General features: G+C 45.6%; 7 protein-coding genes across 14 annotated transcripts; 3 read left to right on the top strand and 4 right to left on the bottom strand.

The window, feature by feature from the left end:
- Window positions 1-38,743: 38,743 nt before the first annotated feature.
- On the top strand, window positions 38,744-46,189 carry nkpd1 (NTPase, KAP family P-loop domain containing 1). The gene is made up of 4 exons (XM_056278843.1): window positions 38,744-38,906; window positions 43,732-44,060; window positions 44,221-45,693; window positions 45,902-46,189. Exons 1-4 carry the CDS (start codon window positions 38,744-38,746, stop codon window positions 46,187-46,189), a joined length of 2,253 nt encoding a protein of 750 aa, XP_056134818.1.
- Window positions 46,190-48,633: 2,444 nt separating this feature from the next.
- On the bottom strand, window positions 48,634-58,637 carry lims1 (LIM and senescent cell antigen-like domains 1). Of its 6 annotated transcripts, XM_056278333.1 has the most exons (11): window positions 58,361-58,637; window positions 57,099-57,258; window positions 56,814-56,880; window positions 55,855-55,975; window positions 55,519-55,668; window positions 55,207-55,357; window positions 52,153-52,245; window positions 51,884-51,932; window positions 51,657-51,732; window positions 51,274-51,408; window positions 48,634-50,761 (listed from the first exon to the last, which is right to left on the bottom strand). In XM_056278333.1, the coding sequence occupies exons 1-11, from the start codon at window positions 58,387-58,389 to the stop codon at window positions 50,647-50,649; spliced, it is 1,146 nt and encodes a 381-aa protein (XP_056134308.1). In that variant the 5' UTR covers window positions 58,390-58,637; the 3' UTR covers window positions 48,634-50,646. The 6 variants fall into 6 exon arrangements, with proteins under 6 accessions (XP_056134308.1, XP_056134304.1, XP_056134305.1 ...); XM_056278329.1 differs by lacking the exon at window positions 51,274-51,408; XM_056278330.1 differs by lacking the exon at window positions 51,274-51,408 and having other exon boundaries at window positions 57,099-57,255.
- Window positions 58,638-61,586: 2,949 nt separating this feature from the next.
- LOC130111243 (F-box/LRR-repeat protein 3-like) lies at window positions 61,587-74,413 on the bottom strand. The gene is made up of 6 exons (XM_056278353.1): window positions 74,095-74,413; window positions 71,580-71,787; window positions 69,531-69,695; window positions 68,352-68,474; window positions 67,573-67,744; window positions 61,587-65,690 (listed from the first exon to the last, which is right to left on the bottom strand). The coding sequence occupies exons 2-6, from the start codon at window positions 71,784-71,786 to the stop codon at window positions 65,050-65,052; spliced, it is 1,308 nt and encodes a 435-aa protein (XP_056134328.1). The 5' UTR covers window position 71,787; window positions 74,095-74,413; the 3' UTR covers window positions 61,587-65,049.
- Window positions 74,414-75,203: 790 nt separating this feature from the next.
- tgfbrap1 (transforming growth factor, beta receptor associated protein 1) lies at window positions 75,204-89,202 on the bottom strand. Of its 3 annotated transcripts, none has more exons than XM_056278397.1 (13): window positions 89,077-89,202; window positions 87,546-88,261; window positions 86,017-86,211; window positions 83,025-83,179; window positions 82,664-82,746; window positions 81,725-81,905; window positions 81,390-81,550; window positions 81,156-81,213; window positions 80,917-81,060; window positions 80,536-80,682; window positions 79,895-80,054; window positions 79,300-79,754; window positions 75,204-79,005 (listed from the first exon to the last, which is right to left on the bottom strand). In XM_056278397.1, the coding sequence occupies exons 2-13, from the start codon at window positions 88,240-88,242 to the stop codon at window positions 78,817-78,819; spliced, it is 2,625 nt and encodes an 874-aa protein (XP_056134372.1). In that variant the 5' UTR covers window positions 88,243-88,261; window positions 89,077-89,202; the 3' UTR covers window positions 75,204-78,816. The 3 variants fall into 3 exon arrangements, with proteins under 3 accessions (XP_056134372.1, XP_056134375.1, XP_056134373.1); XM_056278400.1 differs by lacking the exon at window positions 89,077-89,202 and adding an exon at window positions 88,531-88,906; XM_056278398.1 differs by lacking the exon at window positions 89,077-89,202 and having other exon boundaries at window positions 87,546-88,906.
- Window positions 89,203-93,100: 3,898 nt separating this feature from the next.
- Window positions 93,101-105,923, top strand: cul4a (cullin 4A). Its single transcript, XM_056279238.1, has 20 exons — window positions 93,101-94,176; window positions 95,422-95,537; window positions 96,002-96,106; window positions 98,063-98,131; window positions 98,237-98,310; window positions 98,415-98,577; window positions 98,674-98,763; window positions 98,930-99,012; window positions 99,234-99,301; window positions 100,597-100,715; window positions 100,864-101,056; window positions 101,205-101,309; window positions 101,443-101,553; window positions 102,108-102,193; window positions 102,404-102,511; window positions 103,824-103,937; window positions 104,079-104,184; window positions 104,318-104,490; window positions 104,722-104,874; window positions 104,982-105,923. The coding sequence occupies exons 1-20, from the start codon at window positions 94,035-94,037 to the stop codon at window positions 105,075-105,077; spliced, it is 2,274 nt and encodes a 757-aa protein (XP_056135213.1). The 5' UTR covers window positions 93,101-94,034; the 3' UTR covers window positions 105,078-105,923.
- A 7,961-nt stretch (window positions 105,924-113,884) lies between these two features.
- lamp1a (lysosomal associated membrane protein 1a) lies at window positions 113,885-123,894 on the top strand. The gene is made up of 9 exons (XM_056278688.1): window positions 113,885-114,224; window positions 116,774-116,880; window positions 116,994-117,213; window positions 119,507-119,668; window positions 119,804-120,003; window positions 120,486-120,611; window positions 121,938-122,004; window positions 122,103-122,270; window positions 122,430-123,894. The coding sequence occupies exons 1-9, from the start codon at window positions 114,173-114,175 to the stop codon at window positions 122,567-122,569; spliced, it is 1,242 nt and encodes a 413-aa protein (XP_056134663.1). The 5' UTR covers window positions 113,885-114,172; the 3' UTR covers window positions 122,570-123,894.
- Window positions 123,895-124,400: 506 nt separating this feature from the next.
- grtp1a (growth hormone regulated TBC protein 1a) lies at window positions 124,401-139,145 on the bottom strand. The gene is made up of 8 exons (XM_056278849.1): window positions 138,588-139,145; window positions 135,702-135,853; window positions 135,446-135,604; window positions 133,386-133,510; window positions 129,928-130,024; window positions 127,608-127,780; window positions 127,170-127,355; window positions 124,401-125,775 (listed from the first exon to the last, which is right to left on the bottom strand). The coding sequence occupies exons 1-8, from the start codon at window positions 138,701-138,703 to the stop codon at window positions 125,683-125,685; spliced, it is 1,101 nt and encodes a 366-aa protein (XP_056134824.1). The 5' UTR covers window positions 138,704-139,145; the 3' UTR covers window positions 124,401-125,682.
- Between the last annotated feature and the right edge of the window lie 3,851 nt (window positions 139,146-142,996).

Below are 142,996 nucleotides of genomic sequence, written 5' to 3'. Positions count from 1 at the left end.
CTGGACTCTCATCCTCTGATAAATCGATGTCAGAATCCTCCTCAGTGATTCTGTTAAGAATCCTCTTTGCCTCCGTCATAGAGTTGTCTACCGAAAAAAACGAGAAACAAACGTAAATACAAAGTCCTGATGTCCACTACAGAGGACATTCATAAATTAGCTTTTATCAAATTAACATAAATAAGCTCAGCTCTGAAAACTCATTCAGATATTCCTGAGATGTTTACTTATCCGAAACAATCGAAATATAACATAAAAAAATGTTAGAGGCCATTTTGTTAGAGGCCATTTTGAAGATAGTCACAGGCGCGTTCACAAGGTTACACCCCCCACATGTGACGTCATTTTAAAGGCACAGTTGTCTTCTATATATGGGATAGGAGGACTTAATACTAGGTATCGACCGATTATCGGTCTGGGCTGGCTGATTATAGGCTTAAATATCTGTCATTTTTCATATTGTCGTTATCGGCATATTTCTATCGGCCAGCCGATTTAAAAAAAATGTCCGCTGCGCAACATGCGCGCTTCCGACGCAGCTTTCACTCTGCTGAAGCATAGCACGACACTCACTCCAACGACACAAACACAGCAGAGACGCGTCAAAGAGTCAGACCACTTTTCCAAGGTAAGAGGAGCACGCCAGATGCCACCAAACCCACTCGGTTGGTAAGAAAAGTATGCCATAAGGTTAGCAACAAAACTTACTCCGTGACATTAATTTCTCCGTCTCTCTCTCCCCCTCTCACACACACACACCAAAGAGCATAACGTCGGTCCGACATGAACTCGACTCGACAACAGGTTGTCACAATTCAAACAGAGAACACACTTTCCACTGCCGTACTTAACCTTCAGATGTAACTAGGCTAAGAGAAAAAAGCTAGTGAGTGATATTTTAGTTACATACAGGGTGTTATTGTCAGTGTTGTGCATGAATGCGCTATAAGAGCGGCAGTCATTGAACGTGGTATCATGTACAACATATTGTAAACTACTAATAAGACACGTTAGCCCCTAGCTAACGGGTCTAACCCTTTAGCCGAGCAGTTCGTGATGTCGCCTTGTGGTGCAGTACACCCCGTATCGAATCCCGCACCGGGCAAGAAAATAACCGGCTACAATATTTTCTTGTCATATACAACATTGTTAATCCCAGACGACGAGGTTGGGTGGTAACGCGTTGCTATAAGAGCGGTGGTCATTAAACGTGGTATTATGTACAACATATTGTGACGTCATATGTGACAGTACTTTAGATTTAATCTGAGATCGACTTGTTTTTGGGTGAATGGTTCATTGCTTGATTGGTAATGCCTAGGATTGCCACAGGGGGGAACATGCGCTGATTTTTCCTCACCGAAAGAAAGCAACGTGTCAGTCTCTTTGTCTTCATTAATTATCCAAGCTATGCCACCTTTATAAGGTAATTATCCAAGCTATGCCACCATTCTTGTGAATGTATCAAGTAAGCAATGGTTATACTTTAAAAGTTCGGTGATATGCATAAAATATGTCTTCTACTTTAGAAATTACTGTTCAGTAAGACATGTTGCATCACTGCATCGTTAACACATGAATCGTTAGCCGAATTCCATGTGTTTTTGTTTAGCATGTCTTACTACATCGTTTAACACACGCATCGTTAGCCGAATTCCATGTGTTTTTATGCTAGCTACTGGAGAGCTCGTGCTCGCCACGCAGTGTGGGGTAACATAGAGCGGTAGCGTGCTGCTGGTTTAATTGTTTTCTTTTATGAATGTGGAGTCTAATAGTTTAAAGTTGTTTTTTGTCTTCGATTTAGTTTTATGTAATTTCATTATTTCTTTAAATTTGCTCTAAAGAATTCCACTCAGATTGTTACATTATGTTGTTTAGATTGTTGTCAGATAGTGCCTTTAATATCACGCACTTCATTGTTATTTTTTCAAATATGTTCTATTAAACATATGTTCATTTAAAGGCAGCCTTGTGTTGGAGTTTGTGTTGCTGTAAATTTTGGCACAAAATCTTTTCCATTTTCTGCAACTGAATATCGGACCCAAATATCGGTTATCGGCCGTCATAATGCACCGATAATCGATATCAGTATCGGCCCTGAAAAAACATATCGGTCGACCCCTACTTAATACAGTGGCATGTATAATATGAGCGGTATGAGCAAAAACGCTATGTCCACTACAGGGGACAAAAATGAATTGCTGGGTCTCAGAAGATATATCACAGAGTAAGTGGCCCAATCACATGTTCAGATTCATGCAGCCCCAGTGCCATTATTCACGTGCTGTCTGTCATCAGGGGTGCACTGGCCATCAGAAAGTTAAGGAATTTTCTCGTTGGGCCGGTCTTGTGAGGACCGATCTTTCTTTCCCAACCCCAGCATTATATGCAGACAGTCCCCGAATTACGAACGAATTCCGTTTTTGAGTCTTTTAACAAGTCAAATTTGTATGTAAGTCGGAACAGCTACGTACAGTTCACACCTCGCGTCAATTAGTCAAATGTTTTTCTCAGTATATAGTATATATTTTAACTAAAACATCATTAATATAGTAATGCAGTAATAATAATATGTAACTACAGTGCAGTATTTATAATTGAGAGAGTAGGTATTAAAAAAAATCAAAGAAACATTAATAACATTTCAAACCCCCCACCTGCCACTGGCCCAGGAGCTGGTCGCGACCGGCGGAGGCCGGGCGTTTAATGCCAGAAACGAAAGTCTGCTCGGGGTTCACCTCACCGGGTAAGTTTTCACGTCTCTCTAAACGCTTTATTATTTCCACTTTTGTTTCAGTCATGGCCGTTTCCCATTTCTTCGATGCATCACCATGACCTGCCTCAGATTTACGCTTTGAGGCCATGATTACGAGGGTAAACACACGAACATTTTAAGTGAGAACACAACGTTTAACGCGGGCCGACTTAAAATGGCGACGACGGCGTGGCACTGTTCTCCCGCGGGCTGACGAACCGCCTAAAACGCGCAGTGTTTTGAGCGTCGCACAAAGTAGTCCGTCCGCTCGTTAGTACGAACCATTGTGAGTAACTCGAGTTTTTTTTTTTTTTTAATAATAGGCTTTACGGAGGTCGGTTCGTAAGTACAGGCGTTCATAAGTCAGGCATTCGTAACCCGGGGACTCCTGTATTCAATAGGTCATCATAGCTGCAGCGACACGGCTGGTGCAATCCATAAAAGCAGGTAGAAGTTGCGATCACAACTGGAAGTATCTAGCACTCGTTAAAATTATCTAGCACTCGTTAAAATGATCTAGCACTCGCTGAAACATGAATAAAAAGAGAAAACACGGCCGGTGGGGCAGAGAAGGTGTGCAGAAAGAAAGGAAGAAAGAAAAAGAAAAAGGCTTTGCTGGCGTGTGCTTAAGATAATGGATTTATTTAAGCAGTCAGCAGGTGATGAAGAGGCAGAAACATTAAAGTGGAGTGAGCAGGAAGCCGGTGTTTTGTCATGCTTACATGCTGTGCTGTGAACCAGCTAAATGAGCTAACTAAAGAACATTTTTTGTTAACCTTGGAGTTTCCATGCTAGAGTTCCGCTGCAGGTTTGACCATTTCCAAGGTTGAACTAGTCAGACTCAATGCACAGGCGTTTAGAGAAGTTTACACTAAATTTCTCTGAAGTTTTTAAAAAATGGTCATCGATTTCGACTGTAAATGCGTAAAATAAACATGTCAATTTGATAGTCATATTTTAGACTACTCGTCAATTCTTTTTTGCATTATAGCCTCTAGTCTAGAGTATATAATATTTGATAGCCAGCCCAGCAATAGAAATGATTTGTTCGACACTTGCTCTGCAATCTAAACAAACAGGTGAACATGGGTCTGAACAAGAAAGGGAAAGGATGGAGGAGGAGGGAGCAGGAACCAGCACAGATCCAATTACAGGTGCACTATTGAATGTCATTGTGTGGCTGTGACGTAAATGGCAACACAATACATCATTCATATGATCAGCTTGGACAACTTCATTCAAGTTATTTATTGTTGCATTACAAGAAATAGAATGAATGGCATGTATGTTGCATAATACACCACATATGTATTTGCCTATGTCAAAGTTGGACTGTTCATTATGAATTTAATGAATACAACAATATTTGAGGCTCATGTGAGACAGTCCAAATGATGTCTGGTTTTGTGCATTTTTAACAAATAGGTGACCCTGGGTCAGGGAAAGTTTTGGGGAAGTCTTTGCAGGGACCTCTATGAAGACAAGTGTATGTGATGACCACCCAGCACCACTGAACAATAGAGTTTAAAAGTAATTCATTAATTCAACTTTGAATTGTTGCTTTCTGTACACACTAACATGGGGAGGAAAACTAGTTTGATCATTTTACATATTAGCCTAACACAAACAATGCAATTAACAAATAGTGCTTTTTGGTTTTTTTTCAGTTAATGATTCCTTGATCGACAAACATGATGTGTCAGTTCTAATTTGGTCTGTCAAATTGGGGCTGCTTGACAGTCATTTCCTGGACTGCTTTTTGTCGCCAGTCTGCCCCAGGATGTCACGGCAGTGGACAGCTCATGTGTAAAAGCATTCGACAAGTCTTTACTACTACTACTATTACTACTACGTTCGGCTACTCCTGTTAGGGGTCGCCACAGTGGATTATCTGTTTCCATCTCTTCCTGTCCTCTGCATTTTCCTCTGTCATGCCAGCCATCTGCATGTCCTCCCTCACCACATCCATAAACCTCCTCTTTGGTCTTCCTCTTTTTCTCTTCCCTGGCAGCTCCCTATTCAGCATCCTTCTGCCAGTGTACCCAGCATCTCTCCTCCACACATGTCCAAACCATCTCAATCTTGCTTCTCTTGCCTTCTCTACAAACCGTCCAACCTGAGCTGCCCCTCTAATATACTCGTGCCCGGGTAGATGAAGCACGTTAGGCTTGTCAGGCAGTTCATCTAGGAGAAGGAAAATCTGATTTAAAACCTCCGCTGCCTTGCGGGTATACTCGTCTACGGGAAAGGCTTCGGGAAGAAACCCTGAGGAAAAATCTGCATCCGTCTCTATTGCCAGTCATCTCGCTGAGTCTTGCTACTGGTAGTAGGTGGTCTCAGAAGAGAGAGTGGGGTTGATGATGCGCAACTCTTCCTCACTTTAATCATTGCTCGAGTCATCAGTCATCCATCACATGATGACTAGATGGTCCTCATCACTGCGACGGACAAATAACAACAACTCGTTCCTAATCCTGTCCTTCTTCATCATTCCCAACAAAAATCTTAGCATCTTCAACTTTGCCACCTCCAGCCCTGCCTCTCATCTTTTCGTCAGTGCTACCATCCCCAAACCATACAACATAGCAGGTCTCACTACCATCTTGTAAACCTTCCCTTTAACTCTTGCTGATACCCTTCTGTTGCAAATCACTCCTTACACTCCTCTCCACGCACTGCACCCTGCTTGCACTCTCTTCTTTACCTCTCTTCGACACTCCCCATTACTTTGAACAGTTGACCCCAAGTATTTAAACCCATACGCCTTCATCACATCTAGTCCTTGCATTCTCCCATTCCACTGCCCTCCCTCTCGTTCAGTCATACATATGTATTCCGTCTTGCTACTATTGACTTTCATTCCTCTTCTCTCCAATGCATACATCCACCTCTCCAGGCTCTCCTCAGTCTGCATCCTACTCGCTCTACAGATCACAATGTCATTTGTGAACATCATAGTCCACAGAGACTCCTGCCCAATCTCATCCGTCAACCTGTCCATCACCACTGCAAACAAGAAATGGCTTGGAGCCGATCCTTCATGTAATCCCACCTCCACCTTGAACCCATGTGTTATTCGACCCGCACACCTCACCACTGTCACACTGCCTTCATACATATCCTGCACCACTCTTACATACACTATATGGAAAAAAAGTATTGGGACACACCTCTTAATCCTTGAATTCAGGTGTTTCATTCAGACCCATTGCCACAGGTGTATAAAATCAAGCAGCTAGCCACGCAGTCTGCATTTACAAACATTTGTGAAAGAATGGGTCGTTCTGAACAGCTCAATGAATTCAAGTGTGGTACTGTCGTACGATGCCACCTTTGAATTAAGTCAGTTCGTGAAATTTCTTCCCTGCTAGGTATTCCACGGTCAACTGTAAGTGACATTATTGAAAAGTGGAAGCATTTAGGAACAACAGCAACTGAGCCATGAAGTTGCAGACCATGTAAAGTCACACAGCCGGGTCAACAAGTGCTGAGACACATAGTGCGTAAAAGTCGCCAATGCTCTCTTAACTCAATAACTGCAGGGTTCCAAACTTCCTCTGGCATTAACATCAGCACAAAAACTGTGCGCCGGGAGCTTCATGGAATGGGTTTCCATGGCCGAGCAGCTGCATGCAAGCCTTACGTCACCAAGCACAATGCCAAGCGTCAGATGGAGTGGTGTAAAGCACGCTGCCACTGGACTCTGGAGCAGTGGAAACGTGTTCTGTGGAGTGACGAATCACTCTTCTCTGTCTGGTAGTCTGATAGACGAGTCTGGGTTTGGCGGATGCCAGGAGAACGTTACCTGCCTGACTGCATTGTGCCAACTGTAAAGTTTGGTGGAGGAGGGATAATGGTATGGGGTTGTTTTTCAGGGGTTGGGCTGGCCCCTTAGTTCGAGTGAAGATAAATATTAATGCTTCAGCATACCAAGACATTTTGGACAATTCTATGCTTCCAACTTTGTGGTAACGGTTTGGGGGGGGGGCTTTTCTGTTCCTGCATGACTGTGCCCCAGTGCACAAAGCAAGATCCATCAAGACATGGTTAGGTTAGTTTGGTGTGGAAGAATTTGACTGGCCAGCACAGAGCCCTGACCTCAAGCCCATCGAACACCTTTGGGATGAACTAGATCGGAGATTGCAAGCCGGGTCTTCTCGTGCCTGACCTCACAAATGCGCTTCTGGATGAATGGGCAAAAAATCCCACAGACACATTCCAAAATCTTGTGGAAATCCTTCCCAGAAGAGTGGAAGCTATTATAGCTGCAAAGAGGGGCCAACTCCATATTAATGCCTATGGATTTAGAATGGGACGTCATAAAATCTCCTGTACATGTAATGGCCAAGTGTCCCAATACTTTTGCCCATGTAGTGTACTTCTCTGCCACTCCCGACTTCCTCATACTACACCTCCTCTCTCAGCACCCTGTCATATGCTTTCTCTAAATCAACAAAGACACAATTTAACACCTTCTGACCTTCTCTATACTTCTCCATCAAAAATCTCAAAGCAAACATCACATCTGTGGTGCTCTTTGTGGCATGAAACCATACTGCTGCTCGCTAATCATCACCTCTCCTCTAACCTAACTTCCACAACTCTTTCTCATATCTTCATACTGTGGCTGATCAACTTTATACCTCTGTAGTTGCTACAGCTCTGCACATAACCCTTATTCTTGAAAATCGGCACTACTTTGCTTCTTCTCCACTGCTCAGGCATCCTCTCACTTTCCAAGATTGTGTTAAACAACCTAGTGGAAAAACTCCACTGCCATCTCTCCTAAACATCTCCATGCCTCCACAGGTATGTCATCAGGATCAACCACCTTTCCACTCTTCATATCTGCCCTCACTTCCTCCCTGCCAATCCACCGCACTTCCTGAATCACTATTCCCACATCATCCAACCTTATGGCTCTCATTTTCTTCATTCATCAGCCCCTTTACATACTCCTTCCACTTTCTCAACACACTCTCCTTACTTGTCAGCACATTTCTATCTCTGTCCTTCATCACCCTAACCTGCTGCACATCCTTCCCAGCTCGGTCCATCTGTCTCGCCAATTGGTGCAAGTCCTTTTCACCTACCTTAGTTTCCAACCTCTCGTACAGCTCACCATACACCTTTTCCTTTACCTTTGCCACCTCTCTCTTCGCCTTACACCGCATCTCCTGGTACTCCTGTCTACTTTCATCATGTCTCTGACTATCCCACCTCTTTGCCAACCTGTTCCTCTGTATCCTTTCCTGTACTTCCTCATTCCACCACCAAATCTCATTGTCTTCCTACCTCTGTCCTGGTGAAACCAAGATCCTTCCTACTGTCTCCCTCACCATTTCAATAATAATAATAATAATCTTTATTTTGGACACACAGCCGGTCCATAGCATAAAAGCAGCAATAAAATAAAAAAACAAAACAAAACCATTTAGACCTACATGACACCCCTACACTCCATGAGCACGCACGCACGCGCACACACACACACACACACACACACACACACAACATATGAGGCATCCACGTACGCACTGTACAACACAGTCAGTTCATAAACAGATACAGGCTGTCTCGCCAGTGCTTTTGAAGTCTGGATGTGAATCGATAGCAGCTTTTCATAGGGCTGGTTAGAGCCTCTATGATGCTGTTCTCGAGCACATCCAGGCAACACATAAAATTATACATTAGCTGTCTTAAAAGTACGTCACATGTAGGCACATCTGAAGACACCAACAACTGACTGGCACTATGCCATCAGGGGACATGAAGCAACAACCCCATAGCGTCATTGTAAGTTACTCTGAGCCTCTGCATACTTCTCTTCCTGTAAGAAGACCAGAGATGAGCTGTATACAGAGATGTTACATAAGCTCTAAATAATGAACACTTGACATCAACAGAGCACATAGAGAACTTCCGAAGCAACATATTAACCTGGGCATAGATTTTACAGCATTGCCAGTATATATCTCTGTCTTCCATCAGATCATCAGAGAGGACATGTCCAAGATATTTTATTTCCTTGCATGTATCGAGAGGACTATCTGATAACTGAAACACAGGAAAATGTGATATCCTGTCCTCTCTTGTTCTGACAATCATGACATTATTTTTTTTTTGCCGTTATATTTAATGTCATGTTCTTCGCCATATGGCGAGCACACCTTCAGTAGCTGCTGAAGTCCAGCACTATATGGGCTAACTAAAACTAAATCATCTGCATACATGAGATGATTGACGACAGAGCCACCCACAAGACAGCCCATGTTACACCCAATCAGCTGTCTCGACAGGTCATCCATATACACGCTGAACAAAAAAAGTAGACAAAATTCCACCTTGGTGAACCCCTTTGCCTACATGGAATGGGGAAGACACATCATTGTCCCATTTAATCTGAAACATCTGATGAACATACCAGAAGACAATAATTCTGACTATATAATTTGGAACACCTCTAGCCAGCAATTTCATAAATAATTTCTCATGGTTAACTCTGTCAAGTGCTTTGGAAGCATCAATAAAACATAGAAATACAGTAGAATTTTGGCTTCTATATTTGGCCACTATCTCCTTTAGAGCATAAATGCATAAATCAGTGCCGTGTTTTCTTTTAAATCCAAACTGATTGTCAGTCGTGAGAACATACATTTCCAACCTAGTTAGGAGAATTCTTTCCAGCACCTTTGACAGAACACTGGCAAGGGAAATAGGTCTATAATTTTCCATGCTATTTAGTTTGCCAGCCTTGTCTTTAAGGACAGAGACTAACAGTACAGACATCATAGAATCAGGAAGAACCCCGTGAACCATAAGACCAGTGAAACACATGGCAAGCATTGGGCAGAGCCTAAGACTGGCATACTTTAGGTGTTCTGCAGTACTGCAGTCCATACCACAAGTCTTGTTATTATGTAGCTTCATAATGGCGTCGGAGACATCAGCTGACCTGACTACCATGTTAATAGAGAGATCAGCATTACCCACTACAACTGCATTACTTTTAACACAGTTAAATAAATTACAATAATGCTCTCGCCATACTTCAGCTATTTTGTCTGAGCCACAAACACCCTCAATATTAGACGGTAGGGGGGGTTTTGTGGTTACTCATGATTTTGACCTCTTTCCAGAAGTCATTATGATTGTTACTTTGCAACTTCCTGGCAAGCGAGTCAGCTCTCATTGTGTTCTCATTTTGCTTAATAAAACGAAGAGCATATTTAAATCTTGTATTTGTACGTTTTTTATGCTCAAACAATGCCCCCTGTCTAGGCCTTCCTGACTCAGGCCAGAGCGCAAAGGCTCCTCTAGCCGCAGCATGTTGTTCAGCCACAAACTCATTCCACCCAGGTTTGATATTATACACCTTATTCCTGTGTTTACAGAAGGGCTCACTGGAGGCATTAAGAGCCGTCACAGTATTATCGTACATGGCGCAGAGGTCAGCATCATGATGTAGGTCTTCGCAATTCATATTTAAGCACATTAAAGCATCCCTAGGGAGTGCAATATTATTAAACAACCTGTCAGTTAGGGTAGAATATCTATCAATATCCTCCTCAGTCAGATTTGTCCAATCCAGCTTCCCTGTATTAGCAGCATTACCAGTAACAGCCAGCAGGGCTACATTCTCAACATTTAGTAACATAGCAACAGGTATGTGATCAGAGGTGGCCAACCCATAGCATATCTCTATATTATCCAGAGGCATGGGCATCCGCTGTACACATACAATGGGTCAAGCCAAGAAGTAGTATGCCACGCTTCACTTACATAAGTAAAACGCTTATCAGGCGAGAATACTTTGCTAGATAGAATTAAATTGCTATCATTACAAAACTGCAGCAGATGTTTTGCAAATATAGAATTGTTATCTGACAAGTCAGCATTAAAATCTGCAATTACATAAACACAAGTTGAGTCACTGTCCTCAATAAAAGAATGAGCAAAGGCAAGCCTGTTCAGAAATTCATCCTCGGTCTCATAGGATTCATAAAGTGTATATATATTTAAAATGATAAACTTTTTATCATTATAATTAAACTCGAGCCCAATGGCCCAATCAACATTTAAACGTACCACCTTAACCAGTGGATCGTATTTGCAGTTCCAGAGAATAGCCACACCACCAGGCGTCCTACCTCGTACTATTTTCGTGCTGAGATCAGCAGTGGATTCACCAGCACCATGGAAATCCTCGTGTATAGTGTTCAGTCTGTCCAAGTCCTGTTTGGCAAGCCAGGTTTCTTGTATGCACAGAATGTCACACTCGTCCAGCAGTGTGTCAACCACCAACCGTCTTGATTTATCCGCAGCACTTTGTCCTACACGAAGGCCACGTGCATTGTATGATACAACCCGCATTTTGAGAATTTAGGTGCCGGGTGCGGCTGCTGCCCCGTAACCACAGCCTTGCGTGGCTCGTAGTATCGCCTCACAACAGAGCCTTGCGGCCAGATTTCCAGGTTGTACATCTCCGCGACTTCATTGCATTCAGCACACACTTTAAATGAGCTGAATCTGTTGCGTGCAGTGTCAATGCGTTCATAAATCACATCACGGCCCAGCTTTTCTTTAAGATAGGTAGACAGCATCACTGCATCAAGGTCTGGTGCGAATTTGGTACCAAAACACTTACCAGCTTCATATGCACCACCTTAATATTGCCATGCCAACAATAGGCTTAGGCATGATCCTCTATTCAGGTTTGTCAGGATGCCATTTTGACAAGCCGGGCTGGCCCTCGGTATTACTCCTCATACGTCGGTGCAAGCCCCACTCTGCAACCTGACTCCATTTCAGCGAGTCTTCCACCACCACTGTAGGCCCTCCAGGCAGGCTCACTTCACTCCCCATGCCAGCGCCGACTCCACTGCCCGGGGTCAACTCCGCGCAAGGAGCAGGACCCGGGTCAACACTGGAATCAACAGCAGCAGAGGAACCAGAGTCGCCCGCGGCCGTAGCCACCGTCTCGCCATTATCCACAGCCGATGCTCGCCATGCACTCCCGCCGGTGTCTCCATCGTCCCTCGGCAACCCCAGGCCATGCCCTCCGCCACGGCTCGGCCCCAAGTGATGCTCCAGCACGGCAACTCTGCCATCAATGGTCACAGTAACCGCACGCAGATCTTCTCCAATATCAGCCTGAAGTTTCATTGCGTGCCGAAATACACAAACCTCACTGTGGAGACGCTCAATCTTGGGGAGCAGGTTGGAGGCATCCAGGTTGTTAAATGACACCGGCGGCAGCTCATCCAGATAGTGGGAGACGAAGCGGGGCACTTTCTCTCCACACTTGTTTAGAACTTTAAGGCAACTTTTAATGTTATTAGCATTTCTTGTGGGCCTTTGTGTGCCACAAACCTTTGTTTGGTGTCAGGGCAGAGTTCAAATAGCACCTTTTTGGAAGACTCAATCCACTCCGAGTCGAAGGTGTTTGAGGCCAAAAGTACTAGCTCGTCCTGACTCGTTGTCCTAATTTTGACAGCTAGGAAGTTGAGAAACTCATCTTCAACTATAATTTCGCCAGTGACCGTCTCATAAATTGTTGGTTTTATCCGAGACCGGCTAAAGCCAAGAGCTGCTGAATCGCGTCGCCCACTTTCCGTCATCTTGTGTTGACAAAGGTAATTTTCCTGGTGGCTCAGCTGTCCGGCAAGTCTTCACTACCACTCAGTGCCTGTCTTAGCTCCTCCCTGAACTCAACACACGTGTTCCTTCTTCAACTTCCACTATTTGATCCTTGGCTCTGCCTTCACTCCCTTCCTCTTCTTGGTCTCTAGAGTCATCCTAAAGACCACCGTTTGATGCTGCCTAGCTATGTTCTCCCCTATCACCACCTTGCAGTCTCCAATCCCTTTCAGATCGCTCCTCCTGCATAAGATATAGTCCACCTGTGTGCACTCTCCTCCACTCTTTCCCCCCCTCTCCTTTTCCCCCCCAATTGTATCTGGCCAATTACCCCACTCTTCCAAGCCTTCCCGCTGGCTGCTCCACCCCCTCTGCTGAGCCGGGGAGGGCTGCAGACTATCACGTGCCTCCTCCGATACATGTGGAGTCACCAGCCGCTTCTTTTCACCCGACAGTGAGGAGTTTCGCCAGGGGGACGTAGCGTGTGGGAGGATCACGATATACCCCCAGTTCCCCCTCCCCCCCAAACAGGCGCCCCGACCGACCAGAGGAGGCGCTAGTGCAGCAACGAACTGGAGTTGGTCCCCGGGTGCTGCACGACAGCTGCCCACTGCTCCTAGCTACACAGCGTAGATGGGTTAAATGCAGAGAAAGTATTTCCCCACAGGGATTAATAAAGTAGTAAAAAATGATTCTGATGATTCTGAACTTACTGCCGGGCAGCAATTCAAAATTGGTGGCCAAGTGAACTGGCCTCATCAAGGGCCTTTGTTATTGTTTCCTGACTAATTCGGCATCAAATTCGTGTACTTGAACACTCAGAAATGCACCGCTTGGGAGCAAAACCTATCCTACAGGCATTCTATTCCAGGTTGCTTTAAGAAATGCCATCACAAGACATTTTGTAGCCGTATAAGACATTAGGTATAAGTGGCCCGATGGCTTAACAAGGAAGCCGGAACAGCCCTCTTGAATCCCCTCACCCGCCACGAAACTTTATGCGAGACCGTTTCCCTATGACTCCGTAACTAACATTAAACCCTGTCAAGGATAGCTGCCAACGGATGTTTCTGGGGCTGTGATGTAATTAACAGCGTGCCCTCCCTGCTGTGAGTAAGTGGGAGAATAACAGATGAGAGATGTTGGTTCACTCCTATGTAAACTGTGAGGGTTTGACAGGAGACTAATTAACACTGAACTGAAGTCTCCCTTGGTTGCTATGCTGCAAGGAACATGATTGACAGAGTAGCGTGCAATAGCGGGGTTAGAAGGGCTTTGGAGCTGGTGGTGAATGATGGGGCTGGGAGAGGTAGTGGTGGGTGGAGGGGCATGTGCACAGATCACACTCCGGATCACATTGTGTTCTCCATACAAATAAGCTCATACACCGACACGGTCACTCTCCGGTTCAGTTCAGTACTTCGGCAAATACGCAGCCATGCAATATTTGTGCTCCGGCACACACCAGCACATTTGCAAAGAGTACGGCATTCCTGCATATACACTCCGACAGACACACACGCTAGTGCAGGCACACACACCAACATGCAAACGTACATGAGCACACCAACATGTGCAGACAAACATACACACACATTAACACATGCGCATACACACACACACACACACAGAAACAAACATCAACACAGAGTAATAATAACAAATAATACATTTTATTTGTCCAGCGCTTTTCAAGGTACACAACGATGCTTTACATAATATAAAAGAAACATGAAGGCAACACACCGGAAACATGTAACACACAACATTAATCATAAGCAATTCTGCAAAGGTGAATTTCGATTCGGGATTTGAACGCGGACACACGGGTCCTGTCTCTGATGTGTTTGGGGAGAGGGTTCTAGAGGGAGGGGGCAGCCATGGAGGAGGCTCTGTTGCCCCGGGTCCTATGCTTGGGCCCTGTGTGGTAGAGACAGGAGGTCGGCGTCAGAGGAGCAAAGGCTGCAGGAAGGAGTACGGTAGTGGAGCAGGTCATTTACACATGCAGGTAGTAGCATGTGTAAATGCAAAAAAAATCACACTCACATGCATGCATACTTGCACACAGATCCACACACATGGACATGCGCACACACACACACACACACACACACACACACACACACACACACACACTACACTTTGAGAATCATGGGTTAGAGGAACTGTGTGTGTGTTCCCAGCAAGAGAGCAGCTGGGCAGGGTCATTATCATCTGTGCACTGTGGCTCATGCTGACATTGTCTGAACATGGTCAGCCATGATGGGGCAGCATGCTGCGACCAACTCCAGGTGAGATAGAGAGAGCGATAGTGAACAAGGGATTAGCAGAAAAGGGAGAGAGATAAAGAAAGCGGTAGAAACAGCCAAATATGGGAACGGGAGAGAGGAAAGCTGGGGGAAAAAAGCTGAGTAATAAAGCCAAGGTGTTGCTAAGGAGATGAAGACGGCGAGGATAGAAGCTGAAGAGTAACGGCAGAAGAACGAAACAGAAGGAATTATAAGGTATTGTGGCGAGAGGCAAAAACTGAGACCGAGGGAGAGGGAGAGAAAGAAAGACCGAGATAAAGAATAGGGGAAAAGGCAGCAGTGGCGTTTGCTCCTGGAGGCCAAGGGAAGCCAGGCTTCAGCTGTTTTTTTTCCAGACTTTAGTTTTCATTTTAATAAAACGCTTCATTTAACGGTTTCTGTAATTCTGTGCGGCCATCTCCTCGCCATCTCTCATCATGCATCTCACAACGAGTGTCTGTTCTACTCTCATCCAATGTCTGCGGGTGAAACGCTGTATTGCACTTGTCAAGCCCGCAGGGAGGCCAGGCCGGAGTTGGCTTCCTTTCATGAAAAAAAAAAATGGAAGGATTGACCAATCAGATGAGGCTACCGTCAAGCCACTGCCATACTGCGATTAGTCAAACCGGACTGGCCCTATGCCAGGGGAAACCATGGGAAGCCGGCGGCCACCCTTTGGCCTCACGCCAATCAAAGCATAGCATGTTATATCACCATCACTGAAATTAAAAAATGGAAGATTTAACAGTTAATTTTTTGTCTGTATTGATACCACCGTTAGCAAGTAGTGGCATGGAGGGCGGAGCGGTGGAGTTTTTAGTTAAAAACAACTCCACCAAACTACCACGGCAGCAGCAACTTCAGAGTAAGACTGAGGGCAGGCCAACGCCAAAGCTAGAGTTGTGTACGGAGAGGGGGGAAAAAGGAGGAATTTGGACTTTCATTGAAAAAAAAATGTCTGCAGGGAGTAGCTAGCTGGTAGCGCTAAACTTTTGCTGACGACATAGTTATTGACCACAGGAGAACGGCCTTCCTCTTCAAACGGGGTGGGTGAAACGCACACCCTCGCCTCTCTCTGTGGCTTTACTGTTGATGGACCTGCCCACGTAGCGATGTGTGCAGTGTTTGTTGTGGTTATACTGATTAGATGTATTGTGCCTCGCTTGTCTGGATTTTAACTGCATGTGTTAGTCAGTACCATGAAGTAGTTGTTTTATTGCGGTTGTTTACACACAGAAAATAAGCGCCACAGACGGCACCTATAGGGCCAGGTTACCTGTTTAGATGAGACGGTGATTGTTTATAGCCTCTGCAGGTCTGGTATTGAGTTGTTAGTCTTTTGAGTCCTGTTGTATAATGAACATTTGGCCTAGTTTTAAATGATCAGTATGGAAAGTATATATGTATATCAAGGACATACAGCGCGGTTTGTAAGTCGTGTGTCTGACACTTTATGATGTGAACGCATAACGAATCATTTGTGAATGAACGCTTCTTGTAGTCATTATCGACTCTGTACTGTGCACCTGAGTAACCGGGCAATATTGTGTAGCCTACATTTTGTACAGCAAGAGGGAACATACATAATTAGCGTGTGCAAGTCCTGCATCTGTATGATTACGATACAATTTTGTGTAAAGTGATACCGGGCGTGCTAATAGCTCACCGGGCTACATTACATTGGCTGTTAAAGGGGTGACGTAAAGCCCCCCCCCCAAAAAAAGGACATAGATTAGAGGTCTTGTCTCACTTGGCTTCCTCGAAAAAATTCCCCACACCACGCCGCTGAAAGGTAGGCTCTATTCTTTTCGAGAGAAAAAAAACAAAGCCTTTCACCAAGATGGACTGAATAGTAAGCAGTCTTGTCATCATCTTCTTTTTTTTCTTCCCAGAGAAAATGGTTTGATGTGTACAGAGTAATACGGCTAACAGTTAGGGGTGTCCGCACCATCAAAGAGAATTTATACCCCACACTGCCCCATTAGTGTGTGTATAATGTAGTTACTGAGTGCACATGTTCTTGTGTATGCAGGCAGCACATCACATGACGGCATTGTACTGTACCGTATAAGCTATTACCAGACGGCACATGTTCCCTCTTTGTCCACCCTACCAACCCAGAAGAAGCCGTCACTCCGTTATTTCATCTCTGAGCATAACAATGGAAGTAATGAAAATAACCCCCTTCCTATGATCCATGACAGAATAGGCCAGGCAAGAGAGACTAGCTGTTTCCTGTGGGACTCCACCCTTTGCTGTGGCGTACATGCATCAGTAAACACTTTCGTCTCTAAGGTGGAAGGAAGGAGGAGGTTTTGAAATGCAGGAATACGGTCTACTCTTGATTGTAGGGAATTGCGGCTTAAGAACATTCAAGTACGGCTATCGGGTATTTGTTGTATACCTTAAAGAGATGAACTGATCCAAAATGTGTGTGATCTTTTAAACTCGGACTACGCCCATCTTCTCTGCCCCTTACCACACTCGACTATCCCCGACACACGTTTTGCATCATCTGCAGCCCTGACATGGAAATATTTTCTTTTAGGGATGTTTTATTTTGAGTAAAATCTTGCAAATGCAGAAATTTAAAGAGAGAATCACGATTTTGAACTTTGTCTCTACACGTACGTTGAAGGAATAACGCTCCATCGGGAGCCATAATACTGAACAGCCTTGTGTATTTCTCCGAAGCGCTGCTGAAGTTGCGTGGAAAAGTGTCCGCCAGCAATGTTACTGTCAATCTGTGAATGTTGACAACTGCAATTTTGCTTGAAAAAAAAAACAAAAACTACACATTTAGTCCCTGGTTTGCAGCTACCTTCACTTGGGTACATCAAAACAGACCACATTGTATAAGAAAACGTGAACAACAATACTACATACAGCTGTTGTTGGTCGTGACAGGGAGAGAACGCCACAGACTGTTGCTAACATTTGCTAATGTTTGAAAAGCATCAGTTTCACAGAAGAAGAATCTTCTACAGCTGAAAAAAAAGAAAAAACTGAGGGAAAATCATTTGGTGTCAGGATCTTCTCTTTTCCACCAAACTACATACATATGATACTTACTATCATATGTAATATCATATCATATATGTGATATTTATATCCCATGTACTTCTTACATATGATATGATTACATATGGTAACGTGCACGGATAAATAGACTCGCTAGCCCTAGGCTAACGTGTCGGACCCTTTAGTTGACTGGTTAACGTAGTCGCCCGCGGTGCGGGAGACCCGAGTTCGTGTCCCGGCTGCGGCGGTTCCCGGACTGCCCCCCGAATTCGCTACATTGGTGTCAGAAGTGGGATGGTGAGACCGTGAGGCCATCGGAAGCACGTGCACCCAGCGACGTGAGGGAGCTGGTATGCTGAAGTGCGGGGACGCGCTTCCCGAATGAGGGGGGGTAGTGTAACGTGCACGGATAAATAGACACGCTAACGGGTCGGACCCTTTAGTCGACTGGTTAATGTAGTCGCCCGTGGTGCGGGAGACCTGGGTTCGCAGCTGCGGCGGTTCCTGGGCTGCCCCCCGAATTCGCTACAATATGGTAGCTACTTACATGTCACTATCATAGTCACCCTGGGTGCGATGAAATCAGCATAGTGTTTCCATCGTGTTAAAGGGTGTTTCATCACTCTCGACCATTGCTTGCAAAGGTCAATCTCGGAATTTCACCTCTGGGGAGAACAGGCAGTATCTCATGGCTTCCGGTGTTGCTGCTGGCTACTCGCTTCATTTCCTATGAAGACTTGCTCTTCCATGCACCCGTCATTGTTTACAGCTGGATTAGCAACTTGAGATGCGAGAATCGAGGTGGAGTTGAGCGAAGACGTCTACCACCAGATTATTTTCACTAGTCGACGTGAGTCGAACGATTCTCCACACAGTACACAAACAGTGATACTTTTTGTAGGTGTTTTTGGCCAATGCGTTCTGCCTCTTTCGCTCCCCACACAAACTGTTACCAACATGCAACCAAAGCATGTTCCTGTAGAAATCGCCACCTACACAAACGTGATTGGTCCATACTACTCAGACTGAAATGGAAATGGAAACCAAGCTTGGGAAGCTCGGGTCCTCTACCAGAGGCCTGGGAGTTTGACGGTTCTGCGCATCTTAGCAGTTCCTAGGACCACACTCTTCTGGACAGAGACCTCAGATGTTGTTCCTGGAATCTGCTGAAGCCACTCTCCCAGATTGGGAGTCACATCCCCTAGTGGGCCCATTACCACTGGGGCCACTGCGGATTTCACCTTCCACATCCGGTCTAGTTCTTCCCTCAGTCCTTGGTATTTCTCTAGCTCCCCGTGATCTTTCTTCCTGTTATTGCCGTCGCTTGGGATTGCTACATTGATCACTACTGCTGTCTTCTGTTCCTTGTCCACCACCACTATATGTCTGGTTGGTTAGCAGACATTGCAGGTCAGTCTGGAACTTGAAGTTCCAGAGTGACCTGCTTGTCAGTCTGGAACTTGAAGTCCCACAGGATCTTGGCTTTGCCATTCTAAACCACCTTTGGCGGTGTCTCCCATTTGGACTTGGGGACTTCTAGTCTGTATTCAGTACAGATGTTCCTGTACACTATCCCGGCCACGAGATTATGCAACAGTGAAAACCAGTTAAAGTTTAGCGTTGTATTCTTTATCTTTCTTGCACCGCAGCATCCAGACATATTGCATGACGATGACATGAAAGCAAGCTGTTTAATCTTTCCTCTTCAAACATAAAATGCAGCAAAAGGGGAAAAAATCCCAATTTCATCATCCTGATAAGACATAGCACACAAAGTTGCCAAGTTGCATGGTAAATACAGTCCTGTGCGTGTAGCCCATATGCACATGCAAGGCCAGTCGTTAGTCTGAAAATACAAGATGAGAATTGTAGGAACATCAACAAAGGAACAAACAAATAGGAAATTTCTCTGTCAGCATGAGCTGCATTACAAATATTGTTTCAACAGACCATGAAAAACCATCAACGATTAACTAATGCACATAAACAGTGTCAGTTTTCCTTTAGAGATATTTTGTTGGGAGAATTTAAGGATGATAGTCTATGGATCTTTACAAGATCTTACTTTGAGTTCTTTGTTGATTCATTTGGACAGACTAATACAAGGCAGTGACTAAATTAACTAATTATTATAATACATCTTGTTATTTCACTCTTACAACAAAGCACACCTGTCTGAGCAATTCTATGAACTTATGTGACAGGTGATACTATGTAAAGTTATAATTATCATGATTTGTGGAGCTGCCAGCTGGCTTGATACTTGCAACAACAAAAAAAAAGATATCGACAGCTAGAGAAGCCAGAGGGCTGATGTCAAATAAACTTAATAAGGTTTACGCAACATTGGGACAAATACACCATTGTGCTGTAAAAACAATCTGTATATGGTAGTTTCTTGCAGCCCTGTAATAGTGACCATGAAGAAACCTATGCCATTTTTAAAAGAAGAAAAAAAGCTTCAATAGCTGTAAGTGTGTTGTGTACCTGTCATGTAATGTGTATGACTGTTTAATGGTGAGTAGATGCTAAACAAACGCATGCATGCGCCACAAAAACTAATCTGGATGAAAACATGGAAACAGGGTAAAAACAGTCCTATATATATAAGTAATTCATAATTGAATAATCAAATATGCCTGTTCCTTCTCCCACAGCTACAACCCCGAACATGTTCACACAAATACAACACATACAAATAATTCACATGCCAACAAAGCATTAGCATAGTTACAGCACACAAGTGTTCCTGGAAAAGAAAAATGGCTGGGCGTACTATGAAGCTGCAATCCTGAAGATCTGCATGCCAACAAGTGTCCCTTTTCTTACTTTCTGTTGCTGGCATATTGAAGACAATAGCTGATACACAAATATCCAAATGATGAACACTGTTTAATGGTTGCTCACGGGTACTTGGCACATGGACTTTCCCAAGTTGTACAGCAAATAGCATCTTACATCTTCATTGTAAATGTGAAGGAGGAAAAAAAAGCAGATAGTGAGCAAGTTTGAGGAAAAGGAGAGGCGAGTTGCTGTGCCTAAAAAGCAGATGTGACTCCAGACAGACCTCACTAGCATCTCTGCGGTGCTCGCGCTAACAGTCCCACCTTTCAGTAACCACCCATTAGCACGCCACGCTCTAAGAACTTACGATTTAAGAAAAGGTTTGGTCTGCAATAATGTCGAAACTTGCTCCAAATAACAGGAATTATACATGTCCCCGCCATCTTTGACTGATTCTACGTGTACATTGTGGGAAAGACGAGGCCTGCAATCACTTAAAGACTCGTATGTCGACAACGTTTTTGCCTCCTTTAATCGGATATCCTAAAAACACCATCTTCCTCCATCACATTTTTTCCAGTATGTACAAATCTGGGTGATTTTATACGCAAGAAAGCACCCAGATTTCCACAGCTGCCACAGGAATCCATTCCAGATGAGGTTCTAGAAATAAAACCCCAGAGTGAACGAGGTATATATATATAAAATATATGACAAATGCTCAGCCATTAACTACCCTTCCCTTGATATAACTAATTCTACTGTGGGAAAAATGACTTGGAAGTTGAATCGTCAGAGGATGATTGGAAGTCTATTCTAGAAAGGCTCCATACGGGGCGTCCGGGTAGCGTAGCGGTCTATTCCCTCCTCCCTCTCGTAGCCCCCCCCCCTTCCCATCCACCTCTGTATGTTTGTGGTAAGATTATCTGTTGTCTTGTCTCACCGCCGTTTATTGTAAAGCGACGTTGAGTGTTAGAAACGCACTATATAAGTTTAATTTATTATTATTATTATTATTATTCCGTTGCCTACCAACATGGGGATTGCCGGTTCGAATCCCTGTGTTACCTCCAGCTTGGTCGGGCGTCCCTACAGACACAATTGGCCATGTCTGCGGGTGGGAAGCCGAAGCAGAGACGGGGACGGCTCGGAAGAGCGGGGTAATTGGCCGGATACAATTGGGGGGGAAGGGGGGGGATCCAAAAAAAAGAAAGGGTCCATACTTCCTCTGTTTGCTGTCGACACGGGCCCATACAGTTTAAAGCAGCGTTTCTCAACCCAGTCCTCAAGGACCCCCTATCCTGCATATTTTCTTTGCAACCCTGAATAGGTACCCGTTTGTAGTTATTCAACCAATCAGCAATGAATTTTGTCAGATGTTGCACACCTTGCATAATTAAGTGCTGCGAGATGATTGGTCGAGTAAGTACAAGCAGGGCTACCTATGCAGGGTTACAATGAAAATCTGCAGGATAGGGGGTCCTTGAGGACTGGGTTGAGAAACACTGGTTTAAAGTACATCACCTTCACTTTTCAAATGAGAAGCTTTGTAAGACTTACCCTGATTTAGATCCTGACTAACAGATGTAAGTCTCACATCGGCTCTCTTACCCACACTTTCTGGACTTGTCCAAGATTACCCCCTTTATTTGACTTCTTATTTTTGAGACATTTACAGAGGTATCTGGAATACCGTTCGAACCCTCCTCTCTAGCAGCAGAGTTTGGTGGTGTCCAGAAGGACTCGTCTTTATCCAGGCTTACTCGGTAGCTTTAGCATCTCTGCTAGCTAGACGCCTGATTCGGTTGAGCTGGAAGCAAGAATCGCCACCATCACGTATTCAGTGTGTTGGAGATCTTCTGCAGTTTCTCCACCTAGAAAAAATCAAGTATACTCTAAGAGGCTCAACTGACAGCTTCTGTAGCTTATATGGCAGCCATTTTTACCTTATGTAGGCAGACTAAAACTGAGCCCCCCCCCCCCCCAGCATAAGGGTCTGGAGTCGGCCAGTCTCCTATTGGACTGTACAGGCTGCATTAAGCCTGGACTTCTCGTAAGGATGGATGTTTAATCTATTTGTTTGTTTATTTTTCCCCACTATCTGTACTGTCTGTACTTCACTTTCTTTTATTTTATTTTTCCCCCTTTTTTCTCCCTAATTGTCAGTTGTACCCCTCCGATTACCCCACTCTTCTAAGCCGTCCCGGTCGCTGCTCCACCCCCTCTGCCGATCCGGGGAGGGCTGCAGACTACCACATGCCTCCTCTGACTCATGTGGAGTCACCAGCTGCTTCTTTTCACCTGACAGTGAGGAGTTTCGCCGGCGGGACGTAGCACGTGGGAGGATCACGCTATTCCCCCCCAGTTCCCCCTCCCCCCTGAACTGGCACCCCGACCGACCAGAGGAGGCGCTAGTGCAGAAACCAGGACACATGCCCACATCCGGCCTCCCACCCACAGACACGGCCAGTTGTGTCTGTAGGGACGCCCGACCAAGCCGGGGGTAACACGGGGATTCGAACCAGCGATCCCCGTGTTGGTAGACCGCTAGCTACCCGGATGCCCCACTTCCTTTATCTTGTCTGTTTTTACTATCACCACTAAGATTATTAGGCTTTGTAATACCCTTTTTTTTGGTCTGCTGTCTGAAATAACACTTGATGCAATATCTTTGTGCACAATTTTGTATTATATTCTAACACCTATAAATAAAGTTTAAAGAGAAAAACTGCAGATGCGGCAGACCAAGCTTGCAAACGTCCCTGACAAACAAACACTACAGCGACAATAGCTATCACATGTTTTGTGTTTTTTGTTTTGTTGTTGTTTTTTGTGTGTCTTTTGTGTGTGGTGCTGACACACTTGAGGCTTTGGTTTCATTTAAATGGGACTCTGGAATATGGATGGCCCCACACACCAATGACCAGTGTCGCCACAGGTGAGACGCCACAGCGAAAGAAAAACAATCTGGAGGTACACATCTTTAAATCATCGTCTCGTGCAATGTCAGATAACAAATCGGGACACATCTTCTCCCATCGTCTTGTCACACCCCGCTACACCCACCATCTACAAGAAGACAGTAACACACACACACACACACACACACACACCTGCACCACCTACCCTGCTGCTTTAGAGTAGGGCTGTGGGATTCAGGAGCAAATCAGAACCTAATGAGGGGGATTAAATGGGTATATTATCACCCATGTGCTGTGCTATAATATCTCCTTCAGCATCTCTGACTCTCAGACCTTCTTACTTTCCCATGCTGTTAGAATAGTCACCTTTAAAAAAAAATTTTAAAAAAAAGACTTGTTGCGGCACTTTCTCTTCCTGCCACATCTGCAGAGACTTCCTGTCTGGACGACACCCCTTCTGCAAATGGTGTTTACCTCATATTGCACGGTAACACGTCCTTCCTTTTAAACCTGCACACACTTCCTACTCCGTTAGGGAGACGCAAGAAAGGCGGTGCAGAAAAGCGAGCGGAGCTGGAGACGAGAGAGTGGGAGAGGAAGGCCTCGCATGGCGGGGTATATCTCTGGGATGATCAGCCACGCCGAGCCAATTCTAAAATCCAACGGATTCGCGTGCAAGTAAACCGTCACCAACCCCCCCCCCCGCGCGCGCGCGCTTGGAGATGCATCTGGCTGCAGGCTAACGTTATCTAGCTCAGTGTTTCTCAACCGGGGGTCCGCGGACCCCTAGTGGTCCGTGGTGTAATTGCAAGGGGTCCGTGAAAATAAAATATCTTTAAAAAAAAGATCCTATGACATTTATAGAAATAGGATTATTTTACTCAAATGTGACGGAGACCTTTATCTACCTAAACTATAAAGGGTAACGGGACTTTTTTCTCTAATTACATCTGTTTCACAAGTGTAATTTATTGTATTTTAATAAGAGATCTCGCTCCCGTTTGCATTGTTAAAAGTTACTGCATAAAAATTCTGTTGTTACATATATCTGAAAGTTACTGAATACATATTCTGTTTTGTTACACATATCTGAAAGTTACTGAATACATATTCTGTTTTGTTACATATATCTGAAAGTTACTGAATACATATTCTGTTTTGTTACATATATCTGAAAGTTACTGAATACATATTCTGTTTTGTTACATATATCTGGAAGTTACTGCATAAGAATTCTGTTTTGTTAACTATATCTAAGTTACAACTGAAAGCTCTTATTTTTGCCCCAAAGAGTGAATAAATGCTATAATGCAATTTAAAATGCAGTTTCTACTGTTTCTATCAAATTGCAACCCTCCTCCCCCAAGATCAGGTGGAGGGGTCCTCGGGGTAGATCAAAAATACGCAGGGGGTCCAGGACCCCAAAAAGGTTGAGAACCACTGATCTAGCTAACGTAACGCAATTGTTAGCTTCGTTGTGCCTCTTGCGCACGCTCCTGTCAACTGCGGAGGTCACGTGATGGTCCTGGCAACTGCGGAGGTCCGCCATTTTGTCTGCGGCCAGCTACTCTTGTACGCTTGTGCGTGAATACGGGGGCACCGGTAATGTGAAGGGTAACCAGCAGCGCTTTGCGGACGCTAGTAGGCCGGTGACGGATCGGCTCCGGTCGGCGGGTAATCTGTCCGGATTACAATTTCAGAGTAATCCGCTCGATACGGCACGTGGCTAATGCGGCATTAGGCCAACAAGTGCTCATTTTAAAGAGTGCAGCAGCGGCCCTCCACTATGTATTGATCCTGTCTCTGCAATTTAGCGCCGCCTCTCTTCCCTCCAGCTCCCCTCCCTGGGGGATTTGTAGTACAGCCTTATCATATACCGCGCGGGCACACACACACACACACACAGACACACACACACACAAATAATGAGACCAAAACTCAAATACACAACACTCACAAACACGTGTTTGTGTTGTAGGTGTGTGTGTGAGTGTGTAGTGGTGGGGTCACACTCAAATACATGACTAATAGGCTGTTGACAAAGATAAATGACTTTTTAAGTAACAGAAAATTGCTCTGTATTCAATTCGCTGAACGTGTAGCTCCCCTTTCTTGTCTACCCATCTCTACCCTTCCACTCATCCCCCCCTCTCTCTCCCTCATCCCCCCTCTCTCTCTCCCTCATCCCTTCTCTCTCCCTCTCCCTCTCCCTCTCTCTCTCCAACTTCCTCATAATTTAGTCCATCCTCTCTCTCACTTACCCGGCTTGCATCGCGGTGCCGTCCCTCTTCTCTCCGTTCCCTCGTCCTGGCTCTACGTCTCCAACCCCGGTCCGGCCCGACCCGGCCCGGCCCGGCCCCCGCCGGCTCCTCCGGAGCAACAAGTAGCAGGAGTTGAGCTTCTTCTGCCTGCGTGACGACGAGCAAAGGAGGAGACGGGGAAAAGATTTGGGAGTTCACAATGTGGGATTTATGCAAATGAATCCATCCGGTGACAATGGATTAGGGCAAGACTCTCTCGCGGCTGACAGAATGGGTTTGGAAGGAGCCGCGAGCGACACTTGAAGTGACTCGCGCCTCTCACATCAGAGCCCCCATCACACCGGCTCGCCGCTGAACCCCCACCTCGTCTTGTGGTTTCGAAAAGCCGCGTAGGCACAGGTGGCACGGTAAACATCCATCCATCCAGCAGGGCCCACATACTCACACACACACACACACACACACACACACACACACACACACACACACACACACACACACACACACACACACACACACTCTCTCTCTCTCTCATACCTAGGGACAATTCAGTATGGCCAAGTCACCCAACCTACATGTCTTTGGACTGTGGGAGGAAACCGGAGCACCCAGAGGAAACCCACGCAGACCCGGGGGCCGGGGAGAATATGCAAACTCCACACAGAGGACGACCCCCAAGGTTGGACTACCCCGGGGCTCGAACCCAGAACCTTCTGGCTGTGAGGCGACCGCGCTAACCACTGCGCCACCGTGCCGACGGGGAAATAATATAATACAAGTATAATTGTGCACCCTCTAGGGGGGTTATAACACTGCAATAACTTTTTTTTTTGAGTTTTGCTTCTAAATTTATCTCTCCCAGTTAATATACTGCAGGCAACAGCTGGTCCTCCATATTTCAGCGTTATTAACTGAGGTCTTAATCGCACATGGACACTGTTGTTCCTCCACAAATCCAAATTATTAAAGAGGACCAGTAACGTATTTCCCGGATTATATTTTTTTTCCCCACTCGTCTGGCTGGTCCTGCGATTTATAGTCCGAAGCAATTTAAACAAAGTTTGTGGGACGAATACGCTGCACTTCAACTACGACCACTAGATGGCACTGTTTAATCTTCTGACTCAAATGAAAATACTGTACCGTCGTGACGTACGGTTGGACCCACAACCTGCGGGTCGGGCGGGTTTGGGTAAACTTACTGAACTATCACGGGTACGGACAGGCAGGTCAAAGAGGGACAAAGCAGTAGGTTATAACAGGAACACTGCATGCACTAGGCTGTGCATTACTAGTCCACTTTCTCTTCCCCTTTCTCTGTCACCCGCTCTCTCGTGCTCTCTCGCGCGCTCTCTCTCTCTCACACAAACACACGCACGCACCAAGCTTTACCATCAATTTGAGGTCGTGGGTTTGGTCAGTGCATGCGTTTTAGAGTGTGCAGGCTGCACCTGTGAGTTTTTTCCTCCAGTGGTATCCATAGCTTTTGTTTACGCCACCAAAACCTTTTTCTTTCCTTTCGTCTGGTCAGCAAGAAGAGGCTTGTGTGTCTGAGAGAGAGAGGAGAGAGAGAGTTCGTGTCTTTAATGAAGGGTTTCTTGTCTTGCTGCATTTCAGCAATAAAGAAGAGCATTTGGAGGAGCTGGTGTATTTATCCGGTAGTCCGGACCCAGACACCACTAGGCTGAGATACGGCAGGTTATGTCTCGCGAGCAGGGTCTTACACTGGGCAAACAGTCCAAAAATTAAACGGTGCAGCGCTGCTCACCTGGACTAAATTCGGAGGTTCACGGGTCGGGTCAGGGTTCGGGGAGTTATTTAACGCATATTTTATCGGGTCAGGCAGCTCTCGCAACAGGTCGCGCGGGTGAGGAGTATTTAAAAACCCTGACCCGCGCGACCGCTGCTGTACCCCTGTCACGCCGGGAGCAGGGATGGAGGACCCAGGCGCGCGGCTCAGAGACGGACGGGGTTAGAGCAAGGCTTTAATTAAACAACCAACTCACAGGCAGCGGGCAAGGCTCGCACAACAGGACGTGGCGCATCCGGCGACCAAGAGCTCCCGTGGGTGTGAGGGTCTCTGGGAGACGACTCGACAAGCAGCCCGGGTAACCAGGGGGGACAGATACATAGGGGAGCCAATCAGGGGAGAATGGGCGCAGGGGCGCAAGACAGGGCAAGAACAGCACAGCCAATCGGAGCAAGGGGGCGGAGACAGTGCAAGAACAGCACAGCCAATCGGAGCAAGGGGGCGGAGATTGGGCGCAGGTGCGCCGGAACAGTACAGCCAATCGGAGCAAGGGGGCGGAGATTGGGCGCAGGTGCGCAGGAACAGCACAGCCAATTCGAGAAAGGGGGCGGAGATTGGGCGCAGGCGCGCAGGAACAGCACAGCCAATCGGAGCAAGGGGGCGGAGATTGGGCGCAGGTGCGCAGGAACAGCACAGCCAATCCGAGAAAGGGGGCGGAGATTGGGCGCAGGTGCGCAGGAACAGCACAGCCAATCGGAGCAAGGGGCGGAGATTGGGCGCAGGTGCGCAGGAACAGCACAGCCAATTCGAGAAAGGGGGCGGAGATTGGGCGCAGGTGCGCAGGAACAGCACAGCCAATCGGAGAAAGGGGAACAGGTGAGTGAAACCGGGCAATCAAGAGCAATCAGGGTCACTCAGGCAATGGGGTGTATGTGAAGCGAAACACCAATCAGGGGATGGAGGCCAAGCGAGCCCCGATGACCCAGACACAACCATGACTACCGCCATATAGCAGCAACACTGAGCGGCTGGGTGCGACTTTTACTCCGGGAAGTACGGTACGAAAAAAGTCCAGTGCATAACAAGAAAACATTTTCTTCCCCTTTTTCTCCCAGTTGTATCCGGCCAATTACCCCTCACTTCCGAGCCGTGCTGGTCGCTGCTCCACCCCCTCTGCCGAACCGGGGAGGGCTGCAGACTACCACATGTCTCCTCCCATACATGTGGAGTCGCCAGCCACTTGTCGTCACCTGACAGTGAGGAGTTTCACCAGGGGGACGTAGCGCGTGGGAGGATCACGCTATCCCCCCCCCCCAGTTCCCCCTCCGAACAGGCGCCCCGACCGACCAGAGGAGGCGCTAGTGCAGCGACCAGGACACACCCACACCCGGCTTCCCACCCGCAGACACGGCCAAATTGTGTCTGTAGGCACGCCCGACCCAAGCCGGAGGTAACGCGGGGATTCGAACCGGCGATCCCCGTGTTGGTAGGCAGCGGAATAGACCGCCACGCCACGTTTACACTTCGGTCTCCGATCACCCGCGAGCTGCTGTGGGCCGCGTGACCGCCGCTCGCCCTCTGCGCGTGTCAGGCGCCTTGACTCCGATGCAGCCGACTTAATTTTGATAAAATGCAAAATATTGGAAGATTTGCGGCGCTGCCAGGTACCAAGCTGCTGCAGTACACAACATAGCAGCGGCGTGCGTCATAAAACTAAATAGCATAAAACTAAAACATCCACATAAATAAAACCATAAACAGACACGTAAAACGGGCGGGGACACGCCCCTGTCTTCAGCCTCCCTCCTCCGTGGATACCCTTGAACAGAAAATCAATCTCTTTCCCTTTGAATTAAACCCATTCTTTCTCTTTTTTCACTTAATGTCTCCTCCCTTACTCTCGCTTTGTGTGCAGCACACACACACACACGTGTATTTATTATCCATACAGATGAAGTGTCATGCATGTGGTAGATGTGCTGAACACTATCTAATGTATGCAGCAGTGTGTAGGAGGGGTGTGCGTGTGCGTGTGTTTTTTTGCAGACCGGTTTTGTTTTGTTTGCACGCCTGTGAAATGCTGGCTGATACATGTAATGGCCATGTTGTGTTGGGGTTTTTTTTGTGTTTTTCTGGAGATATCATGGGATGATTGTTGGCTGCCCACTATACAAGCGGGTATTAAAAAAAGCCGCTTTTTTTCCCCGCCACGTGACACCGGGTTTTGTTGTCACGAGGAAGTCCATTTCCTGGACACGAGTTGCCAAGCGCTCGTGAAATAAAACCGAACAGGATCCGTTTCCGCCATGATCCGGTGAAGCGGCTCCTAGTTGTGGGTGCACGGGGAGGCCGTTGGGCGGTGTGTTGACTGGAAAATAGATAGCGATGTGCGCGCGTGTGCGTATGTGTGTGTGTGCGCGCGCGCGCGCGTGGTGTGTGACAGAGAGAGAGCGAGAGTGAGACTGAGCGAGAGAGAGACAAGACGGGGAGAATGAAGGAGCGATAAAGAGAAAGATTCGAGCGTGAGTGCAGGGGGGTTGGTGTTGGGGGGAGGAGAGAGAGAGAGAGAGAGAGAGAGAGAGAGAGAGAGAGAGCGAGAGAGAGAGAGAGAGAGAGAGAGAGAGAGAGAGAGAGAGAGAGAGAGAGAGAGAGAGAGCGGGAAGGACAGAGAGAAGGAGGGGGTCGAGAAGAGGGAGAATGAGGAGGGCAGGGGAAAGTCGACAGTTACACTTTGCATGGCATGTGGCTGTTTCGCCTGCTCGCCACTGCTCGGTGAAGGAGGTGTGATGGGGGGGAGGGGGGAGGGGGGGCAGGTTTCACAGCATCCTCGTAGCAGCCTCCGGGGCTCCCAAGGTGCTGCTCCAGGAGCTCTGCGAGAGCTGTCATCCTGTTTACCTCAACAATCCAGCTCCTGTCAACCCCAACAACCCCCGAGCCGGCTCATATTGACAATAAAACAGGAGGCAGAAGAAGATTGTTTCTATCAATGTGTGCGCGCATGCGTGCAAGTGTGTGTGTGCGTGCGCGTGCGCGCGCGTTCTTGTACTTCTATCTTTGCGAGGACCAATTTGAGTCTTTAACCATCAGAGTGAGGACATTTGTGCAAAGTGAAGACACTCTGGCCAGTCCTTACTGGGGTTAAGGTTAGAATTAGGATTAGGCTCGGGCGTCCGGGTGGCGTAGCCTTCTATTCCGTTGCCTACCAACCCGGGGATCGCCGGTTCGAATCCCCGTGTTACCTCCGGCTTGGTCGGGCGTCCCTACAGAAGGGCCGTGTCTGTGGGTGGGAAGCCGGATGTGGGTATGTGTCGCTGCACTGGCGCCTCCTCTGGTCGGTCGGTCGGTCGGTCGGGACGCCTGTTCGTGGGGGGTGGGGGTGAGGAACTTGGGGGGGGGGACTGGGAGGAATAGCGTGGTCCTCCCACACGCTACATCCCCCTGGCGAAACTCGTCACTGTCAGGTGAAAAGAAGAGGAAGCGTGTGGTAGTCTGCAGCCCTCCCCTGGATCAGCGGGGGGGGGGGGGAGCAGCTCGGAAAAGAGGGTAACTGGCCAAGTACAATTGGGGAGAAAGAGGGGATTAAAGCACAAATAAATAAATAAATAAATAAGGATTAGGTTAAGGTTGGTCACATGGTTCAGTTGTGACGGTTACGGTTTGGGTGGAAGGCTTCGGGAATGAACGCAGTCAACGATGGTCCTCACAAGTACAGAGAAACCGGTGTGCGAGTGTGCGCGCACGTACGCGTGTCGGGAGAGTAATGCAAAGGTGAACAACAACAAAAAAGCACAGAAGCGTCCAGAAATAACACGTGACACCGGGGCGAACATAAACCCGGCGAACCTGCATGAGTGCGCGGGGGCCGGCTGCAGGAGGCGGCTGCAGGCGGCGGTTGCAGGCGGCGGTTGCAGGAGGCGGCCGCAATACACTGCGCGCTGTTTCAATGATAAAGCGAGAGCTGCATGGCAACAGAAAGATGAGAACAGAAGCCCTGGCCATGGGGTGGGGGGGATGGGGGGGGTATTGATCTTCATTGTCACAGCCATGACTTCTGGACAGTGGCGGCTGCTAGTCACGCTGCGGAGAGGAGGGGCAGCTGTATGCCTTGTCATGCATCATAAATGTGGCTCCGCAGAGGAATGTAACTGGCGCGCGGAGGAGAATATGAAAACGGGCGTTCGCCATAAAGAGGAACATGCAGCCTTTTCATTGGAGCAGGACTTATCATATATGGCAGGCCCCATAAGCACACGCACACCATGTTTCCCATATATATACGTTTTCTTCTCTCTCTCTCTGTCTGGGATCTGAGGGGCGCTTGTGCAGAATGAGAACGGGGAATTAAATAGAGGCAGATAAGCGTAGACACTATTTACATTGAAATGACTGTCCTGCCTGTGAAACAACGAGACGAAGAGCAGGAGATGAAACAGACGAAGAAGGGGGGGGGGCAAGATTGAGACACCAGGATTCAGGATGAATGCATATAGTAGGTAGGCAGGAGACGCCGGCAAGGGGGGGGGGAGAAAAAAATCATTATGTATAAGATGCTTGTGCTGATAGATACAAGATCAGTAGGCATAGCATTTCACTCATCCGTGCCCCCGGAAGAGCTTTTCCTCGGCAATCTCATTTCTGCTGTTTTTCTACTCTTCTCCAACAGTGGTGTCAGGCAAAGAGAAGGTCTTGAGCACGTGGCGAGGATTTCATCTTTCTCCCCATAATGGCGTTGTTAAAGCGGACAGCGCCTATATATCCTTTTTTGGGGTGGGGTGGGGGGTCACAGCATCCACTAAGCCTCCATTTGGTGGGGCCCCATCATCCCCTCGGTAACTATAAAAGACAGTCAAAGATCCGGAGACCCTCCGACCCCTGGGTTGGAGATCCCTTGTCATCATTGTCTTCTGCAGGGGGGGGGGCGGCAGCTGTTTAGACGGCGAGCCCGGACGAAGCCGTTTACACTGTATCCGCCCGCCCGCCTCCCTTACCTCTCCCTCTGACCCGCATCTATCGGACATGTGACTGATCAATACCACGGGCCGGCTCGTCTGGCTAATTAAGCAAGGCAGCCTCGGCCAGGGCCCGGCTGGTGTCAAGCTCCGTGTCAATACAAAAACTCGCCTGCCCTTAGGAACAACGGGTAAGGGCTGAGACCGAATAGACATGTAATTGGGGGGGGGGTGTATATATAGGTCTATACGTGTGTGTAACTGAATGCAGATGTGCGTACACATGATTCCTTTTGTGTATTTCCGGGATAAACATGGTTCTGGTTCTGGTATTTCCCTGACTCCATCCCTGCATACGTGTGTCTGTGGCAGTGTTTGTTTGCAGTTTGTCGGCCTTCAACACAAATCCGTTAGGACGTCACTCCGGGATTCAATCCCGTCCTATTTTGTATATCTGCCCCCCAACTTCCCCCCAAAATGTTCTTTAGCAGAGTCCTCCAGCCACTAAAGCTGTCCACCTATTCTCTCTCTCTACTCCAGCTCCCCTAAATCCCTCCGCACACCTCCGTGGATGGCTCTTCTCTTCTACGCTGAACGCGAGAAGAAAGCAAGGGGAAGGGAGGGGGAGCAACGGTCACAGGCCTTAGTTCCAACGCGGTACTTTAGCTCCCCCTGTTGTTCAATTATATTATTGCACGGTGTCGAGCGCTGTCGCAACGACGCGGTCACACTTAATTGTCATTGGCGCTACCCAAAAAAAACAAATATATATAGATATCTATAGATATATAGATATATATATCTATATATCTATAGATATATACACATACACACATATACATACACACATATATATACATATATAATATAGATTATATTATATATATATGCATAATATAGATTAAATTTAGTGATGAATGCAAATTGGTTTATGTATGTGTGTGTGTGTGTGTGTGTATATATATATATGTGTGTGTGTGTGTGTGTGTGTGTGTGTGTGTGTGTGTGTGTGTGTGTGTGTGTGTGTGTGTGTGTGTGTGCATGTACAACCTTTCCCTGACACCGAAGGATTGTGTCACAACTAACATCAACTTAATATCAGCTCAATTTCCCCTTGCCTTTAGCAATTTTCACAGCCAGAGCCAATCCTGGAATATGATTAATCAAATCTGCATTTGATACCCATCTTCAATTAATCGTGAAGGTGAATTCATTAACCTTAATTGTGAGCTTCATGTGGCAAAAGGGCAAGGTGTGGTAAAGGGTTCATAGACAGAGGGAGCCAATCCAATTCATTCTCTATTGATTTTCAAAAGACCTCTGGCCAAAGCAGTAAGCGAGGATAAATATCCCCTCTATCTCTCTATCTCTCTCTCTCTCTGACTCTCCCTCTCTCTCTCTCGCTCTCTCTCTCTCTGACTCTCCCTCTCCCTCTCTCTCTCTCTCTCGCTCGCTCTCTCTCCCCCCTCTTTATGTGAGTCTCTCCCCACGACAATCAAGTTAATTAAAGTCGTTGAACAATTACGTACTTCAAGTAAAGAGAGAATTAGTCGCCCTCAGGCTGAGCACTTATGTGATCTTAATCAGACATATTCACTAATAAACTTTCATTTCCATATCTACCCCCGAAATAAACTGCCATTCCGCTGTTTGTTGGCGTATAAGTGGTTGTTAACTTCTGCACAAAAAAATGTACCACACATTCAGAGGAACTTGTCTGTGTGCGCGCGCGTGCGCGTGCATGTGAGAGAGAGAGAGAGAGAGCGAGAGAGAGAGAACGCTTACGTTTGTGTAGCACGTGCACAGTTCAGAATTGCGTCATCAAAATGTGGCTTTCAACGACATCCTCTTGTTTGAGGTATAAAACCATATCCTCAAACGAGACGTGTTACATTTTACATCAACACAGAGTCCCAAACCCGAACAGAACCACGTGTCTTTGCATCAGAATCCCGACCTACTCCTGCACCCGGAGCGTGTGTAGCAGGTGGGGGATATCAACGAGGGAAACAGCGACATCACGTGGCGGTGTTGTGGTAATGCACAAAATAAGTACACAGGTAGTTGGGGGTTGTTTTTTTTTTGGTGGCCACGGTGGTAAAGTCCTTAAAAATGGCCGTCATCTAGGGTGACAGGATCAGCCAGCCCTCAAAACCGCTTTTCATGCCCCAGCATGAAGAGCAGCACCACAGGCCTTTCTCTCCATCAGCAGCTGTCCAAGTGGCTGCTGGAAGTGTCCTCGGGCAAGACGCTGAACGAGAGTGTCAGCTCAATGAATGAAAATGTAAATGTGCTCCAAAAGTGCCAAATCGCTTGTTTTGCCTCAACACACTGCCGCTGCTTTTTTCTTTATTTATTTTATTTTATACAGTGGTGCCACAAAGGTTGGAGGCTTAAATCAATGAGGTTAAGCGGTGCAGTATAGTTGTCGCCATTTGTACTCCTCGGAGGGCTTAAGGAAGGAATTTCCTTGTGCAAGGCAAATGGGAAAGGAATCTCATAGATCATTTTCTCATCTAGCTTGCACAGTTCTGATTCGTCTCTGCCTTCGGTTTTAGGATGGAAGTTTGCTCACGACTCGCAGAACCGTTATCTTTGACCTGGAATATTGACGTCATTTAATTCGTGGGAACTACCATTCGGCCATTGTGGCTCAGATTTTGTTTTCCGTTCAAATCTGCAGTGCAAGTCGCCTGCACAATGCGCCCTGGAAGAGGCTGACGTATCGAGTTAGTTCGGCGCTTGGTCGTGTAGGTAATGCACGCATGGTTTTCATCCCTTCGGACAACTTAAAACACGAGGCCTCTACACGGTTTTCCAAAGCCTGGCCAGTGTTTACATCTTCTGTTCTGGATTCCTCCGTGAGAACAAATGGGTTTTGGGACGGGAGCTGCTACTACGTTAGCTACTATGCATGACAGAACAGGCCGGAACAGGCCAATTATCCTCCACCTGAGGGAATCCAAACCAGGAATACTGGCTTCTTCATAAATCATGCAGACTAAAGACTGCAAGTTTTTTTTCTACTCTATTTGACAGCTGAATGAAAGCCGTTGAATCTAAGTTTAGTGTTTTGTGCGATGTAGTGTTTAGCATTTACTGACTTGCAGTCCCTCGCCGGAAGTTGGATAGCTATGCTGCCTTTGCTTTTTTGCAAGAATTGTTGAATATCATAACGCCTCCAGCAAATATCCAGTTGTCAGTGGGGGTGGGGGTAGCAAAAAGAGGTGCCTCGATTCAGGGGGATGGTCGCGGATTGGAAACTGGATATGGGGGCGGCAGTTGTGACGTCACTTCCTGGAAAAAGTCCAGCCTACTGATAAGCTCTGACAACCAACTGCCTTTTATGTTCTGTTATCAGTACTGCAGAATTTTACAGCACCCCTGTCCGGGGAGTATAAAGGTCACCACACCTCCACTGTTGTAGTAAAACCTGCTATGCCCACTCTAATTTCAGTTCATTTTCTTTAGTCGAGGCAAGGTTTTACCTCGCTTGCATCAGATCAGAAATCAAGAGTAACACGTCAAGCCTTCTCTGGTAAGTATGATATATTATGCATATCTAACAAGGAATTTTACAAGCGGTCAGAATACGGTTCAAGAAATTTTATGGTTCTAATTTCACGTCCGTTGCAACAGCTTTTCAGATAGCGTTCACCTGCTCGGGGCTGCACTACCACTAAGATATGCCTGCAAAGCCTTGTATACATACTTGATCAAAAATAATAGCATGCTTTCTCAGTATCACTGTGACTTCCTGTTTGTCTTTTAACCCTTCCATCAGTCAGGGAAGTTCCCACAGAGGCCGCTGAATCAAGGGGACAGAGGTCACCAACAGAAAACCAGATGAGCTACACAGCATTACGATGAGAGTTTGCAGCATAGGAAAGACAAATAGGGCTTAAATTCTGTGAGGTACAAGCGCACGTGTGAAGTCTGGACATGACCTTAAAAAAACGATCACATGGGGTGGGATGGCGTGGCGGCCTATTCCGTTGCCTACCACCAAGGGGATCGCTGGTTCGAATCCCCGTGTTACCTCCGGCTTGGTCGGACGTCCTTAGAGACACAATTGGGCCGTGTCTGCGGGTGGGAAGCCGGGTGTGGGTATGTGTCCCGGTCGCTGCACTAGCGCCTCCTCTGGTCGGCCAGGGCGCCTATTCGGGGGGGGGGACTGGGGGGAATAGCGTGATCTTCCCACGCGCTACGTCCCCCTGGCGAAACTCCTCACTGTCAGGTGAAAACAAGCGGCTGGCGACTCCACATGTATCGGAGGAGGCATGTGGTAGTCTGCAGCCCTCCCCGGATCGGCAGAGGGGGTGAGGCAGTGACCGGGACAGCTCCGAAAATAGGGTAAATGGCCAAGACCCCCCCCCCAAAAAAAAAGATCACATACGATAGGTCGCGAGGGAGTTTTGGACACGGGAAAAAACAACCACTCTGGAATATGAGCCTTGTGTTTTTGCAGGGTGTGCATCCTCCAGTGGGAAGCCTCCTCAGGGTCCCTCCATGAGGGACGTCAGCAGAGCGTAGAGAATGAATGGCATGTACAGCGATGCATTGCAGGCGCGTTGTGCTTGCCTGAACTTGTGCTAACGTCTTGAAGGAGGCGACGACCTTTGACCAGCATCTCCCTCGTTTTCTCCACATGAGGTTCCGTCCGCGTCATTCCTGGATTGTCCTTCGCAGGAGCGTCTCCTCCCTGTCCCTGGCGGCTGTGAGGCGGTCAACATGACTACAAAACACGGTGAGAGTTCTCTGGACGAGGAAACGACAAACAGGGCCGCGTTTTGTATTCCGCACGGCCACTCAAACCGGCATCGATTTCATCTTGCTGTTTCCGCTGTGTTTAAAACGGGATCGCAGCCTCTCTTTCGTCCTGCTTGAATGAGCCCCTGCTGCAGAAAGGCACGGCGAGGCTGCTGCAGCCATGCAGTCGGTTCAGCTCCACTCAGCCGACTTAAGAAAAACAAATAACACTGACTTTGACGACCTGGCTGGCGAAAGCTAGTTCCGTTTGTCTCTCAGAGGTCACTTGGTGCCTGAATGCGCAACAATCTTCTGAATAGATTATAAAGTAGTGTAACGTGCATGGATAAGAAGACACGCTGGTCGCTGGCTGGCGGGTCTGACCCTTTAGTCGAGCGGTTAGCGATGTCTCCTGCGGTGCGGGCGATACGGGTTCGCGTCCCGGCCGCGGCAGTTCCTGTGGTTGCGTTGTCCCCCGAATTCGCTGCATTGGTGTCAGAAGTGGGATGGAGCGACCGTAAGGCCATCGGAAGCGTAGGCGCCCTGAGGCGCGAAGGAGCTGATATGCTTAAGCGCGGGGACGCGCTTCCCGAAGGAGGGGGGTAGTGTAACGTACATGGATTAGTAGACACGCTGGCCGCTGGCTCGCGGGTCTGACCCTTTAGTCGGGCGGTTAGCGATGTCTCCTGCGGTGCGGGCGATACAGGTTCGCTTCCCGGCCGCGGCAGTTCCTGTTGTTTCCCGAATTCGCTACAGTATGTTGGTGACGTTCGCGCAATTGTCGTTATGCCTGCTCAGTAGTCCAGGTAAGAAAACCAAAGAAAGTCGAGCCAGTTCGTCGTGTCCAGATGAACTGACTCAATTTTCTTTGATTCGTGAAAGCGGTTTCGTGTAATTTTGTCAATCTAGGAAGTAATTCCATTGTTGCATGTGTTGGGGAGTAACGGAATACATGTAACGGCGTTACGTATTTAGAATACAAAATATGAGTAACTGTATTCAAATAGTTACATTTTGATTTATGGTATTCAGAATACAGTTACATTCTTGAAATTAATGGATTACTTAAAAAAAATTCTTTGGTGCCATTCTTATTTTAAGAGGATTGCGACACAAAGTGCAGTGAAAGTGACACCTAAATGTTAGTTCAACAGTAAATTCAGTGAAACAGTATGCTATATTTTCATCTTTGTCTAAGGTTTTTCATTCTAACAGCTACGGAAATAAAGAAAAGGACGTGGAAAAGTTCTCTTCTTTTTGTTTACCAGATAAAAAAAAATCATAGATCTTTTGTGTGTACATACTCTTCTAGCCTTTGTTAATATATATTTAAGGTGACTCAAATCATTCAGCCAGCTGCTACAATAGAAGAAACACAATAGTCTACTCAAGTAAGTAGTATTATGCGAATGCTACATATACTGTTACACAAAATGTAAGAAAATATTAAAGTAATCCAAAGTAGAATACGTTACTCACGTTGAGTAATCTAACGGAATACGTTACAAATTACATTTCATGACATGTAATCTGTAGCGGAATACATTTAAAAAGTAACCCTCCCAACACTGGTTGTGAGTCACCTTGGATAAAACACTGGCTGAATGCTTCATCTGAGAAAATGCAATGACGGAGAGGATAATCCGCTCCACGTCTTGTCTACTGCCTTCAGATGACGTCCACGCTTACGCCCTCGCCAAGACCCTCGTGAAAGTCGCCTCGCCTGTGACGGTGGGACTCTACTCCGCGTGTGAGAATCGAATCAATATGATCCTCAAGCAAATGGAGGGTATGTACAGAACCTGACTGCTCCTGTTTCCCTCTTAGTCTACAGTACGACCCTTTCATTCAGCCAGCCTTTAAAAGTCATACTCTGGGACTTATTGTCAAACATAGAAATAAAAGTATTTGTCCCGAATCAATAAATTTAACTTCTTTACTTTATCATTCAATGCAAAATGACAAACCGATGCAAAAATAGTGGCGTGGCGGTCTATTCCGTTGCCTACCAACACGGGGATCGCTGGTTCGAATCCCCGTGTTACCTCCGGCTTGGTTGGGCGCCCCTGCAGACACAATTGGCCGTGTCTGCGAGTGGGAAGCCGGACGTAGGTGTGTGTCCTGGTCGCTACACTAGCGCCTCCTCTGGTCGGTCGATGCGCCTGTTCGGGGGGGGGGGACTGGGGGAGAATCGCGTGATCCTCCCACGTGCTACGTCCCCCTGGCGAAACTCCTCACTGTCAGGTGAAAAGAGGCGGCTGGCGACTCCACATGTAGCGGAGGAGGCATGTGGTAGTCTGCAGCCCTCCCCGGATCGGTAGAGGGGGTGGAGCAGCGACCAGGACAGCTCGGAAGGGTGGGGTAACTAGCCAATACAATTGGGGAGGAAAAAAAAGGGGGGGGGAATCCCAAAAAAAAGTAATCATAATCATTGTAATAATAATAATCCTTTGATTTAAAATGCAGTTGAAACCAGTGCTTAGAAAAAATGTGTAAAAATCTCATTTCTATTCAGCTGTAGTGATTTTGCTCCCAGAGTCAAAGAGCAGAAATGGTATTTTGAAATAAAAGAAGGTGTGAGTGTACAGTATGGTAATTTCACATCAAGCTGCTTACGGAGTCAACCACTCGGTATAATCTGGAATTATATTTCCCAAGCACGTCCGCTCAGAAGTTCAACTTTAAAAATGGAGAGTTAATAATAAGTGCTCTTAATATAAAACATATTGAGCAGTTACTCCTCGGGTAGACATACTTCAACAGGGGTTGAGGATTAAAGTCAAACTCCGGTATTTTTAACCTATTTCCTACGTTTCCTATCGCGAGGAGTCAAGCGGAGTGATGGGCAGCAGAATCTCTGAGATTGATTCAGTATTGACAGGGCTGGCGTCAGCCCCCAGCTGCACGCCAGGCTGCAGGGTAACCCTGCAGCGCAACGGCACTCGCTAAATCTCATCCGCTAAAGGCGCTTTTTGGTACCAACAAGCTGTGTTTCCGTTATAAAAAGACATCAATTCTAATTTTGTCGGTCAGCGATGGTCCTTTTTTCTTTTTTTGCACTTCCCTTCAGCTCTCACACGCCCACGCTGTCTTAAAAAGAAGAAGAAGAAACAAAAAGAGTGGCCCAGTGGTCAGCACTGTTGCCTCACAGCGAGAAGGCCCTGGGTTCGAACCCCAGGCCGTCCCAGGTCCTTTCTGTGCGGAGTTTGCATGTTCTCCCCGTGTCTGCGTGGGTTTCCTCTGGGTGCTCCGGTTTCCTCCCACCATCGAAAAGACATGCGTGTTAGGGTTAATACTCCTGCCTGTGCCCCTGAGCAAGGCAACAGAAAGAAGAACTGGAGTTGGTCCCCGGGCGCTGCAGCTGCCCACTGCTCCTGTACAATAGGATGGGTTAAATGCAGAGAGCAAATCCACTGTAACCTACAGTGACCAAATAAGTGGCTTTCTTCTTTCTGCGAAAACGAGCTCTTCACAGGGGGACAGAACGAGACTGATGCTCTGGGTCAGAGACGGACCGACGTCTATATAAGTCCAGGGATCAGGAACATTTATTTGTCATTTCATTTCATCGTTTCCCCCTGCCCACAGCAGTGCAACACAAAGCCAAAAACACATATCCAAGCTACAAAAAAACTACAAAAACTACAAAACACATGTATCCATCATGTAAAAGAACAAAAACAACCAAAACATATTTCATTGTCCAAGAGAGCGAACGCCAGGATGACTGTCGGAACTGCCGGTCTACGTAGGCTAGCAGTTAGCTTAGCCTGCCCCGCTTCCACGTCCTGTCAGACCGCCCTCGGTGTTTCCTCCTCGGGCGCAGAACCAGGCAGGGCCGTGGTCCCTAGGCCCACCGGATGCAGCAGACCAGGCTCCCCCAGCCGATCTAGCACCAGCTCTCCCAGCCATCAAATGAAGGCACAAATTCAGACGCAGATGCGGACAAAGACACTGCATGGACGGCACTGGGTGAGGCCGCCGCAAATGCAAGTTCGCACCGCCACCTTCCCGCACCAGTACTGGGTGAGGCTGCTGCAAACGGGAATTCGCGCCGCCATCTTCGGGGGAAAAAATGAATGTTTGATATTATGGTTGAGGCTCTTTAGACACTTCTTGACACATCCTGAGTCCGTTCTGAATCAATTTCAAAGTTTCTGCTACCCATAGCTGAGTTTGACTCATAACAGTAAAACAAGCTTAGGTTCAAAAATACTGGAGTTTTCCTTTAAGCGAACTGAGCCTTCGTGGTAGCATGGCTACTTTGCTGTAGAAAGCCCCTCTGCTGCCTCCCATCTTCAGAGCAGTTGGTTGCAGTTAGAGTGGGCGCAGCAACACTACTTCTTCTTCTTCCCACATCGTTTTTGTATTAAACGTGTTCCTTAATTCTTGCCCATCATCCAGCCTCCTTTTTCCCTGGTAAACAGATGTGTCTCCGATGCCGGGCTGGGGAACGGCTCATAACAGCCGGCCCCATATCATCTATCTCCTACGCCCACTGTGTCATTTAAAACATGACAGCAGGTAGACTTATGAAAAAGAGAGAGATTAGGGGAGAACGCTACCTCCCCTCGTCCTCCCTGGCACATTTGATGTCTTCTCAGCAAGAGTGATTTGCCATCCGCTTCCCTCCTGCAATGCATCATGCAGCCAGATGAGTCAAACTGGGACACAGATTCTAGAAAGTTTTGCATCCAGCCTCAGCCACATCCACAGAATGGAAAGTGTTTAAAGTGACGGCAGTAATGTCCTCCACAACGTCGGCTGTTTTCATTTGCTGTGAGCAGTGTTGATCTCGTGTGCAATTACGGGTTAAGGTCCTCCGCATAATCCGGCGCAGACAAGAGGCCAGAAGGTCACCAGCTTTGCATCCTCTTTAATAGGTGAGGCAATCGATACTCTCTAAATTGATCAGTGGTGCAGAGGTCAGCCTTCCTGGTGGACTGGGGGGGGGGGTGGAAATATTAAATGGTGCATTCCATTTATCCATGCCTCTGCAAAAAAAAAAACTTGACTCCTATTAATCTTGAACCACACGATGATTCGACTAAACCTGGACAATTGGTGAAAATCCCCTTCTTAAATGAATACCTGTGTGGTCCTCATTTATAAACCTTCCCTTGCATATCTTGGTCATCTGTGGATCCAGTAGGTTGTAGCTGATCAGCATCAGGTTGGCAGCAGGCGTGTGAGTCATGGCTAATCTTCTACTGGACCCCCCCCCCCCTGCAGTTTGCCTGCAAGGCCAACAGGTTTCTCTGCAAGGCCAACAGGTTTCTCGAGGACGAGATCAACAGCGGACTGAATTTCATCCACCGACATCTCAACGGCTTGGGAACATACACCCGGATATCATTGGGGGACTTCAGCTCAACATTCAACACCATTTTAGCGGCGCTCCTGCCGGCCGGGCTTTTCCAGCTGTGCACGCCTCACCCGGTCTGCCGGTGAATTACCGACTTCATGACCAACAGCAGGCAGGATGTGAAGCTGGTTAAACACACATGAAACACCCTGACCCACAGTACTGGCGCACTACGAGGATGTGCGCTTTCTATTCTACACCGCTTTAGTCCCTGTGCATAAGTGACCACGCCTCCACGGACCTCTCTGCAGTCATTAAAGAGCCTCTGGAAGTAAAATTATAGTGTACTTTCAGCCATATAGTATATACTGCAGGTATATAATTTGAGCAACCTTCCTTCTGCTTAAGAAATTATATGGTGTATCAAACATACTGCTTTTGGTTCTAATCTCTATTCTCACGGTTTCATACGCTGCTTTGGACATGGTTATTTTATACATCCATCCATCCATTATCTGAACCGCTTATCCTGCTCTCAGGGTCGCGGGGATGCTGGAGCCTATTCCAGCAGTCATTGGGTGGCAGGCGGGGAGACACCCTGGACAAGCCGCCAGGCCATCACACAGGGCCCACACACACACACACACACACACACACACATTCATACCTAGGGACAATTTAGTACAGCCGGTTCACCTGACCTACATGTCTTTGGACTGTGGGAGGAAACCAGAGCCCACAGGGGAAACCCACACAGACACGGGGAGAATATACAAACACCACACAGAGGACGACCCGGGGCGTTATGACCCCCAAGGTTGGACTACCCCGGGGCTTGAACCCAGGACCTTCTTGCTATGAGGCGACTGCGCTAACCACTATGCCACCGTGCCGCCTTATTGTTTATACATATATATATATATATATATATATATATATACACGTATATATATACGTATATACATATATATATATATATATGCGCATGTGTTTGTTTGTGTGTGTGATGTGTGAAATGCATCTCAATAGCACTTGAGCAGTTCTGGTGGGTACAACACTTTTGCCCCATCCCTCACCAAGCTTTAAACTTGCCAAGCTGACATGGTCCTCCTTGTCAATTTTGGTTATTCAACCAACAACCTCGCAGTTATTAGTTTGCTCCTTTACCTTTGGGCAAACAGTCTACCGAGGTTGGTTAATCTTCTCATCAGCTCTGAATTCCATAAATTCTGGTCATCGCTGTATATCACATAGGAAGTTAAACGGTTTATCCCGAATGTAAATATAATCAGTCTTTGTCTCTTTCTAGTGTACATGGAGAGGGAAGCTCTGAGGATGGAGCAGGAATACAACGGGAGATCCCGGCCTCGCCCGGTTAAACTCTCCCTCACTGGCTTGCTAGCTCTCATCGGCAGATTACTTTTCTACAAGCCTATTTGGACTGAGGAGAGCCAGCAGCACCATAACATCAGGTTTATTTATGTGCACTTTAGTGCCTGGCATTTCTCAGGCAGTGACCTGCTGTGGGCAGGGCTGACAATACGACTGTTCCAGGCCATGCAAGTGAACTTTGGGAAATTACCGATAGGACTGTATCGTATGGCTCAATATGATGAAGACGACGAAGTCGTCGAAAAGGTCGTGGATTTGTGTTTACTTGGGCGCTGAAGCAATACATGAAATTTTCTTTATTTACAGATAAGGCTTTACATGTGTATACCTAAAAGTGCTCAACCTCTCTCTTCACCTCTCTTTCTACCCCCCCCCCATATATATATTTGGATTTAACATATATCAGACTGTGGAGGATGGTCCAAATGAATGGAGGTCGAAGAAGCTCTGCTGCTGCCCTCTGTGGCTTGTCTGCCTCGCCACTCTTCTGACCGCCCTGATCATCATGGTCCTCCTGGTAATCCTTGGCTTTCCAAAGGAAAATGTGGACACGGGTGAGAGCGAGGGGGGAGACGAAATGAGTAACAGCAAGGTAGGCGTATTGGAGGGCGTTGCCATTGCTGCGTTGGGAGTCCCTGCAGCAGGCGCTGTGAGGTTCATCTTTCTGATGGGTAAGAACCTCATCTTCACCCAGGACCTGAACATCAGACGGGGAATGGACAATGAGCAGGTCAGCAACAAGCTGGGCTTCATGAACGAGGTGAGAAAAGAGATGTGGCTGCTGTCCAACTTCATCCACTTCATGGAGTTATTCGAGAGGAGAAGGATCCGTGTGGTGCTGAAGATCACCAACCTGGACCGCTGTTCCCCCCGGAAAATCGTTGCCGTCTTAGATGCCATGAATATTTTGCTTTCAGAAGTGGACAGTCCCTTTATTTCCCTTCTGGCAGTCAACCCAGAGGTAGTGGTACAAAAAGTTAACTTCGCAGACGGCTGGTTCAGTAAAGAGGACAGAGCTTATGCATTTCTGAATCGAATTGTTACGCTGGCTTTCACAGTTCCGCCATTGTGTGATGCATCAAAATGCAAGGTTTTTCACAGCCTGACCTGCCCAGAATTTGCTAAGGACCTACAGATAAAAACAGATGAACAGAGCTCTAAGCCAGCATATCCCCTTGATGACTTTTCGGTGGCAAATGCAGAAATAAATGAGTCACTCAACCCGCTAATAGATACAACTACTGCAGCATGGGAGCCGAGCGAGGAGGAAGTGGAGAATCTGATCAGCTCTGCTTTTAAGAGCATCTTGAGCAGCCACAATGGAAACTTAACGAGTTACATCTTGGATGATTCGATATCTATGAGGAGGGTGATCAACTCCATAAGAGTGACTGTGATAATTATGACCACATTTAAGGTACAGCTTCCACCGCCGGAGCACATTGCAGCCTGGGTGATCTTGGCCAATCACTGGCCATGCCGCCTCAGCTGGATCTTTCAGTGTTTGGAGGACGACCAGCAGAGAGCTGAAATCGATGCCACAAATGTGGCCGCCACTGATAAGTCTAAGACTTTATGGGAAATCTTCAGAGAGTCCAGAGCAGAACTCTACATGATGCGGGAACAGATAGACGACCTTCTGGAGAACGACAGTGATCCCGAGATGTTTGAGAGGTTTCTCAAAGTAGATTTCCAGTTCACGGTAGAGGACCTGGAGAGGTTTAAACTTGCAACAGTAAACCTGGACGACTCGATTAAGAACGAGTTGGGCAAGATCAGAGGGACGTCCCGGCTAAAAGATTCTGTCTGGATGAGGAAACTTGCCTCTCTGCCAATCAGAGTCGTGGTCAACATGAGTGAGGAGGATGTCTGCAAAGAGGTAAGCTTATTCTATTTGTTTCTATTCAAATGGGCATTTACTCAATTTAATGTGTCCATTGTACTTTGCATCAAGGTACGAATGAATAAAACATGCTGGGACTCTTTTTACTTCAACAATAAGGTTTGACCTGAGAAATATATTGATTTCCATGAATAATTAACTAAAACATTCCTTTTCTTGTGTTCCGTTTCCCATTATCTACAAGCTGAAAAGGTTGAATTTCCCTGATAAGTATGCTAATGTTGTAAGAAGCAATGACCTCAGCGGCCAAGCCTTGGTCTTCGGTGACGTGGATGACCTCAAATTACTCTTTCAAATGACAGCTGGTGAGTGGACAACTTTTAGACTGCACTTCCTGGGTTTCTACTCATATCTCCGCCCACAATATAAGGCCGTGCAGCGTCCCACTAATCATCTGCAGAACCAACTGCCAAGAAGCTCTCACCTTGTTCCCCATCACCATTCATCAGCTAGGAGCCTAGCTTTCCAATGAATGTGGTTTATCAAGAGTACCTCAATAAGAACAGCTTAGACGTGTGGTTTAAGTGCCAAGCACCCAGCCAGTTTCTGACCTCTAAAGTCTGAAATGTACAGCAATTATAGAAGTTGGACATTCCCAAATGATGTTATATAAATGTAATCCATTATTATTAGTAGTAGTATTATATCAGGGTAGAGAAAAATAAAATTTGTAATAATAGTTCTACAACTCTGATGTGAATTTTCGCCATGTTTTTGCCAGTAGTACATTTGCTTGATGTATTTCACTTTCTCGTAATATGTGAAACTACTGTTCCCTGTTTCTTTAAAGACCTGCAAACTCAAATGCAAGGTCAGAGTTCAGAGAATAGCCAGAAGATTCTAAAACTGGGGGGCGTCCGGGTAGCGTGGCGGTCTGTTCCGTTGCCTACCGACACGGGGATCAGCGGTTCGAATCCCCGTGTTACCTCCGGCTTGGTCGGGCATCCCTACAGACACAATTGGGCCGTGTCTGCGGGTGGGAAGCCGGATGTGGGTATGTGTCCTGGTCGCTGCACTAGCGCCTCCTCTGGTAGGTCGGGGCGCCTGTTCAGGGGGGAGGGGGAACTGGGGGGGGAACTGGGGGGGAATAGCGTGATCCTCCCACGCGCTACATCCCCTTGGTGAAACTCCTGTCAGGTGAAAAGAAGCGGCTGGCGACTCCACGTGTATCGGAGGAGGCATGTGGTAGTCTGCAGCCCTCCCCGGACCAGCGGGGGGGCAGGGAGCAGCGACTGGGACGGCTCGGAAGAGTGGGGTAATTGGCCAAGTACAATTGCGGAGAAAAAGGGGGGGATCAAAGAAAAAAAATTATATAAAACTTGGAAACAACTTAAAGAGTTTATCTGGGTATGTAGGAAAACAAATAAAAACCTCAGTTTTGTGGTCGTGAATACTTTATTTAACAATGGCAAGTGACAAAGGTGATACAATGTGAATGTGCAGCGGTGAATAACTGTCATCATTAAGATTAATGAATGTATAACTGTCATAAATTCATAAAGCAGAGTATAACCATGCAAAACTGTTAAATGAAGAAACGATGTTCATCCTAATAAATGTAAGTGTGTATTTATTTGTATGGGGTACATTTCTAAATAATATGCTCGTCTATATATAAAAACAGATCTGGCATTATGCTGATTGGTTTATGCAATATCAATATCAGCGTGGTCTCACACACAGTGAATTTCTTTTATCGTTCCCAATTGAAATTTTCTAGCATTGACTTGGGGAAAAAAAAAAATATATATATATATATATATATATATATATATATATATATATATATATATATATATATACCAGCAAGCTCCAGACACTTTATGTGCAGAGATTACACTGTTACACAAAACTAACTAGCTCTTTAAAACTAAAGAACCTAAAACATACTTCACCTTTTTTTTTCTTTAAGATTATTTTCTCGGCATTTTCACCTTATTGACAGTGATAGTAGAGACAGGCAGGAGAGGCAGGGCAGATGACATGCAGCAAAGGTCCCGGGCCGGATTCGAACCCAGGCCGCTGCTGTGAGGACTCAGCTTCATGTGGTACACACTCTACCGGGTGAAGCTACCGGGGTGCCCCCATACATACCTCACCTCACTTTATCAGAACATTTATACTTTTTCAGATTCAGCTTGTCAACCTCCAATAGTTTCCATCCTTATAACCAAGTCAATATTAAAAAAAAAAAAAAGGAAACTGCATCCTATACACTTTGTCACTCAAAAAACATAATTAAGTTCACAACATGATATAGTTTGTGTGTTTAAATATCGCCGCATGACGAACAGATGTTTCCCTAAAAGGGAGAACATCCTTTGGTGTACCAAATGGGGGAGTGGGAATGTTATACATCTTCAGCATCTCCAACTTCACATCCAGGCATTTACATAAACAGTGGCATCTTCGGTCTCTCTGTTTTAAAACAGTGATAAGTATACACAAGATGTGCAAGCTGTCTAACTAACAGCAACACAACATCACCTGCTGCTTTTGCCTGCACTAAACATTCTGCTGCAAACCACTTGCTGCAGGCCGCTGAGCTACAGCGATGTCTTACAGCTTGTGGACTGACCTGTCCCTTTTACTCACCAATTAAACGTGCTCTCGGTTTTACTTAATTCACTTTTACTTCATTTTAGAGCTGGAGGAAGTCCTGTTTGTGATTATGTTTTCAAAATGGAGGGCAGAAGTTGTTCATACACTTGCAGAGGAATGCATATTACAAAGTAGTGAAATGAAAATATTGATTGCAATACATTCTTGGCATTTAAGATTAAGGCAAATACATAAAAATAAAATAAAATAGCATACAATTGCATGTAAATATAATAGCATAATGCTATGTCTCAGAATAAAGATTTTTTTTCTCAATTGCATATTAAGACGCACAGTGTGTTTTATATATATATATATATATATATATATATATAATATTCAAGGCACATGACAAAAGCCATTTAAAACACACAAAAAAAGTACTCCAGGCATTGCATCGTCTCTTACAAACCAAGTGGCTACACATCATGTCAGAAATACCAGTTAAACTGTCTGCCGTCAATACAATACACAAAAATTTGAAAACAGGAGCGTCCCGCTTTTGGCAACCAAGACCAGTTCAGATACTTGGGCTTTAAAAATAAAAGACATTAAGGAATATACCAGCATCTCATTAGAATTAATGTTATATTGCCCTCAACAAAATAAAATAATAGTAATTAGGTGACACATGCATATTAAGGAAGGAAAACTGTGATTAAGAACGGCATCCAAAATAGAGGCCTTGTAGTTAAGTTAGCAGTATCGTCTCTGTATGCATTGTCAATACTTAGCACTTTGCCAAGAATCGGTATCATATAAGCTTTGCAATAGGGCTGGGCAATATATCGACATTATATCGATATACTGATGTAAGACTACATAACCTCATCATGACATGACACAAGCGTTGTCTGTTCCTGGTTTGAAATGCTGCATTAGAATAAAGAGATGCGATTTCCTGAACTTATTAGGCCGTTCTAGCTGTTATATTATTCGTCTCTACCTGTTTGGACATCATATCCACATTACTAATGAGAGTTTAAATGCCATCGTGTAAATATTTTGAGAGCACCAATAGTCATTTCTACAACATTGTCAAAATATTAATATCGAGGTATTTGGTCAAAAATATATCGTGACATTTGATTTTGTCCATATCGCTCAGCCCTAACTTTGCAACTTGACAACTATAAGCGACATTCAAAAAAAAAAAAAAAAGAAAAGAAAAGAAAGGTAACAACGATTTAACACTGGAACGACCGGGATTTCACTCCTACCTGAAACGACCATGGGCAGTCAAAATGACCGCCGGGTTTTAAACTCTATATTCTGTTAAGATAAATACCAATTGAGATATTAATGCGTTGCATATGTTAGTATGTCTGTTAGGAAATGACTGACACCAAAATTAAAATTTTATCAACTATAATACTCTTTTTAAACTATTTAAACTTCAGAGAGACATGGCTGAACTTGAATAGCAAAATTTAAAAAGTTAAAATATTACCTGAAAAACAAAACGGAAAACACATATTGCTAATGTAACAAACGTAACAAGGCCTATAAAACGTGAACTGTAAAACTGAAAATAACAATTGACACCATCCCAAACAACGACCGGAACTTTAAAAACTACTAGAATGACCATGGGCCATCAAAATTACCGCCACGGTTTGTCAAGATCAGGGTTGTCAAGATAAATACCCAATTGAGATATTAATGCATTACATATGTTAGTATGTCTGTTAAGAAACGACTGACACCAAAATTAACATTTTGGCAAGTTTAGTACTATTTTTCAAACAATTTAAAACGGCCGCTGTCCAACGCCTGTAAATACTGCAACGCCGCGGTGGTAATCATGGTGCGTCTGAAACGGCGGCTGCACCCAGACATGTTGGAAATAATCAAAAATCAAGTGTAGACTCTCACTCTGTACTGGAGGATGCTAGTGTGTTTCCAGGACAGAGAACTGAACGTTGCGAAGGAAATGATGCGACCAACACACGTCGTAAATAGTGACATGACGCGCACGATCACGCGCAAATTGCGAGCAATCATTTTGACCGCTCTTGGACGTTTTAGGTAGATCTTAACTAATTTTTTTTTATGCAATTGATCTGAAACTAATTTTAATGCAAATATATGCAATTTTAGTAGCATTCATGTTGCGGCAGGTCTGTACCTTTTTTTTTTCCACAAAGTTATTAAACTTTGAAAATCCAAAACCGTCACAATGACGGCCCCGGTCGTTCTGGTGTTAAACAGCCAAAACAAGACACAGTGGTAAAACAATGAACACGTCTTAGAAAGGTTTAGTCATTCCTGATAAAGTATTTAGCATCGAGCCGATACTACGAATACCTCCGGCCGGTCTGCTGAAGCTTACTTGCGTCCAAGTGACTCGGCCAGCTTCTTTAGTCTCTTCTTCAGCTCCAGGGGAAACTTCTCATAGCATTTTTTACACACGGGCTTCATGTCGAACTCCACAAACTTGTTCCTGCAAAGAACAGAGGACCACTGTGAATAAGTGAGAGTATTTAAAAATGTCTTTATGTATATCTTATACCTAACATATGCAGATTTAAGCCGTACATGCTTGGGAGAGCTTTGGAACAGTGTCCCAGAATTTCTATCATTCTCACATTATATTATGGCAACAATGGCCAAATGTTTTGAACACATCATCCCTGCCGCTGATCTGGAATTGACATCTGGAATTCATCCTATTTAGTCTGCAAGATGAATATCCTTTGTCCTTTAATGAACATTAGGACTAAGAGTGTTCATTAACATTTCAAAATGGCATCTTTTCTGCTGGTGAATTCATATGCATAATTTTCATATTCTCATGAATCAATCTTGAAAAAAGAAAATAATAAAATGAAATGGCATCATCAATTCATCAAGATGAGAGGAGGGATGGGAAAAAAATTAGACCGAGATGGTACGAACCAAAATATGCATGAGGATGAGGAAAGGCTGAGATGGAAAGAGAATAACTAAGTCTACAGACAGATAGTGGGTTTTTTCTTGCGATCTTTGGCGTCCCGTTCACGTCGGGCCAGGCGGCGTTTCAGCTCCTCGGGCATGTGCTCATAGCAGTGCCTACACACTGGTTTCAGGTCAATTTCCACAAACTTATCTCTGGGTTAGTACAGGCGCAGTGGTGCAGAAAGGTATTAGAAGACAAATTGAAGAGTAGAGGAAAAGAGGAGGGGCGCCAGAGAGGGGGAAGAAGCACAAGAGAAAAGTGAAGTACTAAGAGGCAGCAGTTACAAGTAGGAAGTTTAGAAAAATCGATGTGGAGGATTTTGATCGGAGAAAGTGTGAATCAGTTGGAATCGTGGGGGTTGGGGAATAAAAGACACGGGACACGGCCTGATGCAACTTACTTGAGGGTGAGTTTTGTGTTGCAGGTGGAACAAGAGAAGCAACTGACACACCAGGCCTTATTCAGAGCTGACACCACTGAAAGAGCGAGACGGGAGACAAGGAGAAGAGAGTGAGATGCAATCCTCCAATATAAAACTGAACATGTCCAAAACAAAATAGATATTTAAACAATTTAAGGGCATACAAATGACACTGTGCTAAATATGTGACGTCTGGTCAAACTCACCGTCACCCTCAATCACACGGTTGCAGTGATAGCACACATCACCAAAGAGCTGGGAAAGTAGACACAAATTATGTATTTATACTGTAAATATTTTATTTATACTGTAAAAATTACTATATAAACCAAAATCAGTAAGTCTGGCCAAGTATTAAACAGTTAAAGTTACTTTGTTTGACGTTTTTAATTAGGAGTTTTCAACCACAACCCAACACAATGCCCTTCTACCAAGTCATAAACCCAGTCAGATCTCTGGGCCTCATTTTTCTTACCTGGTTATAGTGAGTCTCACAGTAAGCCAGCCCCTTCCTCTCGTAATGGCGGTGACCCAGGAAAGGCTTCTCGCACTTAGCACAGACAAAATGCTGCAAACAAAACAAAAACACAAGAGCAAGCTGCATTAGCGACACCTAGAACGATGTAGACGCTTCCCCGTAACTGCTGAAAGGATGGGGAGGAGCGCCGAGGCTGCATCCTTCCCTAAATGGAAGCACATTTCAGCAAGGCGTCGATCTCATGTGAGATTAGGGCTCCGTTTTCAGTCCGTAATGAAATCTGGCCTGAAGCAGCGTCGCAGACATACTACGTGATGTTTGAAATTATACCACGGTCACGGAGAATACTTGTTTCTGTTCGCCTGGCTGAGATTTAATCACTGTTCTACATTCATATGCTGACCACAGTTACTATATAACCACAGCAACACGCTGAATCAGTGGCAAGCCCATTAAATATTCAACACTTCAGATTAATAGCTGACTTTTCAATCATAATTCTGAGTCCAAAACATTGAACAAAAACTAAGTAAATGCTTTTATTCTAATTTTTTGGAAAGTGACCATGGTATAAGCAGGATAATCTATGACAAAGTGCATTAAAGGATTTGAAAGTAAAAGGTTGCACTCCAAAACTCCACACAGAGGACGACCCCCAAGGTTGGACTACCCTGGGACTCGAACCCAGGACCTTCTTACTGTGAGGCGACCGCGCTAAGCACTGCACCACCGTGCTGTGTGGAGTTTGCATGTTCTCCCCATGTCTGTGTGGGTTTCCTCCGGGTGTTCCGGTTTCCTCCCACAGTCCAAAGACATGTAGGTCAGGTGAATCGGCCATACTAAATTGTCCCTCGGTGTGTGTATGTGTGTGTGTGTGTGTGTGTGTGTGTGTGTGTGTGTGTGTGTGTGTGTGTGTGTCAGCCCTGTGATGACCTGTCAACGTGTCCAGGGTGTCGCCCCGCCTGCCGCCCAGTGACTGCTGAGTTAGGCCCCAGCATCCCCTCGACCCTGAGAGCAGGATAAGCGGTTTGGACTCCATGACGGGGCAACCATTGTCTCTGCATTGTACGTTAAAATCCTTTACCACCTTGCCATCGATTACCGCTACCTCATACCAGGCAAATCAGCATTTTCTTAAACAGGCTCTAAAAATCTATTTTCATTTCAATTAATCTTTGCAAATTAGCACAGAAAGCTTTTTCTTTAGTACAGAGTTCGCTGTGCTTAGTCTTAATGTTATTATGTGGGGGAAAAGAACAGTGGCGTGGAACGCACCCCCTTTTCAACTGTGCCAAAAAGTGACACTCGCAGTATGCATGGCAACAACGCTCACATCGAGGATGGGCATAAATAGAGACGCCAAGTGCGAGCTAATAGGAACGGAGGAGAAAGTCACAAAGCAAACTGTCATCAATTCACTAAATGTAGCCAACGCCGTTTTTCACCACTAACAGAGCACAGTAAGAAAAGCATGTCCCCGTATTGTGTCACATCGTCTTCCAGCACGTGCATGTGCACATGCACGTGCACGGAGGTGATGTTTTGCCATATTTCTGCAGACATGAAATCAGAAAACGACAACATGCCAACAGGGGGGATGATTCGTAGGGTGTCATTGATCACACATGCTTTTATCAAATTGATTTAGTTACAGTAGAAATCAATTACAGTGATCCCATCTGCCCAGGCCAATACAATCACTATAAATCACTGTAGTCAATCATTTTAAACTGAGGTTTTTAATCATCTAATTGATATGGATACACTTAATAAGCAAATCAAATGTAATGAAACAGACAAGTTCTCTATGAGATTTAATCTACTGAGAGACAGTAGCCTACTGTTGGAAACTGTACTGTAACAAATTACCAGCAGCTTAAGGTTAAAGCAGGTTAAAGCAACATGTTGTCTTGAGTACATTTTTAATAACAGTACGCCGATGCCTAAAAATGAAAGAAAGCCTATGCCAATTCCGACTAACTATGAGAGGCGGATCATTTGAGCATATGTGACACCGTTAAGTATCATGAAAGCAAGCGAAAAAAATAATCAAACATCCATCCATCCATTATCTAAACCGCTTATCCTGCTCTCAGGGTCGCGGGGATGCTGGAGCCTATCCCAGCAGTCACTGGGCGGCAGGCGGGGAGACACCCTGGACAGGCCGCCAGGCCATCACAGGGCCGGCCGACACACACACACACACACACACACACACACACACACACACACACACACACACACACACACACCTAGGGACAATTTAGTACGGCCAATTCACCTGACCTACATTTTAATATTCAATATTAAATTATCTTCTTTTGCCTTAGTTTTAAAATACCATACCTAATAATTTCTCATATATGGAAAACCCAAAATTATCATTTTAAGCAGACCATTTGATCACAATATCTGGATTGTTTAATCAGCGTTAGTATAGGAATAATTCTGTCCGGCGACTTTTGATCATCATAAGCGGCTGATCAGTATAACCTGATCACAGTTATATATACTGGTAAACAGTAACTACATTCTACATCCATGAGTCCAGATCTGTAAATAACAAACCCAGCTTTCCTAGGCTGCTTGCTGATCTCAAGCAACACATTTCAACTCTGTAGCTGAATGTAATAACAAAAAAAGCTGTTAAAACATAAAATAACATCTTGTGATTTAATCTTGTTTGATTAAAAAAAATTTACACAGAGGAAGCGAAGCGGCTGCAACTAAAGTAAAGAAATGTAAGCCTGACAGCAATACAGAACAGAGAAAACAAACATACATGAAAAGAGATGGCTTAAATATTGGTGAGGTGCTTGACGGGATTTTATACTTGTTTCAGTTTCACGCAACTAGACGGTGGTGGTGGTCATGCACCATGGAAATGTATTCAACATATATGTTAGACATAAAGGATATTGTTTTGCGGAGAGAAACTAAGAATTTAAGCAAAACAGAGTTGTTTACAAGAAAGGCTCCATTTAGGTGCCTTTAATAAGTTAATTTAGAGGAGTCAGGCAAAATAATCTTGACTTATTGTCTCGCACAAACCTCCACATGCCACTGCTTGCCCATGGCATTGACGACGCGCCCCTCAATGGGTCTCCTGCAAGCACCACAGATCGGGACACCCATCTTGTCATGGCAGGGCAAACAGTAGAGCTCGCCCTTCAGCTCCCTTGCATCAGATGTCAGCTCCTTGCTATAGGAAGACAATAAAAGTGTCACAAAACAGGAAGTGCACGAAGTGGACAAAATGTGATTCTGGTCTCTAATCTTTATGTGTAACCAGAATAGATTCTGACACTTAAGTTCTATTGTTCGCTAAAGAAGAAGATACTGGAGGACAGTGTTGAGACTGACCCACAGTTGTTGCAGTTGAAATGGTCAGGGTGGTAGGGGTCATTTTTGAAGATGAGCGGCTGCTCTTCAATGATGGCGTGGCACTTCTGGCAGATGTACTTTCCCAGGCCACGAGCCTTCTCGCGGTTATGGCATGGGCGGCAAAGGTGCCTGCCATGAAGCAAAACAGGGCATAACACAGGATTGTAAGGAATGTCAAGACATAGAAGGAAGTGTCAGTTTAATTTTCGGTTATATGAAACACACAACATTTGACTCTTTTTCAAACTCTAAAATCAATGTCTGACGTGTCTGTTAATTCACAGAAAATCAACATAATAGGCCTGGGACACTCACCTGCCAGCATTCTTAACAAACCCCACATCAGCAAGAACAGCCTGGCAAATGTTACAACAGAAGCAGTCGGGATGCCAGCTGTTGTTCATAGCCTTAATCACACGACCAATGATGAACTCCCCTGTAAGCAATATGTTGAAAATAAGCTTGAGGTATGTATATAAGTATGATTTTACAGTGAATTACTATTTGTTGTGTTTGAATGCTGTTTAGCCTAACTTATGGTTCTGGGTGACTTGACCGCGGGGCTTTGCTGTGAGCTACAACGGTGTCTCCACAGCTGTGAAAGGGGCTCCGCTGTAGCCTACGGTCACCTCAAAAACGAAACTGCACGTTGAGGCTATACAGGCTGAGTAGGCGCCACAATAACTGTGATTGGGTTGTTTGAGCCGCTTACCTTCTACCCATTACCGGCACCCGGCAGTTCATCAGTCTGTGCATTCAGCGAATGAACACAGCAAATTCCTCATCCTCTTGCCTCAACATGTTCATTGGTCTCACGGACCATTTTGTCCTTCTCAATACTGCCAACAAAATTAGCTTGTTTTTGCTCATTGTTAATCTTCGCTTCACTGCCTTTGTTACCAATGAATGTGAGAGGAACGTAAACACGATTACTTACTTTACTGCCTGATTCAGCCGCATGCTAGCATGCATGACATTGCCATCTAGTTTGTGACAGTGCCATGAACGTGCACGGGCTGCATCCGCACAGTATTATAAATCAGATGTTACGCCGTAAGCACCTACTGCAGGGCCCTATGGTCACGTCAATGCAGAATCATAAATCTCCCCCTCAGTGTTTTAGGCCTGTATTAGTCCTATTTGTTATCTTATTAGGGAATCCTCCCTATTATCATTACATTTGCATTTTCTCATTCTGTCTGCTCTCTCTACATCGCAGCTAGTGAAGATTCAATTTGAGCTCCCTGTGGAATAAAGGTGCATTTAGTACTCACCACACTGGTGGCAGCAAGGAGCAAAGAGCATCTGGAAGTCGTGCTCGCAGTACTTCCTGCCTTCAAACTGTGTAAAAGAAAAAAGAAAAGAAGGACACACCACAGCATAAGATAAACAATTCAACTGATTTCTTTCTTTTCCTGTAGGAGAACCATACACATAATAACCAAGAGCAGAATAAGGCGAGACTGTCAGTGATACCCCGGATATCTCAAACGAAATGAATATATGGGAAAGTAAAAACAATAAAAAATAAAAAATATTTTGTGATGTTAAAATGCCACCTCATAAAAGAGTCCCTCTGGGAACTGCTGGAAGCACTGGGCGCAGACGAAGCACTGCTCGTGGTACAGCTCGCCGTTGCTATTGACGATCTTCTCCGCCGGGGCGAAGCCGCTCTTGCAGCGCTCGCAGGCCGCGGTGGCCAGGGCGTTCGCCATGCTGCTGTACGTGACAAGCAAAACACACACACACAAAACAGGTTAAGCGACAACACCAGAGGTTTAACAAACCCTCCCAAATCCCCGACACAACTGTAGGATGAATGGCTAAACGGTCTAATCATTTCATACGTCACTCCTCCCTGGACGGTGGCTGGCCTCTCCGCGAGCCGCGCCGACGCTACGGTACGTGGGAAGTATGGTGCGGCTCGCGCGCTCCGCCGCTTCTCGCGCTCATCGGGGTCGACATCGCCTAATTTGGTAATACAAAGCTGGATCTACCGAGTCATTGTTGCGTTCTGCGTAAACTTCCTGTTAGAAGCCGCCCGAGTCGATAAGGACGTGTTGCGGTATATGACAGCTGGTTTAGCGGGGGGGGGGGCAAAGGCTTTGGTGGGATTGTTTAAAGTCTCTCCTCCTAAAACAATGTGCATGTTGTCGTGCCTGTATTACGCTGCTTTCGGGAAAGTAGAGAGAGGGGGGTTTAAAGTCGTTTTGTTGGTTGGGAAAGCTCGGGTTGCTTCAGTACCGGGCCAGTGGTTTTGGTTGGTCTGGTTTCAGCCCACGAATAGAGAATTTAAATTCATTTTCTGGCCGGATTTTGAATGTTTCAATTTGATCCCACTTTTTCTTTTTTTCTTTTTTAAATAGCTCGCCGCTAGCGTTAGCCAAGTAGCTAGCGTTAGCCAAGCAGCTAGCGCTAGCCAAGTAACTAGCGTTAGCCAAGAGGCTAGCGTTAGCCAAACAGCTAGCGCTAGCCAAGTAGCTAGCGTTAGCCAAGCAGCTACCCGTTAGCATGCTAACGATGTGAAACGCTAAAGAATGGCAGATTTTATTTTATTTATTCCCCCCCCCCCCGATTACCAAATGGACAATAGACGCACGACAAACTGGAAACTGTGAAATATTACGATACCCGCTAATTCTCGCTGTTATTCGGGGCAACCTTAAAATAAACTCGGGCCGGACCCCTCGTAGGGGCGGAGGGACTTACGATCCGAACGTTAGCTTAGCTACGTTAGCGTCCGGTTGGCCCTTGGGAGTCGAGTTGCTTGAAAACTGCGAAAAGTGACCTTTCACTTCGTTCATACAGGCGAACCTCTTACCTGCCCGTCATTTCTGCCACGCCCAGCATCACCTCTCAGCGCCCCGATGTGGAAATAATAAGTTTACGAATCCCCCTTTTTTCTTTTTTTTCTTTTTTACCCGGAATGAAAAAGTGGAAAAAGTCGAAGCGCAGGACTGTCACGCCACTGCGACCGCCCTCCCCCTCGGAGCCCCCGTCTGGGTTTGGGCCGGCCGGGACTCACCCAGTTTGGGAGGGTCTTGGTGTTACTCTGATTTATTCCAGTTCAGATTTATTCTCTTTCTCTTACAACGAACAAGGAGACGCCGAGTTGCATAGTCACAGGAAAGTGCACATTTTGGTCTAAGTGTAAAAAAAACAGCTGTGCAAGGAGCCATTATTTTACAACAAATGGTACTTCTAATAATGATGTAATTTACATGTAGAGCAGTAGTAATATGTGCAGGGTAATAGTGCACCAAGGTAGTGTAAATACAACACAAAAATATAAACAAAAACAAACTCTAATCTGAGATTGTTGTCAAATTCTTGCATTTAACAGTGGGTGGCATCCACCTTTAAGGTGCATTAGCTGCCACATGCTGCTCCAAAAATAAGGCAGGTACCGTGCAAGCTAATTGCCAATAACTTTCCTTTACTTTTTTCCCCACTCGGTTGCTTTCTGTACCGTTTTACATAAAACTAATAGCGTTCCCGTGATAGCTTATCTCTTCTGTTTTAGTAATTCATTCTCGATTTTCCCTTTGTTTTCCCTCAGTGTATGAACTCATCATGCACTTCCATATTCTATATGCTATTAACTCTTATCAGTGTTTCCCTGAACAACCAAGTACTTTCATCTGTGTGCCATGGCTGACAGGATCTGGCAAGAGCCCCTTTTCAGAAAAGACACTCGAGACATGTCGGATATCTTAACAGAAGTGGCAGGAACAATTCCTGGAGATGCACCCTGACAGTGAAGAAGACGGCAACATTGTGGGCTCATTAGAGAACATCCATCCATCCATTATCCGAACCGCTTATCCTGTTCTCACGGATGCTGGAGCCTATCCCAGCAGTCATTGGGCAGCAGGCAGGGAGACACCCTGGACAGGCCTCCAGACTGTCACACAGGGCTGACACACACACACACACACACACACACACACACACACACACACACATTCATACCTAGGGACAATTTAGTATGGCCAAGTCACCTGACCTACATGTCTTTGGACTGTGGGAGGAAACCGGAGCCCCCGGAGGAAACCCACGCAGACACGGGGAAAACATGCAAACTCCACACAGGACGACCCGGGACGACCCCCAAGATTGGACTACCCGGGGGCTCGAACCCAGCACCTTATTGCTGTGAGGTGACCGCGCGTCATTAGAGAACATACCCAGGGTAATTTTGAATGGATGACTACTTATTTGGTAAGCGTTAGTCATAGATTGGATGCAAGGGCTCAAACATACATTCTGAGTCCACAAAAACAAGTCTCCAGTTACTATTACAGCACTTTCCAGGTCGGGGGTGATGTGGCAATGGAGCAAACAGAACAGAAGTCCTCCTGGGGGAAACTGGAAAAAGATTCTAAATGAGCAGCTATGCCAAATCGTGGTTTTCTGATGGCTAGTTTGCACCAGTATTGTTGAACTGTTTCAACAGTGATATGTGCAATCCACTTTGGAGTACATTTGCACCACCTCTTCAGCTGCACAGCTTTTGCATTTGTACCGGTTGTAAGCTATTGCTAAGAAACTGTCCTTTGCAGGTCCAAAGTTAAAGCTTCCCATTAACTTTATATATTTATAATTTTTAGCAGCGTTGCATGAGCTTGTACAGCTCCCCACTCATTAATAATAATTTTGTTTTCAGCCAGAGAATAATAAAAGAAAAACACTTAAAAGTCAGACCCTGAGAGAGAACATTTTTCTAGCAGTGTCATGTTTTAATACGATTCGTTTTTTTTTATATTTCTAAAAAGACTTGCTCAACTTGTCCTTTTGATTTAAAGCATAGAATTGGCCTCGGTATTTAACTACACTCTGAGAAACATAATTGTAACGTGCACGGATAAACAGACGGAGCCTTTAGTCGACTGATTAGCGCAGACGCCCTTGGTGCGGGAGACCCGGGTTCGCGTCCTGGCTGCGGCGGTTCCCGGCTGCCCCCTGAATTCACTGCAATATAATAATAATGGGGACGATGACGGCGCAAATTCGCGTTTGCGGCAGCCTCGCCCAGTACCGTCCATGTCTGCGTCTAAGTTTGTGTCTGACGGCTGGGAGAGCTAGCGCTGGATCGGCTGGGTAAGCTCGGTCCGCTGCATCCTATGGGCCTAGGGACCACGGCCTCGCTTAGAGCTGCGCCCGAAGAGGAAACACCGAGGGCGGTCTGACCGGACACAGAAGCGGGGCAGGCTAAGCTAACCACTCGTGCAAACCCGCAGTTCCGGTAACACAGAGGGCGGTCTGGCGGCGGCCTCGCCTAGCAACTGGGTAAACTCGGTCCGCTGCATCCTATGGGCCTAGGGACCACGGCCTCACTTAGAGCTGCGCCCGAAGAGGAAACACCAAGGGCGGTCTGACAGGACACAGAAGCGGGGCAGGCTAAGCTAACCGCTAGCCCATGCAAACCCGCAGTTCCGGTAACACCGAGGGCGGTCTGGCGGCGGCCTCGCCTAGCAACTGTGTTTTTGGTGGAGTGCGGGGAGGTGTATCGAAGGTGTCTGGCTGGGAGAGCTGGCGTTGGATCGGCCGGTGGTCGAGCCTGGTCTGCTGCATCCAGTGGGCCCAGGGACCACGGCACTGCCTGGCGCTTCGCCCGGGCGAGGAGGAAACACTTTGAAGGCGGTCTGACAGGATGTGGAAGCGGTCAGGCTAAGCTAACTGCTAGCCCATACATACCAGCAGTTCGCAGTCATCCTGGCGTTCGCTCTCTTGGACAGTGATTTTTAATTTATTTTTTTATGTTGAATATATGTATTTTTGTAGTTTTTTGGGGGGTTTTTTGTAGTTTGGGTATATGTGTTCTTGTAGTTTGGATGTGTTCTTGTGTTGTACTGCAGTTGGCTGGGGTAAACGATATTTCGTGAAATGAAACGAAATGACAAATGTTCCTGATAGTTAAAGGCTAACAAAATCATGAAAATATTTAGTTATTTTCAAAAGGTAAATCCGCCTTCACCTTGGACCCAACTGAAAACTGTTTATACTATGAAATATGAATTTGAAAAGGACATGCAGTAGCTTCGTTCCCAAGAGGATGAGGACCTGAGGACCTGAGAGAGGCCCCCCAAACTGGACACATTTAAAAGCAGGTTAAAAAGCTTACTTTTCAAAACAGCCTACAGCTAAATTCATAATGTGTGTGTGTGTGTGTGTTTTATATTGCTATTTTTATATAATCTGCTCTGTTGTTACTTTTAATTAATCTGTGTTTATGGCACTTTTATTTATTTCACTAACTCAGTTTTAAACTTGTTTGTACTTTTCTAGAATTTGCCTGTACTTTTATTTATTTATTGTGAGGGGGGGGGTTGTTGATTTCATTGTTTTATTGTGTGAAGCACTTTGTGTTACATTTGTTTGTATGAAAAGTGCTATACAAATAAAATCTGATTGATTGATTAGCACATTTACAGACCTGCTTCAGTTAACTGAAATCACACAGAAAACAACACACAATTGCCTATGGTTTTATTTTTGTTGTACGAGATGTAATTCTGTTTTACGTACAGGGGGACATCTAGAAACAGCTAGACATGACACTTTCTCCCATATTGGAGCGAGATTGTGTTGGAACCCCCCCCCCAATTTCCCACTGCTGGTAATGATTAGTCTCCGTACAAATAAGTCTGTTTTATTTCCAATCAGTCTGATTGATCAGCTTTGAGAATCTTCATTCTTTTTCCGAGAGATTTGCTTTATTCTACTTAATGTGCTGATTATCTTGGGACTGAAAAGTCAAAAGCTTTAGCTCTCAGAAGGTTTGTGTTATCTTAAAACAATTCTTATAGGAGCTCCGAGGGAGGAGTTCGACCACGAGCCGAGTGGCGCAACCTTGCCCGGCATAAGAAGGTTCAGATTTAAGTAATTGACATTTTTTAATGTGACAATGAACTTCACTCATATGATCGTCCTATTTGGGAAAGATACAAGAAATTAATTTTCCGGGAAATCTTTTAAAACATCATGTCCTCTATCGGTGTCATTCTGATATGGCCTGATTTTGGTAAAATGTAAAAAAAACAACAAAAAAAACAAAAAAGAAACACGCTGTATATGTACATACATCAAATTGTAGCTCTTACTCTGCCACTATCTGAGAATTACAACCAGCTATAAGCAATGAATACAAATGCAGTTAATATCAACCTTTACATTGTACGGGATTTTCTTTTTAAACACTCAACCAAAACGTAAAACAGAGAAAGGGTCAAGTCCAAACCTGGCCTCTTCTGGCGTTAATGGTAAGACAGAGAGCAGATTTAAGAGGCAACAGATCCCCACCAGATCTACTATAGAAATAATTTCATAGCGCTTAAAACTTTTTCATGAACATTTTAAAACAAAATACACAGGGTGCATAACTTAAGTGAATATCCACCCGGCCAAAAACGTGATTTACAAATAGATCTCTCTTATAGCACAATACAATGGGGACATATTTTTCTGTAATGTCCAAAGGCAACGTCATTAATTAGTCCACCTTTAGGACATATCCTCACCTTACTTCTCCCCACTACAAAAAAACAAACAGAAAACCATAAAATAAAAATATTTGATTGTTCATACTTACAGATTCAGGCAAACATTCAATTTCTTCAACATTCAGCTGCCAAACTACCCGGTGTTCAGGGCTGCACAATTAATTAAAAAAAAATACAAAATAATCAAGGCTATTATTGTTTGTTTCAACCACAACACAGAGATTGACTTGGATGTGGCATCCACACAAACACTAAAGTTCGGGGTGATACGAACTGCTATGATCCATTTACAGTGTTGTACTGACAAACAACATAAAATAGATACTACAAAACCACATCCACATGTATAATCAGCACTGTAGGGAGAGTCAATAGTACCCAATAGTACCGAGCCAACGGTCTGTTTGATGGTCTCTAAATATTTGGAAAATTAATGTGATTAGCCTTGCATTTTTATAATTGTGCAGCCCCTGCACTTGAAATACATGGTCTTAGAAAAATCCTTGTGCACAAAACAATTTTTTTTTTGGTTATTTTCATCTTTTTTACGCAAACATCTGTCTACATGGACTGAAAGTGTAATTACCGATGTTGCTGTTGAGTATGAAAGGTTTATGCATTTCCTGCAGCACTTCATCTGGAAATAGGTTTTACTGCAAAAAACTGGCAATGGAGACACTCAGAGCAGGAAATTAACAAATTTGTCGCCACTTGATTTCTTAGTAGCCAAGGACATTTTTAGAATAGGAAGGACTGATCGCAGACAAGCTAGCTACCCATGAAAGAGGCTTGTAGAACTGAAAACTGACAATTACCAGCACAGCCCAATTCAATTCAATTTATTGTCATTAAAAACAATGTGCAGGCACATGTTAAAAATGAAATGAGTCGACCAGCTTTCAACTGCAGCAAGTGTTAATTTCATACTCTGACGGCATTGCGTCTTAATTTACTAAAACTGTAATCCTTCAATAGGAGAAAAGTGCATCAGTGGGATCAGGTAAACTATAATGATATCATTAACTTAACACGTCAAGAAATGGAATTTCTCTCTCCCATCTGTCGGGAGCGAGAAAAGTGGGTCAAGCGACACAAAAATGTATCAATTACAATGGAAAAAAAAATGACCAAAGATCACTTATAGACCACGATGATCACGGTCAACATCACTTCAGAGCACACAACCTTTACATAAAGTTCTCCTCGGCAAATCGGAGGTAGAGCCATGCAGTCTAGTCCACACCAGATCAGAGAAGACAGGGAGACAAAGTTCCAATTTTTTTTTTTTCTGAATGAGATGATTTAGTGTCATCTAAATGCCGGCAGGGCAACAGTGATGTTCTGTGAAATACTCTTTGACAGCAAAGATGTGAAAGAGTGGACAATACACTTGAACAATAAAAAAGAATGAGCTTATTATTTGTTGCGCTTTGAAGGTTATCTGCTGCTTTAGTGGACTGATCGTGACTAACATGTTCATCTGGACTAACAACCCTCACATGGAGCAAAGTATCCCCCCACCCCACCACGAAATATATCTGATTTTTGTGGAGTAAAGAGATTCGGTATAATATAAACCAACTTAGAAGGAATCAAGGCCCTTTTCAGAGGGCTCTAAAAGCAAAGTGCTTCATGTTATGTGTGGGAGTAAAATACATGTATTTACATATATATACAAACTTCAAAAAAAAGTCCACTTATGTGAAGACCCATTGGGTAGGGTTGAAATCATGTCTTTTATAACAAATCATATCAAATTCTGTACGTTATAGCTTAATGATACCAAAAACAGATCCAAACGCATACTGATTGTCATGTATGCTTTCATTTAGGGAAGGCAGGCAGCATGACAGTGTTAGGAGGGGTTGGGGAAAGAGAGGCCCGTTTCAGAGTGAGAAAAAGAGAGAAAAATATGGGGGAAGTCTACAAAAAGGAGTGTCTCTAAACCATTGTAGTGTCATTCCTGCGCTCACACACACATACACACAACTCCCTTCCACCCAAAGCTCTACCAGGTGGGCATCATGTCTGGAAACCAGACCCGACCCAAATGCTTTGACACCTCCCAATGAATGTCGTCCAGTCCGTAGCGGTGATCTGGAACCAGTACCTCCTCCATGATGGAAAGCTGCGTCAGCCTATCACCACACATCTTGACAAACTCTACAAAGGCGCTGCAGGAAACCTCACACTCTCCCAGACCGATGGCCGACAGTTGGGTGCAGCGCTGGGCAATGCGGATCAGCTCTTCGTCCAAGGGCCGCAGCCCATTGGCACACACCACCAGCTCCACCAGACGAGGGCAGTTGAGCCCCACGCGGCCCAACACGTCTTTACTGACAGAGCGGCCAAAGTAGAGGTGCGTCACAGGAATTTCATCGCGGAAGAAAGGGCTGAACTCATCCTCGTAAAGGAAAAAGTACATGACCAAGTTGAACTTTGGTGAGTGGCGTACCATGGCGTCCCAGCTGCTCTTCTTGATGGTGTGGAAGTGTTGGCCGGGGTTCTCGCTCACTACGTCGATGCGAAGATGCTCCAAGTGGACGTGCTTCTCTGATGAGAGGGAGATGAGCAGCTCATCGCTCAGCAGGTGATAGTTGAGAGCCAGTTCTCGTAGACCGTGGCACTGATCGGCCACACACAGGATACCTGGAATGGGCAAAAGAAAAGACCCATGTGGATTGAAGGGGTAGAAGGGATTACACATTTACATGCACAAGCTATCCTCATGCACAAAAAATGACACGTGATTCTGCATCCGAATGGGTGTTTGTCCTTCAATAAACTTTTTGCTTTCACTTTGACTCATTCACTCACTCATTTGAAGAAAACAGGGAAATAAAAGGAATATTTGACTTGTAAATGTACAACCTAAAATGTCCTTACAAAACTTTTTTTTAAACTGGAGAGCCAGGTTTTGCCTCTGCATTTTTTAGCCAAATGGTTTCACGCTTGTCTTTTTAATTGTTTCTTGATAGGGTGTTGTCTGCAATGCACAACTGTGAGTCATCTCTCTTTGGACTGCGTAACGCTGTATTCACCAGCTATAGAGTAATCACATTACAGGTCTTTGCATGGGATTTTTTTTTTCAGGTCAAAACCTTTTTTAGTGGAAGCTATACAGCCTACAATATAATGTCAACTTTATTTATATTGTACCTTTCTTAACAACGTTACAAGGTGCCTTACACAACAAGATAAAATAATGCATAGTCAAAACAACAAAATATGATAAAAATATAGGACACAATGCCAGATCCGCTCCACAGAAAAAGGTAAAACACAGTCAGGATAAAGTCACAAGGGCATAATTCAAACGAAGAGAGCAATAGGTAACATTTCTTATTTAGCCCAGTAAGTCCTGATGCTGGTGGTATATTAGTGTTTTGGATGCTTGGCGAAGTGAGAGGTTGTGAGAGCTAGAAACAGGCCAAGTCAATTAGCCAGGGAGTAGCGATTCTACAATGCAGCCACTTGTAGGCCTTCATAAGCTGTTTTCCACGCAGCCAACAAGTCTGGCATTGCGTCGGTAGAGAGGTTATCAGTCCTCACTTTATTTCTTAATATGGTCATTTTCTCACACAGTTCAGTTATGAAAGAACCTGACAACCACATTAGGCACAGTCACTACCACATATTCCTGGAGCTAAATATTTTTGCATTGGCTGCTGCTTGTGGGTCACATCCATCTGTTCTGTTCTGCCTCCCCCTTGATCAACACAAGTTTAGTGTACAAGCACCATCTGTTGTTGACTATGGACATAAACTCTGTACTTGTGTGATCACGTCACATTATGTATAAAGACATGGCTTGTTGTGTGAGAGGAGTGAAGGTGGGTTTTGGTTTAATTAAGCCTCCCAATTCTCGTGTTAGCTGTACCCAAGGTAGGTCAGAAATCTTACTCAGCATATCTTTTGAGAACATCTTATACTGGTATACCATATTGTTGTAAACTATAATATTGTTATGGTGTTAATATTGCCAGAGACCCACCTATGAATATAACATTTTTCAGACATACATTGCACAACTTACGTAGGGTGGTGCTGGCCTGAGGAAAAGTCAATTTGGAAAAAAAATCTAACCATTTTTTGCATGGTTGCTGTCGAAAACTGATCTTGCCCTTTATTTTAGAAGATGTTTTGGCATTTTTAGACATGTAGCAAAGGTCACACAACCCAACGGAAACCAGCAAAGTAATCAGTCCTGAGCCTACATGGTTACACACCTAACTGAGGCACCAGAGCACCCCTATGTTGACCTTTTCCATGACCTTGCCAGTGACATTTGACCCAATTACCTCCAAAATTTATCAGGTCATCTAGGGATACATTGCCCAACTTTCCTGAAAATGTCATATCATTTGCTGTAGTCATTTTGTTATTGACAGACAGACAGGCAGCACCAAAAATACCCCTCAAGAAAAAAAAAAGCACTTAGAAAGCTACAGAAGACCCCCATATCCCCATTTGCCTCATCTCCTCTCACAACAGTTTTGCTTCTTAACTGCCTCTGTCTAATCTTCAGTACCTGCAGGTGAAACATGAGGACAGCTGCTCATTTTTAGCAGTTTGAGGGTGTCGCTGTTATTGGCCACCAGGACTTTGAGAGAGGGATCATCCACGGGCGTGTCATCAATCTTCAGGGAGGATAGGGACTTGGAGTTGACAAAAACCACCGTCAGCGCCGAAATAAAGTGAGACTAAGGGATAGGAGAAAACAGGCAAACTTTTAGTTGATGTGTAACTGAAGACTTTGTCTCTTTCAATGCAAACACCTGCTCTTATGGAAAGGTCATGATGGAACATTTTCAAATGCAATGAGCGATGATTTAGTGGGGGTAATATGACAAAATGTTATGAATCCATCTGCATGAAATGCAGCATTTTTGTATCCCCCCCACCCCTCTCAATTATCTCCCTTGCCATCCTCTTTATGCCATCCTCTTCAACTAACCTGTAAATAAAAACACTGTAGGGCCTGTAATGGGCTGCATTTATATAGCACTTTTCTAGTCTACCAACCAATCAAAGCACTTTACAATGTATGCCTCACACTTTCAGCCATTCACACACACATTCATGCACTGACGGCAGTGGATGCCATTCAAGGCGCCAACCTGCTCATCAGGAACAGTTAAGGGTTCTGTTTCTTGCTCAAGGACACTTCGACACACTCTCTGGAGGAGCCGGAGATCAAACCAGCAACCTTCCGATTACTAGACGGCCCGCTCTACCTCCGCAGCCGCGCTATACTAACTTGGATGGATCTGTTTCAGTAAAACGAATTCTGCTGCTGCTACTACTTACCTTGGGTACCTCCATGAAGCTGGGCCGAGCTGTGGAAATTAGTCCCAAAGTCTTCAGAGAACAATTCACCAGCTGAGAGAGGATGTCACATGCGGCCTCTGCAGACTCTGTGCTACTGTCGACCTTGACAGGACCAATGGACAAAAAGCATTTATCCACTGGCACAATTATAATCTGTACAATAGCAAATACATTTCCCCGTAAAAGGTCCTACATTTTAAAGAACATGGTCTGCCTGGCATGAACAGGAGTATGAAATGACACTGTGCTGAGAAACCATGAAATCAGTGCTGCCTCCTATTTTGGTGGTCTTGTAACAGGAAAGAATTATCAGACTAAACAAGCCAGTCAGAACTGGCCCTAGGTTGTATGTCACAACTTACCAGTCATTTTTAACTTTTTAACTGGTATAAACCCACCCCCTGGTCAGGATGTTGGGAGCCTGGTAAAAATGGCTAGTGACTTGCAACATGTCAAATGTGCCTCCTCTTGTCTGTCCGTCAGCAAACAAATATTTGCATGGTTATCCAAAGGACAACAAGCGCTGGAGAAATTGGCTGAAATTTCCATGGAGGAAAACAATGTTGAGTTTGCATAGGAAAGCACTGAAAATTACACTTAAGATGGTTTTTCACCTTTAGATGGTAACAAACTCACAGAAGTAGTATAGTTTAGTTGCTATTTGAATATCAAGGTAATTAGCTAGACGACCAACATGGGCTAAGCTCACAACACTCCAGTCCTACCCTCTTGAGCCTGGCTTAATACCTTTGCTAGTCTTTAGAAACAATTACTCAATATAATTTGCAGACATTTCATTAAATGAAACAGCAATGAAAGCTTGACATATTAACCTCAATGAAAGATGCAGGCTTGTTTTCCTCCACGTTGGCTTTAGCTACTTCCCACCCTTTCCTTATACGATGCTTGACAGTATGTTAGATTTATTTTTCTTATCAATGTGATCTATGCACCAGTGGGAGCAATATAAATTGCTGAAAATTATAAATATATAGGACCTTTAAATCCCAATCGGGTCACTTTACACTCCTATAAATAAAATGCTCATCATTCATTTTTTACATTTTTTTACTACAACCCACCTATACATCACCTACTCTGTCCTACCAATCACCATTCAGTAGTGATCTTACTGTCATTAAACCTCTCCCTCCTTACCTTAAAACTGACATACTGCAGATGGTTGGAGTGTCTTTTGATGATCTGTTTAATGAGGTCTGGGTGTGTGGCCTTCAGGTAAGAAGTGGCTGGCTGGTTTAACTCAAACTCAAAGCACCGCCACAGCTCTGGCATGTGAAAGGCTTGGTTCCAGCCACGGCATACCTATGTGGGAAACCAGAGGTGATGTCATATCAAAATCAGCACAGTCAAAGTCTAAACAAATCCATCATTTCCCGAGAAGCAAACCAGACTTTTCAAAACTGAATTTAAAGATTATTATTGGTAAATGGACTACATTTGTACAGTGCTTTTTTTTCCCAAACCGCTTTGCAATTAATGCCTCATATTTTACCCACACCCACTCATACACGGATTGTGGTTTCTACCACGGAATGTAACAACCAGCACTACAGGAGCAGTTCGGGGTTAGGTGTCTTGCTCAAGGACACTTCAACATTTTAGGCAGGAGCCATCGAGGATCGAGCCAACAACTCTCCAGTTACCAGACGACCTGCTCTACCTCCTGAGCTACTGCCACCCCACTCATTCCTATGATTATAGTGTTCCCTCTATCCACTGCAAGAAATAAATGGCTTTTCTCTCCACACATGTCCCATTTGATATAACATGTTGCATAAGAAAGGTGTTCTCTGTCCCTTTATGAAGTAGGCCACTTGCTTATGAATGATTTATGAAGCCATAATGTCATGTTAATGAAGTGTTCATATGTGCTTCTGAAAGCCTTTAAAAGTATCGCTTGAGTGTGATCCGACAATCTGTGCAAGTTGATCTGCTCGCATAATTTTTCCACTTCAAACATTAACAACTTATGAATAGACAAAAGATGTGGAAGCCATCTGATCCTGAATTTGAAACAGGTAAGAAAGATAGCTTGATCAAAACTAAGAACCGACACGTTAGTCTGCAGCGTACCAACGTGCTGAATGTAATAGACTGGAGGTGAACCACTATGGAGATTATTCACAGGGACAAGTCAACTACCAAATCTCTAAAATAGATCATTCAATTTTTAATGAGTTTTTTTTTATTTCTGATAAAACATAAGATGCAACATACACCATGAAATTATATGTTGAATTATTTCAAAACAATAGTTAATCAATAGTGATGCATTTTTCTGTTCAAAGGATGATTCAGGATTAGAGCACTGAATTTTTTCCTAAATTAAAAGCAGAATCAAATTTTACAATTCGATTTGACAGCCCTACTCTGAGGTGACAGAAAATCTTTGTAATTTGAAGGTTTGAGCTTAGAGGACAGCATATATCAAGGGATGTGCATGAAAATAGCACTACTACAGGAAAACTAACAACTTTGAGAAGAAATTGTTAAGAAAAATCCATTACATTGAATGTTGACAAAAGCCTTAAAGCCACAATTGGCTGATAGTTACAGAAGCGATCTTTTGACCTAAACTTTTTCTGATTGAATGCACAGGTCAGTTGGGAAAACCAGAGTGCGGGTTATGTAACAACAAACACAGCCATAAGGCATTAGGCTTAAGACATATCTGCTCAGTCAACACAAGATTGTGGTTGTACAAGACAACGCCCAGGTATGAGTGTACATGTGTTACCTTCCCACACTCAATATTGTTCCCTAAGCAAAGATTGTGTTTCCAAATCCTTTTCTTTGATAAAAGTAAGTAACATCGCAAAATAATTGAAGATACGGGTTAAAGTGATTAAGAATGAAGGTCTCATCTTTTCTGAGAGTTTGTATGATTTCTATGCTTTTAACTACTATAGCAGTAGCCTGGATCTCACTGAATCATACACCTCTTTCTTTGGCTTATTAAACTGGCCACTTATACTGACGAACATTTATTAGAAACATCTTTGCCCAAAACAGCCACAGCTACTTGCTGTCTCTGCAATTATGTAACTTCTGATGAAGTGCAAAAGAAGGAATGTTGAGTCTGTTTCTACATGTTGTTGTTTAAACAACAAGTAAATCTTGCATTTTCCACTGAATCCTTGAATGTGTTTTTTTGTCCTGTGATACAGTCAGTGTATGCAAGCGTACCTGAGATGCAAAAGCTCGGTCCAGTAGCGGTAAGTACTGGAAGATGTGAAGCAAGATCTCTTGTGGTAGACGCTCCCAGTAAGCTCCTTCCACCTCCCAAGCCTCCTCCTTCCTCTCCTTACGGGACTGTTTACAAGCCACTTCCTGAAGCCCACCACTGGTGCCACCTCCATCTTCCTCCTCGTTCTCTTTAAGAACTCTCTTCATTCTACAGGAATGAAGTTATAGATAAACACCAATCAAAATACATTTATACAGCACATTGTTTACAAAAATGCACTGGGCTTTACACTGCAAGCAGGTTAAAAGTGAGAGAAAAAAATAATCTATGTATATGAATGGTAAGAGTGTAGGCGTGTGTGTGTGTGTGTGTGTGTGTGTGTGTGTGTGAGGCTGAATATCACTTTCACTTTGTCTCATTTCGTAAATGACAAAGAGGTTCCAGCGATAGCTGAGGCAACACTGGTGCTTGAACCATTAACCTCAATGTTAGGACACTAAGACGCCTTTAGTATTGACCCATGTTGGATACATAGCCTGGTCCGAGCAAGTTTAAAGCGCAAGTCTGAACATGCACATGTGTGAATGAATGTTGATGGACCAGAGTGGGGTTGTGGTTGAAGGCCAATGTGCATTACAATGTTTGCATACTCAATCTGATAATCTTTCAGAAATCCTCGAACCCTCTTCTGCTGCCAGAGCTAAACAAATAGTTCAAAAATATAAAAACCTCACCATTGTGTGGCTCAAACGCATCTGTCAATATGAACGCTCCTGTTCTTCTTCTACGCCTCTTTACAGTGCGCGGGGAAAACATTCACCTGAGCTTAATTCTTCGTTATCACCATGACCACTACACTAGACGAGATTAAAATATTTCCTCTTAAAAGAAACCTAAGTTACATAAGAAAAGCCTCTGTACGGGGAGGAGCGTGTTCAGCGTTTCTTCCAGAGGTTTCACAAAACAACATGTAGAGGAACACCAGCGTCCATACTGACGGATGTTTTGACAGCTGACTTGGGATGTGCTGCAGCACCCCTAAATTGAACCCCAGCACCCCTAAAATTGAAGATATTTTTTGTTTTTTCCTATATGTCCATGTTTAATAAGCTGAAGAAATGTCAAAACCATATCCAGTATATGGTTTAAGTGTAATATTTTAACAACAAAAATACAGCAGCACCCCCCATGCTTCGAAAATGGTTTGATCCACGCCCCCCCCCCAATTTATCTTGCCTGGCCGGCCAGCACCCCTAAAGCTCTGATCCTAGAATCGCCCCTGGAACAAGGCACACACAATCACAAATATTTGCAAACAGTAAGTTTCATTCGGATAACAGAAAGGGCTCAAATTGTGTTGGAAAGCTCAGCTTGACCGATTTCGGTGCGGGAACCTTGACCGGGAACCTCCGCAGAGCGGCCAGAACGAGCGGCCGCGCGAGCTGTCTGCGCGCACTTCCACGGGGCTAGCGGGATGCTGTCATGTAAGCCAGTGGTTCTCAACCTTTTTGGGGTCCTGGACCCCCTGCGTATTTTTGATCTACCCTGAGGACCCCTCCACCTGATATTGGGGGAGGGGGGTTGCAATTTGATAGAAACAGTAGAAGCTGCATTTTAAATTGCATTATAGCATTTATTCACTCTTTGGGGCAAAAATAAGAGCTTTCAGTTGTAACTTAGATATAGTTAACAAAACAGAATTCTTATGCAGTAACTTTCTGATATGTGTAACAAAACAGAATATGTATTCAGTAACTTTCAGATATATGTAACAAAACAGAATATGTATTCAGTAACTTTCAGATATATGTAACAACAGAATTTTTATGCAGTGACTTTTAACAACGCAAAAGGGAGCGAGATCTCTTATTAAAATACAATAAATTACACTTGTGAAACAGATGTAATTAGAGAAAAAAAGTCCTGTTGCCCTTTATAGTTTAGGTAGATAAAGGTCTCAGTCACATTTTGAGTAAAATAATCCTATTTCTATAAATGTCACAGGATCTTTTTTTTAGAAGATATTATATTTTCACGGGCCCCTTGCAATTACACCACGGACCACTAGGGGTCCGCGGACCCCCCCCCCCCCCCCGGTTGAGAAACACTGGTGTAAACCTTGCTAACCTCACCTGGGCCGGCCGGAGACACGCCTCCCTCTCCCTCTCTCCCCCCCTCCCCCCCATCATGGTGGTTGTATAATTCCCATCTCATAAACAAATAAAGCTAGCTATCTCACGCTCGCCATGACTTACGGCTGCATTCACGGGCACGTTGCGCCGCTAACGGCAGCTGGTTAGGGCGGTAAAATCCATGTTTTTTGGCGCGAGTGGGGCCAAGGCGGATTAAAACACCGAACGGATAACGACACTAACGGCACATTAAGACTCAGCTAGCTTAGATAACCGGAGTGAGGGGGGGGGGCACCACTTAACGCTAGCTATGGAAGAGTAAAACCCGACGTTAATAACGACTTTTCTGTAATTATATAAACCCCGCCGCCACCATCTTTACCTGGGTTTTTTACAGCTTCGACCGTTGCTGGCAGAAGAAACAAAACAGGCGACGAGTCCTCACATCAACCGGGACCGACAAAAGAAAACTGCGTTCGTGCTAGCCAGCCGATCAAACACATTGGACCATAAAACAAACCGGGGATGGGGGGGGAAGATGTCTCGGAAGGTCGGCCGATATCCAAAGTCTTCGGGTTTGGGTGCGAGGTTTTCCTTCACCTGTGTTTTGTTTTCGGAGCCGTGACCTACTTCTCTCGCCCGACAACTCTGCCCTCGCTGGTTTCCCTGACAGCTAAAGATGGCGTTGGTGTTGTTGCGCCGAGGGGAAGCGAACCCGCCGGCCTGTACTTGCAGTAACGCGTCGGTAGGGGGCGACGTGTGGGGGGAAACGGTGACGTTACTCGTCCTTAAACCGTGTGGAATAAAATTTAACAAGGGGGGGAAGAGAAAAAGCGTTTATCCTTGAGGAAAACAAAGGACGCTTTAATGATTTGCAAACGTGAAATATGCTGTGAAGCATTTGTTGGAGTAACATTTAATATCCACTTCTGCAGAGCTGGAGGGTGTCCCTTGCTGGGACACAGTATTGGTAGTAAAAGCTTGGCCCCCTACAGTGTGGGGGGGTCTGGGGGATCTGTTATGCTGTGGGGGGGGGGGGGGGTTCTGGCATGGGTTGGGTCCACTTGTCCCCTCAGAGGGAAGGGTCACTGCAGATTAATAAAAGTTATTCTGAGGGATCACCTTCATCCTGTGAGGAAACGTCTCTATCCTGATGGGGGTGGTCTCTTCCGGGATGACAATGCCCCCCGTCACAGGGCACGAGGGGGGGGGTCACTGAATGGTTTGATGAGTATGATGGAAATGCTGTGGCCTTCACAGTCACCAGGGGTCAACCCAACAGGGTGTTAAGACGGTGCTCTCCACCTTTTGGAAGAATGGTGTCCGTGCCCCCCCAGCAGAGTTTGGAGACTTGGAGAATCTATGACAAGGAGCACTGAAGCTCTTCTGGAGACTCCTTACTGAGACACTTCAGGTTGGATTTTCCTTTGTGCAAACACACACAAGCCAAACATATTTAGAAATGGTCATTTCGTATGCAGGGTGAAAGAAGCTCGCTGTAACTAACATAAAATGGTGACATTATGGCTTTCCCTTCAGTTAGCATACAGTTCATGTTTATTAAAATGGGACGGCTTTACATTTCATACATTCAACTCACATTGGCATTGTTTTACAAAGCAACAAACGGGTATAAATACAGTATGTACATACCAGTATACATATTTATAAAATCCTATGTGAATTAGTCACACGTGTTGTTGTTTTTTTTTTTTGTTGGTTTTTGTTTGTGATTCTGGGCTGTTGTTGTATTGGGGGCTCTTTAGCAAGCTACAAAGTTCAGACAGGAAAGTGCATAAGGGAACAAACATCTAATGTGAAAAAGAAAAAACAGGCAAACCTTTCAAAAACAAAACGATCCGAGCTTCCGTCTTAAGAAAAATAAAACCCACGTCTGAGCAAAAAGCTCCACACAGAAGGGGACAGCATTTACACAAGGCCAGAATTAAATAGCTCAGGCACCGGATAAAAGAAAAACCAGTAACAAAACTGTTGAACAAAAAAAAACCAAAAAAAATGGACAACTGGATTTTTTTTCTCCAAAAGATGATAGCACACATTGGATTTTACTTTCTTCCCCGATTTTATTCAAAATTAGTAGCATTTTATTTCCAGTCATTATGGATTCGTTCAGCTTTTGAGCTGTGTTGTGGGCTAACTAAGATTCCTTTAACTTTTGGGGACACACAAAAAAAATTTTTTTCTGAAACTATGAGCCTGAAAGCAGGCCGAGTCTACACAGACGGTAGGTTTTTGGATTATCCATCCATCCAGTTATCCGGACCGCTTTTCCTGCTCTCAGGGTCGCGGGGTCGCTGGAGCCTATCCCAGCAGTCACTGGGCGGCAGGCAGGGAGACACCCTGGACAGGCCGTCAGGCCATCACACAGGGCCGACATACACACACATTCATACCTACGGACAATTTAGTACAGCCGATTCACCTGACCTACACGTCTTTGGACTGTGGGAGGAAACCGGAGCCGCCGGAGGAAACCCACGTAGACACGGGGAGAACATGCAAACTCCACACAGAGGACGACCCGGGACGACCCCCAAGGTTGGACTACCCCGGGGCTCGAACCCAGAACCTTCTTGCTGTGAGGCGACCGCGCTAACCACTGGGCCACCGTGCCGCCCCATTTTTGGATTAGTTCGGACGAATGGTTGGTTCAGTACGGACAATCCTGTAATACAAGTTTAAGGACTCAACCTCTCTGGGTCCCTGGAAACTAATCAGGTATGGACAGTCAGTGACACATCATCAGACCAGAGAAGGAAAACAGACAATGAGTATTGAATGTGTGGGGGGGGGGGATTATCAAAATAAATCATACATGCACAGATCCATTTGACCCAACGGAGAACAGATGATCATACAAACTACTCCAATAACTTGCTGATACATTAACAACCCAGCTTTACTTAAACAGCTTCTGAGATTCTGGTATCGCTTCACATATTACCAAGTGTGATGTCAAGCAGACATTTTGAGGAAGACGTCTCAGACTGTTGGTTATCTTCAGGTTGGACAATCTGACAAGCCACAACCGGAATCAGTTTCATCCTCCTCGGAGAGAATTTCAAGATGTATTTTTTGTGGTGTGAAACAGATTAGGGTATTAAGGGGGGGGGGACAATGTTCTTCAATAACAGGCTTCAAAAATGTTTGGGTGGTTAGTGGGTGTAGCCATATTATGACAATTGGAAGACGTCCAGCCATCAGTCGGGTGGAACATCCATCTTAACTTTTAAAAAAAAAACTCGTCAGGGTAAGACTTGTCACTATGAAACTTGTGTCAGAGCAACGACCAAGCAGTTTAAATGCTATTCATCGTGTGGTATTTTCTTTTCCCTTTTTTTGTTGTTGTGTGGAACGTTGGTTGGAGTTCACAGTAAAACCATTATGGACCCATCGGCACTTTTGAATCGATCACTTAAGTGATTGGACATAAATGCCAAAAAAAAAAACAACTATGCTATAACATTGGAGAATTAGTCACTACAGTGGTATGTAGTTTGATCATGAGCGTTGCAAGTGGGTGTGACAGGCCACTTCAAAGTTTTTGCAATTCATCATTTTCGACTGACACTTGTTGAACAGGCATCCATGTCAGGATCTAAACTTGCCGTTTACATGACCATTTCACCATTCATTGTGTGTATCGATACTCTGTAACAGTAAGGCTAATGCAATAACGGATCAAAAGAGATTAAAACATTTACACTCATTATTTCCATGCTACTCAGATCCTTAAACAACTGTCAATCAAGACCCCTCGCGGGCTAAACAAATGTAGACTTGCTGCGTTTTGTTTAATCTCATTCGTTTTCATTAATCACCGGTTAACTTAGTTCGCCATTTTATGACTATTTCTGCCTTAATGGACAGCAGAGGGGTGAGCGGCAAGAGAGGCGGCAGAGAGGGACTCAAACACCATATAGGGCTGCAGCCCGACTCAAACACCATGTCAACACTGTACGTGACGTATTCATAAATTTATCCGGGCTTGGGACCAGCACTGGGAATACACCGGCTTGTGCGTCCTCGGTGGCTGGGTTATTCATAAACGCCTTGTGATTCCTGATCATTACATATGCAACTTCCATTTGCCGTAAAAACTCAAAATCAATGGGGCATGCACGTTGAAGACGCATGAGAAAATGCAGATGGCGGTCATTCTTGCAGTTACTGGTTGGAAAAACGTTAAATTTAATCCGTTACTATTTGTAATTTCACCACCTACTGACATATACACCTGCTATGACGTTTCATATCAGGTTTAAAACTCGCTTAATATTAAGTTTTATTACATACATACTTAAATGGGATTCCTTCGTTTGTTAATAATCCACCATGCAATTTAAGTATTCATCAAAATCCTACAGCAGATTTCCCTTCTGCAGGTGGACAAAACTGCTGCAGTTTAGTTGCTCACACTAACTCGGTACTGTGTGCTGCCAGTGGGTCACCAGGTAGACAAAAAGAGAGGAGTCCATTTGCTTGAATGTCGCCGTTACCTTGAGTCTTTCCAGTGTCTCACGTTAATCTGCAATGGTTGAGGGGCCGTCAAAAAGACAGGACAAAATGGGAGACCGTACGAAATATGAGTTGCTTCGACCAGACGCACAGCATGATTGTAGTGTGGTAAGAATATTCATGTTTCGGGGCGAAATGGAACAGAACTCGTGTACTTTTGGTCCTGAGGTCTGAACATTTTAGCAAACAGTTTTCATTTTAGAGCTGCATCAGCTAAGACAGAGACATTTAGCACAGGACTCTTTACAGATAGACAAAAAAAAAGCCCATCTCAGATGCGCTTTTCCGATTGAATGTTGATAAAGGGGGATAGTACATGATTATTTTTTTTTGTTAAAATTCACAGTCTGAAAGTGTGGTTTAAGACCAACACTGAAATAAATACCTTAACTCATCATTCTTTCTCCCACTTGTGCACACAGACACACACGTCGCGGTTTCCACTTATCAGCGTAAAGACATTTCTGTGCTTTTTTGTTACCCCCCGTAGTCCTCAGCCATACGCACACTCGAGCCGTCCTGCTTTCGTGCAGGGCCTCCGATCACACCGTCCCGTGGCTTGGTTTCATGTGTGATTACTGCTATTGGTTAGCCGTCTCTTGGTGGGAGAGTCTGTGACCCTCTGGGCAATACAGTGCGTGTGTACAGGCACTCCACCTGGCAGACAAACGACGTCGGGCCCACTGAAGGTATTGTGGCAAAGGTAGCATCCCTTCTTTTCCGACACAAATACTGGGTTTTTCCGCTCTTTCAACTGAGGGGAAAAGAAAAAGGTTAAGCGTTATATTACATTGACTGTTGTTCAGAAATACCGGGCACTAATGTATTGGGCCAAGAAAGGTTTAAAATCAAGGACAAATTCAATGACAAATGGAGTGAGATAAGTTGATGAATTAATTGACATCAAACAAATTAAAGTAACATAACTGATTTAAAAAGAAATTAGATTAAAGACCAGGATAAATAATAATTTTGATTAGATGGAGCAATAATCATGTCCATCTCTTAGGTTAATGGTTGTGCCAAGAGTTCGCTGCATGGTGCTCACCCTGTCATGCAGCAGCTGAAGGTTCTCAGAACGAGCTATCCCCAGAGCAAGCCGGGAGGTTCGCTGGGCGTGCATACTGGCTCTGACGGCACGGCCCAGAAAGCTCTTCAACAGCTGCAATGACCAGCCCTCGGGGAGCATGTTTAGCACACGGACAGCGTCAAATACCTCGCCGTGACGATTCAGTAGGTCCACCGCTGCCATCTCCAGCTCTGCCCTCCTACCACCTGTTGTGCCCTGGGCTGTTCCATGGAGGTACATCCCCAAGAGAAGGTGAAACAGCTGCTGCTGAAAAGCGGGGTCTCGAGAAGAAGAGGCCCATGTACAGTAGGCCTCGGCTGAGGGAAAGTCTTTGAGCTTGTGAACCAAGATGTGCAGAGCTTTATCATGCTCCTCCAGCTTCCCATGTAGGGTAGCACACTCCAGTAGTAGCTGTTCAGAGTTCTCCACCTTACCTAAACAGAGCAGAGTGATAAGAATTAATGAGGCTGGACCCCTGCACATTACACCCCTGAAGTTATTCCTGAATCTTTGCAAGGTCTAAAGCTTGGGAAACCTCAGGGGGTTTGGATCTTTATCACCTGAAGTGTCTCACCTAAGAGTAGTTGTACACGGTACAGGTTGGACTCCCTGAGCAGAGCTTGGAGTTTTTCTCTGGCTTTGGTCACCTGCTCCTCAACTGCTGGGGATTGGGACAGGAGTAACAAGACCCTCTCCAGGTACAAAACAGCCAGTTGTGTGTGGAATCTTTCCTTCTGCAGCCAGGAAGATGGAAACAACGAATTGGTAACATTAAAAAATGGTTTCAACCCCAGTACAGCCTCCAGCTCTGCTGAGCTTTGCATTGAACACAACTGGCAGCGCTCCTCGGTGGGAGGCCGGTAGTGGTATTGTGTCCATCTATTGCAGTTAGTGGCTCCTACAGGTCATGGCGCGCCTGTACAAGCTTTGCATTTGACAAGCGAAAACATGCAGCTGACATTGAAGAAGTAGTCGGCTGGCTTCGCATTTATCTGAGGACACACATGTAAGTCTACATCCTCTCATCCCACCATTGGGGTTGTGCAATGGTGGGGCCTTAGGAGAACAGGGAATTGAACATTCAAAATTGGGGGAGGAACATTGATGGGGATAAGTAATTTCAGCTGCTTAAGTCCATGTACCATAGCAGCTCAGGTTTGTTGTTCTAAAAGACAAGTCAACAGTGAATACAAATTTCATTTCTGTTGCCTGTACCTGTATCCGTCTTTCCAGCACCAGGTGTTCCAAGTAAAGCAGCAGGGCCTGCTTGTGCTTTGCCAGATATTTGATGACATCATCAGGGTTCAGCTGATCCGACTGACCTTTCCCGGCAGGCCTCTTGGTGAAAATTTGGATACCTATCTATGAGCGCAATAACAGGCACACAAACCGCATTAACGCTGCTAGAACATTGCCAATTTATTAAAAATATGTCAGAATAGTATGCAAATGCTCTAGAGTGTAGAATATCTGAGAGAAGAGTTTATGTGTAAATCTTGGTAAGAGGACAAGTGATTTAAAATGTAACTTGTAAAATCAAGCCGACACATACACTACATATTTGATGCTGCAAGCATTAAGGTCTTGGGAACATACCGTGGGATCTTTGTGCAAGGCCCATTCGGCGTATTTCCAAACTAGGTCCCGATTGGAACAAAAGCTGAGGAAGTCTACAATGTACTCAAATAGGTCAGATCTTGTGGCGTCTTGAAGATCCCCATCGACCACCCGTATCCACAACTGGCCAAAGAAAATGGAGGAAATGCAATTACAAAATGTCTAGTGCTGCAGACTCTGTGGAGGCTAAAAAGACTTTGATATTTATATATTAATACCTGTAGTGCTGCTGCATCCTGGCCATTACAATGGTAGAGCAGCCCAAGTGCAAAATACCTAATAGTAAGAGGAAAAAACATAGTCCAAATCTAGTCACAATCTCTCATCAAGTTCTATTTTTGTAGGTTTTTTTGTGCGAATGGATATTAACTGAAATAACTTTGAATTCAATGAAAGGAAAACTGAGTGCAAAAACCTGCTCCTGTAACAAAGCCTCCAGTTGAAATACGCACTTGTTGTACTTTTCGAGCCAGGGGGCGCTGTCTGCAAGCAGGCAAGCATTGTCTGAGGCCAGCAGATCAAGTAGGCTCTCATGGTCCTGCTCAGCATACAGCTTCAATAGTGCTGTGTCTACATCTTCTCTGCAACCATTAGCACCCTCTGTGCTTCGAACCTGGAATTTAAGATGGAAGAAAAATGGTTAGTGAACGATGAGGAAGTGAGGTAAAAAAAAAAAAAATCATTTAAATATTCTGAAAATACAGTTATTGCCAGAAAAAAAAAACTTAAAGGGTAAAACAGCAATAAATCAATGTAAATAAAAGCAGCGTCTCTTAGTACTATTTACCTCGCCCAAGTATGTAATAAGGAATCTTTTGCATTGCAGCACTTTTTGCTGGTCACCCTGTGCCAAGTGGTTGAGGTCAGCAAACTCATGGAGGGGAGGGTGGCAGCGTGTGAATGAGGATGATGCTGGAAGCAGCAGCGGGTAGAGAGAGATCAGCTCCCGCACATCCAGCTGGCCTTTCCTGAAAGAGATGAACAGACCGGGGATTAAAAAAAAACTGTGTAAAACGAATGCGTCCTTACTCATCAGCGACAATTCTGGGAGTCATCTCTTTTTTCCCACTTCTTGAGTAAATCAAAGTAAAATGGAAAAACGATCAAAACAAAATTCGTGGACGGCACATTAAAAGCGGGGCCAGTATGGTGTTGAGACGTATTCTCACATTTGTATTCAGTGGAGCCCCCAATGAATGACGCAAACAAAAATACATAACAATGAATCTGTTCAAGACCATCAGTCTGTAGGATGTGGACCGAGTTAAAGCGTGTAAACTGATGGACTACATGGCTGCATACCGTTGGCATATGTGTGCAGAAATTCTGTGTTGGTTAAATCTAGTATTGAGACCAGCCAAACATATCCTGCATATATCTCAAGCAAAAACTTCATAAAACTTGGGGCATTAATGTGTGTGTGTGTGTGGGGGGGGGGGTTATCCCATTTTCAAAAAGCTGACATTTCTGCAGCACATGCTCAGTATCTATGTTGTTTGCCTGTGATGGGCTCTTCACCAGGCTGTTCCAAACCGAGCTCTGTGAGGTCAGATAAGTGGCGAGAAAGAGGACTATCAAACTATTTATACTTGAGGTACTTAAAGCTATTCTAAAGAAACCCTGGGCCTAAAAGGTACTGAGAATGTGTAATCACAGAATGGAATAGAGGAAATAGAATAGGCCAAAAAAAAGGCCAGGAAATGAGCAAAACGAGTCAGACACTCACCTGAAGTGTTCTTTTGCTTCATGAAACTGAAGTTGGCTAAACTGTATGAATCCAGCCTGCTGCAGAATTCTCCTGTGCAAAATCTATAATGGGGAGGTTTAAGAAAATAACAAACATTAGCTTATTTCATATCGAATAAAAATCATTGAGAAAATATGTTGTAATAGGTCTGAAAATATGTATTTTAATTTCAGCATAATCATAGATATGGTGCAAAGGTTATAATGTGTGGACCATTTATAACCCACAACGTTGTAATCTGAAATATTACACATCCACCAAATGATACCGGAATGATCAAAACAGCACTGTCCTATGCATCCGTCTGGCCATGCGCACATCTGTCCCTTCAGCTTGTTACCTGGAACTTGTCTTTAGGAATGTTTTGCTGGGCTCCTTCCGTGAGGGTGAGGGCCTCCTCCACTCTGTGACTGACCAGTAGGTCCTGGATCTGTCTCTCCAAGGGCAGGGGCACGAGAATGTACACCGCCTTCGTAGAAGCTAGAACCACTTTACCTACAACACGTATACACAGGTCAGACCATCTTAGCTGCAAAAGATGCATCACATCATACATGGACAGCCTTTAGCCTTCATTATCATTCATGCTCATTTGGCATGTAGTAAGCGGGGAGAGCTGCGATGGATAGAGAATGGTGGAGGAGACTTGCTGAGGCACCAGCTGTGCTCCTACGACCTCCATAGGTTATGGTAACGGAACTGATGATGATGAAGTCATAAAGCCTGAACATTGCATTTTTAATAACGGTTTACCTGTTACTCCAACAGCACTCCATTGCTTTAATTATCTGAAGAAAAAAGCTGGGATCCAATCCAGGTTTTGTGGATTTAAGTGCACAAAGAGAACATTTGGGGAACCTAAGATTTTCACCTTCCTTTTCAAAACTGTTGTAGTATTGCCTAACCGAAGCTAAACCTAACCAAAATCCTGTACAGAAAACCTTCAATTACAGGCTACTGCAGATGTAATAATAATAATGATCGATTACATTTATATAGCACTTTACCCAAAGTGCTTCACAGAGAAGGGGGAAACTCACCTCAACCACCACCAATGTGTAGCACCCACCTGGGTGATGCACAGTGGCCATTTTGCACCAGAACGCTCACCACACATCAGATTGAGGTGGAGAGGGAAGAATCATTGAGCCAGTTACATGGGGGGATGATTAGGTGGCCTGATGGAGAGGGCCAGGTTGGGAATTTTGCCAGGACACCGGGGGGTCCCCCTACTCTTTGCGATAAGTGCCATGGGATCTTTAATGACCAGAGTGAGTCAGGACCTCAGTTTTAACGCCTCCACCGAAGGAAGGTAGTAGGACTAGGCTACTTCAGTGTTTTCAGCTAGGAAAGTTATAAGACCACCCAGAGATAAAACCTATATTAGTGTTCTTAAACTGTTTTGATAAATATATGAATGAATGAATGAATCTTCGTTTAGTCCCGTTAGGGGTCACCATAGTGGATCATCCGTTTCCATCTCTTTCTGTCCTCTGCGTCTTCCTCTGTCACGCCAACCACATGCACGTCCTCCCTCCCCACATTTGGCCTTCCTCTTTTCCTCTTGCCTGACAGCTCCATATTCAGCATCCTTCTCCCAATATACCCAGCATCTCCCTTCCACACATGTCCAAACCATCTCAATCTTGCCTGTCTTGCTTTGTCTCCAAACTGTTCATCCTGAGCTGTCCCTCTAATATACACATTCCTAATCCTGTCCCATCTTCGTTACTCCCAACCAAAATCTTAGCATCTTCAACTCTGTCACCTCCAGCGTCGCATCTCGTCTTTTCATCAGCGCCACTGTCTCCAAACCATACAACATAGCTGGTCTCACTACCATCTTGTAAACCTTCCCTTTAACTCTTGCTGGTACCCTTCTGTTGCAAATCACTACTGACACTCTTCTCCACCCACTCCACCCTGCCTGCACTATCTTCTTCACCTCTCTTCCACACTCCCCGTTACTTTGGACAGTTGACCCCAAGTATTGAAACTCATACGCCTTCATCACCTCTACTCCTTGCATCCTCACCATTCCGCTGTCCTCCCTTTTGTTCACACGTGTATTCTGTCTTGCTCCTACTGACTTTCATTCCTCTTCTCTCCAGCGCATACCTCCACCTCTCCAGGCTCTCCTCAACCTGCTCCCTACTCTAACTACAGATCACATCATCCGCGACCATCATAATCCACGGAGACTCCTGCCTGATCTCGTCCATCAACCTGTCCATCACGATTGCAAACAAGAAAGGGCTCAGAGCCGATGCTTGATGTAATCTCACCTCCAACTTGAACCCATCTGTCCTTCCTACCGCACACCTCACCACTGTCACACTTCCCTCATACATATCCTGCACCACTCTTACATACTTCTCTGTCACGCCAGACTTCCTCATACAATACACCTCCTCTCTCAGCACCTTGTCATATTCTTTCTCTAAATCCACTAAGACACAATGTAACTCCTTCTGGCCTTCTCTATACTTCTCAATCAACATTCTCAAAGCAAACATTGTATTTGTAGTGCTCTTTCGTGGCACGAAACCAACAACCAAAAAAGCGGCACAGTGGTTAGTGCTGTCGCCTCACAGCAAGAAGGTCCTGGGTTCGAACCCCGGGGTTGTCCAACCTTGGGGGGGGGGGGTATCCCAGGTTGTCCTCTGTGTGGAGTTTGCATGTACTCCACTTGTCTGCAGCGGGTATTCTCCAGGTGCTCGAGTTTCCCCCACCACCAAAAAGACATGCATGTTAGGGTTTATACTCCTGTCTGTGCCCCTGAGCAAGGCAGTGGAAAGAAGAACTGGATTTGGTCCCCGGGCGCTGCACAACGGCTGCCCACTGCTCCTAGCTACATAGCTAGGATGGGTTAAATGCAGAGCGTAATTTCCCAACGGGGGTCATTAAAGTATATCAAAAAATCAAATATATGAAATCACCATACTGCTGCTCGCTAATCTTCATCTCTCTTCTAAACCTAGCTTCCACTATTCTTTCCCATATCTTCACACTGTAGCTGATGAACTTTATACCTCTGTAGTTACTACAGCTCTGCACATTTCCCATGATCATTAATTAACAAAACAAGAGGGGAAAAACAGAACATAATACTGTTTTTTTTTCTTCCTTAAACCCAATTTAGTATTTTTTGTTCTTTTGTTTTGCTGTGTGTGTGTTGGGAGGGGTGGGGCTTGTTTCTCATGGGCAATGGTTCCAACAAACCATCATTTCCTTACTCAAGAAAAAAAATGTTTTTCAGAGATGTTATTTTCAACCAGCAACATCAATACGGGTGGGAGGGAATTTAAAATGGATGAGTGAAGACAGGTTACCTTCAAAATCTTGTAGAATTTGTCCGTCCCTGAATGAGAGGGTCTGTTTTAGCTGCTGGTCCAGCATGCTGTGGACAGTGATGAAGCCTTCATCCAGAGCCACCACATAAGGGAAGCACACAGCAGCACCAATCACGTTCTCTGACCAGTTCACAGGGGCCCGCTGGGACACGCCTTCCGCATTGGCAAACATTCCTAGAAATGGACATCCACATGGGGTTTGAGGTAAGGGGAGTACGTTTTGGGGGTGAGTAAGGAAGACACTGATTCAAGTTGTAAGGTTTAATACTCATCAACTATGTTCGAAGGTGAAATGCTAAAAATATTTTTTCCAACAAATAGTTACTATAATGAAGTGTGAGATTAATTTTGTTCCTGATTAAGTCCACAATCTTGCTCAAAATGTCTAAAGGGTTTTTTTTGGAGTTGAATGTGCCATTCCTAAATTTACTAAACAACAATGCTGTCAGTATGAGTTATGAACATTTCATACTTAAAGTGACCTTGTGTAATTTTCTATCTATTTAGCAAACAAGGCGCATGATCATTTCTTCATGCACAGGAAATGGTGCTCTCCACAAGGCATGATAAAAATGAATGAGGGATTTTAGATATTTTTTTCATCAGCAATGGACCGCACGTATTTTGCTGCACCCTCTAACCACTGACAAGCCACCGCTGAAGAAAGAAACATAAAATCCTGTGTTCAATTTTACCATGCCTCGTAGTGAGCGTCATTTCCTGTGCATGAACAAATGATCCCATCTTGCTTGCTGGTATTGCGACAGTACCGCCTGTGCTTGTCGCACCAGGGCATTTTAGGCGATAGCAGCGGAATTAAGTGGCGTATTGAAGCGCCAGAGGTCTCACTTTGTCGTGTACACACTCCAGATCTTAATAAATAAAAGAAATTACACTAAGGGAAACAATCACGATTTTCAATATTATCTAAGTCGTAGGGACAGCAGCCATAATACTGAGGAGTCTTCTGTGTGTCTCTGAAATGCCCCAGAAATTGTGTTTGGTGGTAAATTCACTGGTCAATCCATGAATGTAAAAATGTGCTTCCTGGTTTGCTGATAGGCTGCATTATATTGCTGTATATGCTTATGGGAATAAAAACGCCACATCATTTTGTTATTCAAATTTTCTTATATAATGCAGCATATTGGTAAATCAGGTCATTAATAGATTGACACTTGCACACAATTTATACCTGCCAATGGAGTGTTCAGAGATCATTTTGACAATCATGTTTGCTACCCTTCGTGGGAATTTTAGTAAGACTTGGGCTTTCAATGACATGAATGAAGGGTTTTCCAAATATGTTTTTCACATAAGTAGGAATAAGCACACTTGCATTGACCTTCAAACAATACAGGCACAGCAACATCTGAGTAAACCAAGAAAATCAGTTGCCTTACAGGATTTCTTGCCTCACCCATGTTGAGTCAGACAGTTTCTGTTGACAACTTCACATGATCATCTCCTAGCTAGCTTTCTACGCTCGGCTCCTTTTGGTAACTCACCAAGACCACCTGGGGCAGCCAAGAGGAACTCCTCCCTGCCAATCCGCTTGACAATGGGCCTCTTCTCCTCGCTGTTGTAAGGGAAGAGATCCTGAGAGGCACCTGAGCTGTAATTGAGGATCATGTACTGTGTGGTAAGGGCCAAGCACAGGAAGTAACCATCAAGGCTGACAGCACAAGGTTGCTCGGGCGTGGTCACCTCTTTGACCAGCTGAACCCTGTCCTCATAAACCATGTAAATCTGCACTGTCCGCCGCTTAGAGGATATCACTCCAATTTCCACACAGAAAGGATCACCGTTTACTGGGTTCTCATTCATGCAGAACGCTGTCACACCTTTGATTTTGGCTCCACCCCCTGCAGCTGAAGGTACGGTCTCCAAAGTGACCATGTCTACAAGAAACACGGTTCCATCACAGAGTACTATAAGACGCTCCAGTGCCGAAGCAGCCCGTAACTCAGCAACAGGCTTCTTGAGGCCCAGGAATTTGTGCAGCAGCTTCTGGGGCGAGTAAGTCAGCCTCCCCTTTTGGGAAGTGACCTCATCTATCAGGAAGTGGTGGATAAAGCAGTCGTTAGTGCCCACGTACAGGTGCTTGCCACAGCATTCTATACACTCTATGTTGATGCGAGCCTTGTCACCCATCAGGAGGTCCCGCTCCACCACGGGGACTAACTCAAAAGCCTTCACACTCATCTCCGCCAAGGCATCGACACTAAAAGGCAGCAAAAACAAGCAGATATCAATAACTCCACATCATCATATATGTGGCATCCCACAGCATCTCATGCAACACATTTTACAAAGTACTCTTCTCTCCTGAGGGATAATCTATCCACAGGCAACCTTGGAAGATCAACATGATGCATTTTACTAGTAACCCCCCCCCCACAACTGGTTAACGTTTTAATGGCGGAATTTGCTCACAAATACAAAGAACAAACGCGTTTTGCCCAGGAAAAACCATAAACGGTAACAACTGACCTACTCGCCCATGTCAGTATCGTTTTTCCTGACAGGCACCTCACAGCTAGCGAAGGCTGAAAGTTAACCCCTTACTGACGTTAGCTAGCAACGCCACAGGAGCTAACGAGAGCAGCGACCCACGGTTAAATAAACGGCTAACGCGCCAATAACTGACATAGTTACGTCGTTCTTCGAGACAAAACACGTCAACTGGACTGACACAAATTCAAGTATCGGAAAAAGTAGGGACAGTCAAGTATTGGATTTGACGACTAAGCCGCAGGTTAAGCTAACGGTGCCCGGCTAAACTAGCTACCCAGCGAACCGGAGCCTGCTCTTAACGGAAGCGTCAAGCAGCTAGCTCGCTGTGACCGGATGAGGGCGCGTTATTCGCTTGACGGAACGGCGTCACTACGTTACCCGGTGGCAGATGTTGGCGAAAAGTCAAAATGTCAACCCCGGCCTCCCTTCCCCCCCCCCCTGGGAGGATGCACTGCGCACTAATTAACTCCCGCTGCTCCCCCCCCCCCAGCTGGCAGTGCTGGCGCGTCAAAGCAAACGTACCCAAGGCTGTGCAAAGCACTCTAGGCCCGTTCACCAGAAACGGGCGCGTCCTACCGGTTCAGAACCAGCAGCCATGACGCGTCTTTTTTTTTGGGACGAACGTGTGTTCGGCGAAATCATAACGCGCAGGCAGGCAGGCGGGGGTTAACACAGCGCGGCGGGGACGGCGCACGAGTCCAGCGCGCGCAACTCCAGCTGTCGCTGGCCCGACCGAGCGCTCGACGCCGCCCATTTGGACCCGAGCTGCGGTTGCCAGATACCGCAAGACAAAATCAGCAGCTCGGACCGTCAAAACGAGGAAAATTTGCTCTGCACGTGAAGCCATCCTTGTTTCCTCTTCTTAAAACCCCAGATTTAATATGCTTAGACACGACATTATGGATCACGTTATGCATTATGTTTTACGGGAGGAAATGGTGAGAGAATGATTTTTTTTTGTAATTGTGTGTGTGTGTGTGTGTGTGTGTGTGTGAGAGACCCCCCCCTCCCCATAGATGTGCATTAGTACACCAAGATGCAATAAGATCTGAGCTCTCATAAGGAAATTTCTGTTGGATATGATTAAATGCAGAAATATATAACTGATTATACTGGCTGGCGGGTCTGACCCTTTAGTCGAGCGGTTAGCGAGTATTCCTTCCACCTTCTTAGCACACTCTCCTCGCTTGTCAGCACATTTCCATCTCTATCCTTGATCGCCCTAACTTGCTGCACATCCTTTGCAGCTTGGTCCCTCTGTCTAGCCAATCAGTATAAGTCCTTTTCTCCTTCCTTAGTGTCTAATCTGTCATACAACTCACCATACGCCTTTTCCTTTGCCTTTGCCACCTCTCTCTTTGCTTTACGCTGCATCTCCTTGTACTCCTGTCTACTTTCTTCATCTCTCTTACTATCCCACTTCTTCTTTGCCAACCTTTTCCTCTGTATAATTTGCTGTACTTCCTCATTCCACCACCAAGTCTCCTTGTCTTCCTTCCTCTGTCCTGATGACACACCAAGTACCTTCCTAGCTGTCTCCCTCACTATTTCTGCAGTGGTTTTCCAGCCATCTGGCAACTCTTCACTACCACCCAGTGCCTGTCTTAACTCCTGCCTGAACTCCACACAACAGTCTTCCTTCTTCAACTTCCACCATTTGATCTTCGGCTGTGTCTTCACTCGCTTTCTCTTCTTGGTCTCTAAAGTCATCCTACAGACCACCATCCGATGCTGCCTAGCTACGTTCTCCCCTGTCACCACCTTGCAGTCTCCAATCCCTTTTAGATGGCGCCTTCTACATAAGATATAGTCCACCTGTGTGCACTTTCCTCCACTCTTGTACGTCACCCTGTGTTCCTCCCTCTTCTTGAAATATGTATTCACCACAGCCATTTCCATCCTTTTCGCAAAATCCACCACCATCTGTCCTTCCACATTTCTCTTCTTGACTCCATACCTTCCCATCACCTCCTCATCACCTCTGTTCCCTTCACCAACATGTCCATTGAAGTCGGCTCCAATCACCACTCTCTCCTCCTTGGGTACCCTCTCCACCATGTCGTCCAACTCATTCCAGAATTCTTCTTTTTCATCCATCTCACACCCAACTTGCGGGGCATATGCGCTGATAACATTCAGCAATAAACCTTCAATTTCCAGCTTCATACTCATCACTCTGTCTGACACTCTCTTCACCTCCAGCACGCTCTTGAGATACTCTTCCTTCAGAATTACCCCTACCCCTTTACTCCTCCCATTCACACCATGGTAGAAGAGTTTGAAGCCACCTCCGATACTGCTGGCCTTACTCCCCTTCCACCTGGTCTCTTGCACACACAGTATGCCTACCTTTCTTCTTTCCATCATGTCAGCCAGCTCTCTCCCTTTATCAGTCATAGTGCCAACATTCAAAGTTCCAACTCTCACCTCCACATGCCTACCCTTCCTCCTCTCTAGCTGCCTCTGGACATGCTTTCCCCCTCTCCTTCTCCTTCGCCCAACAGTAGCATAGTTTCCACCGACACCCTGCTGGTTATCAGTACCGGTGGCGGTCGTTGTTAACCCGGGCCTCGACCGATCCGGTATGTAAGTCTTATTTATGATCCGCATATTTGATTTGGCAAAGATTTTACGCCGGATGCCCTTCCTGACGCAACCCTCCCCATTTGTCCGGGCTTGGGACCGGCACTAAGGATGCACTGGCTTGTGCATCCTCAGCGGCTGGGTTCCTCTTGGACCAACATACCAAGTCAAATTCCTTGTATGTTGCTGAACTACTTGGCAATAAATATTATCTGATTCTGATTCCAATTCTAGTGGTAACTATGAGAGGGAAAGGGTAAGGAGGCAAAGGCAATGAAGGCCACAGCAACTTTTGAGCAACTTCTGCACACGCGGGCTTGACCTCTGGGGCAAGTGGGGAACACGGGCAAGTTCTTAGGCAAGGCACGTGCAGCCGTGGGCCATGGGGTGCAGGTTTTCCAGCCAGCCGGTCACCACGCCAGCTGCTTTCACTGATTAATAACAATACACCTTCAACTAAAGTGCACAGGCAGACTTTTTGAGTCACGTCGAGTTCACGGGACGTTTTCGTTGGGGGGGAGGGGTGGAAATGACGTCAGAGCCGGAGAGCGAAATTGGGAATGAGAGCGAGCACGCGTTCCTTTTTCTCATTTACAAGTTCACTCGTTTCTCCTGTCTTCCTTTTCTCGTTTCCACACTCGAAACACGTCGAATTCCTCGAGCGATTCTAGTAAGTCGTCTGGGAAGAGGGGAGACGTATCTCGTTGGGACGATGGCCGTGACGAGAGAAGAGGGGATTTTCAAGGACCCACGTTTGTAGGAGGGGAAAACTTGGGAGTTGCGCGACCGATCAGGATAAAGAGAAGTGGGATGGTCACATCACTGGGGTGCCTCAAAGCGTCAGAGAGATAGAGCCCTTACCAGCCAGGTATTTAGAAGGTGTCGACTTGCTTCCCACTCGGATCAAAAGCAGAGGGGGGTGATAAGTGGCTTGCTGCTGTCAGCAGAGGCTGAGTCGTTTCGGGATGTTGCAGGTGCGCGTGAGGCAAGAAGAAAGACTAGATTCCGAGAAGGAGGATAGTAATTCTGTGTGTTTGACTTTTTGATGGGGAAAGATTGTATGATTATATGAGGTGCAGGTTTAGGCCATATGAGAGAGCTCCTCTCAGATGTCTTTGCTGTCAAGAATATGGACGTGTTGCAGCAGTGTGTAGTGGAGTCAGAAGATGTGGGAGACTTGGGAAGGACAACTGCAATGTGGAAGACTGTAAAGTTGAGCAGGTGCAAGCAAAGTGTCTGCACTGCAAGGGAAATCATGATACGGGCTCAGCACAGTGTCCAAAAAGAAGCAAAGAAAATAAAGTGACCGAAATGAGACTATAAAAGGGACTGCCGTATGTCGAAGCTGCTAGAAGACTGGACAGAAACGAGAATAATGTAAGACAGGAAGCTAAGGAGGACAAGTCAGCCCGGAAAGATACTGAGTTTTGCTTTTGTAAGGAGCAGATGAAAAATGCGGCCTCTTTGGCAATGGTCATTAACTGTATTGTTGGAATAGAAAGAAAACCAAAGAGAATCGACATAACCGTAGATGCAGCAAGGACATTTCTGCGTGTTGCATGAGATTCCGCAGAAGGTGTGCAGCAGCTGATGAGAGAGGCTTTTGGTCCCCCTCAAAAAACCCGTGAAATAGATTAAGATTTTTTTTTTTAAGTAAATGCACATTTTGGTCCACTCTCCATTCCAGTTGGTGGCGGTAATGCACCAAATATAGTTATTTGCCAACAGCCAATAAGCCTAAAAAGGAGGAGGAAGGAGGAGGAGGAGGACAGGATAATCGGTGAAAACATCTATCTGGTTTAGTGACTAGTTGGGTGGACAATCTGCATACTCATGGCACATGGTTGCCAGGGCCTGCTCTACGGAGATTTGGTGGATCGGAATTTGACAGTGGGGGGGGCGGGGGTACAGTTTCATTTTAGTGTATTTCATCTTGAACAGACCCGCTGTTTTGCTTGTGTGTTCAGCTAAACACAAATGAACTTCAAAAAGCCAAGGACAGTTGAAAATAAGCCCCCCCCCCCAAAAAAAACAACAAGCTGCGGAAGATAGTATTTCTTCAGACGCCTCCCTGCGAAATTGAAGACGTGGTTCGCGTATAATAACGGGCATGGCAACAATTACTTGACCTCCTCCTGGCTGCAGGTGAGAAGGGGGTGTGTTCAAGAGCGCGCAACCGTTCGCAGGCTGGCGTGTTCAACGGCGCCGTTACGTTGCAAAACGAGTCCTGAAAAAATGAGACCGTTGAAACGTTTCGGTTCGATTAAGCTTCTTTTATAATGTCATCGGCGCGTAAACGGGTCGGTTTCCCCGACGCCAGCCGTTTCAGTAGCATTTGCTTGAACACAGCTCAGAAGTTATTCACCCAAGATGCACCTGTCCGCCCGGACCGTCTTAGAGAAAAGCCATTTTGTTATGCTAGCTAACGTCGTGGCTAAAGCCACTGGGGAATGCGGGGCTCGACAATATGTCGTTTTTGTTGCTTTTCCGTTCGTCGTCCCAAGAATCCGATGTTGAGCAAGCCGCTCTTTTTTAGCTCCCCCACGTCGGCTTACTAAACGACCCATGACTCCGCGCTTTTTAGCGAAGAAGAACTTGTAGCTAAAGTCAGTTAGGCTATCGTAGCAGGTAACTATATCGCTCGCTAGCTAGCCAGCTAGCTAGCCATGTCATCAGTTCTGCCAGTTAGCGTTAGTTGACGTTTGCGTTAAGATTTCTTGCGGTTTTGTTGTTGTTTTTTTTGTTTTTTCTCCAACCAAAGATAACAGGGGGGTTAACGGAGCGAGGCTGCCGCTGGCTGCGAAGCGTCTCGGCCGGATAGCTAACCTCGACACAAGCGCTGCGCCGAGTAGGGCTAAAATAGGCTAATTCGAGCTTCTCCGCCGTCCGCCGCCGTCATGGCAGAAGAGCTACGACAGGACAGGAGAGCCAACTTCTCCGCGTTAGCCGAGCACAACGCCAACGGAGTGGCGAGGACTTCTGCCGTGGGCTCCGGCAAATCCGGCGCCTCCAAGAAGTTGGTCATCAAAAATTTCAAAGGTAACCGACTCAGGCAGGGGGGGATCCCCTTTCGCTTGATCCTATTTTGAGTGTTTATGTTTTCAGTTCGCCCAAGTTGTAGCTAGAATACGTTGTGGCAGTCCCGTTAGTTAGTCCGCCGTATCGCTATTGCCCCCCCCTTATTAACGGCGCCTCTCGCCCTGTGTCCAGAGCGCCGCGGCTTTAACGTAGGAAACGTGTTTATATGAACAAAGCTGGCTGAATGATTGGGGATTCACGCCAGCTGCGTCACTTGTACTTTTAACTCGTTTTTGCTATTTGCTTGATTAACTTCCCTAGAATCGTCCAGTAAGGCAGTCGTTGGAATTGAGTGCGCCACTCTTGAGTTGCTTTGGCTTGTCTGACTTTTGTCTTTTGTCAGCTGAAACATGCACAGCTTCTGGTCTCAGAAGCCCCCCACCTCAGCTGAAACATGCACAGCTTCCGGTCTCAGAAGCCCCCCACCTCAGCTGAAACATGCACAGCTTCCGATCTCAGAAGCCCCCCACCTCAGCTGAAACATGCACAGCTTCCGGTCTCAGAAGCCCCCCACCTCAGCTGAAACATGCACAGCTTCCGGTCCCAGAAGCCCCCGCCTCAGCTGACATGGTCCGAACCGGAGTGGGCCTCACCTTTTGGATATCGGATACTAACGTGGATCGAGGGGGTTACTTTGCAGTCGCTCATATGCTGATTCATTTACGCTGGCTGCCTTACTCTAGCGCGTCGCCGTGGGGCTGGTTGCAAGGCTGAGCGCGCCTATTTCAAATAATTACGCAAGAATCTTCCCAGTTGTTCGGTTCAAATAAGTTTTTGATATGGGCCGTAGGCAGAAAAGTTTCAGTGAGCCCTGCCTGATCTGCTAAAGTAGGTTCAAGTTGTTCATATTGTAGCGAATTCGCACTTAAGCATATCAGCTCCTTAGGGCGCATGCGCTTCCGATGGCCTTACGGTCGCTCCGTCCCACTCCTGACACAAATGTAGCGAATTCGGGGGGGGGGGGCAACGCAACCGCAGGAACTGCCGCGGCCGGGACGCGAACCCGTATCGCCCGCACCGCAGGAGGCATCGCTAACCGCTAGACTAAAGGGTCAGACCCTGGATCCAGTGGCCAGCGTGTCTTCTTATCCATGCACGTTACACTATATTTTCAATACCAACAGACGTGCACTGTATGGCTACAGAATGAAGGTCTAACCGGCATATGGGACCTACTGGTGGATATTTGTTGCTCTTGTCCAACAGACAGACCAAAACTAGCGGAGAACTACACTGAGGACACATGGCTGAAACTACGAGATGCAGTGGGCGCCATCCAGAACAGTACGTCTATCAAGTACAACCTGGAGGAGCTTTATCAGGTTTGTTTTCTCCCACAGGGCTATATTGTATCTTTGCCACATGCTTACAGTTCTGACTGTGCACATGTGCTGTCGAGATTTTGTTTTTCGGACCATTTTTAGATGTAGTTCACTACCATTGTTCGTGTTAGGATTTATGGATGTTTTGCCGATGTATTTTTTTTTTGGGCCAGGCTACACCCAGAGATATTGTAGGCTTCAAGCGCAAAGAATTCTTTGGGATTTCCTGATGCATTACCGTCACAAAACTAGCCTTTCACTTATCTTTGTTTCCCTCTCAGAAGAGATTCACAGTCAGTTCTTGTAATTGACAATTGGCTGCCCTCACTAATTTGTCAAAACCCAAAATACCTCTTTGCAAGTGCTGCTCAATCTGCTTTTTGTTCTCCGCTTAAATGTTTTAACAATACATTTTTTGTCCCTTTCCAATCCTCCGGCTCTCACGCTGACTGGATCACTAAAAGGCAGTGGAGAACCTGTGCTCATATAAAGTCTCCCCAACACTGTACAAACAGCTACGGCAGGTCTGTGAAGACCACGTGCAGGCCCAGATCCACCAGTTCAGAGAATATCCTTTTCTGTGACTGTGCCTGCCAAGTTACCAAGTCATCTGTTGAATCTTCCTTCTTATCCAGAAAGGGCCAGTGTGGGTGAAGGTTTTTGTTCCAACCCAGTAGTTACACACCTGATCCCACTAGTCAACCAGTAGAGTCTTTGCTGAGGAACTTGATTAGGAGACAAAGGTGTGTAATTGCTTGGTTGGAACAAAAACCTCCACCCACACTGGCCCTTTCTGGATAAGATTGCCCACCCCTGATTTAAAGCATTTATAGATTGGTGTTATTATGTAGATGTTGACATATTTTCTGTTCTGATTTTTCTCTTGACACCCTTATGTGGACATAAAAAAAAAACTTGCACGACAATGGGTGACTGACCTGATTGTATAAATCTTATAACATTTAGCATAACTGACAACAGTCCCCACCACTGCTCTGCAGAGCTTATGCTCTGTAACCCACAACTGCCCAACAGAATTTACGAGTCCAATAGATTCAACTAGTTGCAAAACTCATCTACTGATCAGCTTCTGAGGAAGATTTTTCTCACCAGTAGGAAATGTAAACCTTGGCTGCAAAGATATCTGGAGTGGTGCATTAATGTTTTTTTTTTTTTGGTTTGTTTGTTGATAAATTTGTTTTATTTGAACATTACATCATAATTACATAACATCAGAAAGTACCAACATGTACAGTTTTTATATATATAAGAACAAAAATAAATAACCCCCCCCCCCAATATTGGTCCACTTTTAACAAGATGAATGTCTTTCACACCACATATAGTATATATAGCTAGCATACATAACTAAACATGTTCAACATCTTAAAAAGTTCAAATATATGACGCCACTACTGAAATACAGTTGGATACAAAGTGGTGGGAAAGTGCATTTCAGAGCAATGGGAACTGTAGATAACTTATCAGAATTTGAGAGGGTAGGTTGCCATGTAATGTCAAATTCCTTAGTCGGCCCTCTAAGAGAGAATTTGATTTTTTCCAATTTAAGGAATGACAGATCAGTCTGTCAAGAGCATTCTGCTGGAGGCTTAGGTGAGTTCTAGTGTAAGAAGATGCATCTACGGGCGATAAGAGAGGCAAAGGACAGGACCTTTGATTTCTTCTTAGTAAATTCAGGGTAGTTAAGGGGCACTGCAAAAACAGCAATGAGTGGACAGGGTGCAATATCTGTACCTAGAACTTCTGACATGATTTTGAAAGAGTTTTTCCAAAATCCTGTTAATTTTGAACATGACCAGAAGGTATGTGCGAGATGAACAGGGGTGGAAGCACATCTATTACAGGCCTCACTAGTGCTGGGAAAGTATTTTGCTAGTTTAGCTTTGCTTAAGTGCATTTTATGGAGCACTTTAAATAGTATAAAATTGAGATGGGTACAAGAGGAGGAATAATTAATCTGTAATTCGGCTTTTCTCCACCAGGGGTCCTGAAACTGGGTTCCCAGTTCAACCTCCCACTCCAAGTGTGTGTGTGTGTGTGTGTGTGTGTGTTTGTGTGTGTGTGGGGGGGGGGTCAGATCTAAGAATATAGTTGTATAGCCTAGATGTCAGCCCTGTCAGGTTTTCTTGTTTCTCTAAAATATTTGGCAAGTCCTCAGGGGGCAAGTGAGGTAATGTAGTGCAGTGATCTTTAACAAAACTGCGAACCTGCAGATAGCAGAGAACGTTATTTCTAGGCAGGTTATATTCACTAATCAGACTTTCAAAGTCGGCAAAGGTGTCATCCAAAACAAGGTCTCTGAATGATATGATACCTTTGTTATACCTCTCTGAATGATATGATACCTTTGTTATACCTCTCTGAATGATACGATACCTTTGTGTGCTACTTTATTGTTGCCATTCCGTCAAGAATTTAATCACATTTAGAGAAGAGTTTGGCAATGAAAGTTTTTTTTCCCCCTCTAATGAATGGGAAAGCTTTTCTTTAACATGCAGCTCAGAGAGTCCTTGGACAGTCTGTCCTTCTTGAAGCGGATGAATCGTTGCTGGCTGGACCACTGCAGGCAAACTGTAAGGCTAAAAAATCCTCACGTTCCCACTAAGTTTTCAAAGCTGAATACAATGGTATTAAGATGTGCATCCATCTAATTATTCGATATTGTTCCTCCTTTTTAGATCATGATCCGGAGTATCTTTCTGTTCCTTGATCGTACCTACGTGCTTCAGAACTCCCTGCTGCCCTCCATCTGGTAAGGATCCCAGTCCCTTCTATCTAGACCTCTGATGAGAACACATTGCTATATAGTGTATATGTAAAACTGTTCAAGTGGCTGAAGATATGCGCATGTTATAGGGACACTGGGCTGGAACTGTTTCGTACCCACATTGTGAGCGACGGCGCAGTACAGAAACGTATCGTGGACGGCATCGTGGAACAGATAGAGCTAGAGCGCAGCGGAGAGACAATAGACCGCAGCCTGCTTCGTAGCCTGTTGGGCATGCTGTCTGACTTGCAGGTAAATGTATTGTGTGTTTTAACAAAAAAAAAATGTATTAGATAGGTAGAATTTATGTCGTGGATCTCACTTCCTGTGTTTCTTACTCTGGTCTAGGTTTATAAAGAGTCTTTTGAGGAGAGATTTCTGACTGAGACCAACCGTCTGTATGCAGCAGAGGGACAAAGGCTTATGCAAGAGAGAGATGTGAGACCTGACATCTATTGGGTTATGTTTTTTTTGCTCCATTACAATAATTTAACTTAATTATGATGATGATTGTTCCGTGAAATCATGGTTATTAATCAGCGATGCCTCATTCACACTGCCACTGATGGGTTACCTAGTTTGTCCCTTTTGTATGTGTGTTCAGGTGCCAGAGTATCTTCATCACGTGGCTCGTAGATTGGAGGAGGAAAATGATCGGGTCATCAGCTACCTCGACCAGAGCACTCAGTAAGGCTCTCCATGTTCCTTTTGATTTCAACTCTCCCTAGTCCTCCTGTACGCTTTTGAGGAGATTCCTTTGTCAGCATGGTGTGGGCACATTTCTCACAAAGGGCTTGGAGAGGGAGGACACAAGATGAAAGCACAGATTTTTAATATTAACGTAGCTACACCTGTTTTTTGGTCGGGCACTTTGATGGCTTTGTCATTTCTCTTTCATTATTTGACAGGAAACCACTAATCTCATGTGTTGAGAAACAGCTATTAGGAGAACACATGACAGCAATATTACAAAAGGGTAAGGCTGCTGAAAAGACTGCATTCGTGTGACTGTGTATTGGACTGGGTACTTGAAAGGGCAAGAGCGACATTTTCAAATTATACATAAGCTGCATCGGGCTGATTGTGCGTATGTTTCATGTTTTGAGTTGGTATGGTAAATTAGAATGCTAAGAACTGGCAAAATAGAAGCAAGTAAAAGCAGTGTTTGGGCAAGATACAGACTCCAGTTAAGGTATCAGTGGGGGGGATTGTTTAACTCAGTTGGATACAAACATTTGTTCAGATAAGGGAGGGAGCAAATATATATATATATGTATGGGTGGCACGGTGGTGCAGTGGTTAGCGCGGTCGCCTCACAGCAAGAAGGTCCTGGGTTCGAGCCCCGGGGTAGTTCAACCTTGGGGGTCGTCTCTGGTCGTCCTCTGTGTGGAGTTTGCATGTTCTCCCTGTGTCTGCATGGGTTTCCTCCCACAGTCCAAAGATGTAGGTCAGGTGAATCGGCACTACTAAATTACCCCTAGGTAATGTGTGTGTGTGTGTGTGTGTGTGTGTGTGTGTGTGTGTGTGTGTGTGTGTGTGTGTGTGTGTGTGTGTGTGTGTGTGTGTGTGTGTGTGTTGGCCCTGTGTGATGGCCTGGCGGCCTGTCCAGGGTGTCTCACCACCTGCCGCCCAATGACTGCTGGGATAGGCTCCAGCATCCCCGCGACCTTGAGAGCAGGAAAAGTGGTTCGGATAATGGATGGATGGATATATATATATATCAACTGATATCACAGACACAAGCTGTTTAGATAGCACACACATGTCTTGGTGCACAAAAAACATCAGTAAATGTATACACCTGCACAGGTGATTTATGAGCACTTCCTTGTCTTTTAGTGCAATGAATTTGCATTTGGCAAATATACATTAGCTGGTTGGATCCAAAGTTTAAAGCTGTTTAACTTTCTACTGATGTCTGCTGGGATGAATGTGTACATTTAATTACGTTTTGAATTACTGGGTTTGCAAACGGTTTTACTTGTAGATTTCCTCTTGTCAGGTTTTCGATATTGTGATTTGTGTCCATGCTTCTGAAGAAGCAGTTGTGAACCGATGACAGTTACAAGAAGACGAAAGTCCACGACTGAAGCAAAGCGAAATTATCGGCCCATGTTTTACCACTGTAAAATATCCAATTCACACCTCAATCCTAGACGTCATTCTGTCCTACAAACATATAAGCGATGAAAAATCTGTAGAGATTCTTTTATTACGCGCACACAAACACACATATGCTAATGTGTAACTTTTATTTTTGGGATGGGTCAGGGATGAGCATTCTTTTGGATGAGAATCGTGTGACAGAGCTGGCACTCCTGTACCAGCTCTTTAGCAAAGTGAAAGGAGGACTCCCTACATTGCTGCAGTTCTGGAGGGACTACATCAAGGTACACAAACATTCATTTCCCTTAACACACACACACACACAACAACATACTGCAGTACATTGTCTTCAAGAGCACAAACAACCGTAACATTGGTTTGTTTTTTAGCATCTCACGCTGTCACTACTGACTTGCATTTTTCTGGTTTTAGTCCTTTGGAGGAGAAATAGTAAGCACGCCAGAGAAAGACAAAGACATGGTTCAGGACCTGCTGGACTTCAAAGACAAGATGGACAATGTGGCAGAGGGCTGCTTTGCACGTAATGAGAGTTTCATCAACGCCATGAAGGAGGCCTTTGAGACCTTTATCAACAAGAGGCCGAACAAACCCGCGGAACTCATTGGTAGGTCAAGAGGAAAGTTAAGTCCAGGTTTAAATGTGTTCGTTTCAGCACTACAAAATATAATTCTTACTTTTATAAATTCAAGTTCTTGTCATCGCTGTAACTGATCTTAATGTGATGACTGGTTCCACGGTTATTCCTTATCCAGCTAAGTATGTGGATTCGAAGCTGCGGGCAGGGAACAAGGAAGCCACAGAAGAGGAGCTGGAAAGAATCCTGGATAAGATCATGATAATCTTCCGTTTCATACATGGTCAGTTTCTGTGTAAGCATGCGTTTGCCTGCTGGCACTTTATTCCAAGTTGTGTCCTTCAGTGTTACTTTACCCTAATGCAGATTGTGAGAACATTCTGACTAATCTCTGTAATTTCTCTGTTCTTTCTTAGGAAAGGATGTGTTTGAAGCTTTTTATAAGAAAGACTTGGCCAAGCGCCTGCTGGTTGGCAAGAGTGCCTCTGTTGATGCTGAGAAGTCCATGCTTTCCAAGCTCAAGCACGGTGAATCTCTTAATTCAGTGTCTTTCGTAACTCAAACAATCAAAAGTTACAGAGTTAACATTAGCTGTAGTTGTTATGTAATTGGTGACATTCTTTTCTTTCACTGATGGATATATGCTTAAATGTGTTGAGGTGTTATACAGAATAATTTTACTTGTGATGTCTAGGATTTTATCGAGCCTCATATCTCTTGCCTATAATGAAATTAATGATGCTCTTAATTCAGAAACGCCTCCTGACCCTCAGTCTGTGATTGACCCACTAGGCAGTGGGGTTAGCCTTGTTTGTGAAATATAGACATGACCTAGCAATCACTCCTTGATGAGTTTGTGGATGTGTTGAGTCAGAACTGACAAGAAACCCATGTTATGTGTTAGAGTAAAACGCTTTCCATGATGTACCTTCCCTGAACATGGTAAAGATGTCCCCATATATGGAGATGTTTAAGTGTAACCTCTAAATGATAAGTGAAAACAGAGCAGAGCACTGTGGGTGCCCATGTGGTCAGAGAACAAGAATTGATTTGTAAAATGTGCAGTTTTGACTTGTTACAGAATGCGGAGCAGCATTCACAAGCAAGCTGGAAGGGATGTTTAAAGACATGGAGCTGTCCAAAGACATCATGATTCAATTCAAGCAGGTACACTCAATTTATTCACGCATGTATAAAAAATATACACATGCAGCATAAGTTGGACTGCCTGGTGTTATGTGTGTGATAGACATAAATTCCCAGTGTAACTTCTTCCCAGTGTTGAGTCATTTCATTGTGTAGTTGAATTTATCGTGATTTGAAGAGATACTAAAGCAACCTGAGTTTGAGTTTGTCTCTTCTGCCTTCCTGCCCCAGTACACACAGAACCAGAGTGAGCCAAGCAGCATAGAGTTGACTGTCAACATCCTCACAATGGGTTACTGGCCCTCATACACACCCATGGAGGTCCACTTGCCCCCAGAAGTAAGTGGTTGTGTGTGTCTGTTTGTGATCAGCAGCATGTACTTATCGCAAACTCACCAGGAATACCAACAGTCTTCCTTGTTTATTATCTTGTTTTTGTATTTGTATATTTTATATATGTATTAATGTATTTATGAATATATTATTTCCGAGTTATTTTATGTCCTCCCTTCCAAGTAAGTGAAGAATCCAACCCCAGGATAAATGTCCTCTAAAAAATAACTTTAACGACCTTATCCTGCATTCAAGTGGTGTCAGATTTAGTCTGAACAAGTTTCCAACAAGGAAGTGCCACATAAACACCTTATGTTGGAAGATCAAGTCAGAGAAATTGGAATTCTAGATGCGGCAGGAATTGGCCCAGGTATGACTTAACCGCTCTTTCCAATATGGCTGAACGTCAAGAGTCAAACATGAGCAGTAAGATACAAATTAACCAGAAGTAGACATTTTAAAGATGCATGGATATTCCATGATAACTGTGGTATTTTCTGTGTAAGGAAAGTAATTATATGCACACCATTAGGTGCAAGGCTATCATGACCAATAAAAAAGGGGATAACACCTGCACACTTCAAAACGTCATATTAAACTTTAGTGTCTTAAAGTAAGTGTAGCGTCCGAGTCGAAAAAATACAAGTCTGGACTGATGGGCTAATGCTGTTTTATTTTTGTTTCATTTCCTTCATAGACCAACGTAAGAGCTAAACAGAAATTAAACAACCAGAAGGCAAAATAATATGTTAAACTCTGTTAGCTTAAAACCAGAGTTATCAAAACACCAACAAAATCAAAATTATTGGAAATTAGACACAGTAAATACCTTGTTGCCCTTTCGACTGGAGCTAAACTCCCGTTATGCTCTCCCCGTTCGTGCTTTTTACATCTTGCTTATCTCCGTGTTTTTCTCCGTGTTGACGTTAACTTTCTACGCCGTTTTTCCGTTGATTTACTTCCGCGTCTGCTGTCTTTTCAAAATAAAAGCACTTTCGTGTTCACAGGAAACAACAAAATAAAAGCCATCCATCCATTATCTGAACCGCTAACAAATACATTACAAATGCAACCTTTATCACATGGACCACACTGTGCATTGGGGTCATTTACAGTAAGTAAATGTGCAGGCATTAGCCCCCTTTTTTTCAATTTTCTGTGGAAGCCACACATAGAGCAGTCTCGAGTCTCTCTTTGCTCAGCTCCATCTTTTCTCCAATGTTCCAACCACATAAAGCATGTGAACACGAACGACTTATGCAGGATTAATTCCGTCTTCCTCCATCCAATTCTCTACCATTCTTTGTTGTCTTTGTAGATGGTGAAGCTCCAGGAGGTTTTTAAGCTGTTTTACCTGGGGAAACACAGTGGACGAAAGCTACAGTGGCAGCCTACACTGGGCCATGCTGTACTCAAGACCGAGTTCAAAGAGGTGAAACCATGCACTCATGAATGATGGGGCATAAAGAGGAGAGTCAGTTTGGTGTAAACATCTTTGCCTTACTTCACAAAGTATGTTTTGGCAAATTACCTGCAATCAAACTTCTGTCATTTTGACCACTTCGATCCTCAGGGGAAGAAAGAGCTTCAGGTTTCACTCTTCCAGACGCTGGTGCTACTAATGTTCAACGAGGGTGAAGAGTTCGGTGTGGAGGAGATCCGCTCTGCCACAGGCATAGGTACTATATTTCTCTGTCTGGGTGTGTGTGTCATCTCATGGGATGGGCTTCCATACATGTCTCACATTCTAGGTTTCATGTGAGTGCGATGTGACTCATCTACACATCGCCATTGCTCTCTTGCCCCATACAGAGGAGGGAGAGCTCAGTCGAACACTCCAGTCTCTGGCTTGTGGAAAGGCACGTGTCCTCAACAAGAACCCCCGGGGGAAGGACGTGGAGGATGGAGACCGTTTCAACTTCAACAATGATTTCAAACACAAACTGTTTCGCATCAAGATCAACCAGATCCAGATGAAGGAAACGGTAGAGACGGGACATTGGCACTGTCCCCTTGTCTTTCAACTCACAACTCACACCTCAGTGCTCACAGCCTGTACTTACTACATCCTTTTCATTGCTGTAGACAGTTGCCTGAAAATGTTTTGTATTTGCAGACCTTTTTTTTTTTACATGCCAAATCTATAGCACATACATTCCTGTCATTTTAAACTGTTTTTGTGTCAATGCGTGTCTTTGATGGGTCGCCTCCCACAGGTGGAGGAGCAGGTGAGCACCACAGAACGAGTGTTTCAGGACAGGCAGTACCAAATCGATGCTGCTGTGGTGCGTATCATGAAGATGAGGAAGACGCTGAGCCACAACCTGCTTGTATCCGAGCTCTACAACCAGCTGAAGTTCCCTGTCAAGGTGACACACATTAGCGCCTCTATGAGTCACTCCCCCGTTTTAATCCCATCCCTCTTCTCCTTAGGTAAATGGCAATCCGTAAATTTCTCACACATTTCTCCCTACAGCCGGGCGATCTAAAGAAGAGGATAGAATCCCTCATAGACAGAGACTACATGGAACGTGACAAGGAGACTCCCAACCAGTACCACTACGTTGCCTGAGAGTGCATTACTAAATTGTCGGGTCATCCTTTCCTCATGGTGAGCTTAGAGCTGGCCCTTAGAGCAGCCCTTCAGCCACCCGACTCTCCTCTGATGTCCCGTCTCCTACCATCCGGAGCCCAGACCCAGTGTCCGGAGAAGACAGAGCTCCAGAGAGGCCAGAGACTCAGCTGTAACTGTTCCCCAACCAGCATCACCCTGAGAGGGAAGATTGAATCAGACTGGTCTGAGATATGGTTTGGAGGAGTGGCACGGGTTGTTGATAGCCGGTTAATGTGACTTGCACAAATCTGCTGTTGCTAAACTCAAATGAAAAATAACAAGCACTTTCTCATGTTTTGTTCTTTTTGTGGGATTTTTTTTTTGTCTTTTGTTTAAATCATTTATTTTCTGCTGTAGTTGGCTTTTGTTTTTTTTTTGTATTTTTTCCCATTGATTTTTTTTCTTTCTTTTTTTTTCTTCCCCCTCCCTGTTATGGCTACTTTTGTTTGGTCGTTTCTCAGCCTGGCTGGTAGTTATCACCTGATATGGCACAGAGACTTTGATAGAGTGCAAAGACAGCCTGGTCAAGGACCGTGAAAGTTTGACTACAGAGCAAAAGTTCGACAGAAGAGAGCCGGAGGCAAGAGTTGCATCGTTCTGAGGGAGGGTGATTTTGTTTTGGATGTCATATCAATAAAGCAAGCCACTTAGCTATTCCTTTAGCCATTTGAAATATTTTGACCAAAATGTCCACATTGTCACATACTGAATTTTTGTAGATCAGATTGTCTCTGTAAGAGTGAGAAAAATGAATGCGAATAAATGAATATTTATTGAGTCGGTGAATGAATGACAACCAGTGAATCGGGCAACACTTAAGTGGTCAATTTTATTTTATTTATTTATTTATTTTAATCTGAACGGCTACCTAATCTGTCAAATGTCCCCTACTCTGGGCCTCAGTGTTCTGGTCCTTTATGCTTTCACTACACAACTCCGTCACGGTCTAATTTCATCCCCTAAATCGGAGTAATTATTTAAGACAACAAAATGGGGCCTTGTGGGTCCTCATGGTGTGCAGCTTGTCACGTACGTCTTCACAGCGGTCCAGCTGTTCACAATTCAACCAACCAAAGTCTGAATTTGCCTAGGCAAGGAAAATGGATATACACTGCAGCCACAAAGCGACCTGTTCCCCACTGGTACTGCTCAGCCTCAAATTGATGAAGTTATTTTTTTCATTTCCTTGCTATTTTTTTAAAATTATTATTTTGAGGTAGGGAACCAGGGAAAAGCTTCCTGTTGCTGCAGGGGCCACCCACTTGGGAGCAATAAACCACTATTCTGAGTAACAGCCAGGACAATATTAATTATTAACAGGCTCCCAGTTTTGCTGTATAAACTCGATGGCCCTCCGCCTCATGTTGACGGTGCATCGTGGCTATGGCTTCGTTCTCAACAGTCTCCCTCTTCCGGGATGTTCTTCACCCCTATGAGCAAGAGCGATTCTGTGCTCCTTCAGTTTCACAGCTCGGCCTCTGCATCGTGCACCTGATAGGTGTAATGTAAGTTTATGCCGAGTTGGAGACACAAATTGAGTAAACTGACGTAACCATCCATCCAAAAGGCTTGGTATCAAATTCTCTACACTCCTATTTGCATAAGGTCAGCATGGGGAGAAGTAGGGGTGGGAACTGCGGACACTGCACAGAGTTCCCTGATCCTCTCTTCATCATTTCATTGAGGAAGAGAAACTGAAAAGCCACTGGAGCTGTTTGGTGTTGACATGATCTGAAATAAATATGCAAGCGAACCCGTCTGCCTTTGTGGTTAACGCCGGGTCAAAGTTCACGTTGTAAAGGTGTGGCTTTACAGCACCTGCCGGGAGACGGCAAGAGACCGGATCGTGGCCCAGAGAACATCTAGAATTCAGGGGTGTCAAACTCCAGGCCTCGAGGGCCGCAGTGTCTGCAGGTATTTGTTGCAACCGTGCACTACACCACCTGATTAAACTAGTTCCTTTCCCTCCTTGATCCAGGAGGTGAGCTAATTAGTTAAATCAGGTGGTGTAGTGCACGGTTGCAACAAATACCTGCAGACACTGCGGCCCTTGAGGCCTGGAGTTTGACACCCCTGATCTAAATCAACGTTTCCCAACCCAGTCCTCAAGGACCCCCTATCCTGCAGATTTCAATCGCAATCCTGCATAGGCAGCCCTGCTTGTACTTACTCAACCAATCATCTCACAGCACTTCATTACGCAAGGTGTGCAACGTCTGACATAATTCATTGCTGATTGGTTGAATAACTACAAACAGGTTCCTATTCGGGTTTTGCAAAGAAAATCTGCAGGATAGGGGGTCCTTGAGGACTGGGTTGAGAAACACTGATCTAGATGCACCGAGGGTTTTCTTACAAAACCTTATACAACACTGAAGACATCTGATGAAGAAAGCTGCGATATAAAGTTTATTATTATTATTATTATTACATGCGCTGCAAAGTCCCCACCAATAATGCGACAGGAGAAATTAACACGTGTGCCTAATTGATACACATGCTTGTTAACGAACGTCAAAGTGACGCGTTCCATTATGCACTGGCTCGAGAGCGCCGGCGCCGGTTGCCTCGGTCACGTTTCCGGCTCCTGTGGTGACGTAATGTTTGGTAAATCCCGGTGTGAATACGCCGGAGGAATGTCGCGGGGCCCCGGCGGATCTTCGGCCCGCGGCGTTGAGAACATTGCGCCGCGTTCCTCCCCGGATTCCCGCACACACTCGTGAAGCGGCGCGGGGCGGTCAGCTGACCGCCCGCAGACCGGGGGGCGCGAGCTCACATGCCGCGCTGGCCTGGGGCGAGCAAGTCACACGCGCCCCATGTGTTTTCTCTCAGCCCCCAAACGCCACATCCGGCTTCACCCAGTAGCACGCGTTAGACCGGCCTGTGGAGGACTAACGAGCCGGTGTGGCGCTGGGTTCAATCCGGAGCCCCACATCAGCTATTCCTCCCCCTGCCGCCGATGGCTTCCCATTACTGGGGAAGGACACTTATTTTATTTAATCCACCGGATGGAGGAGCCAGTACAGAACACATGCACCTTCCTGCACCTCCACCTGCAAGCTTACCCACTTGTCCCCATTACATTAGTAAAAGTCACTAAATACTGTAACGTGCATGGATAAGTAGACACGCTGGCCGCTGGCTGGCGGGTCTGACCCTTTAGTCGAGCGGTTAGCGATGCCTCCTGCGGTGCGGGCGATATGGGTTCGCGTCCCGGCCGCGGCAGTTCCTGTGGTTGCGTTGTCCCCCCCGAATTCTCTACAATATGAAGCAAAGAAAGTGGACAGGACACTGAAGACGTCATCCTAACCCTAACCCAGGAGCGCCGGGGTTGCGCCTACAGAGTGTGTCGAAAATAAATACACACTTCATCGTCTTTAAAGTTACTGCGACACGGCTGTGTTTAATAACAGCAGGCCCAAGCGTGTCGATCCGTTTTATACTCATGTCTCTTTCTGTCGTGTGTATTTTTGGCTGTGAACAAACGACGACCTTCTGGAAATCTCGGAAAGCAGCGGGGCTCACGGGTCGGTCGGTCACGGTGCTGAGCGCTGACAGCGGGGCGGCGGGGCCAGGGTTGCCAGGTCTGACAGAAACACGCAACCAAGACTGTTAAAAAAAAACCAAAAAAACTTGCATACCCAAAATATTTTCAATAGTCAAAAGCAAGCGACTACTTTTATTTTATTACAACCCCAAAGGTAATAGGGACATCGGTCCCTTACTGGGTTACATTTTACATTTTACAGACAATCAGAATTGGTTCCATTACGTTTATTTTAATCTTCCTTTAAAGACTGATTTTTTTTGTGCGCATGCCATTAGGCCCCCCACTCTCATTCCATTAGATCTCAACAGACTTCTGCTGTTCGATCTGTTTTAGCTGTCTGTAAACTCTATAACTGTTTTTAATACTGTAGGAGAGACAACGGTGAAGGGACCCAATAGAATAAGAACAAACAAGCTAATATATTTTCTCAGCATACTAAGCCGACCCAGTGTTTCAGTCCATTTTCTTTATCACAGCCATTGTTATATTTTTTAAACTATATTTTTATTTTGCCCATTTTGTTCACATGCATCTTGTGTAGCTGATGGAGGTTAGCTAGCGGTAGCTTGTTGGTGAGGGGAGGCAAATGAGGACCTGCCATATGCACACTGTGCACGCTGAGGCTAGTTTAGAGGCAATGCAAATTCAGATGAGGGGGGATGTCTGACATCTTATAATTCATTAATCAACGACAAAGACTCTCTCCTTACTTCTCTGCTCAGCCAAATACAAACCAGCCTGCAAAATAGCAAGATGTATATGAAAACAAGTCCAAACAAACAGCAACTTGCAACTGTTAAAGAGTCATCAATCATTTGAAGCCTGTGTCTACCTATTCACATTTATAAAGAGAAAGGGGTGTAGATGTAGAGGAGAGTGATGGTGGTGTCCATGTATAAAGGATATAAAGGGGTCTAGATGGAGATGACAGTGATGGAGGTGTCCATGTATAAAGGATATAAAGGGGTGTAGATGTAGAGAACAGTGATGGTGGTGTCCGTGTATAAAGGATATAAAGGGGTATAGATGGAGATGACAGTGATGGTGGTGTCTTTGTATAAAGGATATAAAGGGGTATAGATGTAGAGAACAGAGATGGTGGTGTCCGTGTATAAAGGATATAAAGGGGTATAGATGTAGAGAACAGTGATGGAGGTGTCCATGTATAAAGGATATAAAGGGGTCTAGATGGAGATGACAGTGATGGAGGTGTCCATGTATAAAGGATATAAAGGGGTGTAGATGTAGAGAACAGTGATGGTGGTGTCCATGTATAAAGGATATAAAGGGGTCTAGATGGAGATGACAGTGATGGTGGTGTCTTTGTATAAAGGATATAAAGGGGTATAGATGTAGAGAACAGAGATGGTGGTGTCCGTGTATAAAGGATATAAAGGGGTATAGATGTAGAGAACAGTGATGGAGGTGTCCATGTATAAAGGATATAAAGGGGTCTAGATGGAGATGACAGTGATGGAGGTGTCCATGTATAAAGGATATAAAGGGGTGTAGATGTAGAGGACAGTGATGGTGGTGTCCATGTATAAAGGATATAAGGGGTCTAGATGTAGAGCAAGGTGATGATGGTGTCCATGTATAAAGGATATAAGGGGGTATAGGTGTAGAGGAAGGTGATGGTGGTGTCCATGTGTAAAGGATATAAAGGGGTGTAGATGTAGAGAACAGTGATGGAGGTGTCCATGTATAAAGGATATAAAGGGGTGTAGATGTTGAGGAAGGTGATGGTGGTGTGGGTTAGACTGATGGTGTAAGTGTTGTACTTGAACACCTCATCCCAGCTTCTCACAAGTCTACGCAGAGTTTAGTTGGCCAGCCATGTTGCTTTTCTACTCACTCCATATTTTGTTGTTCTAACGTTCTTGACCCCATGTGTGTCACCTGTATGTCCAGGGGCTGGGCAGAATACTTGGAAGAAGTGTTTAGTGTCTGGATACTGAATACACTGTCCGAAATATAATCAGTAACGTATTCACCTACAATACTCAAAAAGAGCTAATTATTCAGATTACATGTAGAACACATGTTCAAAAGACACATGTGAAACAGTTTTGCTGCGTCATTCTTTACGATGTTACTGGTATCTCCATGGCCCAAAGGCACTTAGGTCAGCCATTATCAAAACCAGAATCTGAATCATGTTTATTGGCCTAGTAGGTTTGCACTTACATGGAATTTGACTCCGGTTCCTCAATTGCCTGTCCAGGGTGTCTCCCCACCTACCGCCCAATGACTGGTGGGATAGGCTCCAGCACCCCCGTGACCCCGATTGGGATAAGCGGCTTGGCTAATGGATGGATGGATGGATGCTGCACTCTATCGACGTGTGGTGCACGCAGGAGGCTACGTGTGCATGCTGATTCCCGAAATCAAGTCTTTATTTAAAAGTTTGTATGACTATTTTTATTTAGGGGCCAGGTCGGCACCAGGGCATATCAGACAGCCGGGTATATAAAGAGGCCATGTCATGCTTTTTGGGGTTTTCCCTTTCCTTTTGTGTGTTACTGTTTATAGCTGGGAGGTGCATGCAAAATGGCTGCAGGGTTACAAAGTCCACACCGAAGGGAGCGATTCTCTCCGACAGAAAACACCGCCTGGGACGCCTCGTTAGTAGTCCAGCGTTTCCTCCGTTACTTATCCACGTGGAGCACATTTTCACAATCCCTCCCTACAGCTAGTTTGGGCCGCCCTCAGCACCTCGACAACGACAAGAGGATGAGGCGGCGGTCACATCGACTGAGTGCTTCCCCTCGGCAGGATTCTGGAAGTTGGCCGGTGGGATTTTAGGGAGGGCGGCCTTAAAGAAACAGCTGAAACGGCTTGTTTCAGACAGAGGATGACCTGAGGGGGCTACATAAAGGGCCAGTATAAGAGAAATATTAATATTTTTTTAACTGTGAATCATAAAAAGCTACTCTACTCTAGTTGAGCCCCAGAATAAAAATATAGAGCTGGGATGAGCATGATATGGCCTCTTTAAGTTTCATGGTGAGGCCTTGTAAGTTGACCTCGCCTCACTATTATTGTTGTTGCTGTTGTTATTATTATTATTACTATTATGTTGCATGAATGAGAAAAAGGCTATGACAGTGAAGTGGTAATTTCCCCCGCTGTTGTGTTTTAAACCCCTGCAATCGTTTTTTGTTTTCCTCCACAACTGTACTTGGCCAATTACCCCCCACTCTTCCGAGCTATCCCCGGTCACTGCTCCACCCCCTCTGCTGATCCGGGGAGGGCTGCAGACTACCACATGCCTCCTTTGATACATGTGGAGTCACCAGCCGCTTCTTTTCACCTGACAGTGAGGAATTTCACCAGGGGGGTGTAACACGTGGGAGGATCACGCTACCCCCCCACCCCCCTCCCCCCAAACAGAACTGTCAGTCAGTGTTTTACTAGTTGTTTTTTATATGACTGCTGCATTAATGTGTATGTTGTATTTTACTGCTGTGGCTGTTTAAGGTTATGCTAATTTTATATGCTGTTAATCTACAGCAATGCATCATATTCTATAAGATCATCATGTTTGTCATGTCACTGTCCTTTGAGAACCACGTATCTCAAAGTGAACTTTTCATGAGCTCAGAAAAACAGCCTGTTTTCAGCTTGGCGACAATGCATTTTCCAGCTAATCGAAGGTTTTTATTATTATTATTATTATTATTGTTATTTACCTTAGGAAGTAGAGCGTTATCAACCCATAAAGGAACACTTAATCCTTCCGTTTATCACATACATTCAAAAATCACCAAGTCTGGAGATAGTTTTCACTGGACAGGAAGGGTATGAAAAAAACTGTAATCTGAGAAGTAACCTGTAATCAGCTGTCAGATAAATGCAGTGGAGTCAAAGTACAACATTTCCTACTGAATGCAGTGGAGCAGAAGCATAGAGCTGCATAAAATGGAAACACTCTCGTGAAGCACAAGAACCTCCAATTTGTAAAAGTACAGTACTTGAGTAAATGTACTGTAGTTACATTCCACCTGTCAATAGTCTTGTAATGAGGGTCGGTGCTGTGGCCACGTTTCCCCTTTCGGATGAAAACAAAGAAGTAAAAATGACTGGAACCCTACGGAAGACCAGTAGTGACACCATGCTCATTTTATGGAGGCGTTTATATTTGGATGTTTGAATTGTCAACCCTTGGTTAAGAATCAGAATCATGTTTATTGGCCAATGGCCATGTAGGTTTGCTCTTTCAGTGTACTTAACACAGAATAACAACACAACAGTCTTCAAACACATACATAAGGAATTACCTACACAAGCGAAATAAGAGGTGATAAGGTGCAATGGTGCAGAGGCTACATCTGAGATGCTGAGGTAGATGTTAGCAGGTTGCTTACATACCTGCCTGAGGTAGCTGGACATGACAGCACGTACCAGTGTAACCGGTTATGTTCTTGCCCGGTGCGGGATTCGATATGGAGTGTACTGCACCACAAGGCGACACATCACTAACCGCTCGGCTAAAGGGTCAGACCCGTTAGCTAGGGGCTAACGTGTTATATTGGTAGTTTACAATCGTCACCCTCCCCGGAAGCGCACCCTCGCGCTTGTTCTTCCCGGGCTCCGAAGAGACTTCTGAGGATCTGCACATTTCCGGATCCCGCCGCTGCCACCAGTGTAACCGGTTATTTCTTGCCCGGTGCGGGATTCGATACGAGGTGTACTGCACCACAAGGCGACGTCACTAACCGCTCGGCCAAAGGGTCAAACCCGTGGGACTAACGGGTCTTATTAGTAGTTTACACTAGTATACGTACAATGTGCAGTACAGTATAAGCAAAATGGTTGGATGGGCCGATCACTGTTGAGAGAAAGAGTTTACAGCGGGGCAACAACCCTCATCACATGAACTGTAACGTATACCGGGTAAGGCCTTTTCATATGACGAACGGACTTTGTGTTTTAGCCCCGCCCAAACCCGAGTCCAAACCAATCAAATCGACCGTCAACCAGCTCAAACCAATCAAATCGACTTTTAACCCACTTAAACCAATCAACTCGCGGTGGGCGGGATTAAAGGTTCAACGCTGACCCCCCCTTCCCCCCCCCCGTTCTGCCGGCTGCAGCCAGGTATACTTGGAAAAAGGCAACCGCCAGTTTCCGGGTGGAGGGGCGGGGGGGGAGGGGGGGTATCACGTGATTTTTGCTGGGTGTTTCTAAACCCACCAGCTCACATGACGGGGCCAATTCTCTCCACGGCACTTGAACGATATATCCACCTCTGTTGTTTTATTTTCGTCCGCAGCTTGATCCGAGCACCACCCGTTGAATAGGAGGAGGATTATTCAGGGCCGGCCGTCGTAATAACAGGACCGGGCGGAATTACACTCGGCTGTTTTTTGTTTTTTTTGTGTGTGTTGCGGCGATTGACGTCGCTAAATTTTGACGGTCGCGTGGACGCGGCGCGCCGACCCACCTGCGCCATCGGAACCGGGCCCGTGTTTATTCATAGGGACAACTCGTGATTCGAAACATGACCCGCTCGCACTCGCTGGTTGCGCTCGTCGCCGGGCTGGCGTTTCTAGGTAAGTGGGTCCCTGCGGCGTTGTCTTACGCCGTCACGCTGGCGGGTTACCGTCAGTCCAGACATGTCCATCATTTCCCAGCGCGCTGCGGGCGGTGTAGCGAGCGCACGCACGCACGCACAGCGAGATTATGATGCGTCACGCGTGTGTGAAGAGAGGGACTTAGACGGGCCCTGTGATGGACGTCGGTGTGTCGCGTGTGTCGCGGTAGGGGACGGGCGGCCTCCGCTTGCTGCGCTCCCGCATGTCGAAAAGATAAAATGGTCACTCATGACAGCGGATCATTTCGGGAGGTGAAGCCGAGATGGAGCCTCTGCGTTTTGCCCTCGGAGCCGTTCACATGAGGATCAGAGGATGGCTTTGTGCGGACGGAGCAGCCAGACCCTCTGAGCTGCAGACCCTCTGAGCAGCCAGACCCTCTGAGCAGCCAGACCCACTGAGCAGCCAGACCCACTGAGCAGCCAGACCCTCTGAGCAGCCAGACCCACTGAGCAGCCAGACCCTCTGAGCTGCAGACCCTCTGAGCAGCCAGACCATCTGAGCAGCCAGACCCACTGAGCAGCCAGACCCTCTGAGCAGCCAGACCCACTGAGCAGCCAGACCCTCTGAGCTGCAGACCCTCTGAGCTGCCAGACGAGCAGCCAGACCCTCTGAGCAGCCAGACCCTCTGAGCTGCAGACCCTCTGAGCAGCCAGACCCAATGAGCTGCAGACCCTCTGAGCAGCCAGACCCTCTGAGCTGCCAGACCCTCTGAGTTGCAGACCCTCTGAGCAGCCAGACCCTGTGAGCAGCCAGACCCTGTGAGCAGCCAGACCCTCTGAGCTGCAGACCCTCTGAGCTGCCAGACCCTCTGAGCAGCCAGACCCTCGGAGCAGCCAGACCCTCGGAGCTGCCAGACCCTCTGAGCAGCCAGACCCTCTGAGCAGCTCTGCCTTTACAGCCGCGACCGTCGCTGTTGCTGCGTCCTCGCAGGCTGCCCGACTGTCTGTCTGGCAGCGCATCTGCTGTGGTGGGTCTGTGGTGAACCGTCATTATTCATTCAACACCTTTCTGCACAACTCAAATGCCAGTGTGACATTTTTCTGATATGAGTGCTCTGATAAAAAAAAGGGCTTATATAAATAAATAAATATATATATATATAATATGCAGCTGTGAATTTCGTGGCAATAAAACCCGATCAGGTTTCAGCTTGCATACATGGGGAGGAGAGAGGGAGAGCAGACCACTGCCCGTCAACAAAGATAATGGCCTGTCATAAACGAGTGACAGGCAGCGACGATGGAAACAAGATACGATTGTAAATTTGACTTTTACGAGAAATTATTATGAGGTTATCTCGGCGTTCATGTTGCGTGGTTGGTATGATTTGATTGTATTTGAAGGCTAACGTATAGGTTTTTTTTTTAGAAAAATAACAAAACAATTTTTATTAGGCCCTTAATGTAACATGGTCGTTTAATTATGCTAATGATATGCATATTTTATGACAACATAACACCGCTGTGGTGTCTGGTGCTTGTGCCCCAGTTGACTCGCTGGATCACTATACCTTTCGTGTTCTGGACATGATTTGCAAATCAGGCTCTGGTTTAAATGTCGTTTCATGAAACCGGCCAACAAGGGTGTCCAGAATGCTGTTTGCTGTAAAGGATTAAGGCGTCTCATTGACATCACACAGTGACCGTTCTCAGTTTGGGGTGGCCTGTAATGCACTAATCGTAATCCCGAGGCCAGGTGTTTGAGGAATGAAGATGTTTTCAGCAGGCATCACACATCCATCCTGCAACATGTAGACAAAGAGGGGATCAGTAGTCTTGTGTGTGGTGTACCAGGGACAGCTGGCTGAGTTTGGACAGAATGATTGGCAAGTCCACGTCTGAGTTATGCATAGGGAGGATGCAGGGCTGGAAACGGTGGGGGCATCTTCTGAGAACATTACGTGATATTCTCCTGACCACGATGTACCTGGAACATCTTGGCCTGTGTTATTCCAGGACTGTGACATGAACCAGTCAACTTTCTTATCATTAGTTATGACAGCTGTAACGTCATAAACCCGTGACCTCTTAAAAATAGAAGTGCAGAAGTAAAGTTAAGGCGCGTTCAAACACGATCACCCCTGGATCTCACTCAATTCCTGAGGTTTCAAAATGGTGTCATCAAATTAGCCCTGCCTAACTCTAGCCTTGTCGGTAAGCCTTGGAAAGCGGCGTTATCGTCGTCATATTTCTGATTTTCACAAGTGTGGGTCAATGTTGTGCACAGACTAGCAGTAATGCGTGTTTATGGTTTCAGTTTCTCATTTATAACTCTACAGCGCTTGGCTGGTTTTGGTTTGACCTGCTTTTCTCTACCTTGTTGGAGACTGTATGGTGGTGTGGTCCTGAACCACCGATGATGTTTGTTTCTCATAAAAGGAAGTATGTCTGAAGTTAGCCAGATCATGGTGTTAGCTAGATACCGCGCATAAACATGCCAAGTTGCAATACCAGTCTATGTTTGGAGGCTGTTAAAGTCACAAAGTGCACTTGTGTTGTCCTCTACAGGCTATGCCAGGGCTGTTACTCTAGAGGTGAGGGAGGGGAACTCCACCTGCATCAAGGCCGAGCTGTCCGCCTCTCTCTCCATCACGTACAACACCTCCAATGCCACGGTACATTCTGACCAGCCCCCTTTGCAGAAACACTGTTACCTGTTTCCAGTTCTGTATCTTTAATGCCGTCTGTTTGAATTTCTAAGCTAATGTGGTTTCCCACCTCTTCCCAGAGTACGGCGCAGGTGTCTCTCCCCGAGTCCACCACAGTTGATGCAAGCAGCAGCTCGTGCGGCAGCAATGCCAGTTTCCCGTGGCTGGTGGGCGTGTTTGGAACCGGCCATGCCCTCAGCCTGGGCTTCTCCACCAATGGCAGCATGTACAACGTGTCCAACCTGATTCTGCAGTACAACCTCAGTGACCCCTCCATCTTCCCACAGGCCAACAGCTCTAGTGAGAACAAGACTATGCAACGTACAATACAGTGCTTTACAATCAACCAGATGTCATTTGTTCTCTAAACCTATTGATGTGTACCCAGGGTTAGTGTGGATACTAACATACAGACAAAAAGATGCAAACGCAAAGGTAAATTTAATAATAGCATTTTATCCAGACACCCAAAACGCTTCACATTGAAGGGGGGGGGGGAACTCGCCTCAACCACCACCAATGTGTAGCACCTACCTGAGTGATGCACGGCAGCCATTTTGTGCCAGAATGCTCACCACACATCAGCTTGAGGTGGAGAGGGAAGAGTCATTGAGCGAATTCCCCCTGGGGGATGATTAGGTCCCAGATGGAGAGAGCCAGGTTGTGAATTTTGCCAGGACACCAGGGGGCCCCCAACTAATGACCACAGTGAGTCAAGGCCTTGGTTTAACGTCTCATCCGAAGGACGGCGTCTCGTACAGGACAGTGTCCCCGTCACTGCACAGGGGCATTAGGATTTTTTTTTCTTCTTTAGGACCAGAGGGAAGACTACTCCCTACTGGCCCACCAACACCACTTCCAGCAGCAACTTATTTCCCCTGGAGGTCTCCCATCCAAGTACTAGCCAAGCCCACACCTGCTTAGCTTCCGTCATTTGCCAGGGTACATGTTGTTATGGCTGCAGGCAAAAAGTCTCTCTGGTTTTTTATTTTTTCTGCTCATTAGCGATTTTGATACCACTTAAAGGTTTATGATTGGTACGGCATTTTCTGTATCCGCCAGTGATAACTAAATGACAGGTTGGCCACATTTTAACCACATGACTCATAAATCCTTAATATCTCATAAGGGCATACCAAAGACAACATTAAGCAGCATTCAGAGCATATCACGCTTAACGTAATGTGACGTATTTCCAAGTAAAACAGGATATTAGGGTGGGACAAAAGGTAAGGGGGGGGGCTCTGTAGCTGAATGGCTACAGCTCATACCACATGGTCACAACCATCGCCAGTTCGATTCCAGCCGGCGACTATTGTTGCATTTCCTAGCCCCCCCCCTCCCATTTCCTGCCCGCCTTTCACGATCACTGTCCAATAAAGGTAAAAATACCACACAAAAAAAAAATCTTGAAAAAAAAAAAGGGTAGGGAGGGATGTCATTCAATCCTTTAGCATTCAATTGGACGGTGCAAAACATTGTCCCTAGGTGTGAATGTGTGCTTGTGTGTGTGTGTGTCGGCCCTGTAATGACCTGGTGGCCTGTCCATGTTGTCTCCCCACCTGCTGCCCAATGACTGCTGGGATAGGCTCCAGCATCCCCGCGGCCCTGAGAGCAGGATAAGCGGTTTGGATAATGGATGGATGGATTATTGGTTGCTCGCTGAGCCGCTCAGATTTGGTGACACAATCATAAAGGCTTGTCTGTTGAGAGGAAGTTATGGTGATTCAATTTTGACGTAAAATAAGTAAAAGGCGGAATTTTTGGGATTCTGTTTTTGCCTTGAGTTGATGTGCATAATATGACTGGAGAAATGAGCCATTTTCATTTCATGTTGCGGCACAGTGGCCAGCGCTGTCGCCTCACAGCAAAGAGGGTCCTGGGTCCGAAGCCCGGGGTTGTCCAACCTTTGGGGTCATCCCGGGTCGTCCCCCGTGTGGAGTTTGCATGTCCTCCCCTTGTCTGCGGTGGGTTTTCTCCGGGTGCTCCGGTTTCCCCCACCATCAGAAAGACTTTCATGTTAGGGTTAATACTCCCATCTGTGCCCCTGACCGAGGCAATGGAAAGAAGAACTGGAGTTGGTCCCCAGCCGCTGCAAGGCAGCTGGCCACTACTCCTAGCTACACAGCTAGGATGGGTTAAATGCAGAGGAAGAATTGCTCCACAGGGATTAATAAAGTAGTAAAATCTTGTGAATAGTGAAGTTATTATATAAACACCGAAACATGGTCCATATGTTCAAGTTCGAGGCTGATTGCCTTTTAAATAAATTACCGGCAGCAGAATTTCTTAGAAGCCACCAGTGCCCAAGGTTATAATTGTAAATCATGAAACAATTATAAATTGGTCAAGTGACATGTATTGGATAAATCAAAACTCCTTTGCCGTTATTACAATATTCCAACATATACATGCAAATTACACATGTATGCCTTGGACTCAATGGCAAGTAATCACTCCATTAATTGCCGACATTAACATTCCACTTAGCAGTTAAAAAGACGAGCCCGGTTATCAAACCTACGGCCTCTCATCATGCACTGGTGTGATAGGCTTGCCACTAACCTCCCTCACTGCTGTTCATTCCCCTCAGGTGTGGTCACCGTGGTGTTGACCTCTGTCGGGATCTGGGCGAGGGTCAACACAACCTACCGCTGTATTAGCCCTGCATCCGTTACCGCGGCCGGGGTAACTGTCACTTTCTCAGATATGAAGCTGGAAGCATACATGCCTGGAGATGACCTCAGTCCTACTGGTAGGTGTTATTATGTGTGTGTGTGTGTGTGTGTGTGGGGGGGGGGGGGTCTATCGGTCTTGTCTGTCTATCTGACGGTCTGTGTGACCAGTTGGATCGGTGGCCTCAAACTCCTCCATCGCGTCTCCTTCCCAGAAAGCGTGTGTGTAGCGGATCAAGTCAGTACCACTGTTCCCCCTCCTCCTGTACCGACGACGTCCCCAACGCCGGTCCCCACTCCAGGACCACCAGAACGGGGAAACTACACCCTAACCAACAGCAACGGCACCGTGTGTCTCCTGGCCCAAATGGGACTGCAGTTCAACGTCTCCTTCATGTCGGCGTCCCAGAATAAGGTAACATGAAACCTACGTAATAACAAAAATCCGTCACCTTAGTAATAATCTTTCTTGGGCGTCCGGGTGGCCTAGTGGTCTATTCCGTTGCCTACTAACACAGGGCTCGCCGGTTCGAAAACCCGTGTTACCTCCGGCTCGGTCGGGTGTCCCTACAGACACAATTGGCTGTGTCTGCAGGTGGGAAGCTGCTGCACTAGCGCCTCCTCTGGTCGGTCAGGGCGCCTGTTTGGGGGGGCGGGGGACTGGGGATAATAGCGTGATCCTCCCATGCACTACTTCCCCCCGGGCGAAACTCCCCACTGTCCGGTGAAAAGAAGCGGCTGGCGACTCCACATGTATCGGAGGAGGCACGTGGTAGTCTGCAGCCCTCCCCGGATCGGCAGAGGGGGTGGAGCAGAGATTGGGGTAGCTCGGAAGAGTGGGGTAATTGGCCAAGTACAATTGGGGGAAAAAAATTATCTTTCTTTCCACCCTGCCAGACTGTCCAGGAACTTGTCAACCTGCATCCCAATCTGACAGCTGCCTCGGGATCATGTGAAGCCAGCAGCGCTACCCTGGTCCTGATGCAGGAGCGTACGACCAACCTCACCTTCATCTTCACCCTGGTAACCTCATGCCGCCACTCTTTGCAGTGTATACACTACCGTTCAAAAGTTTGGGATCACCCAAACAATTTTGTGTTTTCCATGAAAAGTCACACTTATTCACCACCATATGTTGTGAAATGAATAGAAAATAGAGTCAAGACATTGACAAGGTTAGAAATAATGATTTGTATTTGAAATAAGATTTTTTTTACATCAAACTTTGCTTTCGTCAAAGAATCCTCCATTTGCAGCAATTACAGCATTGCAGACCTTTGGCATTCTAGCTGTTAATTTGTTGAGGTAATCTGGAGAAATTGCACCCCACGCTTCCAGAAGCAGCTCCCACAAGTTGGATTGGTTGGATGGGCACTTCTTTGAGCAGATTGAGTTTCTGGAGCATCACATTTGTGGGGTCAATTAAACGCTCAAAATGGCCAGAAAAAGAGAACTTTCATCTGAAACTCGACAGTCTATTCTTGTTCTTAGAAATGAAGGCTATTCCATGCGAGAAATTGCTAAGAAATTGAAGATTTCCTACACCGGTGTGAACTACTTCCTTCAGAGGACAGCACAAACAGGCTCTAACCAGAGTAGAAAAAGAAGTGGGAGGCCGCGTTGCACAACTGAGCAAGAAGATAAGTACATTAGAGTCTCTAGTTTGAGAAACAGACGCCTCACAGGTCCCCAACTGGCATCTTCATTAAATAGTACCTGTTAGAGCCTGTTTGTGCTGTCCTCTGAAGGGAGTAGTACACACCGGTGTAGGAAATCTTCAATTTCTTAGCAATTTCTCGCATGGAATAGCCTTCATTTCTAAGAACAAGAATAGACTGTCGAGTTTCAGATGAAAGTTCTCTTTTTCTGGCCATTTTGAGCATTTAATTGACCCCACAAATGTGATGCTCCAGAAACTCAATCTGCTCAAAGAAGTGCCCATCCAACCAATCCAACTTGTGGGAGCTGCTTCTGGAAGCGTGGGGTGCAATTTCTCCAGATTACCTCAACAAATTAACAGCTAGAATGCCAAAGGTCTGCAATGCTGTAATTGCTGCAAATGGAGGATTCTTTGACGAAAGCAAAGTTTGATGTAAAAAAAATCTTATTTCAAATACAAATCATTATTTCTAACCTTGTCAATGTCTTGACTCTATTTTCTATTCATTTCACAACATATGGTGGTGAATAAGTGTGACTTTTCATGGAAAACACGAAATTGTTTGGGTGATCCCAAACTTTTGAACGGTAGTGTATGTACATTTTTTTTTGTGTATTTACGTGCATGCGAGTGCAGATGGGTGTTTTTTTTCCTCCGCTTCGCCTCGTTCACTGTCGTTGTGTTTGCAGAACTCCACGTCTAACAAGTATTACCTCAGCGGCGTAACTCTGGACGCCGCTTGGCCCGATATGACAGGTGAGACAACCTTTACAGGCCACATGCTACATATACTCTGCTCAGGTAACACAACTTGCATAAGATGCCCCGTCCCGTTTCTCTCGGTGTCTACCCAGCTCCCTTCAGAGCCAGCAACACCAGTCTGGACTACCTGAGGAGTACGCTGGGCCGCTCCTACATGTGCAGTGCTGAGCAGACTCTGGCTGTTGTGCCAGCGTTCACCCTGAACACCTTCAGACTGCAGGTCCAGCCCTTCGGGGTCTCCACCAATCAGTTCGCTACAGGTAGGGCAACTCTTTTCTTTCCCGGGTGTGAATCTGACTGCAAATATGGAGGTCAGGCAACGCACAAAAGGAGCATTTGCACAGCAGCACACTTTTCTGGGATCGATACTGAGCGAGATAAAATCCCTTCTTCTCTTTTTTCCTCATTTCTGTCCCCAGCGGAAGAGTGTCAGATGGACCAAGACCAAATGCTGATCCCCATCGTGGTGGGAGCCGCGCTGGCGGGCTTGGTGCTAATTGTGCTAATCGCCTATCTTATCGGCAGGAAGAGGAGCCATGCTGGGTACCAAACCATCTGAATGGATGCAGCTGATTCTATCACCTCATGTAACTAGAATCTGAATGAGTGGTGTGTTGATAATCCGTCGCGTGTGTGTGTGTGAGAGAGAGAACGAGTAGTAGACTGTGCGAGTGCACGTGTGAATGGGTATAAGCAATAGCTACACTGCAGTGCATGCTTGTGTGTGTGTGTGTGTTTTTGCATTGCCTACGCGACCTCTGAATATTTTTTTTTCTGTTTTAACTTGTCTCCTGGGATGACAAAGAGAAGTCCAACATCTGTTATGACAGCAACCACTGTCCAGTAAAAGCTTGTTTGTGAGTTTTAGGTAGTCCAGCCTTTGCATTTTGGGAACACTGGAGCAACGTATGCCATCGTAAAGCCCGTGTCGATGATCAAGAATGATACTGACGTTTCGTAGAACGGACCCTCAATATCACGCTGCTTGTCTTTTGTCTGTGTGGGTCCGGTGAGTCGGCCATACTGAATTGTCTCTAGGTGTGAATGTTTGTGTGGGCCCTGTGATGGTCTGGCAGCCTGTCCAGGTTGTCTCCCCACCTGCTGCCCAGTGACTGCTGGGACAGGCTCCAGCATCCCCATGACCCTGGGAGCGGGGTAAACTGTTTGGATGGCTGGATGGATGGATGGATGGCTGGATGGGTCAATTCTGCTTTGTTCCGCTCTCGCTGAAATACGTTAAGTTTGACTGAATCGGCCCGAATTTGTGTTTAGCTTTTCAGGAAGTGTACGTCTTTGTAATAAACGGCGATTATAAAATCATATAGTTTAGGGGCAGGAGCGTAAGGTTGTGTTGATTTCTGGTAATATATAAATGCTCAGTATATCAGTATATGATCAAGTTAGACTGCAGCTGAGCCAACTCACATTGCTGTGTTGCTGCGGTCTACTACACAAAGATCAGCACTACCAAGGCTTCGTCCAAGTGTGAAACATCCCGGCTTATTATCTTTAAAATTTAATCTTTTCTACTGCTAGCGACCATTGTGTTATTGACAATGCCCACTCTTTCTATGAAAAGGGAAAAACATGTAACATCTGGCACACTTCTCTGCTGGCGACGACGGAGATCCTCGTGTTCGGGCTGTCGGCATTTGTGTTTTGTCTGTTCAGGGCCAAGGGACACGACCCTGCAGAACAGGACAAATTGATGTTGGCAAAGTGTAATTTTTTTTCTTCTTCAGAGGCTCTGTAAAAAGACTTCTACCACACGCACTCAGTACAGTTAATATGACTTGTAGTGATATGATCATATTTTTATAGTAAATGCTTGGATCTCATTTCTATTGTGTATTTTATTGAATTCAATAATAAACCTAAAAAAACTCCCAATGTTGATTTTGATGATTTTTTTGGGGACCCCCCCCCCCATATTTTTCCTCTCCAGTTGAATCTGGCCCACTCTTCCAAGGCATCTCGGTTGCTGCACCACCCCCTCTGCTGATCCGGGGAGGGCTGCAGACTACCACATGCCTCCTCCGCTACATGTGGAGTCGCCAGCCGCTTCTTTTCACCTGACAGTGAGGAGTTTCACCAGGGGGGACACAGCACGTAGGAGGATCACGCTATTCCCCCCAGTTCCCCCTCCCCGCCCCGACCGACCAGAGGAGGGGCTAGTGCAGCGACCAGGACACACAGGGATTCGAACCGGCGATCCCCATATTGGTAGGCAACAGAATAGGCCGCCACGCCACCCGGACGCCCCGTAAATCTGTTTCGATGGTATTTCTTGCTAAATACTTTGTGACTTCCATAAATAAGTGTTGTGGGCAAAAATGAGGTTTTATCATATGCATTACCCCCAGAGGGCGCTCCCTCGCCCTTTCTTCCTTCTCTCATCTCTCCGTCACCTTCTTTTACTTCTCTGGCTGTCACCCTTTAGCCAGGGGTGCTGGAGGTCTCATGACAGTTCACGTGAGTTTGTGTATACCAGTGATTTAATAAGACATTTTTCACCACATATTGCGCAAGGCTGCTTTTCTCTACAAGACACACGCCGTCACGGTGTTCACAGTATGTCAGGCCCAGGGCGACAAACGCCACTTCACATCTTGTCACCATATCCGACGTCAAGTGAGAAAAGCAAGCGTCATAACAAGAGAACGAGTGTGTTCTGTGGTTCATCGAGAAACCAGCAGGGACATTATTACGCAGCATAAAAGCACACCACGGGAAAAGATTCACTTAGGAATAGCAAGTCGGACGCTGAACTAACAGGTCATGACGACGTCAGGAAGAAAAATCAGCTCTTAACTGAACTTGGTTTTGGACGACCTGTGTTAGAAATGCCCACCGAGGTCAGGCACCCACACGTTCGCCTCGGCCAGATTGGGGACCGGCCAGCTCGTGCTGTGCCCATACAGGCATCGAACGTTAACCGGAGAGCGTACCTGAAGCAACCTCGAGACACCCGGTCGAGATCCCGCAGATCAGATCTCCGGCTTCTTTCGAGCGTGTCTGACGGGAAGGTTTTCCTTCTCAACTAAATACGGCAATGTTGAACATCGACGCCAAGTGTGCAACAAGTGGCGCCACCTAAGTTGGTCTCCCAGATACAAAAATGAAACGTTCAGAATGTTATTCTTTACAAACGTTAGTGAATACACCCCTCCGGATCGAAACCGCCGCCGACACACACGCCACTTCTGCTTTCCCAGCACGCCGGGCGCGTGACGCGGTTCACCTGGCCGAGCTTCTGCCGTTACCGTGTCGGGGAACAAAGTGCACTGCAGTGCGTTTTTAACAATTTCACAAGGGAAGTAGGGGAAAGGATTTTGTGAAATGGACTCAGGAGGGACAGTGTTTCATCTTAACTTGATTCACTCTGTCCTTCACATACAAACGATCCGGTCATTGTTCCAGACCACAGACACCGCTACGCGTATAGCAACACACTCGTACATATTCACAGTTGTGTTGGGACGCTAATTCAGTGGCGAGCTGAAGGCGGACATTTTATAAAAGTGCAAAAAGAAATGTCGGAGTGTTCGTCCCAAAAGTCCGGCCCGTCTCTCCTTCTCTCACCCTCCAACGTCGATCGGGAGCGGAGGTCAACGGAATGCCTTGGAATGTGTGAGGAGTTTTGATCGTCGGGTCCTCGAGCCGGCGGGCGGGTCAGGACTCCTCCGCCACGATGCGTGCGCGACACGTCGCCCGCAGCTTGGATATGGTCGACATGGACAGACTTCCTGGTTCGGTGAAGATTTTCTAGGAAAAGGCAGGGAAAATTAAAAGACAGGAAATGACAAAGGATTACCCCCCCCCTGCACCCACACCACCACCACCACCACCAACATCCAGGAGCTTTTTTTTCTTTTTTTTTTTTTACATAATTGCTCTCACTGCAGTGAGGTGGCGCTGTTACCCTACTAGATGGAATGGAATAAATCGTCTGATTTGAATTTTAATTACCCATGGGACGGTTGCCAGCAGCACCCAGGGCATCCATCCAGATTATAAGATTCAGGTTAGTCGGTCGGAGGTGAGAAAAGTAACTCCTTCATAGCTATGTGTCATGAAACAATTCATTCTGAATAACAGTGGTTGAGAAAATTAAGTTTTTACAAAACATCTGGGGGGGGGGGGGTTTATAAACTGAGCAGTAGCTCGTTGCTAGAATAAAACAGGTGTTTGATTAATAACTGTGAATGTTTAATTAACACTGACTGTGATAATTCACCTTCAGCTGTGAACTCGTATACATGAACCATACCCCATATATCTCATATACCCCGCTGCACCGACCTCTTTTCGTATTCAGGAAGGAATATGCATTATTGCCCCCAATAATCAGGTTTCCATCCAACTTTCAAATCAACATTTAGCAAATGTCGCGTAAAGACAAATTAAGGTATGTTTCCATGTGATCAGTGTAAGCAGGTGAAACCCTGAACGTAGGTCTATATGTCCTTCCTCATCGCCGAATCAGAATCATGTGTATTGGCCATGCAGGTCTGCACGTACATGGAATTTGACTCCGGTGTCGTGGCTCTCTCTGTGTACTTAACAAAGAATAACAACAATCTTCGGATATATACACAAGGATTGACTTTAAACAGGTGATATAAGAGGTGATAAGGTGCAGAGAAGATATCAGAGATGCTGATCTGTCTATACTTCACCACCCGCGAGGAAGATGGACAGTCCATCAACAGCTCATTCATATCGGCCAAGTTTTAAGTGCTCTGTTGGTTCAGCTGACGGCCACATTAGTCCAGGGCTGTCGCTACACTACACTGCTGTTTCCCATACATCAGGCAAAGGAAGGTTTTTATTCCCTCTTCCATCCACCTGTATCTGTTAACGTCCACCATTGCACCACATGAAGTTAAGATGAAGAAACAGCTGATCATGTGACTATATGCACATTTAATTTTTGTATCGGGTAAATGCATTTCCATTGCAATTTATCACATTTCTTTTTAACGTATTTTTTCACCTCAAGCGAGCAAAAAAGCCTTAATGCGAATTTTGGGGATTTTATTTGTTAGTTCCCATTTCCACCAAGCCTTTTTTTTTTTTATTCTAGATGAGAACATTTGCATAAAAACACTGGGCTGGAAAGGCGGTTAATGTCACAGCGTTTTTTTGTGCATTTTTACCTGCATCAAAGTGTGGCATTTATCAACAAATGGTCCGTGTGTGATCTCCTTGAAACTCTGACACACGTCGGGGAGGGACCGGGCCTGCTGGATCAGGGTCTGGTTGCGGTGGATCAGCGTCAGGGCGACGCGGAACAGGATTTTCGAACCCTCGTAGAACAGACAATCCCAGATCCGCAGAACCGTCTGCAGGAGAGGTGAGGAGAATAAGAAGCGTTATACCGCGGCGACTGACAAAAATCACACCCACCTCAGAGCTTAAGTAAGCTACATCTGATATAACCTCACGTGTTAATGCACTCTGGCCAAATATGCCAGGGAAAGAACTTCCGACAGCTAAAGCCAGAAATAATCTTCTTACACCGTGTTGTCGTGTTTGGAAACAGTGAAACTTGACCTTGACATAGGGATGACCCAAACACACACACACACACTCACCTCTGTGGGCAGGATGTCTATGTAGAGGCAGATGAACCACCGGGACACCACCAGAGTCCACATGACGTTGTGCTCCGCCATGGTCTGCCACACCCCGGGGACCCTCGCCTTCACCAGCTCCCCCAACACCTCCTGGTCCGTCTTCAGCCCCAGCATGGCCGGGCTGTAGTAGTCTGGGAGCCGTACACACGTCATTGTCAGGTTAGCCGTTAAAACGAATTAAAGGGACATTTCACCGATGGTTTCGTGTACGTGCAACCAGTCCTGCTGAGTAATGTAGTCGACTGACGCAATATAAAGTCCTCACTGTGTACTATACTGACGGAGAAATCGGCGTCGCCCTGCTCACAGTATTTCCCACGGCACCTACACGTCCCAGAATGCACTGCCCACAAGCTTCGTCCATAAAATCCTCTGCGCCAGTGTTGTGTAACGCCATTTACGCCATCGGAAATGTCGCTTAGCCGAGAGAACGACAATGTGTTTTTTGAACAGTGTGTTTAGGCTAGGTTAGAGTCTTAGAAACCCTGCTGGGCTGTATGGAGTTTTTGCAGCCGCCGAATGACATCACGACACGTCACCTGGCGGCCCCAGAAACTCGGTTTCACGGCCGGCCGGAGACGCAGGAACGATCGGGAACAACTGTAGGTGTTTTTCATGCGCTATCCCCGCTGCAGAGAGGGAGAGAGAGCGAGATCATGTTGAAAATGGTGTATTGTCCCTTTAAAAGGTCAACAAAACACCCCAGTTTAGATGGACAACAGCCCCCATCTGGGATTTTTTTTTTTTTTTAAATGACAGAATCTGAGGAAAATGTTGGGGTGGCCTACAGGTATCAAACCACGCTCCGCAAGTTTGTTTTCCTCTGGGAATAGCCCGGTCTACTCTGGACAACGCTCGAGTCCGACAGCAATCATGGAAAGAAGCAAGCGTGCCAATTCCAGCGACAACGCAAAAATACCTAACTTTGGTCGGTCTCTATCGATAAGTGTATCCTCTCTGTCTCTCTCTGTCTCTCTTTCAGTATGTCTCTCGCTCAAATACTCCTCTCCTCACTGGAAGAATTTGAATTTTTTTCTATTTATAGTAGGAGGTGGAAGGGCGTAGCCGGGGGGGGGGGGTTTGTGACTCGTATTGCATCACATAACCAAGCCTATGACAATTTATGGTTGTAATAACACAGTTATAACCATTACAGATTGTGCTATAATGTCAAGATGAGCACCAGGGTCGACGTCTCTGACTTGGATGTGTCCAAGTACTACAGTAGTTCTCAGGGAAAATAGGTTTTTGTTAGTGTTGCACACAACAGGCTACACCAGGCATTTTTTCCAATCAATGAAGCGTTCTTGGGTGTAAACGGAAGAAATCGCACCCACTGGTGATTCAGTACACCAAGTAGAGCCTCAAGATGTGTGGTGCATGAACAGTCTCAGTCTTCTCACATACAAGCCTGGTCTTTGTGATATTGTCATTAACGAACAAAGTCGGTTCTTGCACACTAAGGAAGGACACACACTAACGCGTCTCCAGTAATTTTGCATGGGTTAACAAGCGACGGTGGACGAAAACAAAAATAAAAAAGCCGTTTGGGTGTCAAGCCTTCATTACTGCACATCGCTGCAGCCTCACGATGTAGAGTAAAAGTACCGAAGATGTTCAGCTCACAGCCAACAAGCACCGCTCCTGTTCCAAACTCACATGGACGCAGCTTTAACCATAAACTGTAAAAGAAATATTCAGTTTCTTCCTGCAAGAGCCAGGGCTACATAATCTAATTATTATTAATGCAAGCAAAAGTTCTTTCATAGCTTAGCTGGAGATTTCAAAAAGTAAGGACCGATGGGGCGGCGATGTAACCGACCGTGGCGAGTACTGGGGAATAAGGCGAGGTTATTCTCTATCCTGTCCACGGGCTGCAAGAACATGCGTGACAGGCTTAACATGAACCAGGATAGTAGATACTGTGAGTGGGTCGGGAATGACTGTTTCCTGTACAAATACTCCACCAAGCAGGTGTGAGAGAGAGAGAGAGAGAGAGACACGCCTCTTAAGATACAGGCAGATAAAGTCCATGTGACCTCCCTCCAGGGTTATTCATAGCACAGAGGGCATGCTCTGACTGGACCATAAACAGAGAGAGAGACACACACACACACACACACACACACACACACACACACACACACACACACACACACACACACACACACACACACACACACACACACACACACACACACACACACACACACACACAGACCAGGAAGAGTTGATACTGCTATTGACAAAGTAAATATACACGCACAAAAAAACAAACCTGGTAATATTCGGCCTATGAGCGCCTCCATCAGCCAGAAGGACTTCTCCTCGTCTTTAGTGATGATAAGGAGGTACCCGGCGATGAAGTTCATCCCCTGGAAACACGAGAGGCACTCAGATTACAGACATAGCCAGCGGTGGTGCCAGGGCGAGGCATTTCAACAGGCAGGGGCAGAACACTTCAACAGAAATACTGAGAAAATATCGATGTCGACACACGAGCTGCAAAAGTGGTAAATCATACCACACGCCCTCATCATTCAAACGCCTCTCCTGACCCCGGCTTACGACAGAGCACAACCAACATCGGTCGGTCAAAAAAACAGGCCACCGCACTACAAATGGAGGCAACTGGGCCTTGTTTTGACTGCACAGCAGCTGAACCGTCTTTAACTTTGTCCTTGCGTAAAATTCCCAAGATAAACCCACTTCGGACACACATAAACACAACTAGCTACTATGTAACTTTCTTAGCCACCGAAATGTTGCAAATTGCTCATAAATGGATTTTTATTTTCACGTGTGCTAGAATAATCTTAAAAGGTCTGACAGAAAAACTTGGTGAGAGACTTCTTCTTAAATGGTTTCTATTCACTCTTTAAGGACAGATCTGAGGACACGCAGCACGCGGCCAGTGGAGCTCATGTGTTTGCTCAAGATGACAGCGCTGCTCTGAACAGGAACACCATCTGGGAGATGTACAGAAACGTACTTACATGCTGTGCGTCATCATCATTATCAGAAACACTCTGTCGTTTCATTTCCAGCCCACAGCAGTGCAACACAAAGGCAAAAACACAACCAAAAATGACAAGAACACATATCGAGAACGAACACCAGCCAGGATGACTGTCGGAACTGCCGGTCTGCACGGGCTAGCAGTTCGCTTAGCCCGCCCCGCTTCTGCATCTTGTCAGACCGCCCTCGGTGTTTCCTCTTCGGGAGCAGCTCCGGTCATGGCCGTGGTCCTTGGGCCCACAGGACGCAGCAGACCAGGCTCCCTCGGCTGATCCGACGCCAGTTCTCCCAGCCAGACACCTTTGACACACCTCCCCACACTCCCCACGATGACACGAAAAACACAGCCAGACCGCCCTCGGTGTTATCAGAGCTGCCGGTCTGCATGGGCTAGCAGTTAGCTTAGCTTGCCCCGCTTCAGCGTGCCTGTCAGACCGCCCTCGGCGTTACCTCTTCGGGCACAGCTCCAGACAGGGCCGTGGCCCCTGGGCCCACAGGATGCAGCAGACCAAGCTCTCCCAGCTGATCCAGCTCCAGCTCTCCCAGCCATCAAACGAAGACAAATGTAGGCGCAGACGTGGACAGAGACACTGCATGAACGGTACTGGGTGAGGCCGCCACAAACGTGAATTCGCGCCGCCATCTTCCCACACCGGTACTGGGTGAGGCCACTGCAAACATGAATTTGTGATGCCATCTTCCGACACCGGTACTGGGTGAGGCCGCTACAAATGTAAATTTGCGACGCCATCTTCCCACACCGGTACTGTGTGAGGCCGCTGCAACCGTGAAGTTGCACCGCCAGCTTCCCACACCACTTCCGGTGTGGAAAGATGTACATAATCATCATGTACATAATGTAGTACTTAGAGAATGTTGTGAAATCGAATTGGCAGTGTGTCGACTGATAATTAAATCCTAAATGTGACAACAGACATTGTAGACAGTGATAAACTCAAGGTTCAATCGGCAAAACATCTCAAAGCCCCTCTATAACAGGCACATTTTTGATATGTGATGTTTTGTCTAAACTTAAGAGACAGGTAGTATATACTCAAGATTTAGACTTTCTTTACGCATGAGAATATATTTTCATTGTTGCTTGTGACGGTTTTAGATGCCGCCGCCATCTTGGCCAGGTCGCCCTTGTAAAAGAGATGTTCTCTCAATGGGGAGTTCCTCGTACAATAAAGGTTAAATGAAAGATAAAAAAACAACATTAAGACTGCTTCCATGATGTTGAGGCAGTCATCAGAGAGGTATCTAAACTGCACTTCTGTCACATACTGGGTTGCAGAACAAATTGACATTGGGCTTAGTTAAACAGCCATAGGCACTATGTTATCCATTCCTGCTCTTGCCTCAAGCTAACAGGTAACAGAGATGATGCAAGTGTGGGGGAAGATTTTGTACAGGTTGCACAGGCCAGTAAAAGAATGTTGGGGAATTTAAATCAAGAGAAGAAATGGAAGAGAGGAAAGGAGGGAGCAAGAGGGAGGCAGCTGAGAAACTCCATCCATCCATCCATTATCCAAACCGCTTATCCTACTCAGGGTCACGGGGATGCTGGAGCCTATCCCGGGAGTCATTGGGCGGCAGGCAGACAGACACCCTGGACAGGCCGCCAGGCCATCACAGGGCCCACACACACACATTCACACCTAGGGACAATTTAGCACGGCCAATTCACCTGACCTACATGTCTTTGGACTGTGGGAGGAAACTGGAGCACCCGGAGGAAACCCACCCAGACACGGGGAGAACATGCAAACGCCACACACAGAATGACCCAGGACAACCCCCAAGGTTGGACTACCCCAAGACTCGAACCCAGGACCTCCTTGCTGTGAGGCGACCATGCTAACCACTGTGCCACAGTGCCGCTAACCGTCTACATACTACTGCTAATATCACCTATCATACTACTGCTAATATGACCTTGTGTTAAGACCAAATTGGGTAAAGACCTACGAGTCTACCTATGTGAGGTGACAAAAATTATTTTTTGAAAGCCACTTGATTTGACATTGTATTCTTACAATGACTATGTTCTCTGCATTTAACCCATCCTATTGTATAGGAGCGGTGGGCAGCTGCAGCACCCAAAGACCAAGTCCAGTTTTTCTTTCCACTGCCTTGGTTAGGGGCACAGACAGGAGTATTAATCCTAACATGTGTCTCTTTTTGATGGTGGGAGGAAACCGGAGCACCCAGAGGAAACCCACGCAGGCATGGGGAGAACACGCAAACTCCACACAGAAAGGACCTGGGACAGTCTAGGGTTCAAACCCAGGACCTTCTTGCTGTGAGGCAACAGTGCTAACAACTGGGCCATTGTGCAACTGATTTATAAATCACTGACCATTTTTCTTAAGAACGGCTAAAAGATGAAATCAAATCCCTCCCTACTCCCACCACCTATGATCGCTCCATCAACTTGCCACAAAACCAATCATCCAAAAGCAAAACCACCAGGGCCTATAATCAGCATGCCACCATCAAGACTCAAACCCACGACACTCAATGAAATGGAAGAGAATGTGATATAAAATGTTTATTTGAGCCTTCGCAACCTGATGGACCTCATGAATTTACAGAATCAATATCCTATTTCAAAGTTCCAACCAGTGTTTAATATACATCGTGGGTACCGAGAGTGCGTCCTTACTATGCAAATTCAGCGTCGGGTGCACCTTACCCTGAGGTGTCCATCATTACCTGGCAGTATCCCACAGTGGGATTGTGATGGCCGTAAGCTAGCAGCACATTGTGAAGCGCTTTCTGCAGACACGGGCTGGATGTCTTTTGGAACTGGATATTGTCTGGAAATGTTCTGTTTAAATCTGAAATTGAAAGACCACACAGATACACACAAACAATTTGTAAGTGTCATACGGTGTGTATGTGTATGCAGATCATTATCAGATAGCATGAGTGACCCCCCCCCACCCACACACACACACACACATCTCTTCATCTGTTAACAGCCTCATATTTGTACTGTCTACATCTGATTTAGCCAGTTTACTTTTACACCCGACAGTAAAATGAAGTCTCCAAAACTCACAACAAAACTGCAAATTGCCCTTTCAAAGCACAGATGGCTTACAATTAGTTTCTTTTACAAGATTTACAGCATTGATGTGATGGCAAGAACTTGAGGAGTTGACTGCAAAAAAATTGATAGAAATTACCATAGAAAATGCTAGATTAGTTAAGAGACATAGCTAAAGGAGAGGGAAAAGTTGGAAAGGTGTGGTGGTAAACTGTAAAAACAGATTTACGGGACGTCCGGGTGGCATGGCAGCCTATTCCGTTGCCTACCAATATGGGGATCGCCGGTTCGAATCCCTGTGTTACCTCCGGCTTGGTTGGGCGTCCCTACAGACACAATTGGCCATGTCTGCGGGTGGGAGGGTGGATGTGGGTATGTGTCCTGGTCACTGCGTTAACGCCTCCTCTGGTCAGCCGGGGCGGCTGTTCGGGAGGAGGGGGAACCGGGGGGAATAGCGTGATCCTCCCACGCGCTACGTCCCCCTGGCGAAACTCCTCACTGTCCGGTGAAAAGAAGCGGCTGGTGACTCCACATGTATCGGAGGAGGCACATGGTAGGTAGTCTGCAGCCCTCCCCGGATCGGCAGAGGGGGTGGAGCAGAGACCGGGACGGCTCAGAAAGGGTGGGGTAATTGGCCAGATACAATTGGGGAGAAAATCTCCCCCCCAAAAGAAAACATATTTACGCTACCCTGAGTGACTGGGAGGCAATCTTTAACCCCCCCCCCCACACACACACACACAAATTTAACCATCAGAAGTGCCTTTTCTAGATCGAACTTTGTGGAAGCCCACACTTAAAACTTTATGAAGAAACCCACAACAGACATACTTACATCTGCTCCAAGGTAGGCTACCTACAGTTATCTTAGTCTATTTAAACTAGCCCATCTTGAAAGTTTGTCAGGGGACCCAAGAGAACTTCAGCAAACAGTTAACAGTTATTGTGGTACATGCAGGTTTTCTTTACTTTTAAAATAAGAGGTCATTTTAGTAGCATGTTTATTTATTTATTTTCTGGAATTCCCCCCCCTTTTCTCCCCAATTGTATCCAGCCAATTACCCCACTCTTCGAGCCGTCCCGATCATTGCTTCACCCCCTCTACCTACCCAAGGAGGGCTGCAGACTACCACGTCTCGCCCGATACATGTGGAGTCACCAGCTGCTTCTTTTCACCTGGCAGTGAGGAGTTTCGCCAGGGAGACATAGCGCGTGGGAGGATCACGCTATTCCCCCCAGCCCCCCCCCCAAAAAAACAGGTGCCTCAGCCGACCAGAGGAGGCACTAGTTCAGCGACCAGGACACACCCAAATCTGGCCTCCCACCCACAGACACCGCCAACTGAGTCTGTAGGGGCGCCCAACCAAGCCAGAAGCAACACGGGGATTCAAACCAGCGATCCCTGTGTTGGTAGGCAATGGAATAGACCACTATACTACCCAGACGCCCAGTAGCAGGTTTTTTTTAAACAGCTGAGAGGTGGTTTAGTGCCGCTATTGTCATTATGATTGTCAGAAAAGTGTGACAAGACGACACATTATTTTCTTGCTCCTATTCACGAGTAACTTGATAATCTATTTCTGATAAGACACTACACAGTTGGATTTTTAGGCCATTTAGCTCCATCTGAATACAATTTGAATGCCAAAGACGCACATTAATACCAGTTGTAAGAACAAGGCTAGAGTGAGTTTGCATGACGCATATAGCAAAGACTGTTCACCTGTGCAGATGGCCTCCACTAGTTTATGGTCATGCTGGGCGCCCAGTAAGGACTGGTAGTAGCCTGGGTTTTTTTCCAGCTGCTCCTGAGCTCCGCTGGCGGCCATCCAGATCAGTGAGCGATGCTCATTTGGGATCCCTTTACGTACATAACGCTTCACTGAAGGAAGAGCACAGAAACAACAACAGCTTCAGAATCAGTATCTTTAGCTTGTGCAACACAAGTTTGTGTGTCCGACTGTGGCTGTAATACTTACGTTTCAAATTCTTCTCCACCTTGCCTCTGCCCTTGAGCAGTTTGGACCACTTGATGGATCGTCTAGTGAGCACAACCAGGTACTCCGACATCAACTCCTCATACGACTCGAAGTCGAAGTCCTTGGACCGCTCAAAGCCATATGGATCCACTCTGAAGCAAAATACACAAAGCAAGAAAGAAACTATCAAAATCATTGATAACTGTCGATACTTCATGGGATTCGTTTGCAGGGCTACTGTATATCACAATGAATTTATCATCTATTCAGCCTGCGGTATTCTTACAAAATGACCGCACCCTGTAATTTTTTTTTCTTTGTTTTGTCTAATTTATGCAACAGATCAGGTGGTCATAAATTGAGGAACAACTGCGAGAGAGTGCGGTGGGATGCTGACGTTCCGCAAGGTGTTTTGAAGACATACCAAGTAAATGTAATTATAGCTGGCTAGCTAGCTAGCTAGCACTTTGTTCATGACTGAAACTCAAACCATTTTGTGCCATGTTAGGGAAATGTACACCTTTTTTTGAAAATACATTTGTGTTTTAGAGGAATATCTACACATTTCTTATACTCAAGTGCTACTTCTGAAACTTAAAGTCTCACAAAACCACAATCTCATCTGACTGGCTGCCATCCCAAGAACATCAACACGGCAAAAATCACACTGTGCCTCCACCCTTAATCAGTCTTGACCACAGATTAACACCACTGTACAGAAGCCAAAATTGTTCTGTATCTTCACCCTTACATTTTGTAGCATTTTTCTTTACTCCATCAACAGCTACTGAAACTTGTCCCTGATTAAAATATATCAGGAAGGGCCAGCTTGACCCACTGCCTTAAAGATGCTTACGTAATACTATAATCTGGCATCTGACAGTCATTTGCTTAACCCCTCAAGGGAGCAAAAGAAAGGCTTCAGGAAACAATACACACGCATGCAAGATCAAGATGTTTTATAGCACTCGTGGAAAACTACCCTGTAATACCTTCTACTAGACAACAGACGACATGTAGCTTAGTCTCAAAATGCAAATTCTAGGAGAAAACAAAGGTATGAAAATGTTGTGTTTCCAAGACGGGGAAGTCTGTGTTGTTAAAAGAAAGATAAAAGGTATTAATTCAAGCTGGCGCCGAGCAATATAGAAAATATCACAGCAGACAGTGAATTTTACATTAGAGATCTGCTTACATGTGCAAAAATATCCTATTTGAGAATCCAGCTGAGGTTCACTGATTTAATAATATATAATAATAATGCATTTTATTTATAGGCACCTTTCGGAGCACTCAAGGACACCTTACAAAACACAGTTAAAAACAAGCAGCGCTGTATCCGACATCACAAAGTCAAGCAAAGCATGGGGTATACAATAATATGTTAATACAACAGACAGGTATAAAATCATCATCTGTGCAAAACCCAATGTGGGTGTAACCATTAAAGTCTGGATCAGACTGAATATGCCAGTTTGAAAAGGTACGTTTTGAGATGGTGTTTGAAGGTGGAGAGAGAGAGTCAGTATTGTGAATGTCTTGTGGGACAGAGTTCCAGTTCGGGAGACTGAAGGCTCCAGACCTCCTGGTAGTCCAGCAGGCCGATGGTGTAGGGAGTTGGACGGCAGAAGAGGATCTAAGAGTACAGGAGGGTGTGTGGATATGAAGGAGTCGGGAAAGACACGAAGGAGCTAAGTTATGAAGGGCCTTAAAGGTGAGAAACAGAATCTTGAAGTCCATGCAGTATTTTAACAGGGAGCCAATGGAGTTGCTGAAGAACAGGAGTGGTATGAGCTATGGAAGGAGTTCTGGTCATGAATTCTGGACCCACTGAAGTTGATGAAGATACTTGAGAAGACCAAAGACGATAGAATCGCAGCAGTCAATACGGGATGTAACCAGGGTGTGAATGAGTATGGCGGTGCTGTTAGGTGTAAGCAAGGGGCGAAGACGATTAACATTGCATAGGTGGAAGTATGCAGACCAAGTAACATCGTTGATGTGAGCTTCAAAAGATAATATGCTGTCCAAGATGACACCCAGACTCTTAACCTGAGGGGAAGGAGGAACTATAGAATTGTCAGTAGTCAGAGAAAAAACTATCAGGTTTAGCCAAAGTAGATGTAGTGCCTACTAGGAGAGCCAATTTGGTAATGCAAAGTGCAATATCAAACCAAGACTAGTTTTCAAATAATACTGCCGAGTCCCGACCTTATTTTGAGATGGGTATTGGGGAATAGATTCTCATGATCAATCTAGACGACAAAGTTGTGCATCATGATACGACAAAATCCGAATTTCATCCTGACACAGTACCACTGAAAGCCTGTGGAAAAATAGCACCGGATTCTTGCCCTGCCCTAATTCAAACTATCCCTGCAGTTTAGTGTGTCCACCCAAAACCCATCTGCGATGGGCTGCACCAACTGGGCTTTACTAAGCCCGGTCCTAACTGCGAAGTCGGGCTTTGCTAAAATAAGCTGTACTTAATTAATCCTCTGTATTTAACCCACCCCAACACACACACACACACACACACACACTGTAGCTGGACCAGTCTAGGGGCCAGTCTAGGGACCAGTCTAAGGGCCAGTCTTGGGACCAGTCTAGGGGCCAGTCTTTAGAATGGGAGCGGTTCTGTTATCAGAAACAGCAGAACACAGCAGAATGTTGTTGTTCAAACAAGGCTGGATGATTTGCCTTAGCCTCGGGCAAATACCAACACTGAACAGTAAAACTTTACTAAAATTCAAATTGTTTTGTTAACAATCGCAACAACCCGTCCAACTTCTGACAACGGGCTTTAGAAGTGAGTGTGGGTGGCCCGTAAACTCAAAATGTTCAGCAAGTGTGCCTTGACGCCAGCAGACGGCCCAGGCAGCTTACCTGTCCACCCGGTCCCTGTCCACCCGGTCCACCCGGTCCCTGGCCCCCCCGTCGGCGGCACCGAGCGTAAGCCGCGAGGTCGGGATGCCATTCGTGGCTTTGCTCCTTTTCTCCATCGCCGCGAAGTCTCGGAAATCCCGTCTCACGGCAGCTGCGCAGGTCTAGACAAAACCTCTATCGGCTCCCGGTCCAAAGGTTTACGGAGCGAGTCGCCCTGACTTAACTTCGCCCATGCGCGCGCAGCGACGCGGCGGCGAGGTCGAGCCGAGCCGGCGGACCCGCAGCAAACGGGACGGGGCGGCTCATGCCGCGCTCGAGGCTTCGACGGAGTAGTCGCCGCGTCTCAATCGAGTTTTAGTGGCCCCGGGGACCTTTTATGCGTTCATCGATCCGCCGATCGATCCGCCGTCCAGAGAGCGAGAGAGTTAATGGTTTTGTTTTGTTTGTTTTTAATTTATCGACGCTCGACCGACGGTCCGGAGAAGTCCAGGCGTGCACCTGTCGCCCGGACTTGTTCAGAAGTGGCGGCAGCAGATTATCTGTCCGCCCGAAACAAAATAAACCCGGACTAAACTGAAGTCACGGTGCGGCTTGCAGGTCCCGGGGGCTCGGTTTGCAAAACCTCCATTTAAGCTTTCCGTCCTCGACCATCGCAAAGATTTCGGGGCATGCCGGACTGGATGACGTTAGCACAGCGCGCACGTCAATCAAGCCTAATAAGCCGCGTAGCCACGCCCTCTTTGGCTACGTAGGCGTCGCTGATGCGAATGTGTTTCCTTCCCACTGTTCTGTATTGGACGTAGTCGTTTATTTAACGTTCATCAACACTGAATACAATTAGACTGTACTCGAATTCTCCAAAGGTAGTTGATCCACATATTCCTTACTGTCGATTAGGGCGATACTGTTTATAATTACGTGCTGTTTCCAAGTTTATTTTACTTTTTCATTATCTGTTGATCCTTTGCTGTACAAGAAGTACGTATTGTAGCGAATTCGGGGGGACAACGCAACCACAGTAACTGCCGCGGCTGGGAAGCGAACCCGTGTCGCCCGCACCGCAGGAGACATCGCTAACCGCTCGACTAAAGGGTCAATGTCCCCTGCACAAAACCTGAAAAAGTGCATTTCAAGGTTTTTTAAAGATATTTCAATATACAAATATTTCACTAAAATACAATTACTTTTATTATTATAGGCCTACTATTATTACCTGTCAAACAGAGTTGTTTTCCCATGGCCAGAAATAGCAGAAACTGTATCACACCCAGTGAACGCATGACAAAAGAGTAGGTAGCGTCTCTTTCTTTCTGAGAGAGCTTCCCGGATCTTCCTGACATCATAAGAGCCCTTGGATGTGGTTAAGAAGAGTGGGTGGTTGGTGCTTGAGCTATGGTGCACCAGCATTACCAGCACGTCTGCGTCTTCTGCTCGCAACTGTAAAGAGAGCATGTGAAAATATTTTTAAAAAATCAAAACTCTTATTTTAAAGTAGTTAAGCAAATGAAAGTTAAATATCTACACAAACTACTGACCTCAACAGAGCCATCTTTAGCAGCAACCAATGCCTCTCACAATCGAAGTGTCAGCATCATTGTCAGTCTGCTCCACAGTGATGTTAAGTTTTCTGAACGTTGAGGAGAGGAGGTGAATGAGTTCACTCTTGTTATGGATGTTGTCCAAGAACTTTGCTCTTGGTGTCCAGTGCATCATATCTGGTTGAATCTGGAGATCACAGTATGATTTCTTGCTACGTCGGATGTGGTCATGATCTTTTGGTGATCTGTTATAGCCATCAAAGACCACAATGATCCTTTGAGAGTTATAGCCAAGACGCTGCACGTACCTTAGGTAACTGTTGGCAATCTCTTGCCAAGTCTGGTCTTGTTCCCACTTCAGCATGTAGAGAAGCCATCCTCCATCAACCACCAAAGTGGAACAGGGTTGGTTAGTGAGTTCAAGTGGATCAGTCAACTCCTTCAGGCTAGTTTTGGAAAACCCTGCCTTGTTTGCCTTGTTCATTTTGTGATCTTTGTTGCTGAAAAGGGACATTGGGACGGGAGTTAGCTCATACTCCAAGCTTGTCTCAACTGTCATATCCCGTTGAGCAAAAATGATCAGTCGGTTGAACAACTTGAGTGAGTCAAGATGAATCTTCTTCTCATTGAGCTTGGGAATCTTTCTGAGTGATGACAGGGCTTGTACATTTGACTTCACCTCCATGGTTGATGTTGCTGACTGTCCATCCAGCTTTATCTGCATCTCTCTACCTACTTCAGCTGCTCTCTCCGCATTGACTGAGTCATCCCCCGTGCTTGTGAATCCTGTAGAGAAATATACAAGCATATTCTTGTCTCGATCGTGGTCGAATGGGTTGTTCTCTTCAAACCATTGAATGAAACGGGGTGTTTCCACTGACAGAGACAATGTTTAAATCTATATTGTCCCCAACGAACTGAGTGACTGCATTGTTTGCTTCCGCAACCTCCATGGAGACCACCTGATTGTCACTTTCACTGGCGGTTGGAACCGTTGGATCCTCAAGTGCGGCATCAATCGCAGCCTCATCATTGATCTGGTCATCAGTTTCTTCGACAATGGTATCAAGTGTGCCAGATGTATCTGGGATGCCATCTCCATTCCTGTCATTGAGGAAGCAGTATTTGTAGTTTTGTGTCTCTGAGTAAGACTCAGTGTATCCTAGCCGGTGTAACTTGTCGATCATCCATTTTGACCCAAATCTATGATCAAGTTGTATGGCAAGCCCCATTTGGTATGGCAATACTCCTGATCGAGGCCGACGAGCCTTGATAAAGTTCTGCCCCCAAACAGCTACTCTTTCATCGGTCTTCACTATTGGTCTCAAGAACATCTGGAGGCTCTCAGGAACAAGTGCCAGCTGACTCTGGATATCAGCCATACTGTATGCAGTGGGGTATGACTTTGGATCTAGATTAATCATGGCGATGTCATTGCATATGAACTTTAGTGCTGTCTTTATGATTTGTGTCTTCTCATCTCCTTGCTGAAGATTAGCATGATGCTCTCGCAGAATGTTGCTTGTGTTATCTTTGAGGCAGAGTACATCTGACCTTTTCGACTGTGATGTGAAGTACAGTGTGTCATGATATTTCTCTTGAAGTTTCATCCTTAGCCATTTCTTTGAATAAGATAGGCTCTTATCGGGTGACTGATCAAACTGCTGCATCTTTTCGTGGACTTGGTCAAGCGTCATCACCCCATGCTCGAGTTCTGTGTCTAGCCATTCGCATAATTCAATAAAAACAACCTCTCGCTCATCATCTATTTTCTTTTGTCCTCTCTTCCTTGGTCCTTCATCTGCAGTCTTGGAGTAAGGCCTACCCTTTTCAAAAAGAAGTTTGCAGCACAAATGATACAAGGTTTTATTGTATTTAGAAATCACGTCAGGACACAGCGCTGTCGCTCGACACAACACCTTAGGCCGCCCCGCGACCTGTTCGCACACGTTTACGCCCTGGCCACCTAGAGGACTTTGTGTCAACCTTTCATGTTTGAAATCCTGCCGGGGGGGGGGGGAATGTTATGTCTGCACACATCGACAGTGCTGCATTTGATTTGGTGCTGTTCTATTGTGCTGGGATCGATTGGTGATGCCTGCGGGCTCTGGGTTGTTTGATCGGGTCTGCCTGTGATGCTGTGTCAGTCTAAATAAAGAATGCAATGTAGCGGTTGTGTCGAGCGACAGCGCTGTGTCCTGACGTGATTTCTAAATACAATATTGATCAAATGCAGCACTGTCGATGTGTGCAGACATAACAGGTTTCTTCTGCTACTAAGTCATTGATCCCTTCCAGACGTCCAAGGACTTCTGTGCCCCAGTCATCTCCATGACTCCTTGCTATCTTCAGCAAGCTTGCCTTTAGTCTATCTGCAGTCACATTATCAGGCACTCTATATTTCTTTCTAGCGTCTGCTGGTTTATGTTCGTAGAGATGAGCGGGTTGGTTGCAAAGAATGCATACATTCTTGTACAGAAGCTGAACGGACCGTGAACTTGAAGAGGTGCATGCAGTTGATGCACTGAACTCAGAGCAAGTGTGCCTTCGCTTCAGCTTTGCTGTCTCTTCCTCTGCCTTTGATGCTTGAGCTGACGTCTAGGTGACCTTGACAAACTTGTACAAATAATCTTTACACTTTATGTGGTATCTAAGTCTTCCTTCATTTTCATCCTTCTTCATACGCTCCAAAATTGTAGCATTTTCCATGGCTTCTGCATGTTTCAATAAAGTAGCGTAGCCTTTAGAAGTTCCTTGCAAAAGCCTCTCACCTGGCATTTCCAGGCCTTCACAGAAGAAGCACTTGAGCAGAGGTGAGTTCACATCGTCTTCCATATTAGCCTACTGAAGACCCATAGCCTACACAAAGTA

This window comes from Lampris incognitus, chromosome 4, assembly GCF_029633865.1.
Source record: "Lampris incognitus isolate fLamInc1 chromosome 4, fLamInc1.hap2, whole genome shotgun sequence".
Taxonomy (NCBI): Eukaryota; Metazoa; Chordata; class Actinopteri; order Lampriformes; family Lampridae; genus Lampris; species Lampris incognitus.
This window is presented reverse-complemented; position numbering and strand designations above follow the sequence as displayed.

Bases quoted from the DNA above. Each gene is read 5' to 3' on its own strand.
- lamp1a (XM_056278688.1), top strand. From the start codon at position 114,173: ATGACCCGCTCGCACTCGCTGGTTGCGCTCGTCGCCGGGCTGGCGTTT. The intron at 114,225-116,773 runs GTAAGTGGGTCC...TGTCCTCTACAG, and splicing joins CGCCGGGCTGGCGTTTCTAG to GCTATGCCAGGGCTGTTACT. The intron at 122,271-122,429 runs GTAGGGCAACTC...TTCTGTCCCCAG, and splicing joins CACCAATCAGTTCGCTACAG to CGGAAGAGTGTCAGATGGAC.
- nkpd1 (XM_056278843.1), top strand. From the start codon at position 38,744: ATGACGGAGAGGATAATCCGCTCCACGTCTTGTCTACTGCCTTCAGAT. The intron at 38,907-43,731 runs GTATGTACAGAA...GTCTCTTTCTAG, and splicing joins GATCCTCAAGCAAATGGAGG to TGTACATGGAGAGGGAAGCT. The intron at 44,061-44,220 runs GTCGTGGATTTG...AACATATATCAG, and splicing joins ACGACGAAGTCGTCGAAAAG to ACTGTGGAGGATGGTCCAAA.
- tgfbrap1 (XM_056278397.1), bottom strand. From the start codon at position 88,242: ATGAGTGTGAAGGCTTTTGAGTTAGTCCCCGTGGTGGAGCGGGACCTC. The intron at 82,747-83,024 runs GTAACAAGCTGA...TCCCCATTATAG, and splicing joins TTCCTAAAGACAAGTTCCAG to ATTTTGCACAGGAGAATTCT. The intron at 81,906-82,663 runs GTGAGTGTCTGA...CATCTCTTTCAG, and splicing joins GAAGCAAAAGAACACTTCAG to GAAAGGCCAGCTGGATGTGC.
- lims1 (XM_056278333.1), bottom strand. From the start codon at position 58,389: ATGCTGGGCGTGGCAGAAATGACGGGCAG. The intron at 56,881-57,098 runs GTGGCATTTTAA...TCTTTTACACAG, and splicing joins CAGAGGGACTCTTTTATGAG to TTTGAAGGCAGGAAGTACTG. The intron at 55,976-56,813 runs GTGAGTACTAAA...TATTGCTTACAG, and splicing joins TCCTTGCTGCCACCAGTGTG to GGGAGTTCATCATTGGTCGT.
- grtp1a (XM_056278849.1), bottom strand. From the start codon at position 138,703: ATGGAGAAAAGGAGCAAAGCCACGAATGGCATCCCGACCTCGCGGCTT. The intron at 130,025-133,385 runs GTAATGATGGAC...TCGTGTTTCCAG, and splicing joins CCACTGTGGGATACTGCCAG to GGGATGAACTTCATCGCCGG. The intron at 127,356-127,607 runs GTGAGTGTGTGT...CCTCTCCTGCAG, and splicing joins TAGACATCCTGCCCACAGAG to ACGGTTCTGCGGATCTGGGA.
- cul4a (XM_056279238.1), top strand. From the start codon at position 94,035: ATGGCAGAAGAGCTACGACAGGACAGGAGAGCCAACTTCTCCGCGTTA. The intron at 100,716-100,863 runs GTACACAAACAT...TTCTGGTTTTAG, and splicing joins TCTGGAGGGACTACATCAAG to TCCTTTGGAGGAGAAATAGT. The intron at 103,938-104,078 runs GTGAAACCATGC...TTCGATCCTCAG, and splicing joins TCAAGACCGAGTTCAAAGAG to GGGAAGAAAGAGCTTCAGGT.
- LOC130111243 (XM_056278353.1), bottom strand. From the start codon at position 71,786: ATGAAGAGAGTTCTTAAAGAGAACGAGGAGGAAGATGGAGGTGGCACC. The intron at 68,475-69,530 runs GTAAGGAGGGAG...GGTCCTGTCAAG, and splicing joins TGCAGTATGTCAGTTTTAAG to GTCGACAGTAGCACAGAGTC. The intron at 67,745-68,351 runs GTAAGTAGTAGC...CCTATCCCTTAG, and splicing joins GCTTCATGGAGGTACCCAAG to TCTCACTTTATTTCGGCGCT.